Source organism: Hydractinia symbiolongicarpus, chromosome 5, assembly GCF_029227915.1.
Source record: "Hydractinia symbiolongicarpus strain clone_291-10 chromosome 5, HSymV2.1, whole genome shotgun sequence".
Taxonomy (NCBI): Eukaryota; Metazoa; Cnidaria; class Hydrozoa; order Anthoathecata; family Hydractiniidae; genus Hydractinia; species Hydractinia symbiolongicarpus.
Window position 1 is genome coordinate 20,297,282 of NC_079879.1, and position 121,795 is coordinate 20,419,076.

Here is a 121,795-nt window from a genome sequence, read left to right on the forward strand (position 1 = left end):
TATGATTTGCAGTAATTAAAGTTTATACCCTATTCGCGGTAAATAGTTCGCGCCATAGAAAAGAGGTGCTGTATATTTTTTGAGAACAACTGAAACTTTATGACAAGAAATACATCCAACTTGTCAAAATTTCATTCGTCCAGATAATTCGTTTATTTCTTTTTTCTAAATGTGTCTCCATTATCAATCGATTAAATTGCGAAAAAAATCAAAAATCGTCAGCACAGTGAACCCTTTTATTATGGAGCTTCACACAGAGAATACAAGTAATGTCTTTCGTATTATATGCTCAACTTAAACTCTAGATACAAAAATACAGATTTATATACAAACACGTGACTCACAGTATAAAACACAGACTCACGAACCACAGTACTAAACATAGAACATAACACCTTTCATAAGACATTTAGATGATTTTCCACATAATTGAATGCAGCTTGGCAACTGATAAATCAAGAATTGCTTAGCAAAAAAAATTATATTTGGAAGTAGCTTTTTATAAACAGCTGTAAGATGGCAAACGTAAATTATTTCAAGCTGTAAAGAGAAACATTTAGCTAAAATAAATATGTTTTTTTTCTCTTCTTCTAGATCGACTTCATTATTACATTGATAAAACTAAACGTTTCCTGACAAGAAATGATGTTAGTAATGACGAAAGAAAATACTTGGTGGAAAAGATTAACATGACTCTTAGTAAGGATAGAAATTATTCCATACCTTCAGAATAAGAATGAAAATTATTCCATACCTTCAGAATAAGAATGAAAATTATTCCATACCTTCAGAATAAGAATGAAAATTATCCCATACCTTCAAAAGCGCAGCCACAGACACAGAATAATACACGTTTTTTTTTTGCGCTTAAAAGAAAATGTAACTAACTAATCGTTAGCCCGTGGAAAATTCACGTGTTCGCCCGTCCTTTTTATACCGCATTGCGTCTTCTCGCTATTGCGCAGCTAAGCTACCATTTTGCATGACAGACAGACGACAGACAGACGTATGCGGGTATTATAATATAGATTTTTATTCGTTTATTTATTAGATGACCGCATTGCTGGTAATTTTGATGTATTTATCGGATCCGTCATTCATCAGACCATGGCTAACAAAGAAAAACGCTCATCTAATAAATAATATATAAATTTGTTGATTATAAGTTTTATAAATGATATTTTTATTTATTTGTAAATATTTTTTTTTTGCTTTTTAAAATATGTAAATATTTTTTTAATAATATATGTATTCTTTATTACTTGCATATATTCTTTAAACAATATCCAGGTTGAAAGGGTGTGCGGTTTGTAACTTCTGATTGTCGACACAGCCGAACTTATCGTATTTGCTAAAAAGTTGCTGCGCATAGATAAAGAAGGTTTGGGCATCCTAACAATGAGTGGCACTGTAAAAAAGTGTTTTGTTGTTTTTGCAAAAGCATAAAAAAGATTTTGTGATAAAATTTTAGAGTCTATTTTATAGACTGTTAAAATTGCATTTTGTGATGTTGTTAATTTTACCAAAAATAAAAGATTGGCGACTTCCATTCGCGTTGATGTTGCTTGTTTAATTGCAAATCTACGGTGGCATAGTTGTGCCTCCTCGACTTATATTAAAATTTAACTCGTTTTCGAGTTATAACTTCTAACTCGAGTTATAACTTAAAAATGAGTTAGAAGTTGTAACATATAATTTGCCACCGTACAAATCACACATTTCTGTTTTGATTTTAAACACATTTAACGACTCAATAAAGAGATGAACACAAGTTTTATTGATAGCTAGTTATAAAAGAGACATTAAGGTTGGGAACTTTGGGAATTTTTCTTTCTGTAATAAGTGGTGAAAGTTAGAAGAACCTTCTCAGTACATAAGAACATAGGAATGGTTCACAGACGAAGTGACTAGCTAGCTAGGAAAAAACAAAAAAAGAGTTTTAAGAACAACATCCTGGAAATCCTGTTATAATTAAATTATGACAGCATATCTTATATAATATTTAAAAGAAAATACGTATCTAACCGTTTCGACAGGGTGATGTGAAGCCACCAATTAATTCGTGTGTAAAATATTGTGCCCAGCCTTTAAAACATTGAAAGATTTACTATCGGATTTTGTGTGTCTGCTATATAACATTCCACCAATCACTGCATCCCACTATCCTCCTTATCTCTGCTGGGCAGTTAGATGACATTCGTTATAAAACTGATTATAGAGATACAGCATCAATTTGTGGAGAATTATACCAAATAATAGGGACATTTTTGTTGCCACAAGACGAGATAATAGATGTGTGCTCACGCCAACACTGTATTCATTACTATGGCCATTCCTCTGTTCCCTCTATTAACTATTAGATCGTCCCTAACTAAATCGGATATTTGAACATAAACATTTATCTAATACAGTTTGACCATGAACACGTTAAGAAAGACGGACAGCCGCCGAATTAGGTGGGAAGCGCTGTTTGAAGTTTATAGTTGCTTAGCAACGATAACAAATTCGTCCAGCTCCTCCGAAAGATAAATAAATAAAGATGTGAATTACAAATAAACTGTTCGGTTAATATTTGAAAAAAGGTTTTATAAAATAACATTTATATAAACAACATATACTTACGTGATGATATCTTTATGAAAATTGAATACAAGAGAAAAAAGAATTTATGATTGGCTTTAAGTTGATCATCTGCGTATCTGTATATAACAAATAGTTCCAGTTATTCAAAGTTAAGTCCAGGTGGGATAATAGTCAAGATGAGAGGATATAATAAAAAAAGACAGAATATTGTGGTCATATGCATTGTGATTTTCATTGCGTTCTTCTTAGTATACACGGCAAACTTGGCTTTTATATACATATCTAGTAAACTGTCATGTGGGAATTGCATTTCACCGTTGTTATCAGGCAAACTTGAAAGAGAAATTTTTCTTATAAGCAACGACATGAAACGAGTCGACAGATCGTTTACAATACAACAGAAGATGATAAAAGACATGAGAGAAATGTTGCTTAGGATTCATAAAAAACCTAAAAAAGTTAACAAGAAAAAGTTAACATGGACAGACTTTCTAAAGAAAAATGGACGAACCTCCTAACGGAAAATAAAATACAATGATTTGATGGTTTAAGTAAAGGATGGATTTGAATTATCAACAGTACCGTTGAAAAATTGTTAAAAAAAGATACTGAGTTATCGGATGTTTAATATGACGTTGTAGCTCATTCTCGTCCCCAGAGCTCTTCAAGAATAAAACCTCAAACTACTTTTAAGGTTTATCTCACAGAGCTCTGGGGACGAGAACGGTTGTAGCTATAACTATATGATTCGAAAGGTCAAATATTTATCCAGCAACAAAGAAAGCTGCTTTGGCGCAGACAAAGCTATTTGATTGATACTGTTACAGCTGTTGATACTGTTACAGCTGCGCAAAAATCCAATTCTTTGATTCTGAATGCAACTGGTTGTTTGAACACTAACTATCTAGAGATCCTGAAAAACAAACAGAGGAGGTGCAAACAGCATTAGTTAAAGACATTGAAATAAATAAGGTAGAATTGAAAGTTAAGATAGCAGCACGCCATCATCAGATGTGTGACAAAACTCCCGAGTTAGCTCTAGCTATAATGGTGTAACTTAATGGTTGGAAGAATTAATCTGGTGCATCATATATAAGATTACTTAATTATTGGTAAAAAAACGTTACTGTTTGGTGTTTTACACTGACAAAACAACTTGTATGTTATTGCATCATAAGGAAACCTTGTCCTCAGGGGATCTTGTATCTTTTCCGTCCTGGATGTCAGAAATGATACAGGAGTCCCTGGCGACGAGGTTGATCACAAGGCGGTTAAATATTTTATGGACTTCTCTTTTGGTCTTGGTATTCCTGAATAGGTCTTCATCGTACATAAGTTTTAATCATAGGCTATAAAATTAGCACTTTAATGTAAAAACAAAATATAAGATTTTTTCCCCTTCAAGTGTGTTTCTATTGCTTTCACATTACAGAGGCCTTTCAGAGTCCGTGGAAAAAAAAACTCAGCACTTGTTCCTTTTTTTCATATTGGATGGCGAGATGAACATATCTCGTCAAAAGCCATTCAAAAAGCACAGATCCGATGAGACACACTAAGCCTTGAGGACAAGGTTGGGAAAGCAGCTATCTTTTGGCAGCGACTTCAAATTATCTCTGTTTTCTTAACGTCTCAAATTATATATCCAACCTATAATTATATGTATAGGCGCCATTTCGTGTTTGACAATGATTTTTAAATTTGGATTCTCTTCCACAACGCCTATTGCTTCCATTCCGCTTTCCCTATTTTATCATTTTGAAGTTACATAGGCCTTTATTAACCTGTTAAGTTGAAAATCTATAATAAAATATTACATTTGTGAATTAAATAGAAAAACGAGGACTGAGGAACAGGTTGTTTAAAACTGTCAGATACATAGAATATTAGAAAAAGTATTTCTTGCTTTTAGAAAGTTGTTATGTAAAAAAGAGCCATTTAGCCTGGATTCCTAAGAAAAGAGTTTTATTTTTAATATAAAAACGTATTTCTTCCTTGTACCTCAATGTACGTCAAACGTTTGCTGTGATCTAAACAACTCTTGTTGTATTTAGTTGAAGATACCTCTTCGGCCTATATTTTGGTGACCCTAAGTTAGGAAATTTTGGTGACAATAAGGACTAATAAAAAATTCGAGCAAAAATTTTGGTCCGTAGAGTTTGGGTCAATGTACGCTGCATTTCACCAATCTGTTAACGCCAAATTTAACCCCTTTTTTAATACAAGAAAAGATATAGAACATTCCCCTCATGATGAAAAAACATTCTATGATTTGATGTTGTATTGGAAAACATCGTGATAAAAAACTAACTGAATATGTATCAGTTATTTATTTTTGTTATTTGGATAACGACTTTAAGCAAATTTTATATACTGCAAAATGCAAGCCACTTTCTATGTCTATGCTTTCCCTCAATTTCAGGGGGGTTGGGATTGTAGATAAAGTAAAAAAAACAGCGAAAACAATATTATTGAATCTATATCTATAATAATACCCTAAGTGTGTCCGTCTGTCACGCAAAATGGTACCGAAAGTAGAGCGAGACGCACGCTATGCGGGTTAAAAAGAACGGGCAAACCCGTGGATTTTCCACGGGCCACCGACTATTATAAAAAGACATAATAAGATGACATGTTTTAACCTAGGGTGTTGTTATAATTGATAATTATTATCTTCCTCCATGAACAAAGTTTTGATTTGGCCTTAACTTGCATATTCAAGAAATAAGTAAAAATTTTGCAGCAATTTGCGGAGTATAAATATCATGTTTCCCAAAATCAGAAATAATTTTTAATGTGGCCACTTCTCAACCTGCAACACAGGAAACTCGCGACTTGTGATTTCTTTATCTTGTCGCGTTCATATAATAGCTGGAGGATATCCGTAATTATTGGAAAGTGCGTAGAGGAAATAGCAATAAATATTAACGGACACTTCTTAAACTGATAAGACGCTTTCAGATGTTTATTATTTTTAACCAGAGTAAAAAAGAAACCTCGATCCTAGGACATTCTGCTTTTAACATAGTTACCCTCTGTACGGCGGCTTTGCAAGCATGGCAACAAGGTTAGAAAAAAACGATCAACTTTTGCCCCGGATATTTAAAAATAGACAAAATGCGAAGGTCATACTTCGGACGTCATTACGCCCTGGGTCCGATTAAATCCGGAAATGGTCCCGGTATTTTAAAGCTTCCAAACGGGCAAAATAATAAACAAGTTGAACAGTCTGGATGTGATTGACGTTTGTATTTTTATCACATTGCCAATTACAGGTATTTATAAGCCATTATTTATGTGTTATTGACAATGACAATGATTGCCTCTGGAGGATTAACGTTCGACGATATACCAGAACTTAACAACTCGTCAGAGGACGAGAGTTTGGATTACAAAAAAGTACAGACTGGTCAACATTCGTCTCGATCCAATACCTCTGACGACAGCAGTGTGGAGAACATGGCTGGTGCAATCCCAATTATTAATGATAGGGATTATATTAGTATGGTGAATAAGAAGAAGATGGTAATGAGAGAAATTAAAAAAAATGTTAATTTTCTTAACAGCAGTGACTCTGAGAAAGAAAACGAGGTGTTCAGAGAGGTTGACAATTGTTATTATTGGTGTCAATATGGTGTTACTCCTCCTAATAATAGAGAAATCAGAAGAAATAAACAAAAAGAAAGAACTATAAAGTTTAGTTCAAACGTTGCCATTAAAAAAGGAGATAAAAGAACATTTCTTAAGAATCGTTGCTTGTCTAATAATGGCAGCACTGCAAACAATAAACAGATTCAGTGGCAAAAAGAGAGAGATTTTAAAAGAAAAGAAAAATTTCGAGCCGTAAGTGATGAAGGGAATAGTGAGGGAGAATCATGTATTCCTCGATCTACAAAACTTGTTAGAGTGAATTCTGCAAAAAGTTTAAAAAGTATACGGAAACAAAAATCAATACGATGTTCAAACAAAGAAGAACTACCTTCCATTACACCTTCAGTTGTTACAAAAACTATTAACATACAACAAAAAACAAATGATCCTAATAAGTCTTCACGGGCACATTTCTATAAATCTTTTTTACTTCTCGTAAAACTTGGTGGTCGTGTTCCTCCTACTCATAAAAGTTTTGACCATTCTGTGCATGATTCAGATGACCAATTTCTACAGGTATGTTTAAACTAATTTAATGATTCTAAGAAGAATTTAAACTTCCTTATTACCTATGAAAAATCTGTGTTGTATGTGTGTTTAATTACAGCTGTTCAACAATGAAATTTATAAATGCAGCATTATTATAATACCTAAACAAATTTATTGGATATATTTATATATATCAAAAAACAGTCCATGAGATATAAAAGTCACTGATCAAAATGGATTACAGTGTTTAAAAAAAACTGTGTCAGGGCAGACCTGAGTAGGAGCTAAAGTGACACGTTGCAAACTACAGCCCATAAACATACATGCGTAGAAGGCATATGAAGATGATCACACCTTACTATAAAGAATTTTGTGTGTTTTACATTAAGCCAAAATTAAAATGCAAAAATAAATATGGCAGAATTGATATGTAAACAAATTTTAAAGAAAAATAATTTTTACCTGTTAATAAAATTAATTGTATATTTTGTCTAGGTTGGCACTCTTTTTCTTTTTAAACAATAATAAACGATCTTGACCAATTGTAAAATCTGCACAAAATATTCTCAAATCTTATTTTTTTAATTGGAACATAGATATAGGAATCAGGTTCACAAACGTTAAACAATTTTGTTGCAAACACTGATAGTTATTTCTCGGGGAACCGTTTTGTCCTAATAACAAGTTCTAAGTAATTAGTTATCTGCAGTACTGTAAAAAGGTATCTTAACATCGCGATCCTCTATTGTGCACGACACGAACCATACGGGATAGCATTTTTAGCATATTTTTGTCTCGATAGAAGTGAATCATATCGCGTCTATCAGGATGTCGCGATAGGCTCGATCTATCGCGTAGTGTTACTCAATGACTTATTGCTTTATAATAGTTATTTTAAATTAAATACTGAACTTCAAACAAAACAAAACAATGCTTATAAGAGTTTCTTTTTTTATGATAATTTGAGAATAATAGTTCTTTTGTGAATAAAGTTAAACAAAGTTGTCTGACATTCAATGAAAGTAATAAAAAGTAAATTAAATATTTTTTTTACTGGGTTTACCTGGAGGCGTAAAACATTGTTAGTTTACACACATTTTCATATAAGAATCGTTCTTTTTATTGTTAAATTGACATTTCGAGCCTTGGATTATTCCTAAAATTATTTTTAAAGTTCTTCGTTCTTAAGTTTTTAAAATGCGATCTAAAAACATTTCTATCACTGCTTTTCGTTCTTAAGTTCTTAAAATGCGATCTAAAAAAGCTTTTCTATCGCCGTTCTTCATTCTTAAACTTTGAAAATGCGATCTAAAAATCATTTATATCGCCGTTCCTTGTGAGAGGCTTTACTTAACGTTATTAATTTTTAAGAAAATTATGACGAAATTATACAATAATTTTTTTTGATTTGTGGATCTTAGGATAAAAAGCATTTTTCAAAATTAGAATGTTTTTTACAAAAAAGTGTTTAATTTCTTTACTTTTTTAAAAAATAGAAATTATGCTAGCTAAAATGTAATACTGCATGAGGTAGGTAGAATACGCTTGTCGTAACACCCCCCTCCGTTATTAATATCAAATGTAATTTTAATGCTGCGAAAGACTTTAAACATTGTCAACTAAACTGTAGTCTGTAAAAGGATTTTGCACTTATAGATTTTGATTTTCATATAAAACTGTGGAAAACATTAAAGATTATTTTTCCTGTTTTTTCTTTTATTTTAAGTGGGAGGAGAATGACTTGCTGTATAAATTTTGAAACAGACCAAGAATAATTCTTGCTGCATAACTTTCAAAACAGCACAAGAAATACTCTTGCTGCATCTATAAAAAACAAGTTTTTGAGCATGCAAGTATTTTTATCTTTTCACCTACTTATTTTAATAATTCAAAACAACAGAACAAATTTATCCAAAAAATATTTAGTGAGACAAATTATTATTATTTTTCCCTTCACAACAAAAAAATATTAATTGCCTACGTGATGCAATAATACATGAAAAAAATGCTTGTCGTACCACCCTTCTACGTTGTAGACACTGTATTGAAGAATTGAACTTATTTAATTCTAGAGCAAGCAATATTATTTGAACTTATTATTTAATTTTCATAAAGGAGTTTATTTTGAAAGTTTTTTCTTATAATAAGACGCGTAACAAGCGTGAAAAATACTCGTACAACGAACTTTGGTAATGAAACGAATTTTGTCATTTGTAGAAAATATTTAAATATAAAAACCTAATAATCCAATTATAATAAACGAACTTCGTATGAGCAAATTTTTATACGAACTTCTTTGAAACGATACAAACTACAAACAAACTTTATTTTAAATGATACAAACTTTATACAAACTTTGTAATTTTGATGGTACGAAAAAGTTATACAAAAGATTTAATAACCAGATACAAAATTTTTGATACAAATTATACGAATTAAGTATGGTCATTTTGAGACATTCCCTTATTTTTTTCCTTTACGCTATGATTTGAGAACAGTATAATAAAGTTATTTCTTTTGAGATTATCGTTTAATTTAAGAAAACAGATATTTAATTACTTTTAACACACCGCGATGTATCGAGACTGCCTATTGAGGAAGCGCGATAAGGCTTCACGTGATAGAAATTTAGGAGCAAAAAAAGCTATCACGTATTGATTGCGTTGCGCACGATACGCGATATTATATTTATTATATAGGTTGAATACCCTGAAGTCTTATGGCTGGAATTACAAGCATGGTACAATGGTCGAAGCATTGAAGATCATGATAGTTTTCTAGAAGATGCACGCGCCAATGCTGAAAAGGTGCTAAACGAAGTGATAAACTTTAAATTTACTAATGAATTAAAGAGTGGTGATGGGGAAAGAGGAATGTCAAACCAAACAGCATGTGATTACAATTACTATTCTGATGATGAAATTGAAGAATTTATTTTGTTTACATCGTCGAATGAGCTAACAGCAAGCACACCTGTTTATGAGAAAAAAGGGTTTGAAAGAACTGATAAAGAAATGGATGCAAAAAAAGAAGCTGTTTGTCCTGGAAGTAAAACGGATAGTGAAGCTGATGGTTTAAAAACACCAGAGTCTAAGGAAGTCGAAAATAAAGTTGTGTCAATCAAAATTCAACAAGTAAATGCAATGGCTGCCATTTCTGACCTGATAAAAAAACTTGAGACTGTAGAGAATTTATATCCTAATTTAAAGGCGCTAACTAATGCTTATCCAATGTACAAAGATGTGAAATTTGTACGTAACCATGAAGCTATGCTATTGTGGTTAAATATATGTAAAGAAATGTATCATAAGTTATACTTGCTGGCAGATTGGATTGATGTAGATCCTGATGATGTAATTAATTGGAAAGACTGGTTTGATATGGGACTAGGTTTGAACACATACATATATGTCTTTTGTAATTTATCCTTTTACCTGAAAAAGTGTAAAAAGCTAGATTTGTAAAATGCGTCTCTACTGCTTTTTTAAGAAATTTTTGTTTTCAATTTTATCAATGAAAAAGCAACCTGTATCTATGTATCAATTTTTTTATATTTTCATGTAGATTTTCCTTGTGTTAAGACGAACCAGTGCTATCACAACAACCATTATTTCAGCACAAGTGAATTGCTGGAAAATTCTGGCAATCTTAGCTCATTATCAAACAATTATGCGACCAGAAGAAGCAAGAGAGATAAACGCAAGAGAATATCAATGCAGCGGCAATCTTTTATAGAGAAGACTAGTACTTCAAGATACCGAACATTTGTTGAACGAGAAATCAGAGATGGGGGTTTGATAGGGCTGATAAAACGTCTCAAAATTATTTTATCAACCACAATGTGGAAAGCAAGATTCACTTTGGCTGAAATGTTTGGAAAAGAAAGACATTCAATGCTGCAGCATGAGGGGCATGCTACTCACTTTGAAGAAGATTTAAAAAGAGTAATTGAGCTACTGATGAAATTTTCCCGAACATCAGAACAGGATTACACGTTCTTTGATGCCCATATATTTATCTGTGAAAACAAATGGGCCAAAGCCATACAGGAAATGAATTTGCCATCATTTTTAGACAACTACTTGTTTCTGATAAGAATTCCATTTGATTTGACGCAAGAGAGTATTCGCTTTCGTTTGGATTACAAACCAAAAGTCGAACCTTCTGAACATAGCATCCGACAGGTATGTATGCATGACTTCTGTGGCATTGTATATTTTATGTTTTGTGGAGTAAAAACCCTATTCCACGTTCCTCTACATAATTGTACCATGTAATGGAATATTAACTGAAAAGTGATTCTTCTAGCTATACATCTTTTGTCATTGTGATTTTGATTTTTAGCTAATACAAGAATGTAAAGAAGTTGTTTCTGGTGGAATACTTGCCATCAAATATTTCCAAGATATGACTTTGTCAGTTTTAAAGCTGGAGGATAAAGAGAATCGAAAATTGATTGAACAGGCTGTAAATGAGCTAACTGAGGATTTGAAAAGCATGCTTAATGTGAGTAATTTTGCGTAGTTATATTACTTACTTTGGCCAAGTTTCGAACTATTCCAGCCAGTGTTTATGTTACCACCAAGAGGCTTATTCAGAACAATATTTCTGACATAAATATATAAATACTGAATTTCTTTTGATCTTTGTGATAGTCTTTTAAGTGGATAACCTTTATGATATTATTTGTCGTACAAGAATTGGCTATAAGAACCTTTTGTAATTACCAGTTTGCTCAAACTTTTCCAACGAACAATTTAAACTTTTAAGGTATACAAAACACTATTTTTTATCACATGTTTCAGTGAAATATTTTTATAGATAAATTACTTTAGTTATGATAACATGTTCATTATGATCTTTTATGACATTTTTAGGAGTAGAAATCTTTAATTAATGAGATCCTAAAATCAAACCAGAAACCTGAAAAATCAAACCAGAAACCTGAAAAGTCACGATATTACTCAGTAAATGACCCTGAATAGCCCAAAATTTGATCCAATAAATTCTCACCCTGTAGAAATACCAAAATCAGTATATATTCTGAAGATCAAGTTGGCTTAAGGTTTTTCTGCACACCACATTTCACAAAATCAAAATTATTTTATTCGTTTGGATGGATAATCATGGGCTTTTGCATAATCATATGTAAAAACTACATAATCAATGTACATGTAAAAGTTACACATGATATAAATTGTTTCATATAAATATTATGTTAAAAAGGAATTTCATGTTTAGGTATATTTTGACTACCTTCAAACATGGTTTAACATTCTCCAAAAAATGAAGCAAGCTAGCGAAACATTAAAAATTGTTATGGAAGAAGAATGGGGGTTTGCTAAAGACATGTGTCCACATGTACAAGGTGGGGAAACCAGAGCAGCCTATAAGTTTTGGTAAGTGTATTATTTTCATTTTAATTTTATTGCATATGCAAGCAGTAAGTCCTGTGATGGCTGGATGTGATGTTATGTGATTATTTTGATGCCAAAATGATAACGTCTTAGGAAATTACATAGATGTCTAAAGAATTGACCTAAAAAATACTCATGTCTGATCTTTGAGCAACAGTGGTATTATTTTAAAAACATTTATCAATAAGTCATTTAAACATAGAGGACATGCCAGATCAGAAAATTATGACAATGTTAATAATGAGAAGCTGTAAACTGATTTATTGCAAATTATTCTGTTATTTTTTTGTGTTATATATTTGTGTTAGTTATTTTTATTTCTTTTAGTATTTTGGTGTCTAACCTTTTCAAATCAACTGGACAGTATCTTGAAAGTGCAGTGGATGAATGTTTTTCTACCCATAATCCGAAAGAGGAAGATGGTGGTGCATCTCAACGCCACAAAATGTCAAGTGCATGCAGAGAATATAAGGAAGTGTTCAAAGAAGTGCGAGGTAGAGCTATAAAAGCTCTTGGGTTTGCAAAATTGTTACAAAAAGACTTGGGGATTGCTGCAAATTACTTTATAACAACATCAGTTGACAATGTGTTCCAAGTTTTAAAGGAATCACAACATGCATTGGTAAGAACTTAAAAATGCAGTAGTTAATGTAGTGCAAGGTGGAGCCCCCAACTGTTGAATTGTGTTAAGATTTCCTACTGAAGAATATATCTGTCTTTGTTTTGTTTGTTTGATTTTGTGATGTTTCAGAAAATTATTTACCCTCAGACAGCTGCTTGTAAAACTGCCAAGTATTCCATATTTTTCAAAAATTACTTCCCAAATAAATCTCCAATTTTTGACATGTAATATGCAAAAATACAGAAAAACATATCATTTTTTCTTGCAATTCCTTATTAAAAAGTGTGCTAAGTGTTCTTAATTTTTTACTTTATTTACACTCTTTCTCCCACATTGAGTTTCTTTGTTCATTAGGCTTGCGAAAATAAAACTTCATAGCTATATGTCAGTGTATTTGCACGAGTATCCATGTTATTTATTTTTATATGTAAATCTCTATTGTAGATGGAATGCAGTAATTCTGATTACTTAATCTTTCTACCCAACACTCTTGCAAAAGAAAAGAGGTATTTTTTAACATAATTTTTTGTGCTTTTATTTTTTGATGTATTGGATCAAAATTCTAAAATCTATAACAATGAAATAATGATGAAATAAATAAATAATGATCTGTGGAAAATGTTTCTTAGCAAGTTATTTTCACATTGAATTGGATACCCCTATAGTTTATTATTAGTTTATTATGTAAACAAAATTCTGGCGGCCGCCATATTTGTTTAAAAAATTGGCAGTACTTAAATCTGAGGATTCTTTTTCCATGGGTTTTGCCCATGGAAAAAGAATTCTCAGATTTGTGCCTGTTGTGCATATTTCCTGCATCATTATTTCATGCATTTTTGTTTGCCTCTTAGCATGAAGTAATGCCATTCTACGGGGAGCCTAAAATAAAGCTGTGGCACATGGTTATTATTTTAATACTAGTCGTTAGCCCATGGAAAAATCCACGGGTTTCTCTACTTACAGCTAAGCTACCATTTTGCGTGACAGTCAGACAGACGTATACGGGTATTATAATATAGATAGAGACTAATCGGTTACTAAACCGTTAAAAGCGTTGGTTTTTCATTGGAAAATTGGATTCGTTGAAACTTGAAAACTATTGTATTAGTTTGATAATAATAATTATGAATATGAGAAAGAGTGTTATATATTTTTAAACCTGTTCTTTTTTTTCTGTAGAGAATGTATGCAGCTCATTAGTTTAACCTATGGTTATGAAAGTCTGGAAAGAAATTCTTTTTGTCCTGGTCGTTATATTTTGCTTGTAAAGAAACCTGATGATCATTCTTTTTGGAAAGGACGAAGAATGACTTTTGATATGTCACCAGCAGTGCTTTTAGCATTGTCATACATTGAGAAGGTAATTATTAAGTTGTGATCCCGAATGTTAGCAAAGTTTGCAAAATTATGAATTTCGTGAACTAATCATAACACATTGTGTTTTAAGCAACACTTGTTATCAATTTCCTTTTATAGAAAAACTAGTCTATAAGCCTATGGAAAAGTCCACCAAGGCAGAAGAACAATAGAATCATGTACTTTTGAAAAAAGGTTGCAACAATATTGGGGTTTGAAGTTTGATGACATCATCAACCTATCTTTCGGAAATAGATTCTGGGTCCCAGGTTTGGGAAACTGACCCACAGATTTGGGAAACTGACCAATTTTAGCCCTAGGTTGTCCCTTCTTGCCTACGCGGCGGTGAAAAGTGACTAATGTCATCACCTTGTTTTCAAGTTATTTGGTCTCAAAGTTATAATAACATTGTAATAGCTTATTTAATTTAAATTAAAATATTGACATTAAATTTGTGTTATTGAGGTTGTGACGTTTAACTTGTCGAAAAACATTTTAGGCATGTATTTTTCGGTGACATTAAAGGAAAATGAGCATATCCAATTTGCCTGTTACAGACAGACAGACACACACACAAACTGTCTTCGTCTGTTTCAAAAAAAAGCTGTAAATTTTTCAATAAATATTCAGCACCAAGCTACATACAAAGCAACACTTCCCGTGTTAATGCAAGTAATGGCTCAGTACATCTTAAAACAGCCTGTATTTGTGCTAGGCTGTTAAATTGATACCTAAATTAATCACCATTTTGAATTCAAAGATAGTATTACCAGAATAATGAATTTGGTATGGACAAGAATAATACTTAATATTAAATGCTTAAATTTTATTTTATTTGATACAAATTTAAAGATGCAATTTTGATATGGCAAATCAAACTAGATGAATATTATTTTGGTTAGTTTAAATGTTATGTTGAAAGTTAGTAAAATAAACATAATTAACTATTATTGTTTATTTTGCCAGGTAGATGGTGTTACTTTAATCTGCAGAAATGCGTATCATTTAAATGCTCAAAGAAAAGATATTGAAAAATTGTTAGGAAATTGCATTAGTATACGGAATGAGCAAACGTCAAGTCGGGGATTGATTGAAAAGTCATTGTTTCAGATGAAGGTAATAAGATTATTGTATTAAAAAATGTATACTGAATCTCAGATTTTAACCCTGCCTTTAACCTTAAATTAAAAAGGTAATATTCCGATATTATAGTTAATCTATAAAACCACAACCATATAGAGTTGTACTACTGTACCACAATTTTTTCACCACTGTAAGTATCTGTGCACTCGTACCACTGTCTACGGTCCTTAGTTAGACCCCTGTACTAGTACCCAGGAATATTTTTACGTCTTGTTCACTAAATTCTTGTTAAAATATTTTTTTTTGTTCCCAAACTAGGTTTAAAAGTATATGCATAAAATACATGTTTGTAAAAAAAATATATATAAAAAAATATAAAAAGATATAGTTTAATTTATTTTTCATATACCTTTTTTCTACACCGGCTGCTTCATGCTTAACGTCCTTTCTCTATCCAAGCATGGGTTGGACAGGGTATATTATTGACCTTTTTTCAATCCGATCTAGTCTGTGTTAGTTCTAAACTCAAATTCAAAGTATATATAAGCATTTGAGTTTAAACTATATAACACAGATATGTAACTCTTTTGAAAACAATTATTTTTTTTTTATTGAAAACTTTTGTTCTATTTTCTAAAAAATCAATGATCCATTAACCCCTTTAGTGTTCATTTTTACAATGTATATATAGTTTTTTTTTCTGCAAATTTTGTTGTTTTTCAAAATGTTTTAAAATTTTACTTGCACTCCTAGGAAGCAGCACAAAAACTTGCTAACATCATCACTACAGCTGTGCAACATGTCAGTGAAAACTTAGATCTAAGTACTGCCTCTGAAATGGATGAAGCAGATCGAAACTCCATTCGCAAAACTTGCATTGATACAATGCATTCATGTTTTGGTGTTGGTTTCGAGGTAAAACCATACGCTCACTTCAATCAGTTCCTTAAACCTAAGACTTAGTATCTTACCTACAAGTTTAATGTTGCTACTATCTCAACTGTAACCCTTTTCTCCTGCATAACCCTTTCCTCCTGCAAAATGTTATGCAAATCAAATCTGTATAAACGAAACCCTATATGGCTTGTATTCATGCTGTAAATAATCAATAATTCTGACAATAGACAATTTTCTCTAGTATCTTCGAGAAATGATACGTCTGTATCAAGGGCATAGTCGAATCAATTTGTGGCACATTCTTCTTGACTTTTCAAAACTGTGGATGAATTTTGTAATGACTAAAACAGAACCAGGACATGGAACACGACCTAGGTTTGTAAATTAAGGTTTTTTTCTATGACAGAAAGCATTTCTTATAATTTTTTTACAACTCAAATAAGTAGGTACATTCCTTAAACATTCATTTGGCATTTATATACTTATATTTTTATGTGCATGTTTTTGTAGATGGGCTGCCCAGGGCATGGAATTTCTAGTGACTGTTATTGACCCAAGTAACACTGAATCATTGTCAGAGATAGAATTTAAGGTAAATTAATAATATATCTTATTTAAAAAAAAAAGTTTTTTGTTATTGCATTGTGCCTCAGACTATTTTCTGTGTTTCTTTTACCAAAGAACATTGTGTATTTTTTAAGAAATTAAAGAATGAAATGCAGGATTGTATAATTCACATAATTGGAACTGCTGCACCACAACGCAAACAGAGACTTAAAGGTTTGACTTTACTGTTTTCTTTTTTAGTTTAAGCATTGTGAACTAGATACTTTGTATTATTACCTGCCACATAACTGAAGTATATGTTAAATTGAAATTCCAAAATACATTGACAAAGCATTTTTTTTAATGATGATCATTCATTTTTTATTAGTTTTCATTTTGTTTACTTATGTTTTAGAGCAAAGAAGCAGTAGTCCATTTTCTTTTCACCGCAGTCGCAGTGTTCCACCATCTGTGTTCAGAAAGACAGATGCACTGGATGGTCCAAAGAGTCCCGATGTCTCACCAGGAAATGTTATTCTGCCTGTAGATATAACTAGATCTAGTAGTTCAATTGAAACAAGACTAACTGAAAAGCTAAGCATCCTTGACAGAAGTGAAAACAACAGCAGTTCAGCGAATTCGACAGTATCTGGTAAATTTTTAGTTTTCTAAGCATCATTTAAAGTTTATTGAATCTAATACTTGCGTACACCATTTTTAACTATAACAAACACAAAAAAATGTTGTATAGGTAGTAGTAGTAGTATCTGTCCATTATCCTAAGTCAAGTTGTTCAATGAAGTTAACTCCTTGCTTTGGTGATAATATTTAAAACACAAATTTAAGAGGCTGCAAAGATTTTTAAGTTCTGTTCTGCTCACTTTTGATGGATAGTGAAGTGTGAAAAAACGAAGTATAAGTAAACAATGTTGCTCTTTATAGATGCTGATACACTTGACTCTATCCCCACAATATCAGGTGAAGATGGTGAAGAAGATGAACATGATAATTTACCAATTATCAGAGTCCGTAGTGCTTTACAGGAAATTGATGAACGTCGGACAGCCAAATTGCAACATATGCGTGTCATTGGAATTGTTACGAACAAACAAGCTAATTTTGCTTCACAACTTGTGCATATGAATGTTCGTAGAGTTAATTTTAAATGGCAACTGGGGATTAAAATTGGTAAATTATATTTTTTTGTAATCTTAGTTTTTCCATTTATTGTTTAAATACTTATTCAGAGTTTTTGATAGCACTGTAATGTTAATGCCAATGTTCCACGAAATAATCTTTCTTTATTACACCTGACCTCTTTGTTTCAAGTGGATTCTTTCACTTACTGCTTTTTTACTTCAAATAACTCTCACATTATATTTACCCACATCACAACTTGTGATTTGGACTTGGAAGTTACGTCATCAATTTATTTAATACAGAGGAATTATTATGAAAGGTTTTGGAAAAGTGTTTGATTTTTACTTAAAAATGAGGAAAAATTACATCTTTAGGCAATTTCCACCATTTTTAAATCACTGTAATCATAATATGCTTAAAATCCCTACGACAAATAAGGCCTTAGAAGTTTAAATTCCTTAGAAATTCTGTATGACTGTATGGATATTAATTCATGCATTTTTTTATTTATTCATTCATACACATTCGTTTAGGTGAGGGGCAATTTGGAAAAGTTTATTCAGCTGTAAATTTAGATACTGGTGATTTAATGGCAGTTAAACAGGTATTTGTTTATGTAACTTGCCGAATATTGGCTTTAGATGTATTTCTTACCCCCTCCTCTCTAATCAGACCTATTTTAAATTTTTACATTATATCCGTGGTACCCAGAGTAACAGTTATCTGATTAAACCAACCACAAAACTCTCTGTGCTGTAAACTATTTCCTATAACACATTCAACGTAAACTCTTAGTTTGGTTTCTGTTTTACAGAGTTTGTATTTCCAATTTTTGCGACTGATTAACTTTTTCTGGGTGCGAACACAACAATAGTCACACCAGTAGTGTGAGGTGATAACCTTCTAAAACTAAAATCTTACAAAGTAAGTTTTTATCTGTGACACACTTAAAAAATATATCTACCAACTTAGATTCGTTTTAACCCACATGACTATGGAGCAATACAAGAGATTGCTGATGAGATCACTAACATCCAAGCTGTTCAACACGACAGTCTGGTCAAATACTTTGGTGTGGAAGTTCATAAGGTACGTGTAAACGGGTTACATAGCTTATGATGAAGAATGGATTTTTGAGAGTTAAGGTTGTTGTCCTATAAAAATCTTCAAAGGTTTTGTTTTCTTATTTCTGTTAGAACTACTTTTATAGTTTATTGCTGCTAAAAAGCCATACTTGCAAATCAAGCTAAAAAGTTTACAAAAAAATGGGAAAGACAATTTCCTTAGGATTTATTGTACATTTTTTTTAGTATAGGTATTTAACTTTAGTAATCCTTTCTGAGATAAACAAAAGCGTTCTTTTTTTTTTATTAGGATGAAATGTTAATATTCATGGAAAATTGTGGTGATGGAACCATAGCTGAAGTTGCCAAACTTGGGCTACCTGAATCAATTGTGCGTGTTTACACATATCAAATTGTGAAAGCTATCAACTTTTTACATCAAAATGGTATCATTCATAGAGACATTAAAGGTATCTATCTGTAAAACAAGACTGTTTGTATTACATACATAACACGATTTAATAATATTACCACACTTGTTGTTTGGCAATCCTCAAAATATTTTCTTATGAACAGACAGAGAGAATTAGACTATTATTATAGAAATACAAAAGAAAACGACATACATTTCAACAAGAGACTGACTCTATATACGCTCATAAACTTGCAAATATTTTATATTAGGAGCGAATATCTTTTTATCATCAAGTGGGTTAATAAAGATTGGTGATTTTGGATCTGCAGTGAAGTTAAAGGATGCTTTGTGTACCTCTGTAGGGGAAGTTTTTAATACTCGAGGCACGGCTGGTAAGACAAAATAAAGTATCATTTGTAATTGCATGCAAATGCCTGTTTTTGTAAACATGTATCATTTTTTCATAAGCAATTTGCGTTGTAGCTTAGAGCAGAAATGTGACATTGACAGCTAGATATCTTTACTAGTTTTCCTTAGACCATGTTTATTGTGTAACATGATTCCATCAACATTGATAAGCTATGCTACTTCCCACTTCGATATGTTAACATTGTTTATCTTTTTAGCATTCATGGCTCCAGAAGTTATAACACTTGATAAAGGAAGAGGATATGGAAGAGCTGCAGATATATGGAGTTTGGGTTGTGTGGTGATTGAAATGACCACTGGAAAGGTACTTATTCATGTGTACTTGTAACATTAGGCCTTTGTGAATCAATTTTTTATACATATAACATCAATGCATGCATGCTAAATGAGTTGATTTACATGTACTTGTCTTGTACTGTGCATCCTATTGTCGAAGGCTTGAGCATAAGCTAGTATGTGGCCGAAAGTGTAGGATAAATTAAAATGATTGCGTTGTCAAAAAAATAATCCTTGGCTATCGGGCATTTTTTGTTCTTAAAAACAAGAAAAAATGTATGTTTAGTTAATATTCTATAACTTTTAGCAAACATTTCCACAACAACAATAGCAAAGGTTTTCATGTTTTTTCTATTGTTGCATCTATTTCTATCGTTCCTCACATTTTTATTAGCAACCATGGTCAGAGTATGACAACATTTATGCAATAATGTACAAAGTTGGTGATGGGCAGCATCCACTAATACCTGAGCACTTGAGCGATGAAGGGAAGCACTTCTTGAAAGTCTGTTTCCTGCATGATGCTAATGAAAGATGGACAGCTCATATGCTGGAGGATCATCTATTTCTTAAGATACCAACTGCTTGATCGCTGTGAGTACAACATGTCTCAGTTATAAATAGAGCCCTTCTAGCTCAAATTCTGTGGTATTTTAGCTGTAGTGTAAAAAAATGAATTGTGTTTTGTAGTTTTATATTGTATATTGATTTATTTTCTAGTAACTTGAAAACCCTGAAGATTCCAGTAAATATCAATGGATCTTGCGGTAAAGAAGTAGTCAAAGATGTTAAATTTATGATTAAAAAAAAAAAAAACTCAGAGATTTGGAAGGCCTGTAAATATTGGTTATGCACTTTAATTTTCTGATGTATTTTCTATTTTATCCTTGTTTAATATATGTATATTGTGAATAATTTATTTTTTTAACAGCAGTAAATTCTTTTCATTAAGTTTCCAAAATTTTGAGCTATATATTTTTCTTTCACTCATCAAGTTAAGTTTAGGTTGTTCGCTCTCCGACGTATGTATGCTTTCATTATGTGTGTTGCACATTTATATGAAATACATTAAATTTTATTTATTGATTGAAACTTATTTTTAAAGTAAAATTTTTAATGAAATTTCAAGGTTTTTACAATTTTGTTAATTTGTTTTAATGTTCCACTGTAAAATACCAAAGCCCAGAATGCATGAGAATAAATTTTTTTTAGAGGTTGTTATTCCGAAGTTGTCAAGACTAAAATGTTTGATACTTTTGAATTTGATTTTACACATTTGCAGTTCAATTTAAATCATTGTTTAAGTGAATTGAAAGTTTAACGTAAGCCAGTTTTATGATATGATTTCGCAGAAGTGTAGTGTTCTTTTTTGTGTGTTTTTATGTTACCATTTTAATAATGGTACCATGCAAACCTCTGTTAATATGAGCCATAAACCAACCCTATAATTTTATTTATTTTGCAGCAGTCGGGTAATAGTCTAAATTTCAGACCTAATGTTGTTTTGGTTTTTTTTAAAAAGTTTAGATTTCAAATTTTGTAGTTAAATTTTGTATTACTTTTAACTCTTTACATTCTGTACTTGTTCGTAAACCTTTTTAGTGTTTTAAGGTTTTATGATGACAACTTTATTTGTTATATTTATGACATGTCTAGTTTTTAATTTATTTTTATGTTTATGCTACGTATTTTATATTAACTTTGTACCCTTTTTATGTTGGCCTTAGTTAATTTCCCCTAAAGAAAAAATTTTGCATAGACAGTCTGATTAAATGCAAGAAATAATGTCTTTATTTGGAATTTTTATCATCGATTCTTAACTTGAACCGCTATTACCTTACTATGCACTGTATCATATTCTGTATGATTTTTGTCATTTTTTGACACTGGAGTATTGTATTAGTGCACATGAACGGTTTGTTTATTGTAAAACAAAATTCATTAATGATTCTATTTGAATTTCCACGAGTTTTGTTTAATATTTGAATCAGCTTCATAAAATGTTGTCATGTTTTTTGTTTGTCTCTGCATAATCCGCTCTGTAAGTCGTAGTAAGTGACACAAGTTTGAATCTTAATTTACGCTAGTGTAATGGTTTTCAAAATCTGTCAATATTTCTCAAGTTTTGTTTTGGTTTATTCGTTTTATTAGTTCATTTTATTCTGGTCTGAGCTTTGATATATATATATATATAGGAGATTCACTAACATTTTTTATCAATCAATTTCCTCATTTGTGGATTTGTGGATTTAAATTCGCAACAGTGGCCATGTCAAGAAAATTTCAAGAAATTTCATGAGTTATTCCTTAACTAGAAAACTTTGCAGTTGTCAATTTTTAAATATGTATTCACTTTGGTATTTCTTTAACGTGGTCAGTCATGTCAATATGGCTGAATTGGGTTAGAAATTTACAAGGTTACGAGAGAGCTAACACCATAAATCTATTGATATAATAAATTCAATATCTTTTCCATAGATCATGCTTAATAAGAAAGTAGTAGTGAAGTACACCACTGATGGATTCACAGAATATTCATTAAAAGAACAGGTTTTACCTTAAATTCAATTAAATTGTACCAACCTTCAAAAGACTAGTAAAGCCAACATCTAACCCTTTTTTCCTATCATAATATCTTCTGGTTGTATAGGAATTCAGGGCGTTCACTCTGTCGAAATGACAGAAATTTTCAGAAAATCGTGAAAGTGTCGGAAAAATATTAGCAATGTCTTTGAGTTTTACGGAAAATATCAGGAGTCAGAGTCAGCATTATTTTTCAAAGCAATCAGCATGCTTTACTAAATTTACAATCTTAGGGCTAATTTGGTAAATGTGAAATGTTGCCAAACCAATAGGTAGAATAACCAGGGAAAGGTCTGGAATTTTGGTCAAAAAATGTCAGAAAAGTGTCAGGATATCAGAAAAGTATAGAGCTAATATTTAGTTTGCACCTAGCTTAACCAACATCCTTATTAATATTTTCTTTTACTACCCTTTATAAATTATTTTTAGGAAAACAAAACAAATCTTGATTTCTAGGTAGAAGATGTTACACTTGGCGAGCATGAGGTTTTGGTGAAAATTAATTCGTGCGGTCTCTCCATAGTGAGAGAAAAGGTGAATATTATTTTCACGACAAATCTTCTGCAACACAGGCAAAACGTGTAAATCCCCCAATATAGATGTTTTGACTCCAATCTTTTGCATGTTCAAATTAACGGACATGACTGAAACAGAAATAAATTTACATTGTTTGATTTAAAAGTAAATATAAGTCTTATATAAAAGATGATTTCCATCCATTACAAAAACATGTTTGCATATCCACATATATTTTCCAAGGTTGATGAAGATAATCTTCATGTTTGTGAAACATCTTTTTTCTCCTTTTATAAGTTGTACATATATTCTCTGTTTGTTAACCACTATAGACTATCAAACAATTCAGTAAAGCAACAACTGAAGGCCATTACCCAGTTGGTCATGAAATATCAGGAACTGTTGAGTCTAGTAGGTATCATCTTAAATAATCAAAAAAATTACTTCTTCATCTCATTTAAGTATTTAGCTACAAAATTTAAACTAGACATAAATATTTTGTCATAGCTACCATCAATATTTTATATTTTTAGTGCGACATAACCTTTAAATATTTTCATGGTCAACTTCTTTATAAAAGAGGAATAACTATAAAAAAACAAAAACAATATACCCTATTCTTTATTCATTAATTTCTACAACAGTTTCTAGAGCCATAAAAAAACATATGTTTAAGGTGGTCTTTAGTTTTAGTATTAAAGGTCTTTTATTTATTTTACTGAAATTATGTGTGTAACTGATGTTTTGTGACAATTTTCGAGTTTTTGTTTATTGGCACTTGACCAGTGCAGTAATACAAATCTATTTTATTTAAGTTATATATTTGAAAATCTTTTTCAAAGATCCTGAGTGACAGAACTAATGTCAAAATTTTTTGTAACAGGGCAATGCCTAGTTGAATATAAGTTTTTTAGAGATTTTTTTTATTTAAATTGCAAAAAGCAGCCATCTTTGAAGTTAAGTTTACCAATGATGCTGTTGAAAAGAAACATGAATAGTTAATTTCTTCATTATTATCACTACATGTTTTCTTAAATTCTGTTTAGTTGGATCCAAAGTGACATTGTGCAAAAGTGAAGATGATGTAGCTAGTATGTTCTGTTTTTTCAATAATGTTGTGTTCTGTCTAAACTATAATGAACGTGTTTAACGTGAGAGCTGTGATTTTTGAACAAAACAGATCACGCTGTTTTATGCATTTTATGTTTATCTGCATTAAGTAACTAAAACTTTTAGATATTTTTATTATTCTTTGGAAAACAAACTGTCCAGAAACTTTTTAATTTCGATGTTTTAAATGATTGAACTTTTTATTTGGCCTAATGTTTCCAATTCATAATGAAGTAAAAGTTCATAGATATATATCAGCAGTCTAATATCAAGATGGGCTTACTATTACGTTAGTTAGTAATGTAAAAAGTAATCATGAAATACTTCCATTTTTTGAGCTTTTCTTTGCTTAGCTATTTCACATTGCATTTTTAGGGATTTAAAAATGTAAGTTGTAATTGGTCTGAAATTTGCTCCTAAATTAAAATATTTTTTTTGTTTTTGGTTAAATAACTAATCAATTTTTTTCAAGGGTTATTTTTCAGCAAAACACAAACCCTTCTTTCTCATAATGCTTATTTCTCCAAAGCCTTGAATGATTAGTGGCACGCCCAGCCATTAGATAACCGTTCTCCCTATAGAATCTCCTACATATAGTTGATTATCTTTATGTAGGTTTTCTTCCAATATCATCAGAATATTCTGGTTGTGGAACATATTGTGTATTATCAGAGTTTGACATTGGTATGTTGGGTTGTTAAAAAGTAATTTGTATTCACGTAGTAAATAGATTTTTATTAATCTCAATCACACTTGTATATCACTAAAAATCTTTTTATTACCGTACAAAACTCCTCCTGTCACTATAGAAAACCTAAAGTGATTATTAAACAACTGTTTGACCAGTAAATTTATACTTTCCTCTTAATGCAGCACATTAAATATTATTTGTTTATTACAAACGTTTTCCGTTAACATTGTGAAATAGATAAAAGTCGACTTGATACATGCCAAAGCAGCAACAGTACTTTATTACGAATACTTATCTCTTTTTATTAAAACAGATTTTTGTCTCTCTTACTTCTTGTATTTTCCATTCTGTTTAGTTGTGAAACCTGACAAAGTGAGTCATGTTGATGCTGCTTGCTGTATTGGCGATGCTGTTAAAGCCTACACGGCTTTATTATACCAAGCTAAGATGTCAAGTGGTGAAACAGTCGTTGTTACCGGTGCTGCAAGTGTAAGGAAACACTGTTGACTGATATTCATAAGGATTGACTTTTGGACATAATTGCAAGGCTTGTACATGTATTTTAACAGGGCTGAGAAACTTTTTTGTAGGAATCTGTCTTTTTTAAAGGCGAAAATAAATATATTCTAAATATTTTAATGTCATTGTTGGTGTGTTCATAAATTTGGAGATAAAGCTCCACAATGTTTTTGACATATAGAAAATAAACATGTTTCCACGTTTCCCTAAAATTATTTATATCAGTTGCAAGATGGAATGTCCTGAATAGCTTGAAATTTAAAAAAGCTTTAAAAGAAAATCTGAAAATTCTTCTCTTTTTTATTCTTCTTTAATTTAAAGTCTTGAAAAACACACGTTGACTGTTCACATGCAGCATTGATAAAGCTGTCATGAAGAAAAAAATATAAGTTTGAGGCTCAAAGCTTTTGGGTGTGTATAATCGGAAATAAAAAATCGGAACAAGTAAAAATAGCTCGAGAAATAAAAATTTTGATGTAACTATACATGTGTTAAGTTTCAAATTTTCTTTTCTGAAAATCCTCTTGGCATTCTGTTACTGCAAATATCATTTAGGCCTCAGGTTTTTTTTGACAACTTGTAAGCCTTTATTCAAAAATATTTCAACCGATAACGAAAGTGTGGACGGTGTGTCAAGGAAAATTCTGTATAATTTGTAGAACTCAATTGAGACAACTCAATTATTCTAAAGGAATCTTAAAATATTTTTTACCCTAAATTTTAAATAAAAAAATATCAGATATGCGCACTATTCACAGTTCTCCAAGCATTGAAAAATATTTTTTAGCCAGGTAATAACTATTACGAATCCAGTTAAAACCGTTTTTTTTTACTTAAATGTTTAATAATTCCAACTATTGGTTTTTTAAGTTTTATCCCGCCATAAACGGCAGAGCGTCACAAGGTATGGTCAAAGTAAATCCAGTTTTTATTAACTCAATACTAATACTTGTAGGGGTATGGCATAATCGCAACGCAATTGGCTCAATATTGGGGAGCGAAGGTTAGTCTTCTTTATCTATTTCTGTATTTTTAAGTCTTTTGAATAACAGTTGTATGTCTGACGGTCAAAACCACGTCATGCTGAACCACGCATGAAATCTTGAAGCTACAACAAATACGAAGTAGTTTTATCGACTTTGCTGAGATGGGGGAATTCCTGTGGATTTTTCCACGTGCTATCGATTAGTTTTTAAAATCAACAGAAATGTTTGTTTTTTATATTATTATTAGTATTGAAAGTTTATACATTTAAAAAGTAGTATTGATAAAATGAAAGACAGTGATAAATATATAGTGGACTTCACAGTGATTACAATCTAAATAACTAGGGAGAGTTTGATATACTGGAAATATTTCTCCTAAAACTTTAGAATTTTACAGCTTTTTCAAAATCGCTAATTTTTTATTTGCGAAAATTTATACAAATAAGGTTCGTTCACCTTTCTGAAAAAATCCAACTACTATCTTCCTTTTCTTTCTTGCAGGTTATTGTAGCGGGTTCAACAGATGAAGAACTGACTTTCTTAAAAAGCCTGGAGCCTCCTGCCGGTGAGTAATCTCATATGCTCGATCACGTATTTCAATGCCGGCAGATTGCAGCGAATATACAATGTTCATACCTCCTCAAGATGACATAAAAATATATTTACTACCTAATCATATGAATTTTTATCTTTCTTATTTCACCCTAAATTTATGAGTTATTTCAATATATATTTCAATATATTTTGAAAAATCGTTGTTATTATGAGTTTTAATGCTATGGCATTACGCACGTTGGTTCAGTGAAAACAAAACTTCAGCTGTAGATAAGAGTTTTACAAGCAATGTGGTGAAGTATCATCGGCTTTAACAGAAAATTAAATTATTGACAAAGATAGCAGTATCTTAGAACCATTCAAAGATATTAAGTGAAATGAGAAATTTTTTTGAACTCTTTCTTTGTTATCAACTCATATTTTCCCTTTTCTTTTGAAAAACCACATCTTCATTACCATGCTTTTTTTATGTAACAAGTATCTTCTTCACCATGCTTTTTTTTTCGTAAAACAATTCACTTTAAAATTTCCAGTAATACAATTGTAATGGCTTTTGCTTTACTTTGGGAACACGACCTATGATAATATATGTCTGTCATTCTGTACACACCATAGCTAAAACTGGATCACAAATCTGGCTAGCTAAAACATTGAAAATTAAAAACAATCTTTCGCCATAGTCACAACATGGTAAAAAAATTATCGCTGTAACTTTTCCTTTTTATGGAACTAAGCTGGACAAAGAAATATTGTAACTACATCAAAAATATTTCCAGCTTTTTCAGGCTGCTTTTAAACAGCGGCCACGTGTTTAAATAAAAATCTATTTAATTTGCTTAAAAAAATTTAAGTTGTTGGTATATGACCCCTAGTGGTTTGTTTTCGTAATTAATCTGCAAAACTAGTCGGTGGCCCGTGCATAAATCCACGAGTTCGCCCGTCCTTTATTTACCGCATTTTGTGCGTATTACTTCTGCGGTTACCATTCTGCATGACTGACAGGCGTATACAGATATTAATATAGATATATGTAGCCACGACATAGAGTTGATGATGTGGCATTTCATTTTATTCGATTGTAGAGAGTCTTTAAATAATTTCACATTGGACTTTTTTTTAGATCAAGTTGTAGATTTACGCAACAAGAGGAAAGATATTTTGTCAGTGTGTTTAGAAGAAACAGGTGGTGTTGGAGTGGACTGCTTTCTTGATAATGGAGGTTCGTTTGATTGATTAGTTTGTTTGTTTTAGTATTGATTGGTAAATAGAAAGATTCATAACTGCACATTTTACTGTTTTTTAAAAATAAGTAAAAAAGTTGAGCATAGTTGTCATTCTTAATTTAACGGTCGTTAAATTTAACAAATATGGGCATGTCTCTTAATATCAAGGAAAACATTATTGGAAACAAATAGAACGCTTTACATAGCTCGCTTTATAAAAAATGTAATCTAACTCGGTGAAATTCAAAGACAGGGAAATCTTGAACCGCATTTAAATGTATTACTGCTTACAACAAATTATATCAGATATTCTCTTTGTGAATGTCTTATGTGATCATCCTCTTATTCGTGCACAGATAAATTAAAGTTCCCTTTTAATAAATACTGACTTTTAGTGTAAGTCGCTAAATTCAAAAATTGTCATATCGTTTCATAGCTCCTTCCGTGAAATAAAAGTGACTGGTATGTTTGAATGCAATGGTTTTAACACTTAAGTTTCGTTTTCATTTGACTGTATTTTCCCCTATAGTACAAAAAGGTTTTTTAGGCTAACAAGAAAAGTCTTGCGTTTTATGCGCAATAGCGGAAAAAGCTGCCAAATGGAAATGACACTTCATAGTACGCATCCTTTTTTAAAAAGCCTTTTTTTCAAGTTTGGAGTTAATTACCTTTTATGAAATTGAGCTGCGTTTAAATGCTGAAAAAGATGCCTAAGATGTTGGGCAGCGTTGGGTAGCCCAAATCATCCTCTTTCTAAAATATGAAAAGCACTTGTCAAATTTTTTTTTTTTTTTTATTTTTTATTAATTAATTTATTTATAGTTGACAAATTTACAAGAAAATGTAGCTCTGAGGCTAATTAAAGTCAACTTTAAAAACACTAAAAACAATAAATAACTGAATATAAAAAATCTATAAGGAATACCGTATATACCATTTTTTTTTAAGTATTTTAAATAATATAAATAATATGTCAAAAATATGTCAAGGCTATGTAGTGGTGGTTCCAGGAACTCAGTCAAACTTCCCAGGCAGGGGTCGAGAGAAAATAATATACAACCAGATAATAAGGCTAGAATATTCTCATATGATACCACCCCACCTAAACCGTCGCACCGCAAGACATGTTTAACTGAGTTCCCGCTCCACAACTGGCAAAGGAAGACAACGGGGAAACTAAAGAAAACCTAATTCAGGTATAAAAGTTTTGCATATTCTGCAAGGACAATGGTTTGGAATCCAGTTTCTTATTTTGTTTCTAAACTCAATTAAAGTACCAGCGTTCCGATACTCGTTAGGCAAAGAGTTCCAAAGCTTTAACCCAACATTAGACAGTGTTTCGATCCCATATCTCACTGAAAATATTTTGTTACTCTTAAGTTTGTCCTTCCTCAAATTATACACTGGTTCAGGAAAAATAAAAATTTCATTCAACATTTCTGGACCTGTTTTTGTTTTAGCTTTATACAGCTCAGTAACAAGGATGCGTAAGTTCGTTTGGTGAATTGTAACGCTCCCATTTTTTGATAAAAGCTCTTCAAATGAGGATTGATAGTCTTGATAGATAATTCTTAGTGCTCTTTCATGTATATGGTTTATCCTATTGTTTAATTTACGACTGTGAAACATCCATACTAATGGACAGTACGAAAAATGACTAGTGACAAAAGCATTAATAATCAGCTTTCGCTGGTCTAATGTCATGAAGGAAGATAACCTTGCAAGCGCACTAACTTTCTGGCCTGCCTTGTTACAGAGCTGATTAACATGTTCCTCGAAAGAAAGTTTGTGGTCTATGGTTATACCAAGCAGTTTCTCAGTTTGAGAATTGTTTAGAAGTTCATCACAAACTTTTAATCGTACATCAGTTTTGTTAGTAAAAAAATGTGATTTTTCTGGGTTGGCTTTCATACCGTTATTTTCAAACCAAGTAAATATTATAATTGCTGCATATTCAATCTTTTCAATAACTTCGTTGATATTCTTTCCTATTGAAAATGGGGTTGTATCATCAGCATAGTTGACAATGTCCATATATGGGACAAAAAGGAAAAGGTCGCATAAAAATATATTGAAAAGCAAAGGACCCAAAATTGATCCTTGCGGTACGCCGTATTTTATTTTTTTCCATGTACTATAATTGTTATTTATACGCACTCGCTGTTTCCTGTCAATTAGGTACGATTTTATAAACAGCAAAGAGTTCATATCAAAGCCATATGCATGAAGTTTTGCTAGTAATAGCTCGTGTGGTATGCAGTCAAATGCCTTAGACAAATCAGTTAAAAGCGCTCCAAATGTGCCACCTTTGTCAAGACTGTTTTTCCATTTTTCAATCATACTTATGAGGCATTGTTGTGAACTGTGCCCCTTGCGAAAACCAAATTGAAGTTTCGAAAATAATGGCTCGAAGAAGGTGTATATTTGGTCATACATGCATCTTTCATAGATTTTTGAGATGTTCGATAGGACGCTTACAGGTCTATAGTTCGCCTTTTCAGTGCGCAGTCTTTTTTTGTGTGTAGGAGTAATATCTGCGTTTTTCAAAGATGTTGGAAATTCAGAACTTTTTAACGATTGATTAAAATTTTCAGTAATGAATTGGCTAAAAATATCACTGTTTTCTTTGATGATGTTAGTAGGAATATCATCTTTTTGCTGCGCCTTTTTTGGATCAAGTTTTCGAATGTATTTTTCAACATCTTCAAATGCAGTTTGTTTAAAAGAAAATTTTGTGTTGCTTTTTGCGCTTTTTCTTATCTTTTCTACACTAGGATGAGATTTATATTTATGTATTATCGAATTTATTTGATCTTTGGGTCTGTTTTCATTACTTGAAGGTTGTATATTTGATGACTTTATGCCTAAATTTTCAACAACACTGCCAAAATAATTGTTGAATATTTCAGTAATATCTTTATCATGAGATATTGTAGTCCCATTTTCAACTAAGGTAATATTTTCACTTGTAACTGTCTTGTTAGAGAAACATGGTTTTACTGTTTTCCAGAATAACCTATTGTCAGTTATATTTTTAACATTAAGGTTGTTGAAGAATTTGTATTTACTTTTTCTTATTAGTGAAACACAAAAATTCCTTTGTTTATTGTATGCTAATTTACTCTCTGGAGTTTTATCCTTCCTATGCTTATTTAAAAGTTTTGATCTCTTCATAATTGCCTTGTTTATTTCTTTACTCATAAAAGCTGCCTGATTATGACGTACATACCTTTTCTTTCGAGGAGCATGATTATCTAAGATGCTTAAAACACTGTTTTTGAAATTTTCAAACATTTTAAAATCATCGAGATTTTTGTCATCATTTAGAGCACCCATTATATCATGGCGGAAATTTACATTATTGAAATTCCGATATGCTCTATAATTTATAATTTTTGGTTTTCGTTTAGCAAAGTTGGCTTTTAAAACAGTCATTGTCAATTTATGAAAATCAGACAAGCCTGTTTCAATAGCCCTGGAGTGACAAAAAGATCCTGGGTGGTTTGTTAAGATGAGATCTATGTTTGTAGGGTTATCTATGCTTTTGAAGCATGTAGGCTCTTTTATTAAAGAGTTAAGTTTATATGTTGTTAAAAATTCATTTACATGTAGATTGCTAATTTCAGCGTTAAAATCACCCAGTATTACATAGTTCTCATATTTGCAGGAAAACGAATCAATGTTTTTACTTATGTGGTTTAAGTTTTGAGCAATAAGATTAGTTTTTGGGTTATATAAACACACAACTAACCATTTTTTGCTTCTTAAATTTAGTTCAATATAAAAAATTTCAAGCTCACTACTTTCACATTTGGGTTTTAAAAGTTTTGAGGGAATATCATTTCGTACATAGAGAATCATTCCTCCCCCATTGCCATTTCTGTCGAAACGGTATGCATTATAGCCTTGAATCAAAAACTGATTAGTAGGAAATGATTCATTTAATTTTGTCTCTGAAATTAAAAAGAGATCAAGGTTTCTATTAACTTGATCAATAAGAGGCTCAAACTTATTTCGTAGTGAATTGATATTAACATGCCCAAAAATTAGTCTATTTATGTTTTGTGATCTCAAATTGTCAAGAATCTTTTTTGCATTCTCGTAATTGTTTTTACCCAAGATATTTTCCACACTGCAGTTTACTGGTAGTTCAACATTGTCTTTTGCAGAATATTCCTGACATCAATCTCGAGATTTCATTTTTCTAATAAAATTTACAGCTAATTTCCCTGCCCCCAACCCACTCAAATGTAACCCTTTTTTCCCAAGACATTCAGATGAAATATTGTCATTATCAATAACATTCAGAGACAGTTCTTTTAAATGCCTATTCAAATGGCTTACCGTTACTGCGGCTTTTGCATTATCAGTTCTTTTAATCACGGACGAAAAAATCACTTTACATCTAGGAAGTTTGGTGTTAATAAAAGTCTTCAAACTCAATAGTTTGTCCAAAATCAGTCGCGAGGTTTCATTAATAGTATTGTTGGTTCCAACATGTAGAATTATTTTGTCCGGTTTCTTTTGTAACAGAGGCTTTACATAATGAAACATATCTTCTACCCTCGCTCCAGGAAATGAACGAACTTTAACGGTACGACGTGCTGACATTCTTTGTTCATCAAGTCCGTACAACATAGAATCACCGACAACGAGTGTTGTACCGGGTTTCCATGGAATTACCGATTCATCTTCTTTACTTTCGTCTTCGTTATTTACAACATAACTATTCTCTTTATTTACAACAAAACTATCTTCTAAAACAACATTATTTTTCTCAGTTGTTGTGATACTTTTCACGTTTACGTTTGAATAATAATTACTATGACATTTCTTTCTGTAATTTGCTAATTGCTGTTCACATGTTTGTATAGTTAAATCGACTTGTTCCGTTCCTGTGGGAATACTTCTCTTTAAATTAATTGCCGAATCATTTACAACAACATTAGCAGATTTATCCGATTCCAATGTAGAATTTTTTCCTTGATAATTCAAAATGGTGGACTTTTTCCCGAGAAGTAACAACAAACTGTCAATAACTTTTTGTTTATTGTCAAGCTCTTTACGTAAAAATATTACCTCATCATGTAGGTAGTCCTCTGGCAGAAGTGCGTTTTTGCCAATGCCCTTACTAAATTTAAAACGTCCTGGAGATGGTGTACATGGGAAAAACGTATCCACTATAGATTTATTTTTCATTTTTGTGAGCGTCTCATCCAACATCATGTCAAATTTACCAAACTCATCGAGAGTAGTATTTTGTTCTTTCGTACCTGTAACAATTTCGTTTCCAGTGTTTGGCGATGTCACAGATAATTCCATATACGTACTAGTATCAGTATAAAAATACGAAGCATCTTCGTTAAGTCCCTTCTTATAAATCATTTTGCACTTCTCTAGGTTTTCCAAAGCATCTTTTATCCTACTTTCAGAAACAGAGCACGTACCTTTACTAATAAACTTAAGTATATTATGTAGTGTTACTTTTTTCTTCTTTGCCGTTCGTATAACATTTATAGATTCTAGAATGCGATTTTCTATCTCCCCTTGTGAAAGATCACGTCCTGCCGCCATCTTCAACGCACACGAGTTACCATTGGACTGAAGGAATTCCCTGACTCACTTTTAATGAATGTTTTATGGACCAATGTTTAGTCACAGAAGTTCAATGTGGAATTGCATCACAAAGCATTATTTAAAATCTTAAATAAAAGAAAACATGAAGTAACTTGATTTTGGAAAAAAACTAAAAATAAAATTGACTGAATTTAAAAGGACTGGCAGTAATGTAAAGGATGATGTCAAAAAAATTGATTAAAAGTTCTTGTCAGTTAAAAGGTACAGAGATAATTTCGCGAAAAATTAATCATGGACACTGTGTTTCATATATCTGCATTTTTTTTTAGTTGAGAGGTATCCTGATGAATTCAGTGACAATCTACAGACGAGTAAGAAGAAACTACTTACAAAACATCAAGTGATATCAAGTTTAGCTGTCGGTGGAAGATGGATCACTACTCAGCATGATTTACAGGTTTGTCAAGCGCTCAACAACTTCATTTATTTTTGCTACTGCATTATTTATCTGCAGCATTGTTTCCTCCCATTTAGTGCGGTCAAACTTTGCTATTTTCCTAAATGACGATACTTCAATATTTGCAAATGCTGTTCAACTCAACATCACGTATAAAGTAAAAGATCATTTCTAGCGTCCTCATTGGCAAAAATAAATCCCTGCTAAAATATTAAGGCATATAATACCAATTTTTACCCAGAATTCTATCAAAGAATTCTATTCTAAAATTCTATTAATATTCTATTAGCAGAGACGGTTTAGTGGTAGCGCATTCGGCTTGCAATCATCAGGTTTCAGGTTCGAGTCCTCACTACGGCGCACCTTATATGTAGAGTTGTCAGCCCATTTAGTGCCATCTACTGACCGCCAATCGGCTTGTGTGACAGGCAAGCAAGTTAGAGCAATGATATACGTATCTCTAGCAGTAATGTAACATAGTTAAAGTCGAAGGGGAGGAAGAGCCAGCCATTAGGATGGAATAACCAAGGACATTGTATCTTAACGTTACTTAAAGTTTAAAATTTCGCATGCGTTATGTGTTTAGGTTGATCCTCCAGACTCGGAACTTCTTTCACTGAAATGCGCATCAATTCATTACTTATTTGAATATTCGTGGACGCTGTCACGAGGTATTGTGTTCCCTTAAATTGATCAAATTCTCAGTTCAGTCACTGCTAAGGTCTAGCGAACGAAAACACATTAGGCTAAAACCTTGTAGCATGGAGTTTTTGGCAGAGTAGGGTCAGAAAATAAAATCCTTATAACTTCTACCTAGGAGTAAGTGTTGTTCATTGTTTTTTATCATGGTAGCCTGCTGACTGTAATTGGCTTGTTTGGCTTTTTAATGGATTTACCCTGTTATGAAACCATCTGGAGAAACTTTGTTATTATATTTCGTGGGTGTGACAATTTTTTATTTATTTTTTGACTGCTATATACAAAAATAGATAGGTCGGTAATTAACTTAAGGGAGTTAGTTTTCGCCAGAAACGTTTTGAAAATAAAATTTAATTTTCGCAAAATAGTTTGTTTTGTTTTTTATAAAAAAAAGGGGGAATTTTTTTTTTTTTTTTGCGAATAGCTAGTTTTCTAATAATTTTTAAGGGAATAAATTTTCGCGAAATTGACACTCGCAAAATTCGCAAAAATTAATTCTATTAGGCAACTAAATGTACTGCAGGGACACTCCCTAAACGGGACACTGTTCCCTTGTAAATATTTGACTCAAATTGACCTCCATTAAATCGGAGATTAGAAGAGATCTCTATTTAAACATTTTTTCTAACATTTTTTTTACGATAACACTTTGTTTTATCTTTTGGTCCTTCAGGCAATAACTACAGGGGGGGGAGTTCCCAATTGATATTCTATTGGTTTCTTTAGTTAACGGTGAAAATCTCGGATTAAAGGGGCTTCGAACCGGTTAAAATGCTCACATTGCGTATATCCCCCTCACATATTAAAAATCCGCCAAACGCGTTTTGCGCAATGAACAGACCAGCGCACTTTGCTCGCTGGTTCAATATTTTTTTCGAAAAGTATATTACAAAGAAATATCCCAGCAAGACTCATTCTGGATGAAAACATAACCAAGGCTGGAGGAGACAAAAATTCTAGATATATCTATATGTTGGAGTCTGTAAATTACATACACGCCGGAAAATAGCCATTTTTGTTTTTTGCAGCCATCAGCTCGACTTTCGTGTAAGTCACTAAAGTCGAAATCCAACAGCCGTTCCGCAGCTCCTTTAAAGCTCTCTAAAGCTAGAAAAAATATTCGGTTTTGGTAGTTACCACGGGATAGGGAACTTTTATCTAGGGTGGCTATGCTAGGTTTCTCTCAGCAAGATACTTATTTATTATTCGCTAAACCACAAGTTCAGAATATGTGCAAACTCAGTCTGCAATGAAGCCAATAGGGACAATGAAAAACGTTTTCATGTGCTGAAGGAAAGTTTAAAAAAATTGGAGGGAGTGTCAAAGGTTGAGCGAAAATCCCAAAAATTGTATGTGGACAAACAAATTTATAATACACAGAGAAACGTCAATTTTATGTTTTGAAAATTTATTGGTTGACCTCACATGTGAAAATTATGGAAGAGATTAATAACACATAGAAACTCCCTACGAAATGGAATTATGTCTAGACATGTCCTGATGAGAACTTTCTTTACATTTTAATGCTTTTATTTGGTTGAATTTATTTTGTAAATTAATTTTCGAAAAGGATTTGACAATATTTTTACATGACTACTGGTTTATTTTTATTAAAAATTGTTAAGCGGGATTTTCTTATTTATTGGAACAGAAGATTGCGGAAAAAATTTGCAACGATAGTAATATTATTGGTTGTAAATTGTAAATTTTATCATAGAGACAAAAATAATCAACCAATCACAGTTTGTCATGGCTAGGTACTAGACTTCTTGGTGTGGAATCCGTTGAATGATAGAGTAAACCCTGTCTCTAATTCAAGTTTTCTATCTGATACAAATTTTGTGGTCTTTTACGAGTTCTTGATAGAGAGAGTTCACTAACAACAGCATACGGTTTTTCTCAGAAAGATAAATTAAATATCCTTCCTGTTTTACTCTCTCTCTCCCTCTCTCTTGTCACTGCAAAACCTGTTGATGTATGTATGTATTTATTTTATAGGAGCGCAAGGTCGTTATCTCCGTATCCTTTTCCATACCGTGATCACACTTGTTTGTACATGCTTAAGTGCTAAGCTTAATAAATGCCTATACTAAAATTAATTTTCTCTCTCAACCAAGAAACCTTTATACACCTTTCAATCATTAAAAAAGGGAATATAACGATGTAAAAATATAAAGCTAAGTTTACACGATGGCAATTGTTTATTTTAAGTGTGTCCCAAACTATTTTGTTTCTTTAATAAATAATAAATTTGGTAGGAAGGACTCGTTTAAAATACACGCCCAGCTTTGAAAGTTTAAAATTACTCAATTTAAACTATTACGGTGGTGCCAAAAACGATCCGTGCTAATATAGCGTGTAAAATTATAACGTAATTGTTTTTGGCTTCAGCAAAAAACAAGAAAATATAAGAATGAAAACACAAGTATGAAGGAGCTAATAATATTTCATTTTTAATATTGCGCGTAGGTAAGGAAACTTGATTACGCTGGGAAATCAAAAAGTCTCCATTAGCTTAATTAAATTAACGTCATTACATTAATTAGACGAATTGCTTGTGCAAATGTTTTTGTTATGAAACTGTTTTTTTACTGAAAGAAACCTTAATTGTTCAGGAAGTCATTAGAATTTTGAATTTTATCAGTAACAAGTATGTGAAAATTTTATAACCCGAATCTGCGCAACTTCTCCTAACTTTGTGTAATAGTCGCATCTTTGATTTTCATGCAACTACGGTCAAGGGGACACCAACACACGTTTAACTACTTATTTAAACGCATAGAGTACTTATAAGGAGACTATTATATCTAAAAAAAATCTATTTATTTGCATGAAGATAAAATAAAATGTTCGTACGTCCTTATAATCTTATTATGCAGCAAATTTTTAAAAATTTAAATCCATTGCTTAGAGGTCTTCTGAAACAAATTTACTCTGCTGGAAGATCTTTTAAATTCTAGTAAACTCAGTGTCCTTGGTAAAATAAAAATATTTGAACTAACTAATTAATTAATGGTAATTTAACATAGTAATTTAGCTCTTCGAGAAAGGAACTTATTCACGACCTTGTTGACCTTTGGTGTATCGATGAACTAACACATTCTATAAGAAGGGTCTGGGGCCCAGTTTGATAAATTTTAAATTCTGAATCAGCAAAAATTTTAGAACAACTTTAGGGAAACAGGGGAACCTTTTTTAGTCAAATTTATTGTTTGAAAGAAAATTGTGATTTGGTCATTTTATCTTCACGAAGTTGTTTAAATAAATCCAAGTTGAAAACTATGAAGATTCCAATTTTAAACTTTGTGTTACAATAAGTCTTAAACAAAAAAAAGTCGGATACTTTTGTTTCTTGACAAATCGGCCCGGAACCAGAATTCGTCTTTGTGTTTATAGACTCCTTACACAGCAAGATATTTCCGCAGATTACGCCATTATGAACAGGGAGCTTGAACCTTGTTAAAAAGTTATCCAGTGATGCAATGAAACAAATCATATAGGCTTTAACACTTGTTTTCTACAAACTTTTAGTCTTGTGAGGCGAGTAACAATGTTTTGGTTGTCATATTTCTGTTATGGTAACCAGACGTTAGAAATCATAGCTCCGAGTTTAATAAGTTTATGAAAAATTATTTTATCCTTAATCTCTTCGTTTAGATATATTAAATGATGTTATGAAAAAATTAAGCAAGGGAGTAATCAGGTGTGTATTTTTGTCTCGATTGTTCTCGATATGCCATATGTTCGTTTACATGGTGTTTCGAGCTTTCTCGGCCGGTGTTTGTGGAAATGACCGCTTTTTAGCTATTTCTAAAAATGGCTAAGCAGCATCACTAGACCAGCTTTACTTTGGCATGGGTGTAGTTTAAAAAAAACTACATTTTTACAATATGTCCGTCATGGAGAATTCGTTTCCAGCTTGGAAGGGTCTGGGAAATCGGGGAATTGAGGCTTGCTGACGTCAGCATAAATTAACGCTGTGAACATTGATAAGTTCAAAGTAGGTGTTAATTACATAGAAACGACTTTCTTTTGGTGAAGATCTTCGAAATTCCACCCTCCTTGCCAGTAATATATGTCCAATGTTGTAGGTTCTATTAAAAAAGGTTTCGAAAGTACAAATCCCTCCTGTTATGATATTCGTCTTTTTAAGTTGAAAAGTTTTTAGTACCTGACTCATTGTAGTTGTTAACTTTTTCTCTGTTTGCTAAAATCTAACAGCAAAATATATATTTTTATAAAAAAGGCAATTTTAAGAAATAGAAGCTTGTGATCTGTAGGAGTGTTTTCAGATTTGATTTGAGATTTAATTTTGGTGATATAACAAAAAATTCCATGCATGTAGATTTTTAATCACCAGATCGTCACATTTTTTCAGAAAATTTAGAGAATTTGCGTGACATTCCTCACTTTAACGAAATACTAAAAATCAAGTTTTGTGTGAAATTTAATTTGATTTTTCCAACAAAGATTTAAAAAAGATAAAAAAAAAATTTCCAAAAAAGACATATTTTTTAGACCATTGTCTCATCACTTGTTGTGATGACATGTCAACCCAAATATTTTGTCACTAATTAAGTCGCAACTTATTGATGCTCTGTGCCGTCACTTAAAACCAAACAGAACAAAAGTTACAGCCCGCGGGCACTCTATCCCCCCCAATATTTACAGGGGTCACAAAAGCCCATACCTAATAGGGTTAAGCCCCAATTTTTGTTTTCTGCATGTCATGGCGATTTGCATTTACAAGCAAAACTGAAAGTGTAGTTCTGACATTTAAAAAATTTGACAGACTTGTTTTATTTTTTCTAGACCAACCGTGCACCATACAATCTTGTTGGATGATTGCATCGACAGTTTAAATAAGTTGGAAGATTCAACAATCGGAAAAATAGTCGTGAAAATATAGGCGTATTGTTTATCGCGATGTAATTCTTTCTGCCGCAATTTAACTCGAGGTGTTAATAAGAAGGGTGTGGTGTAAACTATGCACGGAATTAATTTAAGCTGTTAAGGCGATGTAATGATGATTTGAAGACTCCCTAGAGATTGATTTTCAGTTGATATATAAACAAAAGAAATATGTTATGTCGACTAATTTTGTTTTGTTGTTGTTGTTTATGATTTTTAGCTGGATACTGCGTGTTGGATACAATTTCTGTGAATGAATGAAGATTTTACGACGCCTTAGAGGAAACATAAATACAATTACTTAGACGTACCTGCAGTGTTTTTTCTTACTTTAGATTATTATAAACATTTTGTGTGAATCCTTTTATAGTGTACACGTCCACGGACTTAAATATTTCGTGTAGATTCTGACATAGTGTCATCTGTTAAGTGGGCGTGGCATTTCCAGTAGATGATTCAACGGGCAGTATTTTTCACGGCCAAATTTTTTATTTTCTCAGTTATCTTTGCGATGATAAAATACGATAAAAAATTCCATAAATTCAGAAGTCCGTTATGTTCTGATAAGACACTTGGCATGTGTGTGTGAAAATTTCGGATTGACGTCGTAATATTTTTGGTGCTTATAATTTAAATACAAATTTAAATACAAAGCCCATCATACACACAAATTTATATGTTTGCTTTTCGTCAATAAACACGAACAGAGTTGTTGCAACAAAGTTTCATAGCTAGTGGTGATGCCGAAAATAAATAAAGATAATGCCTATTCTGAAAAAAACAACCTGTTAACAAATAATCACGTGCTAAGGTTTCAAACTTCTACTAGTTAATTACCTAAAAAATTACATGGTTTTAAAGGACGCATTAACTTTACTATAAATTGTAGTTGTGTATTGTTTGTTAGATGCGTACAAATTTCTAATAAAAAAATGACATTTAGATTAATATTTAAAACCACATTATAAACTCATGAAATAATTAAGAAAACTCTCAGTGTTTATTATTATAGTTTTATCTATGGAGAAAGCCGTTTTTCGCCTTTTTGGTGTGGTATTCTGCTGATGATGGATTTTCTCTTTAGTTAATATGTTTTTAATGCCAAATTGCTCCAATTTTTAACCCAATTTTGAAATTTTAAAAGTTGTAGCTGCTTTTTTTTTGGTGCTAAGTTGCTTTTTGACCATGTGGCCACGCGAAGAGAGCAAAAGAATCCCTAATAACTTATCTTGTATAATAAATTCTCAACCTCGTTCCCGGGGCTTTTTTTTAATAATTGACTGCTCCGTAATAACGTCTCAGGGGCCACAAGACCCTGGAGGCGAGGTTGATAATTTCTAGGAATGCTATGCGTGCTATGCAAATTTGCTTAGATTGTTATACAAAATTCAAGAGGAATGCTGCGTGTGTTCAACGAGGAAAAAAATTATTTAAAACAATACAATTACCACAGAAATATGAACAAGAATGTGAAATATTTTGGCTTTTTACAGGTAAATTCTCAGATCTTGTTTACGAGTAAGTTTTTGAGATTCCATCCTTATGACAAATTTGTCCATGAGTGAGTGAGTGATTCAGGATACTCACAAAACATAACGCACCAGTACTCTGCTGATGTCTTGGCTTATGACGTGCATTTGGATATGTTTTTTCATGCTAAGGTTTTTTACCTGCGAAAAGAATTCAATTCTTAAGAAGAGAAATTAATTGCAGGTTATCAAAATTAAATTGATTAAAAAATTGTACATTATTTTCTGCATTATGTATGGTATGTGAAATCAAAAAAACATGTTTACTCGTTATCTTAAAGAGAGATTAAGTTTTATGATAAAAATTTCGTAACAAATGCTAAACTTTTGAACGCACACAATACGCACTCTTTCGACCATTCACAACAATCTTTTTTGAGTATTATTATACATGTGAAGTACATTCTCGTCCCCAGAGCCTTTTAAGATTGAAAACGTGTGGCGGATTTATTAACGGTTAGCAACCGTAAGCTTTTTTCCTGGATCATGTAAACAAAATAGATAATTTGGGATAAATTTTCATCAAAGCTCAAGAGATTCTAAGCACTATTATATAAAAAAAGACTTTACAATATGGGCGTTTTTTATAGGACCAATCAAGTCACTAACAATAGTGACTTGATTCAAGCGATATACACTATTATTTGTTTCCAGGAGGGATAACAGTTCTAGAGTTTTAAAAAAAAATTCCACTTGAGTTACAGAAACCTTTGAAATTTCTGCCCAACTAGACAATTTTGTGGGGTCCTACCCACTAACTTTAGGCTACGGGTCCAGCGCTCTACTGAGTAAAATAAACAAATGATTTTAAGGTAATCTCACTAAGATGATCTTTCACTTTACTTTGATAAAGTTATTGTTTTATATTTTAACTATAAAGTTATTATTTCTAAAAAATACAGTAAAAGAAACATGCGGTTAAAAAATGTTCAACTCGTTACCAATCCTCTTTAGGTTATTATTTTTAACGGAAAGACTTTTGAAATTTTATGGGGTGAGGTTTGGAGTTGTTGCAACTATTAGGTTTAAAATAAAAATCTATATGTTATAGAACGTATTTTATTTGAAAAAAAATACAACTTTCGTCACAGTCTTTTTATATAATGATATAAGTTGTTATATAAATATACTGGGAACTAAATTGTAATCATTCTCATGTTATCTTACAAAGAAAAGTTATTTTTATAAATTTTTTTATTAAAAATGTCGATGTCATAGTAGCATTGACGTATATATGAATTTTCTCATGTCCTTGCAAAAAACACGTTTTTGATGTTACTTCAATTTTCAGTATCATATTGCTAGGCATTTTTGTTTTCTTTTAACCAATAGACTAGATTGACTCGGCAAAGACTTTTTCTCGTTCGAGAAAAACTAAATTTAAATTTCATTTTTGATTACTAATCAGTACAGATACTTTATAATAATTGCGTTAAAAAAGGTTACGAAGTTCTCTCGAGTTTATTTGTCCCTTTCCGTTTCTTCACCGCCTCTTTTAATTTCGTGTAAGTCACTAAAGTTGAAAATAGTACCTTACTTCGTAACCCCTTTAAAATATACCTTATAAAAATTACAGAAACTATATATATTGAGTTGCTATTTAAAAAGAAAATTTTCATTTTACGCTACTTGTAACTCCAGTCTAATCACGCCTAAAAAAATCTACAAAATATTTACTCCTAATGTAAAACTAAAATGAGAACTAAGAATATATAAATAATTGTTACATGAACTTAAAATATACGGTAAATAAAAATATAATACAAAATAGTAAAAGTCGTCAACTAAACGGAAAATTTGTACCCTGAAGCTTGTTACAGTATTTATGACAACCCGGTAGCTTGCGCAATTAATCGATTCCATAAAGGTTTGTATTTCTTTTCGCTTTTGTCTTTTTTATCGAAAGATGTTCCGCTTTGAAAACTCGTATTGGTATTTCCAGTGTGTACCCTGTCTGGTTTCCATTTGTTTAAAATAAAAGCCTTCAGGCGCGAAAGTTCAATCCCTGATAATGGTACACCATGTTCGTCTTTTAAACTATAAATTATTTTATTTTCGATCAAGTCTTTTAAAAGGGAGCCATCAATTTGATGATCTTTACAGAAAAAAGCTAACTGTTGCAAGTTGATCATTTGTAACTCTGTAAACACATTGGTAACAGACCAAAACAAAGGGTTTGAAGGCACGGCAATAAGTTCATTATCGTTTATATCTCTCAGTATAGGTCTCCATCCATGTACGTATTTAAATAATTTCCGTGCTTGGAAATGTGTCATACCAAGGTCGATAACTAGAGTTCTTTCTTCGAGCTCTTGAAGAAGTTGTCCATTTATGAGTTCTTTATAAAATATTTGAATGTAGTTGCTTAAATTTAAACGCGCCAAGAGGTTTCCGACATCTTCTTGTGTCATGTGAGCGATGTCCATGGAGTTACTTCTTACATGTAAATAAGGCGGCGATTCTTCTAACTGTAATGTGGAGAATTGATTCGTCGGAGCAAGAGAAAGCTCAGTCAGCATGGGAGGTCTAGTTTCGGAAACTCGATTTCTAACCTCACCGGCAGGTGCACCAACCTCATGCAGAGAGTGACTTCTGAAATCAAAGGAAGAATCAAGCTGATCTCCTGGTAAATGTTCATATGGAGACTCAGTCCTGTCGTCATTATAATTATTTGACGCCGTATCGCCAATGTCGATATCGACCTGCACAATATTTTTGTATATTGGATCACGTGGAGGCACTGGTGGTGGCAAAGTAATCCTTCTTACATTCGAAGAACCATGATGCTTGTGGGTGGATGAGTACAACGGATTCTCCTCCACTGTTGGACTGTTTAAAGCTGAACTAGCAGCAGAGTTAAAAGCGTTCGTTAAAGCGACGCCTGAGTCGAAACTATCAATAGTAGCATTGCTTGACGTCCGACTATGACGTCGTAATGCAGTTGGCCCGTCATAAAATTGCGATTGATCACGTGGATGGGTATCGGCATCGTTGTGTGGGTTGTAAAACAGTCTGGCAGCATTTTCAGCGATGCCTTGTCGGTCACTTGAGGATGATCTTGTTGAACGAACTGAGCTGTTTATACTTCTTAACGAGCCGCTGGTAGATCCACTGAGTGATCCTGGCAATCCACTTTGAAAGGAAAACTGTTTTTGATACTCGGCGCCAATCGATCGACCAATAGTATCGTCCATACTAGTACCACAATCCATTGTAGTTTTAGGTGTACTTCTGGCGACAGGTGAAACTTCAAATGCTTTCTCGAGTGCAGGGAATCGTTCATGCTCTTGGATGGCAGGAAATGAAATAGTATTACGATATTTGATTTTCTTAGAGTAACGTGGTAGAGGTGCCGGAGGTTGTTCCCTATCTTTATTTGTTAAGTGAATAGACTCCGAACTTTGTTGGGTACTGTGTTGGAGCTCTTCGTGTGATTTAGCACTCGACAAATGTTCCGACATTATTGTCAGGTGATTGTCATCTTCTGCATTCTTTTCGAATGAAGCGCTACCGTAATATATATGCGCGAATATATCTTCATATAAATTTGAATCGATGTTTTCCATTCTCCGTTTATACGTCCCCTTTATCGGATGAACAAAATCTGTTGAGTTGACGAACATTCCATTTGGTATAACACGTAAAATAGGTTTTGGTATTAGGAGGTTGCATTTTTCCACGACTATATTTGAATCTATTGATAACGCTTCGTATGTATATAAGCCTTTTGAAACAGTTAAAATATAAACAACGTCACATAACATTGCTTCCCGAAGTTCAACTATGCCTGTCGGAAAGTTTGTCGAAGTTGGAGAGTTTAAGAAACGAACTGTAATTGGGAGTGGGCGTAAGGATAGAATTCGAGAAAGCGGCAGGATCATTTTACCTGGCAACAGTTTAAATGACCCGATTAAATCAATAGGAAACCGATATATTTTGCCGTCTTTTTTACGTCGCAAAGCGACATTTTTTGTCCGTCCACGGAACGATTTACTGATTTTCTCAATCGTGAATTTTTCTCCGACTCCAAATGTAACTTTTTCATGGCGTATTTCTTTTCGGAATTCAATCGCATTGATGTGCTTGTTGCTGGCCACACATTCCACGACAATACCCAAACTCCGTACCACTCTTTCGTCTTCAACGTCTTCGACATGACAGGATCGATCTTTTCGTATTTGAAAAAACCTTCGCTCTTGATCCACACCTGCGATTAGCTCGACTTTTTTTCGATCAACGACTGTTATATACTGACCGCGTTTTAAATATTCTCTTCCGTTTGAGTAGTAAGGACGTGAAACCCGTAAAACTTGAGGATAGTGCTTCAATGCTAGGATATCTAATAAGCTGTATTCACGAGGATCTTTCGACATATTTTTAAAATTCTCTCTATAAGTAGACAAAAAGAATTTATTAGTCTCATATACATCGCGAAATAATTCATGTTCCCTACAACAGAAAAGAAAGTGGGTATCCGTGAAATGTTCTTTGTTAGTTTACCCGCTTAAAATTTATTACCAGACTTCCTCAGTACTGCGTATAAAACTGAAAGAAAAACTACTGCTGCTAGAGGATTAGGATTAAAAACACACGAATATTAAGAAGTTCAAACAGGGCGGATTAAAACCATCAATCAATAAAATAAAAATAAAATAAAATTTTTAAATAGGGGAGGAATTCCAGTCTATTGCTATTTTTTTTTTCACTAGTCGAAATGTTATTTTTCGTTTTATAAAATCCCTATCCCATTCGTAAATAACAAATTATTGTTGCTCAAGGATACCAGCGTAAACAGCAAGAACAATAATAACAACAACAACAACAACAACATCGACATCAAAACAAAGTCTAAAAATTTCAAATAATAAAATCATAATCTGTAACATCAGTTAACATTAGAGAAGAAATCAAAACCGTTAATTAGCTTCGTTTCTAAATTGTTCATTTCCCCACTCGCTTGTCAATTATTACCGTAACTTCAATGTCTCCAGCAAGTAAGTTCTCGTTAAAAACCACAAGTAAAAATAAACAATGAACTTGTAATATATATCTTGTAAAAACGTTTAATGAAGTCAAAGCTACATACATATTGTCAACGATTCTCAAAAACATGTACATCCATCATCATTAAAGGACTCGACATAATGGCGTACAAAATTTTTGTTTTTTTTTCGTAGCAATTTCTTTTATAAGAAGTTAGAAAAGGATAAAAGAAAGCAATTAAGGATTTTAATTCTTTGCGCATTTAATCAGAAATATCTGAACACAAGAATAAGCAATCGAAATCGCTAACCAAGGGAGTTGAATAGAAGTGTTACGCTTTGCTTGCTCTATTATCTCAAACATACCAACATTGAATACATAACGCTTATAAGTAATTAGTCTTTGTGGTCAGTTCACACGATAAAATTTTTTGTTAATTATCTGGTTACCAATCAGACATTGTTGCATTAAATTTGTTGTTGTTATTGTTATTTTTTAAATGTAGTTCTTAAATGTAGATTTTTTAACGTCTTTGTGTTTCTGTGGATATTTTACTTCATTTCTAATGCCGGCATTTTTTTCACATAGTTGTGTGGTGTAGATGCAGGTTTAAACATTGTCGGTATAGTTTATTCGGAGAAGAAAAAAAGCAATTGTCCTCTGATAAAACGATAGATTTTCCTCTTTCCGAGCTAGATAATTTTGAAATATAATTTTATTATGTTTTTAATTGGACTTTGTTTCTATATGTTAACTTCGACGAAAAAGTTATAAGCTAAAACCACATTTTTCCCGTGCTACCCAGGGCTTCTTAGCGTTGTGGAAAGCGTTGGCGGGTTTTGGAAGCATGATGACGACGTACCAACGCAGCAAGTTTCGACAAACTAATAATGCTATATATACAGGTTTTTTATAAGGAAACTCAATTTTAAGAAATTGACAAAGCCTTAAATGTTCTTAGGATATTTAAAGTTTTCAACCTCTCACGTCATATGTTCTTATACACTCTGTTCTTAAAAATTTTACAACAAAATTTTGCCATTAACATGAATTCTTTTCATTTTTATTTTTGTTAAATTTACCGCGTTTTTCACATTATTAGTCTTCCTTAAAAAGCCCTGCGATGGAGGGGAGTGAGGAGTGCGCTAATAGATATATTCAAGTGAAAAGATTCGCATGTTCTTTGATTTATTTTGAATATACTCTAGCAAGCTTTAACTTATCTCACTAACCCTGTCAACTAGAGAAGAAGTCCGGGCCGGAGGTCAAAAAATCTTTGTACCCATAAAAATAGGAGGAAACTCGATTTGGCGGGTGTTTTTTACGTTACAAGCTAGACAATCATACATTGGCAGTTTAAACGAAGGTTTGGACAATTTCAAAGTTTAATTGGACTGGCGACTGCTACATACTATAGTAGCTAAAAAAAGTTTGTTATAATCGCTCATTGACATTATTTATTTTTTCTACAATCATATATTTCTACTTTTTGGAAGCTTCGACATTTTAATCTTTCTTTTTTTTACTTCTTACGTGAATTTTGAAACAATGTGGATTTAAAACAGCGGTAGAGCTTTGCATGACCTTTTCTCAGATATTCCTCTGTTTTTTTCTTTCTCTTTTGCAATTTAAAGACTTCTAGATTTAGGTTAAGTAACTATTATAGAAGGACTTAAGAAGAAGAAGAAATAGCTATTAAGTCGCATGCCTCGTGCTGTGAAAAAATAATAACAGATTTTTCAAAGATTTCAATAGAGGTACCACTTGTGATGAAACCTGGCAAAGTATACGTAGGATACCACACGTCCCATAACTTTTTCTTCCTCAATAATTGTTCTTATTAGATTAGGCACGTACGTTGAAGACACGCAACCTTGTCACCTGGACCGAGATTGTCAGAAAGAATATAAGAACCCTGGAGACGAGGTTGGGGATACACGCAGTTTAACAAAACCTAATTACATACCAGTCTTCAAAAATCAATAATAAAATAAACAGTAAAATATAAGGGAAATGACGTCACGCTGTGCATATGGGAAGATTTTCATGCACAATAATAGCAACCTTTGAAGACACCCCATCAAGGCTTTTTCCCAAAAGGTCTATATTACCTATTGTTAAACTTTGCATACTAATCAATTTTAGCCTACATTCTAGCGCCGTTTTGTTTTCGATATTTGCGTGTGCATTAAAAATCGATTGAAAAGAAACATCGAGTAGAGTTCTTTGAACACAGGATACGCGCTTTCTTAGAACATCCTTTAGCCTTCAACGCTTATTTTTTCCACAAAATTTAACCTTAAATGTTTCAAAAGTTGTTTTTAACTTCCTTCAGTTTTGTACCTAAATGCTGTTCAAAGTTCATTGAATAAAACGTATATATAAATATATAACTAATGTTTAGGCCATATGATTCATGTTAGGCAAAAGTGCACAGTGTGAGGTTAATCCGATTTCGTCATGTCAAAGGGTAAATGATTGATGTGTTTTTCCAAAATTACACTCTCATCCGGAGTCTCAACGTTTATCTTTTCGATATCGATATTTTAGAAATTGTTGATTATAAATGTAGAAATAAAAACTTGAGTCTACAGAACAAAAATGACAGTTTGGCCCGCTGAATTATCTCATCCTTAAAAAATATATTACATCCTCTCCATTTAGTACCAGGCCTTTTTGTTACCTGTCCTCTAGTAGGCATTATATCCCAGGGACATTCGGAAGAGGAAATACAGTAATAAATGTATATACTTATACAAAGTTTAATCAGTAGCACTGAGAAGTCTTCCTATCGCAAATAAGATCACCCATTGCTTTCCAGCACTACACTGCTGGATCAGAGCAAGCATGGTGAATACGCGAGATAAAAGATTCATGATAGAAAACGCTTGATAGAAGACACGTCATAGAGGACATTTAACAGAAGAAGACTAATGAAAGACGCGTGATACGGGAAGCCTGATAGAAGTCGCTTGGTAGAGGACACCTTGTAGAAGATACTTGATAAAAAACACTTAATAGCAGGCGCGTGAAAGGGGACGCTTGATAGAGGAATTGGATAGAAGATGCGTGATAGAAGACGTTTGGTAGTAGGCGCTTGTTCGCAGACGCGTGATAGAAGGCGCTTGGTAGAAGACACTTGATAGGAGACGCATGATAGAGGACACATGATAGAAGACATATTAGAGAGGAGATCGACGTTCTTGTTGTCATTTTAATTAAAAATATAAAAGAGGAAAACTACAACACAGACGCCAACGAAAAAATGACGTGACACGGTTCCTTACTTTTATCGTATGGATGTGAAGAAAAATAGTGAATGGTTGAGATCGTTATGGTGATGAAAGAAGGGACAGGATACAATATTGGTAAAAACAAATAACAAAGGAACATTCAGCAACAACTCCTACAACTAGTTGCTTCACAATACTGACAAACATTATTACTTGCGAATAATATACGATAATGCTGATTATAAAACATGAGCTAAAAATAGCACTAAAACTACCATATTCCATTTTTGATGAGAATGCTGAACTTAAAGAAGAATTAATTCTTATATTCTAGAGAACAGTAGATAGTAGTAGTTTTGTTTAAAGTTCTGAGCTGCGAACGAGGCACGTATGCGCAGAATGTAATGTATGAAAGGGGTTATCTTTTTTGCATTCTGAATCTCTCAACGAAGTGTTTGACGTTTTTTTAAAAAACTTGTATAAGCCTTTCGAAAGAAATACTTCATATTATTACTGTTACAAAAAAATATGCTAGAAAGTTTGGATTTCCAGACAAGGTGATTGTAAGATAATCCGTCACAAATACTTGGATATCACATTCCGTCTTAAAAAATAACGCCCGCCGCCCGCCAGGGTATATACTGTATCACAAGGAGAAAAAATCTGACTTGTAATCAGATGTTATATCTATTGTAAAAGTTAAAGCGACCCCTGAGTTTCCGGAGCAGATATAGTTGCCGTGTCTTTGGTAGGAGACCTTCAACAAGAGAGATAAATGATTAATATTACTTTTTATTCTTTTCTTTTTTAGCATGTGAAGGAAAAAAATGTCCATAAATGTGTACTTAAATAAACTCAGATATATATAAATATAATAATATATACAATAATGCCTATCTCATTAAAATAACGGAATCACATGTATAAAAAAGCTATAAGATCTTTCACATTCTTGACATATTTATATAAAAACATGAAAACATGCGATTAGTTGCATGCGTTATCACTATGGAACCGCAGTGTCAACGCTGAAACAAGTACAAAAAAGAAACGAAATTCCAACTATAAAACTCTCATTAACACGATTAGTAAATGTCATGAAAATATTAAAACTATCATAATACGAACACTTCAAATTTATCGAGGTATACAGATTGCTAATGTGATATCGCACCAACTAATATAATGCAAAAGGCTCAAACAATTCTAATCCTAATGAAAACGCGACTTCCTATTTGGAAGTCTGATGAGCGAAGAACAACGTTCTACTGAGAAAGAAACAAGCTTTGTTTGTTTGCATCACGTGTTGCTGATGCTTGGTCAAATTTACCAAACGTCAATGCGTACATATACACAAAAGGACTTTGTTAAGGATGAGTAATGATACGTGTTGCTGATGCTTGGTCAAACTTACCAAACGTGAATGCGTACATATACACGAAAGGACTTTGCTAAGGATGAGTAACGATACGTGCTGCTGATGCTTGGTCAAACTTACCAAACGTTAATGCGTACACACATACAAGGACTTTGTTAGGGCATGTAGTTTTAATTTTTAAGATGTTCACGCGACCACCAAAATCTGGATGGAGGAAGTAAAGTGATTTGTTTCCCTGTGGAAAGAAAAATACGTGCGTTAAATTAATTTATTTTGAAACTTCACGAGGAAAACGGAATGAAAAGAAGAAACAAAAAGCATCGTGCGCATCGTGAGGAAACGCCCTTTTTCTGCAATGTAGCAGAAGTGATGACGTTAAGTTACACGTGAATAGGAAAAAACCCGCCTAGTTTTGTTTATATAAACCTATTAACCATCGAGTCCGAAGTCCCAGTCTACGGAGTATTAATTTGCAGCATGCAGGAATCGGTTAATGCCGAAAACACCTATCTGTCCCACCCAACTCTTTCAAGAAATATATCTATTTAAATACCACAACAATAAAAAAAACAAATACAGAAACAGAACAAAAGGGGAGACTTACCGGTAGAACTGTGATAGCTTTTTCTTTATTTAGATATACTTCGTCGACCGGATATTTAATACTGTCAAAATCGATTGTAATATTTCCATCTTTTTTAAAGAGAGCAGGAAGAGCGAGCATAAGGACGTTGATTCCTGTAAAAAATAACATTAGTGTCATAATATTCAAACCTGCTGCAATAATAGTCGAATATAATAGACCGTCCAATAACAAAAATAAAAAAAAACATTTATCGATTGATTACAGGTTGTATATATTAGCTATATTACTGTCACAGTGCTGTCTTCCCGCTTATCTTAGACTCTGCAATCGTGTGAATAAACACCCCCTCCACCTCCTCCCAGGGTTGAATTTGTTTTTTTTGGTTGCTCGTTTCAGGTGTTGGCAAAGGACTGTTGTCTAAACAGTCAACATTGAAATTGGGAGGGGAGAGGGGGGAGGGAATGAGACTGTTTTCCAAAATATTTTTCTACCTGATTGTAGCAAAACAGTTTTTAAGTAATAAATCATAAAATAAATGGAAATGTAGAAACACTTCTTTGGGGGTGGTTAATAAATTACTAGCTGTTTCCCGTGGAAGAATCCACTGTATTCCATTTAATTTATGTAGCAGATATATGTCCATCAAAAAACAAACAATACAGCAGTGCGCATCTTACATCTGCATTATTATATAAATGACCAAAAAAATTAAAGGTTTTCAACAACTGCAGTATATATGTGACATTTAAAATCTAAATCTACTAAAATTACTTGCTCTGACCATCTGACAAATGCGAAAATTATTCGGAAAGAAGTTTTTAAAGCATTTCAACATACATCTCACCCATAAAATTTAAATCACTCAAAACGCCACATATATACAAAAAAGCTGATCAATGTCAAACACAAATCTCTCTCATTGTATATGTTAAAATCAGTTAGTTTATTGCAAACCCTGCCAAAGGTTGACACAAAATGTGAAAAATAAACAATAAATTTTGGCTAAGTAGAAATTTTTATCTAAGGTGTTAAAAAGGGATTTGCAACGATAAATTATAATGCAATGAAACGTTTTTGATATATTGCATACGGTCCTTCCTCACCAAACTTTAGACAAAATGCCAACAAAATAACGGTGTTTAAATCTAAAATTAATAAAAGTCCTTTTAGCAATTTGCATGCTGTTTTACCATCAATAAAGTAAACATGCCAACAAAATAACGGTGTTTAAATCTAAAATTAATAAAAGTCCTTTTAGCAATTTGCATGCTGTTTTACCATCAATAAAGTAAACAAAATTTCAAATCTCACATAGTATTCTGTCACAAATTTTCATAAAATATATATATAAGTCATAATGAGTCATGTTAAACAACAGCAATCAATCTGTATATAAGTTCATTTTATGTCAATTTTTGCACCAATTTTGCAACACAAAATACAAATTCTAAATAATACTAAAATCTCTTATTTTGGTCCTTCGCATACCGACGGTCTCCCACAAAAGTTTAATCAAAATGTAAAAAATGAGAGGTAACGACAAAATCAAAGTTTGCAAAATTTAATTATTTCGGTACATATATCTACTGCATATGCCCTCTAAAAGAATATTTTAATCCAAAATGCCAAAGAAAAACAGTTTGCAACAAAAATCAGTTATTTCGATAATATTGCATACACTCTTTCCTCACAAAAGCTTCACAAACTGTAAAAAAAAGAATGGTTGTAGGGAGTGCTTCTGATTCAACAAAAAAAGTTTTTTTGACATATTGCATCTAGCCCTTACCCATTAAATCTTACACAAAATTTCCAAAACTATATACGATTTAGAACACATCAAATTTAAATCGAGAAGGATCAGTCATTTCGATATATTGCACGGAGTCCTCCCCAGTAAGAATTTATACAAAATATAGAAAAACAAAGCTTGCAAGGTGTAACATTGAATTCTTCTTCTGTGTATATATATATGGTCCTTCCTCGCAAAATTAACATAAAATGTCAAAAAGGTTCAGATATAACATCTAACACAACAAAAATCAGTTCTATCAGTATATGTCATGCCATTGTCTTCCACCAAATGTTCCCCTTAAAGTTTCACAGACACAGCCTGTAAATTAAAAACAACTAAGATCAGGTATTTTGGTCTATTTCATACCATTCTGTTCCAAATAACTTATAAAATGTAAAAATCGAGTGGTATATAAAACAGAAATTTGCAAAATTTCATTTTTTTATATGCATGTATATTATATGCCTTCTACAACAATAAGTTAATTCAAAATGTCAAAAAGAAGAAAAAAATAGCTTACAAAGAGTATAAAATTGAAATCAACAAAGTAGCTCTTTTGGTGTATTAAATATAAGCCATACGCACAAAAGTTTACACTAAATGTAAGAAAATGGTTGTGTTTAGTAATTCTAAATTAAGAAAAGTCAGTTCTTTTAACATGCTGATTAAGGTTTTTGCCCACAAATTCTTACATGAAAATGTCAAAACCACAATTTGAAACAAATTAAATTTACATTTTAAGAATAAGTAATTTCTGAACTTTATTTTCAGAATATTTGGAGGAAAAGAACTTTGCAAACCAAAAAAAACCAGGAAAATGTTTAAAATCTTCAGGGTTAATAACGTTTGATGGGTTTTGTGGGAATATATAAACTGGGAATCTTTAGTTTAAAGCTAGCATTAGCTAGTTACAGCAGCTAATAGCTAGTCACTTAAATATAAACTGGAGACTTAGCTAGGTATAAAGAACATGGCTACATATATATATATATATATATATATATATTCCTAGCTAGCTAGCTAGTTGTTGGTGGTGGTTGGCTTTTTATGATGCTAGCTATAAAACATGTCTGGCAACAATAATATAATCAAAACTGAAAATAAAACATGATAAAACCTTACAGAACCTTGCTATGATTAATTTATAAAACCATGCTCTTCTTCAAATGTTTTTTTAAAGATCTATTTTGAATGAAAGAGTAGAGAATACTCAAAAAGAACAGCCATCTTTTTCGTAAACACAATTTCCGTTTTGTGCTAGGAACTTTATTTAACAGTCCGTATGCTTTGTGAATATCTAATACCGTTTCATATGTAGCGATACCTATATATATATGCTAACATAGAGTTTTTTGGCATAAGGGTATATATATTTATATCGTTATTAGCAGCGGGTTATATATTTACACCTTATGTGCAATTTCTATGAAGTACATTCCTAATCTTTTTAGTTAAATTTTAGCGTACAGCCACGTCATAAGAAAGTGACCCGTGATTTCCGTGTCGTGGACTCACAGTTTTACTCACGCAAGGGAATTAATATATAAGAAGATATGAAGTGTTAGGAGAATTTAAAGTTTTGGAGTTAAAATTTAGAAAACGCTAAAAATAAACGTTCCAATTAGGAGATCTTGCTAAAATCTAAGGAGGAAATAAAAAGTCACATACTACCACTCAAACCTATCACAACCTTAATATCAGAAAGGTTATTTATTTTTCCTTTTTTTTTCTGATGTAAATATAATCCAGTGTACTGACACGCTGTCTTTCTCTAACAAATATTATTAGCTGCTAAGACAAAGACATTACAGTATGGATTACAAACGGGAATACCTGTTAATCTTCATTAAAACATATTACTTAAAATCGACTACTTTAAAAGAAATACTTGTCGCTTTGAACAGTTGCAGGATTTTTTTGGGGGAATCAATGTCTTAGGTCCAAATTTTCGGTGACTTAAAACATTTTAGAACGTTCTTCATTTTCATGTTTATTTAGGAGATCATGTGTGGTGACCATGGTATATACACATTTTGTTTCAGAGTTGCTTTGGTTGCTAAGCAATTATTTTTTTACAGACGGTATTTGGGAGCCCTACCATGTGAATTGTGTTCGTGAGCAGTGAGCTCAACACACACAATATTCTCTATAACGCTGTTTAACAATGATGCATGTTGCTTCTGAGAGAAGGTTCAGAGGAACCAAGTAAAGCCTGAAGGTTATTTAGCAATTTGCTTAATTTTTTATCTAATTTGAGGCCTGGACCCCTTGTAACTGGTTTGCTAAGATGTGATTTGAAACCAAGATTAGGTCGAGATCCGAGTAAAAAATCTTGTTTCGAGATATTTTTTTCAAAATCCTGTTTTCCGCCCGCAAAGCTGTGTGTTGTAAAATTACTTACAATGCCTAACCTAATTCCTGTGCTTATTCGTATATTCTGAAATAAATAAATAAAACACACTGAAGGCGAAGCGAAGACGAACGGGAAAGCTAATTGTGCCACTTATCAGAAGATAACCCCGGACGACCCCCCCCCCCTTAGGTTAACTTTCCCTGGACAATTGCCCTTGGATAACTACCCAACTAGAACAATTTCCCCACTGGGTAATCTTCGCGGACAATTCCTCCTCCTCACCATCGCTATTATTTCTACAGAATAATCCATCTCTCTCATGTTAGGACAATCCTCTCTAAGAAGTGCCGCAAACGTAACAGATCGAGTGGAAGTTGAACCCGCGACCGGGCAATTGCTCTACTGACAACGCTGTTAGTTTGATGGTATATCCTAGCTAGTGCAATAGAAGACTGGCTTCACTAGTACTTAGTTTCTTGCAAATAAATAGGTAGAAATTATGCAAGTGGAGGGATTTATTTAATGAGAATTAACTAGGGCAATTGACCAGGGAGAAGCAATTATTGTCCAGTAGGGGATTGTCCTACGTGAGAGGTATCCATGAGGCAACCATCCAGACGGAGTTATCCTAGGCAGGAATTGTCACGGGGCAATTATCTAGGGGTAGGCAATTGCACTGTTACCTTATTGAAAGATAATTGATTTGTACAGAATTTTCTTCTTTTTTTAATGAAAATGACTCGAAATGGAAGACGGCATTCTGCTTATTTGAAAATCATTCAAATATTTTACTTATTTATATATACCACAACAAAATATAAACACGATCAATTGAAGAGCTGTAAAAATTCTACACAGCACCTTATAAGCTCACTTACGTGGTTCTGCGGCATTAACGTCACATTTGAAATAGAAATCATGCTCGTTCAGCTCGTCAGGCGAAAGAGTTCTACAACTCATCAAAGAAGGTCCCAATTGTAATTTAGGTGTATCAATCAGAGCTCGTAACATCGTCTCCGTAATCTCCCGTAACCTAAACGGAAAATTTTAATCAATAGAGTTTTTGAAAACACTAGCTAACACCAATGAGGCTGAAGATCTCAAGACAAATTAATTTGTTTCTCAGAACTTAAAATTTACAGTTCACAACCTGTTGTAACGTGACATTTTATGGATCAGTTTGTTGTAAAATGAAAGGCAAAGAGGGATATGTGCTGTAATACCACGTTTATAGCTATACCACTATATGTTGCGTTCTGTTTAGCTTGCGTAACACTTAAGGTGAATTTTTACTCAAAAACGAAATGGAACGCACCGGAACAGCCAATTGTTATTTCTAGGATTCTTATTGGTTGACAAACTTTTTTGTTTAAATTCAAACAGGAATTTGAAATTATTTCAACTTTTCTTCCGGATAGAAACAAATAAATATAAATGAAAAGAACAACTAGCAGATAGTTAATCAAATTTAAGTATCTTTCTTGTCCCGCTTACTTCTGTTTTGCTGTTGAGTGGAAATTCAGCTTCTATTTATTCTTTGCAATAAATATATCATACACCACACAAACCAAAATTTTAAATTAATTTTTTTTTTGTTCTTACAATCAACACACAACGTGAAGAGTAAGATTTCAATCTTCCACTTTAAGAACACCGTCTTAATATTATGGTATTATTATTACTATACCTTTCCGAATGAGCATTGAGTGCGTGTTGCAACATTGGTCGTAAATGCTGTGGATGTGAAGGTATAGCTACATTTTTCTCTAAATAGGTGAGTGCTGGTTTTACATCCGCTCCACTGTTCAACAACACGTGTACAATCTCCATGTAACCAGCCTTACAAGCCTGAAAACAAAACAAATATCAAAAATGATTATAAAAAGAACTTATCATCATAGGTATTGATGCAATTTTTAAATATATTTTTTTACTTTTGTTACATCTAGTTCAACTTGGTCATTAAAACAACAAGTTATTTAAGGACATTGCAACCTGATCATTACGTCTTTATCAAGAAATTTTTACAAATACACATATTCAATACACCAATACATGGTGGCCAAAGAAGATTTAAACATAAAACTCCCACACATTCCAGGACATTTCGGACTTTTTTATTTTCCACAATAAAATAACTGCAGCTCCCAGGACGATTTCAAAGTTAAGCATGTAAAATTTCCAAAGCTTTCAGTACTTGAGAAATAATTTAATCTTATGTTTTTAAAATTTTGGATTAAATTTTCACATATTTGTTAGTTTTAAACCAACAATACCTAACAATCACATCTTTAGTACTTGAAAGTTTTAGAAGACTCGCAGAAGGAAATTTTTTTGAATTTGCAGATGTTCGAATGCACAACATTAGAATTTTCTGGCAAAAATATGAGTAAAATGACATTGAATATAAAGGCGAGAACAAATTTAATTGTCTTTCTGTTCCCTTTAAGATTACAACACTGCAAACCCTGGTAGATGAGCCTTGCAGTGTTCAAAATAATTTTTTTAAAAAAATACTATGATATTTCTTCAAAATTGCACTTTTTTTGATGGTACAAATTTAAATACCTTCGAATAATTGACTTACTCACCATAATTAAAGCTGTTTCACCATTAACAGTTTGAAGATTTAATTTTGCACCATTCTGTATCAGCAAAGACACTAGCCCCTTTTGTTTCTAACGAAATAAAAATATCAAAATATAAAAAGACCTGAAAGCGAATCAATAGCTTTCTTTTTCAGTTTAAATGTTTACAAAGCATTCATACATAACGAACTGCAACCATTAACGGTGTCACACCATTGGTCTTGGCCTTGTTAGGATCGGCTTTCTTTTCCAGCAAAATCTGCACCATATCTGGAGCACATTCTCGAACTGCTTTCATTAGAAGAGTTTCTTCTTCACTTACATACTGGTCAATCATATTGGAAGCCATCCTACATTGTATGACAGTGGTATAATCTCCTTGAAGGATTGCTTGGAAGACAATCACTAGAGATAAAAAAAAATCAACTCATACATTACAACGCTCATATTTGTTGATATAAGTTTTTTGAATTTGCATATAACGAGAACTCCATTCAATTGAAGTAACAAGTTATGAGTCCTTCATTCTTTATCACTTCTTATAAAAATAACTCACGGTTGTCTAAAACTTTGCTGTTGGCTCCAGGTATATTCAGGTGTGATGGCCTGGTACTAGCTTGTTCAGTATACATTAACTAAAAAAACAGACAGAAGAGTTTTGTAAAAGGTAATATATATAGACCAGGAAACTTCTGGCAAGATAAAACGATATTACAAGAAATTAAAATATCTCAAAGATTATTTTAACGGCTGTTTTAAATAACACGAATATAAACCAAGGTAATGGATATAAAAATCTGTAGCAGGCTAAAAGATTTTAAGCTCACAATTTAAAAAAAAATTTTATCCTTTGTCATTATTGAAGCAAGAACACCATCAGTGGCGCAAAAGCCTGAACCTACAGCAGGTTGTACCAATATTTGTGAAAAACAAAATTCATTCTAAGATCAATTTTAAACAAAAACAAGACTATATGATAAAGCAACTTTTGTTACATCAAGTTCAACTTGCTTGTTAAAACAACAAGTTATTTAAGGACATTGCAACCTGATCATTACGTCTTTATCGAAAAATTTTTACAAATACACATATTCAATACACCAATACATGGTGGCCAAAGAAGATTTAAACATATCACTCCCACACATTCCAGGACATTCCGGACTTTTTTATTTTCCACAATAAAATAACTGCAGCTCCCAGGACGATTTCAAAGGTAAGCATATCAAATTTACAAAACTTTCAGTACTTGAGAAATAATTTAATCTTTTATTTTTTTTAAAAGTTTTGGAATAAATTTTCAATAACAGCTTTCTAAAAAAGGCTTAAATATCTCAAATTGGAAAAGTTCGACTCTACATAACTACTTTCAACAAAGAATCAAGAATATGTTTAAATTTGTCAAAATGGGAAATTTGATACAATAATCTATTAATTACTAATCGTCAGCTCATGGTACATATTTCCTGCATAGTTATTTTGTGTATCCATTCCTGCCTGTTAACATGAAGTAATGAAGTTCACTTAGATGAGGGTTATTACTATAATTATAGGTACCCCCGGTTTTTTAATTAGCTCACAGGCAATAAGTATTATAATAGAGATTCATATTTTTTAGTTAAAAAAGATCTTGATTTTGAAATCATTACCATTCCATCTTCGTCTCCTGAATATTCATCTAAATCATCATCAATATCGCCATCTTCGTCCGGGTCTTCTTCTAATATGATGTCTTCTTCACTTTCTGTGATTGACTGATTCTTTAATATCAAAATAAATAAATTAGGAAAAAAATTTTTCTATATCTCAATACGTTTACCTCAAAGATAATTGACCACATATATATATACAATAAAGGTAACAGCATGCTGATGTCAGCAGCGGGAATCCCGCAAAAAATCAATAGACATAGTCACGTGATTTGAGGCGGGAGTCAGAATTTTAAAAATGGTAGCATGTGGTACACAAACACAGGACAGGATATAATCAACCACAGAGCTTTATTTAATGAGCCATCACATAGAAAACAGGGATGCATGGCATTAACACTGTCATTTAACTTTGCATATGGGATATATTTATGATTAACATTGTAAATTTTTCGGGGAGTTTTGAAACATTTCTGGAAGTAGCAGCTACCAGCTATTTACATGTTTAACATTTTTTTAGTTACCTTAGGAAGTTACTTGTTGACACAGAGGGTTCTGCTGATTCAACTTAGATGTAGGTGTTGTGACTGCACATATCATATATCAACAGAGCTTTGATTTTCCTTATCAATAGAGCTAGTTTGCACTTGTTGTTGGTTAGCCTGTATTGCCATTTTGATTTTCCTTAAAGGGAATTGTTGTTGTCGTAGGTGACGCAGGTAAAAAACAAAGTTATGAACATTCCCCAGTAAAAAAAAATAAAAAAATTACATGTTAACTTTCCTTTACTTTGATTTTAAGTTTAAGAAGACATGGATAAATTTAGAATTGCTTTCATTTTACATATTCCCCAGAAAAAATAGCTGAGTCATATTTTGCTTTGCCCTTATATAATTGCAAATTATCTTTAACTGAGAAAAAAAACATCAAAACAAAAGAAATTAATTCAAATTCTGCATGTCCATCAACATCTGATCAACGATTCATTTTTTCTAACAAGCACATACTTGTGCTTGGATTCAATTATAAAGGTATTTTGCATCTAAATTTTGAAATAATGGCTATAGTTGACATTGGAGTTTAGATTTTGACATAAGTTAAGTATATCGACATGTCCACAAATTATCCAAAGGGTATAAACAACAATAAAACCTATAACACAACTTACATATGAAAACAATTTTCTTTTATCTTACCTCTTCTTGTGAGCCAGTTTCATTACTCTCGTCTCTATTTACATTTTGTTCAGCCTCATTTTCAACTGGCATTTCAATTAATTCGAGTATATTACCTAGTACATCAGCATTCGTAGAAGGACTAAATTGGGGAACACTTCGAGCTTTTTCTTGTGGCTTATCAGTACTATTTACCCTTTCAACTGTTTTTTTAGAAGGTATAATTGTTGCTCTATCCACTGAGTTCGTTCTTAGTTTGGGCACTGCAGTTTCAGTATTAATTTTCATAAAATCTAACACAATTCCACCTCCTTCATCCGGTGTATTCTTTTTCTTTTGTTTTGCTTGATATTCACGAACAGAAATTTTTCGTGACTTATCTTTCAAATTTTTTTCTTGTATTTTCTTCGAAACGTCCTTTGTACCGACTGCAGGACTACTTGAGCTTCTATGTAGTGTCTTTTTGTTTGACAAATTCGAAGATTGAGATGACACTGATTGCGTTGTAGTTGCAAGAGATGAATCATCATTTGTCAATTTTTTTTGTGTTGATTGCTGTGTATAAGTTGAAGTATTGTTTTTATTTTTATGAGTAGAGGTATGTTTTACAGTATGCAGTTCTTCCAACGTATGATTATTAGTTTGTTTGTCAGTATCATTTTTGTTTAGTTTTGTAATATCGATTTCACTTGTATTTTTTAATTTGCCATCACTTCCAGTTTCTTGCCTATTTTCTTGTTTTGAGATATTCTCTATCCCATGGCTATTATTCTTTTCTCTCTTACTTATTTCTGTCTTACTAGCAATATCACCAGAACTACCATTTTGCACTAAGAAGTGTACAGTGTTTACTTTTTCGCCTTGGTCCACTTGATCGTTTTGCACATTTTTTTCGGAAACTGTCTGTGGAAAAAAAGTTAATTGTTTGTTAAAACAACATTTTGAAAAATCAACATTAGGGGTTCACAATAGTCATCTGTTTATAGAAAATGCATTATCTCTGAAAATCTAGATAAAAGACTGCTTTTAGATATATAGTAAATCAAGACGCAAGTATTTCTCAGCCGTAAGGGTGGGGCATATATGCTCTTTTAGATAATTTCCAATCACACATGACTGACAAACCCTTTTAAACTGGGTTTACATTTATCGATTAAACTTAGTTGCAAAAAAAAATAATTAAACTTGTTAGTTTTGTTGCTGCACAAAATAATATTTAGTGTACAATCACATGTTCTACGATTCATTTATATGTTGAACATGTTCAAGGTTTCTCATAACAGACTTTAAGATCTTTTGGTAAAGAAATATGCCCACTTTTTCGGTTTACACTACGGGATAAATCCGGTAAAACATATCTTAATAAGATTAACCAATCAATGCAAACCTGGCTTTACGTGAGACGGCTTACTTTGCCAACCAAGTTAACTGGGAGGCCCTCTCAGGACATCCCGACCCCACTAAGTAAGCCCCTGATAACAAAAAAAAATAATAAAATTTATTATAGGGAATGCAAAAATACTCACGGTTGACTTTGTATTTTCTTCACTTGATTGCATAAAATTTTTTTCGGTCAAACCTAATTGTTTACTTAAATTTTCATTGGTAACAGTAGAAGAACTATTTTTCAATATATCTGCAAAGTTTGTTGTCACTGGTAAACCACTCAATGTGTTGGATTGTGTTGACAGCGGTATCTTTTCCAAAACAGAATTGATTTTAACTAGCGCTCGAAGGTTTTTTAGTTTTTCATTTACCTTGTTGGGTTTTGCTTGTAGTGCTGTATCTCCCTTCCCGATTTGAGTTGAATTTACATTTTCTGTCTGAATTAAATTAAGATTCTCTGATTGAATTGAATTTACACTCTCTGTTTGCTTTGAGTGCATATTTTTTGCCTTACTTGAATTGCTATTATTAAAAATTGATTGGTTTTTTTCCGGTGAGGGATACATTGGAAGTAAGGTAGTTTCTGTTTTACTTTTAAGTTGATCTAATAGTGGAACATATTCATCAGTCTGAACTGGACATAATTTCCCAACTTGAGGACTTGGGATAGTGCTTTTACTACTGTCTAACATTTTAGCTTGAGATGTTGTTTTAGTTAGATGTACTGTCTTAGTTGGAGTTACTTGTCCAGCTTGGGACGTTACTCCAGTTGTGGATGGTGTTCTGACCACAGATGATGTTGTATGTTTGTTAAATACTTCATTTAAAATTTCACTTGGTTTAGAAGTTGTGAGCACTGACAATTCTGTTTCTGATGAGTCATCAATCACAGGTTTTTTAACTCCCTTCTTTTTTCTCTTGACAATTGTATTATTCAAATTTTCAGAGTCTGAATCACTAGCAAGACGAGCCTTATTTTTCTTTGTTGTAGGCTTCTTAGTAGCCACTGCATCACTTTTTCGCTTTAACGACTCATTGTTTATGCTGTTATTTGCACATTCCGCTTCCAGCCGAGACTCTTCCATAAGTTTTTCGTAAGCCTGTCGTTGTTTTCTCGTCATTCCTAATAAAAATATAATTGTACTTGTAAGACAAAAATTGAAATTAAATGAAAATTATCTAATAATAATTTAAGCATAATGCATAACAATAAGAATTTAAAACTATTGTTACCAGCAAATACTTTATCAAACGGATAGAATAACGTTTAAGGCCTTGAAAAAGCCTGTTTTGATCAAATGTGAAAAATTAAAATCTACGCTGGTGCAGCACACAGTCTTATTACGATATATCATATGGTAACGATGTATCATATAGTAACTATACGTCATATATGGTAACCATCATTAGTAACTATATTTCATATTATAGTGAAAACAGTAGAATCCTGAAACCTAATCGTTTGTAACAGACCTATATCAGTGAAAAGTGTTTTAAAAGCTAAAACATTCAAGCTTGTATAAGCAAAAAGCAATACCAACCTGATAAATCAAAATCATTGTCAAAACTTGAAGCATTACTTGAAACCGGAGAAGTCAGATTTGCAAGTGTAGATGGATTACGTGTGTTTTTCTTAGATTTTGCGTCTTCAAAATCTGAATAATCCTCTGGTTCAGCTTTAACCATCACCACTGGAATGTCAACCTTTGACTGGGATTTTTTCTAAAATAATTAATTACAATACAAAGGGACTAAAATACGTAATCAAGCCCAATCGAAAAAAGATGTAAGAAAATATTTTGGAGAAAGTCCCTTAATGCTTCCAGCTCAATATACATATACATAGTTATTAGACAATAGAGCAATAAAATTTTTCATTTTAATTCTTACTCTTTCAGTTATAAATTAGATAATGTTCGAACCAGAATCAGAAAATATTGCAAAATATTTTGCTTTCGATATATCTGTTAACATAAAAAATAATTAGTATAAAAATTTGATAGATTTGCGCAGTTGATGAAGCTTAAACCAATTTGAGTAAAACCATTTTGTCTTGAAAGTTATATTATGACTATAGTGTTAATAAGCCAACTGCCAAAAGGTTGTGGTTTAGAAAATAAGACATTTTTAACAGGAAATAAAAAGCTATTTTTAGGAAAAAAACATTTCAAATGCTAATTGAGAATTATTCTAAAAAAAGACATCTTCTCAATATGAAATTAAAAAAATCATTTTTACAAAAGAAACATTTTAAATGTAAAGAAAAAAAAATTAATTGAATTAAATCTCCATGTAAAATAATTTCCTTCGCTAAAACAGTAAACACAGTTGGAAGTGATGACAGCAATGTTTTTGCTGTTGATGTCATGGAAATATTTACTGGCTGTATGACAGTTTTATGGTTGCACTACCTACTTTCTTTTTCTGTTTCTTTCTCTCCTTCTTTGCACTTCTTTCTTCTTCAAATCTCTGCAGTAATTCATCACAGGTTAGAAGATTAGATTTTGGTTCCCATGTATCATCATCACTCCCACATCCTTTCCAACGGACACGATATAAGCGGCTACGTCCAATCTAAATAAAAAAACAAATAATTCTTAATATAATATTACGGTTAATTTTTTAAACATAAATAGTTTAGTTAATATTTTTGTCAGTACAGAAAACTTAGGTCCCATTGACAGTATTAACAGGGCTTTTTGCTACCAGTACAAATATTATATTAGTGATCTTATTATTAGTAATATTAGTGTTTACCATATTGAGTTTATAAATTTCCTTGCAGTTGTTGCGGTGTTACGCAATATGCATTGTCTAGTAATGTTGACATTCAAGGGATATATAAATAGCTGAGTCATTTTTGTTTAACGCTTTTATAACTGCATACTACCTTGTAGAGAATTTTACAGTTAAAACTACCGTCACTAGTACTGTATTCTTAACATGGGGGAGAGTAAAACAAAAAATGTTTATATTTTAAGCAGCTGAATTGTGAAAAGTTGGCGTGAGTGGAACCAGATCTAATGGGAGGTCATGTTCATTGTGATTACGTAGTCCTGACTGCCTTTTACCTCTTATTACAGAAAAATGAAAACTACTTTAATAATAAAACATTTTATTTACTCATAAATAAACAATATTTATATGCATCTTTCTATACCAACAGGTAACTTGCCACATGCCACAGTTTTTTAAAGAATTTACATCTTATGATTTATTTCTTAAAAGTCTATTTATCATAAAGATATTTCATAAGTTTTATTAAGCCAGTAATACAGTGCATTCTAGTTTTTGTTTTGATCATTAGTGATTCCTCTGTATTGATGATCTTTACTCTTCTGGTATGTTCATTGTTTACACTATACCATATTTTAGAATTTTTAACTGTTGCTATCAAATCATGCTGAGGCATGAAAATAAAGATTCAATGTCACTGACTCACCAGTTGGCAAAAAAGACATCAAGACAAATACAAAATCCGTTTTTATATTTTTAAATAGGGTAAAGTTTTTGTATGTAGACCCGCACCACTATACAGCTAGAAATTACACACCAACGGGAATTTCAATTCAGAAGATAACAAGTTGCAAGTGGGGTCTTTAATAAGGAAAATCGAATAATAAAAAAGCATCACAAATTAAATATTTCACGTTTTGATGTAATTGTTTATTGAATACATTTAGTCCATGAAATACTTAATCTATTGTGTGAGGATAAGGTCAAAATTTGAGGAGACACTAGTTAGATTCACACATTTTTTAACTTTCTTTTTCCATTTTACACAAAGAAAATTTCACAAATGCGAGAGTTAGGCCAAAATCTATTAACTGACATAAGCACAAGAGCTTCAATGCTATATATCATCACATATTATATCTTAAATTATTTTCAAGGTTATGGAAAGAAAAACAATGGGAAAATTGATACTATGCTGTTTTCTAAAAAATATTTTCCGAAGATGTCTTTACTATAAGTCATTATCATACTCAGGCTACTTAATACTATACTTCTATTACTATTAGAGCATTACTTTATTTTGCTTACTAAGATGAAGTTTCTTGTGTATTTTTCCATAATGAACGAAATTTAATATTTAGGCTTATTTACAAAATTTTCTGTTTGTAAAAAATAAACAATGATGTACAGCACAATGGTCCCAGTAAATAAAATTCGACAGTTGTATGTTCTATAGTAAAAAATCAGTATGTACTGTTTTGAATCATATTTTTTTTTTTCAAGAATCGTCAAATTTGTCTTAAGTACAAGGAAAAATAGTTTCTCCATATTTTTACATGCCGCAAAGACATGTGTTTATTCAATTACCATAGTGAAGTAAACAAATTATTCAAAACCATTGTCTGTCCTATCACTATAATATGACAAGTTGCTGATCAAAATAAGAATTTGACAAACAGTTCGACTGACCAGGAAAAAACCAGACCAATGTTTATAGTAAAGCAACTAAAATATGTACCTCATCAAGTCGAACATCAATTATTTTCTCCACCTCAAATACATTCTCATTATCAGAACTGTCATCCATTATAATTGTTGTTACAATATTTATATATATATATATATCTAAGAAAATAATAGATTTAATAAAATCATAACAAACCAGAGTTCTGATTTTTAAAATACTTTAACGAAAAACTAATAGTAGATAAAAACTTGGGCTCAAACTGTTTATAAAATAACAAATTAGACGCTTTTTTTCAGCTACTGCAAAGTAAAGTAAGATGCAAAAATAATATATGACTAGCCAAATTTTCAGATTTTTTTTTTGTTGTTGTTGTATGGAGAGTAGGGATTAAATGGTCCGCAAAGGTCGGCCTGAGTATTGTAAAAACTTCTATTGCTTTTTGAGCAATAGAAAAAGATGCAATGTTTAAAGCAGCCACTAGCAAAATCTGAGACTAGTTGGCAAGTATTGCAACCATTTTAAGAATAAAATAAGCTTTAGTAATAATTCCAATGTATCTTACATTGGAATAAACACATCATGGAAAGGAGATGTAAATCACCCAATTAGGACGTTTTAGCTGATCCCTGGTAATGCTGGCTTCAAATGAGGATTATATAGTTTCAAACTAGTTTATCCGCATTGAAACCAGATATGAAAAAAATATGTTGTTTCAATGTGATTTATTTCTGATTTTATAATTTTTGAAAATATATAAACTGGCTTCAAAGTGGATTTTTCTGGCTTCAGGAAATTAAAAAATGTATGAACTGACTTCAAATTAGTTTCTAATGTGGTTTCAAATTGGATTCTTTGATATTTGAGAATTGTGAACTGCTGATAGTGGCTTCAAAATGGCTTCACTGTGGCTTCTACATATAATCCACCAATGGTGAAAATTTAGATTTCTCTAGATTTAAAGATATTTTTAAGCTACATTGATACGGAATTATTTTTTTTTGATGTAGTGACCTATATAGGACAGAAAATATATAGGAAAAAAAAACAACGTTTTGACACAAAAAAGATAAGTGTCTCCTACTAGATCCTTTTCTTTTATCCTCACAAATTCAATATTCAAATAAAGGTAAATAAAATAAAAAATAAAAGCCAGAACTTTTATTTGTATTTTCAATCTCCTTCAACAGTGTTTGGTATTTGTGCCAGACGTAGAAACTCTTCATTGCTACTAATTAGGAATAATTTTTCTTTGATATTTTTCGCATTCCCAACAACTACACTATGACTAAAATATAAAGAAAAGAATTGATATATAACTGATGTAGTTCCAGAATTCCATTGTAAGCAGAACACACAAAAAACAATTTGTGCATTCAGATAGAACAAACCATACCTTTCCTCTTGCACTCTTATTAACTGACTACACTTATATACATTGGAAAAACAGCCCAGTAATTGGTTCTTTTTAGTGGATGTCAAATGTAAAGTACCATGTTTTTTGTTTCGAAATGAATAAAATAATTCAGTATCACCAAAGAAACATCACCATTTTCATTGACAACTGCAGCAAAGTTTATTGTTGTTTTGCTTCTCTTATGTGTATGAAATGTTTTTCATATTTAGATGAGTATATTTTTAACACATCAGTATCTGTTACTTTGAATGGCTGAAGTAAATCAATAGTTGCCTTGGAAGACAAAATTGCTTGAGAACAACCACCAAAACAAAAGTGTTAAAGCCCAGGTTTGATATCTAGTAAATTAAATAAAATGTGAGTTTGTGAGTTATTTATACATATAGGTTCCTTCAATTTCATAAGAAAATAGTAATTTTAAAACATACTTTCTTAAGGAAGCAATAGACTCAAAAAGTCTAATCATCTGACCTAACCTCTTATAACAGTGTTTATCTTGAAAATATATAAAAAATTGAGTTTTAATTTCGCTAAAAACATAATGTAGGAAGACTATTGACATACAAAGAAATATTTTTTATTTGAAAATAAAATTACTTCAGTGCAATGTAGTAATCTGGGTAGCTTCCTAGTTACTTTTCACTTACAACATATTTTTTACAAAATGTTAGTAGTATCTCAGCTTCTTCGTTGACCTAAAAGTCATGCATCAAACTTAACATAAGTGATGGCGTTGTATCGTTGTGAACTAGCTAGTACAAAATAAAAGAATTAAATGTGCTAAGTAAGTTCAACCTAAAGAAGGGACTGCTTCCAATTAACAAAACACTGATATGGAAAAGTCGTTTCGTTACATCTCCTTTTTATTCTCTTTAATTTTTAAAGTTATTCATGTCACACATACACAACATAAACATATTAAGGAAAAATCAAAATCAAAATTGATGCAAATTTTTCTTTGGTCGACAGATAAAAAAAGTTTATTTTTCTTTATTTTTAAGATTGCTAACAAGATTTTTAAAAATGTGCTTGATTTTTTAAGGAAAAGTTACATGTGACTAGAAGGGTATAGAGCATCATGCGGAACTAAACAAGAAATTAGTATGGTTTTTAGGCATAAAAATGATTGACTGAAAAACGTTTTCCCTGGAATATCTAATTTTCTACTCTTGGTAACCTAATTATAAGCGGTGAGGAGAGGAGGGAGTCTAAATTGTCAGTTAGGGAAATTTCCTGAAACTTAGTGTTGCCCCACCCTAAAATTAGGCTATCAAGAGTAAAAACTATTCTTTAAAGATCAAGAATATATAGCCAACAGAATGAATAAAATAAATAATAAATAAATGAATGATTAACTATAAGAATGTAAGAAATTTCAAGTGGGATTGTAAATAACAATAAGCGGTATTTTGATGTAAATGAGTTTCTGGTGTTGTGTTTATGCATCTACAGTATTATATATTGAAAGAAATGGTTACAAACACTGAATACAGTTACAAAGTACAATTTTTGATATTGGGATTCAACCTTTTCTGGCTACACCATAAAAAAATAAAGTCAATAAAAAGTAACATCTTGTTAAAAGTTTTAAAACTTTTTTTTATGTTCTATACTTTAAAATACGAATTCACGTAAATTAAAAAAGGAAATATTTCACTAATTTTGCTATAGCTGGATCTCTTTTGGATCTCCACCTCCTTCCATTCTGCAAGTAAAGAAAAACATGTTATTTAATACATTTTCGTCGATATTTTGAATAGGGAGACTCGGGTTGTAAAAGTCAACATTAATTAATCGAGGAGTTTTCAGCCTCTAGTGGAAAAATATTTAAGAAGATTTGAACCACTATATGACTAACACTATATCAATGTTTGTTTTTTCTAGTGTATTTAGCAAGTCTCTCAAAAATTGTGCACTCTAAGTATTTTTGGACTTGTGAATGAGCTGTCCAGGGAAGCAACATAAAGATGGCACATAAAAACTTTTCTAAAATGTAATTTAAAAAGATTTGAGTAAAAAGTTTTAAATATAGTTCCCTTTTAAGAAAATTGGAGGAGTTTTGAGAACTTTTTTTTAGAAACGAGGAGAATTAAAGAGTTTTAAGTATGGCAAATGTAAGACTTGTGATAAAACCAAAACACAAAAGATTAACACACCTATATTTTGTGTAGCGTCCAAGTTGCGTCAATTGAGCTCCTTCATTTGTGGCGTGACAAGCAAACAGTAGCAAATTACGTGGTCTCACCATCCAAGCAAAACGCATGAATAACGCAGAATATACACATAGTGCTAAAAAGGTACAAAATTAGGATCACACTGGATTAATAGACACATAAAATCAAGCCCTTTTACCCCACTTAAATTTATGGCTTTTAAACTAGATTATTTTCTCGTTTTTTAGGAAAAGGTGTAACGCTTGTCAAAAATATAAGGGTGAAATTTAAAGAAGAAGAACAAATAAAATAAGCAAGTAGGCAAACTTGAATAAAGTCACCCACCCGTACTCCACCCCAACACAAAAACGTAAAACACTTGAATTATTGGATCACACTCACAAGGTTTACATTTTAAAATAGATTCTATGATTTTACGTGACTTTTTATCATTATGTACAAAATTGACCACAGTAAACGGTTTCAAAAATTACAACATCACTGCAATGTTCAAAAAAAAAAATTGTGGTTAAAACAACTGAAATAATTAAAGTAAGTATAAGTCATCTTGCAAACAACTTTAGTTAACAAGAACCTCAGATAATTACATTTGTGAACTTGACCCATTTTTCGTCCTCCTCCCCTAAAACTAATTTCTTCTAATAAGTCGAACCTTTTATTTGTGAAAATGAAATCAAAAACTAGATAACTGTCAGATTTTAATTTTTATTTAGTTTTTATAAAATCTTGATTAAATATGGATAGATAATGTTGTCTTTAGAGAAAAATTTCATATACAAGGAGCTCACATGACTTTTTTACTGCTAAGATTGCACCTATTCTGGTAACAGTTGCCCTACCTCTTAAAAAACAACGCTTTAATTCAAGCTATAATCTCATTTTAGACTAAATTTGACTTAACGGAAGCTTTGCTAAACTCAAACATTCATTAATGGAACTCTTTTCCTCAGTCTCTTTGAGGTTCAGATTACAAAAAGTTAACTGTAATTAGATCAATTCGCAAAAAGAAACTACTTTGACTGTACTGAAAAAAAATTTCGCACATATAAAATTTAAACGTAGAAAGAGTTTTGAACTACATTATTGATGCTTTTCTAATGTTTCATGAAAAAATTAATACACACTTTTTCGCGCAAATAATTTTGAGCGTAATAGTACTACAATATCCAAATGGCGCGATTTTTAATAATTTCTGCTTGGGATAAAATATACCTTAAGTGGATAAATTTTCGCGTGGATTAATTTTCGCGGTTTTCGCGAATTTTGGCCATTTTCGCGAAATTTAGTCCACATGAAAATTTTAAAGGCCCTTGATTCGCAAAAATTAATCCATGCAAAATTATTTGAAATTTTACAATCGCGAAAATAAAAGTTCGCGAAATCAAAGAAAAAAATCAAATTTTTGTACTTGATAATATTTTTACGTTTATCTTTCTCAGCAGAACATCGAAAATACTAACAAGTAGTCTACATCTTTCAAGTAGATTATAAATAAATCAAACTCAATCTATAATAATTGTATTATTCTTGTTCTTATTTTTGGCTGGACCTCCATTCCTGTTAAAGAAGGACCGAATATCCTTTGATTTCGGTACGTTTGTTTGGTCAGGCGCTTTTCTCTTCTTCTTCTTATTTCTCTTTGATTTGGATCGGCAATAACAACTGGTATTTGTTCAATAAATGATCCCATAATAATTTCTTCGTTCGGCTCACAATAAAGTTTGAGTAGGAGTTCCTCATATCTTTTCAAAAGAAGATGTCCCAGGACACTAGCTGGCATTGTTACTTTGATGATGCATGGAACTTCCAAACCCCCCTGAAATAACGGGGATTGTCGATAGTGTGTAGCTGTCAGTTCTGCTTCCATATTGGCACCTTTGTCCAACAGAAACTTTGTTGGCCGAGATATCTCCCTCTGCAATTGGCCATCGGTTGTTTGGACACCACCATCAGCTTGTAATGTTTTGATTTTGAACATGTCAAAGACATTATTTTCTTCGAATAAACTTTTCTTCCTCAGATGGGCCCCAAACATCACGAGACACGTGAAAACCACGAATAGCATTTTGTCTTTGTTTTTACAAGTGAAGTTTTTGCAAGTTATTATATTATTCTTGGATAAAAAGTAAACATTCGAAACTTGAAAGCGAACTATCTATGGCTAGATGTGAACAGTGCCTAATAGAAAGAAACACTTGTCTATTTTTATAAAAGGAGCTTAAAGATTCGAATTCGAAATAAGGTGTTCCATTTCCAGATATGGATAGGACTTTAGGGAGAAATACTTAAGTGTGTATGTACCCCTAAAATTCGAATTTGAAATAAAACGTTCTATTTGTAGATGTGAGGGGATGTGAGCAGCGCTTTAAAGAGAAAAAGACACAGGGTAGATAAAGCTTTACAAAGTAAAAACATTCAAATTTTCTACACAATAAACATTGATTGTGTTTCGCTGTGAAAAGTGGAAATAAGGTGTCTCGTTTTGGTTCCAGCTTGAATCATGTCTATCCTTCAAAGCCTTGGTAAGATTAAAGAAATGAGAAACAGTGCTGTGGCTAAAGAAAAGCAAGCTAACTCGGATTTTACTGTTGAAAAATCAAATGAATCTTCAAAGAGGTTGCCATTAACAACCCAACAACAGCCATGTCACTCAGAGACAGGTCTTGGTGTTTTGGATTTCGATGCAGTTTCAACGGCAGTAAGTGAAAACAACTTAAAGACTAAAACAGAACGATATTACAAGTACACAGACGAAGAGAGATTCAATATAGGAAAACATACAGCAGAATTCGGTGCAAAGAGCGCGTTAAGAAAGTTCAAGGGACGATTCCCAAATTTAAATGAGAGAACCACACGTTCGATGAGGGAGAAGTATGAGAAAGAGATAAGATTGGCAAATCTTCAAGGACGTGATCCAGAGATGAAGTTAAAATCCAAGCGGCGTGGACGACGACGAAAGTGAAGCTCAAATCCAGTCAAATTCTCTCTTGGAAGGCTCAAAATACATAAGTGAATCTGGAAGAGATGGAGAGGAGGAAAGCGATTGTGAGTATGTTGATAGAGATGGAGTTGATGATGACGAAGGAGACGATCCTTTCGATAACGAGTCGGAGTCGGATGATGATGATGAAAATGAGGAATGAAGATCATAAGATTTTTTTTCATTTACTGTATTTAGGTAGACTTTCTAACAAAACATGTTACAATCAAAAAATATTACGAGTTCAACTCTTCATTTCAATTATAAACTCTAGTAACCTCCTAAAAGTACATTCTTTGAAGTTTTTTGAAAGCTTTTGAGTGACTTTGTCTGCCTTTGTTCGATTAAAAAACACACATCTCTTTTCTAGTTACAATTTATATAATCGCGAAATTAAATAAAGAAGGCCTAATTCGCGAAATTTAATCCACACGAAAATTATAAAGACCCTTGATTCGCGAAATTTAATCCACGCGAAATCTTTAAATTCTCGTCTCGCGAAAATTAGTACACACGAAAATTTATCCACTTAAGGTAGGTAGGATTCTAATGTATAAAAGCAATCACTAAAACTGTGGTCATTATAACCCCAGTAAATCATGCTTTTTTGGAATTTTCAGCTTTTCCTCCAATAGAATATAAATATATCAACCAAACCTCCATCAAACCTTTTTTAAAAATTTGCACTGAAGAAGAGTTACCTGATGTCATTCTAGGGCTAATCATCTCAGGATCTTTTTTCATATCAGCAATTGCAGCTAATGGGATACCCCAATTCGCAACTAAACACAGGATGGTTGGGTTACAATAAAAACAAAACAAAATACATTAATGCGCTATTGTTGTTTTCTGACTAATTTTAATGAGAAACTTTGAGTTTCGTCTAATTTCTAAAAAATCCAAATAATCTTATAGGAATAAATTACTTACCAGGCCCCCAGAAATGCTGTGTTCATATTGGATATAGAAAAAAAAGACATACAGATAGTGGATCTTGGTCAAAAAACCAACTATTTACCGTTATTATGCGAGTCAGTAAGTTGAAAGGCAATCTGCTTTAACACACGGATAAAAGATATCTAATGAAATTTTTGTGCACATCTAATTTTTGTGCAGAGCTGGTGGTAACAATTGGTGGCAAAAAATAGTTTAATTCTTGGCTGCATAAAAATTAATGTGTACAGAATGTTTCCTTTCAGATGTGTGAAATTTAGATTGTGCAAAACATTTATTTCAATAAACAAAAATAGCTTTGTAACACATCAGCAATTAAAAATGATCTTTTTTATAAAATTAAAAGTTAAACTTTTAATTTGTACATATATATACAACGATCTAAAATCTCAGGAAAATTAACTGTTCATTGAATTTAGGTACACAAAAAATGTGCAAGTTTGAATTTAAAATCAAGTGATAATCTCGATAATTAAGGTCAAAAATAATAAAAATATCACATAATCAAATAATCACAATAATCAGGCATTAAAAGACACTAAAAATAGATATTGAAATAAAACAAATTTATTTGTTAATGCTCATTGATGTTTATGATACCTTTTTCAGCACATAAACTACAGGAATGGACAACTCACCGTGCTAAAAAAGAAAACAATTTAATTAATATATATATAAACTTTTATTCAAATTTATAAAAATCTAAGAAATTAAAAATCTTGCGAAAAATATATTGTGGTTAAAATTAAATTGTTCATGACAACTTTACGTGTTACTTTTCTGCCACGTAAATACCAGAGCCGAAAGAGCTTACTGCAAAAAATGTAAGCAAAGAAATTTATCTATAGTTATCTTTGTAATTATCTGTTAAATAAAAAAGAAACCTACTATGTTATTACAATTATTATGAATTAGATAGGCTAGAAATTATTTTTAAGAAAAAATATCAATGTCACATGTGCTTCTCTCCACAGCCTCATTTGTTAATTCGCTTCACCAAGATTTTTAATGCTTGCTTTTTGAGCAATAGAAAAAGATATACTGTGATGTTTGAGACAAGTAGGCAAGTGTTGCAACCACTTTAATCATAAAATAGGCTTTGGAAACAATTCCAGTGTATCTTACATTGAAATAAGCACATTACCAAATTGAGATGTAAATCCATGCAGCTGTATAGCAAGCAGAGTTGCCTGTTCGTCGCTACAGCTATTTGTTTATATAAGCATGTATGAAGAAGGTATACGCTAGCTACATGCGAGCAGCTGACGGTGAACTAAGGTATATAGCTAGCTACAACTTTTTTCAGCCTAACACTCAAACAAGGGTGCCGACTCACCAGAAACGCAGAAAAAACCATGGGGCTGTCGGAAGATTTCTTGCGTTTTAAAAAAAAACAAAAAATTTCACCCGGAAAAACCATAATCAACCAATGACCTTGCGTGTGTTGCATTTCGGGTGCAATTCCGGGCAGTTACAGACGAAAACCTTGAAAAAAAAAAACAATAAAATGCCCGCCACCGCCCTCACATTCTTGCGCAGGTTCGTGTGATAATACTTGTTGAACCAATCACGGGCCAGTATTCAGATTAAGCAGACATTATGAAATGATAGACAAATACCATAATCATAATGTTTTGGTGGTGAAACCTTCATAACTACAATACTAGATTTTTCAAGGAACTCTTCTTTTTCTTAAGTCAAATTTTTAATATGTTTTAGATATTGCTTAATCTTTGCCATTTTGCGACACTTTAAGGTTGTTTTGCTGGTAAATTCTGTTTAATTAAGATTTCTACTGTGAAGGTTTGAGCGTGAAAAGTCTACTTGTACCCTCATCGGAGAGCAAACAAAGGGGATCAATTCGGTCGCAAGAATACGGCGCTTTCAGCAAGTCGGCACTCTCGTACACTTACACTCTAAAATATTTGTGACGTCTACCACATAGCTAGCTAGCTACAAATTATTGCCAGTATTTACCTGCATATATAATCCCACCAAAACTCTTTACTCCCTAGTTTTCTTGCAAAAGTTCTGAACGCTGATGCCATTTTTACTTAATATCTAGAAAAGAGTTGCACATTCAAACCAAGAACACTCTAGCATCTAGCTAGCTAGCCAGCTAGCTGTATTAGCTATAGTTAGCTATACTGGTTAATTGCCTTAGAAATAGCTCAAGGAAATTTTTAACATAACGTTTCACATATAATTACTAATCAATACAAAAACAGCAGTGCAAAAAAAACACAACACAAGGACCCTTAGACAACAGGCAAACACAACCCAAAGAATCGAAGATAGTAGTTACCGATTATCACTTTCAGTTAGATTAAACCGTGGTTGATAAGTTCCGCAAAGCTGGTTTTCCGCTAAGAAAATTATACACGCGCGAGCACGAGGGCTATTTACAATGCCCGCCTCGTTTTTCGCGCTTCGCTTGTCGATTTTTAATTTTCATTTACAAAAAGGCGCCAAAATTAGAATGAAAAAGGAAAATATTTTATTTTAATAAAAAAAGATAAAAATTTGTCGCTATAAATAAAAAAGATAAAACTTGCTATAACACAAAACAGTTCTTCCCTTCTCTTCCTCCTATTTTCGAGGTTCATATTGCATCACGTGCGAGCTCGTTCCCACGGTTTTTTGTCTTTCAAGCGCATTTTATCTAAAAACGCGAAAATGCGCTTGAACGCACCACGCATTTTCCGAAAATGCGCCAGAAATTTTTGTGACGTCACGATATCATCCCTCAAATGAGTCATCCGCATTATCGAGGGAATTCCCCGGTTCCACAAATCATGTCACAATCACACGAAAATATGCTGACATCAACATAATCCCACGCATGCGTAATAGCGGCTAGCGGGAATAATGCTGACATCAACAAAAAATAGAGATTGCGCAATCGAGTAGGGGAAAGTCCCGATATCAAAGCCCGGCCGCGCTAGACCGCCGATTGAACTCAATATATAATAATAAAGCTGAGTTGGTTCAAGAATGCAATCAGTAAAATTTATAACACCGTATCAGCAAAGCTCTTGCTGATCGATTACAGAGCGCGAGGGATACCGCTGCATACTATTACAACAGGGCAAGGGAGCAAATTTCGCGAACGCTTTATGATGAAGTTCAGGAGGAGGCACGAGAAGGGCATGGCCCCGAGGAGTCTACCGAAAGCACTGAGCCTGTTGAACGCAAAGAGGCAATGAATGGAGCTTACAAGAGCTTTCAATTGGACGGGCGTGGTAAGACGGATATTGACAGTTACATCGAGCTTGTGAGAGCACAAGTAGAGAACCTTATTGAAGAGCAGATAGGTACGTTAAATGCCGCTAAAATTCAGATGCATCTATTGGTAATGTGGAAGAAGCAAGAAGAGGTGGTGCTAGAGTTAGACGGTGGGGATGATGCCAGAGCTACTCACGAAGTGAAAGTTGAAAAGGTATTCAACAGCAAGATGGTAGAAGTGTTCCAGGGCAGCGACATCGAAGAACTACTACAGGCTATTTTCGCACACCTCAAGACACAAGTGGAGCACCCCGCGTTACCAAAGTCTGGTTTTACCATCGATCACATTATGCACCTGGACATCGACCTTCACAAGCTCCAGTTGATGCGCGGGTCTTCGTACATTAAGTTGCCTTCATGGATTGGTTTGAAAAAAGCTTAGATTAATCCAAAGAACAAGGATGAAGAATGTTTCAAGTGGGCCCTGATCGCGGCGCTTCATCATGAAGAGATTGCAAAAGATCCGCAGCGCATTAGTAAGTTGCGACCCTTTGTAAATCAATATAACTGGGAGGGACTCGAGTTTCCAGTAGCCTTCAACAAGATCGGTAAGTTTGAAGAGCAGATCCCCGAGGTTGCGGTTAACGTGCTCTTCGTTAAGACTATCTATATCGGTAGCAGGTCTGAGTATAATACCAAGCGTGATAAGCAGGCTAACTTGCTGATGATCACCGATGGTGAGAGCAGACACTACACAGCGGTGATATCCATATCCAGACTGCTAGGGTCCTTGAATGCAAAGCATAATGGGAGCTACCACTTCTGCGTGAATTGCTTGAACGGTTTCGTGAATTGCTCGAACGAATACTGTTCAAGCCACGGCCAGGTCAACATCAAGATGCCTACCGAGAAGGAAAAATGGTTGCAATTCCAGGACGGTCAATGCCAGTTCAAGGTAGCCTTTATGATGTATGCGGATTTTGAGAGCATCTTGAAACCGTAGATCAACCAGAGCAACCGAAGGCTGAGAAGGGTGGGGGTCCATACACAGAGAAGCTCGCACATCATGTACCATGTGGCTGGTGCTTATATAGTACGTTTGAATATGGGGATGTACCCGATCCACTAAGGCCCTACCGTGGGAAGGACTGCGTGGAGAAGTTTGTGGACACGCTGGAGGTTGAGGTAAAGAGGCTGTATGAGCTCTATCCACAGCAGCCAATGACAGAGCTGACGGATGTGTTGAAGAGAGAGCACGAAGCAGCAGAAAGCTGTCACATATGCTTAAAACCATTTGGTGATCCCGAGAAACGCAAAGTCAGAGACCACTTCCACTATACGGGGTTGTATCGAGGTGCTGCACACGATCTCTGCAACTTGAGGTATAGGATCCCGAGCTTTGTGCCGATAGCCTTTCACAATTTAAGCGGATATGACGCGCACTTATTCATTAGAGAACTCGGGCGTAAATTCAACAAGGATAATATAAGGGTTATTGCTGAGAACAAGGAGAAGTACATCTCTTTCAGTGTTTCAATCCCGGTCACGCTGGCAGGTCTGACTGATAGGAATGGAAAACCTGTGGAGAAAATGGTGGAGCTCCGGTTTATCGACAGCTACCGCTTCATGGAATATAGCCCGGATGCCTTATCATGTAGTTTAATAGATAAGCAATGCAAACATCTAAGACGCCGCGTTGAAGACAATGATGAGCTATTCAAGCTCATGCGGCGGAAGGGTGTGTACCCGTATGAGTACGTTGATAGCTGGGAAAGATTCAAAGAGCGGATGTTACCCCCGAAAGAAGCATTCTACAGTAAGTTGAATATGAAGGGTATTAGCGATGAGGATTATGAGCATGCACAAAAGGTATGGAATGCAATTGGATGTGTGACTCTTGGTGATTACCACGACGTGTACTTGAACACTGATGTTCTGCTGCTGGCTGATGTGTTTGAAACTTTTCGCGATACCTGCCAAGAGCACTATGGCTTGGATCCTGCACATTTCTACACCTCTCCCGGTTTAGCCTGGAGGGCTGCCCTCAAGGAAACCAAAGTTAAGCCGGAGCTCCTCACAGACATCGACATGCTCTTGATGTTCAAAAAGGACCTACGGGGAGGGATCACACAAGCCGTGAAAAGGTATGCCAAAGCCAACAACTTATATATGCCGGACTACAAGGCCGACGAAGCCAGCACTTTCCTTCAGTATCTAGATGCCAACAATTTATACGGATGGGCGATGGTTCAGAACCTTCCAACGAAGGGCTTTAGATGGATCAAGGACCCCGAAAAGTTCACACCCGAGTTCATCGAGAAATTGGTGGAGAAAAACGACAAGGGGTACATCCTCGAAGTTGACGTTGAGTATCTGCAGGCTTTGCACAAGACCCATAACGACTTGCCCTTCCTGCCAGAGACTATGACGGTTGGGAAGGTGCGAAAGTTAGTACCTAACTTATATAACAAGCAAAGGTATGTGGTGCATCTCAGAACCTTGAACCAGGCGCTGAAGCATGGTTTGGTGTTGACGAAAGTACACCGCGCGATCACGTTTTAACAAGAGGCGTGGTTGAAGCCGTATATAGACAAGAATACCCAGCTCCGTACCAAAGCGAAGACTAAATCTGAGCAGGACTTTTTCAAGCTCATGAACAACAGTGTGTTCGGTAAAACCACGGAGAATTTACGGAATCACCGAGACATGAAGCTGATTACCGATGAGCAGCAGTACAAGAAGTATGTCCAAAAACCCAACTTCAAAGATAGTGTACGGTTCAGCGAGAACTTGATCGGCGTGGGGATGGGGAAACTCAAGATCACCATGAACAATCCCGTGTATCTTAGCAAGCCATAATGGACATGAGTAATCTCGTGATATACGAGTTCCACCACGACTATATGAAGCCGAAATACGGAAAGAGAGCCCAGCTGTGCTATACGGACACTGACTCCCTCGTGTATGAGCTCGAGACCGAAGACTTCTATAAGGATATCGCGGGAGATGTAGAGGCAAGGTTTGATACTAGCGGGTATGTTGAACAACGACCGCTACCTCTGGGTAAGAACAAGAAAGTCATAGACCTTATGAAGGATGAGCTTAACGGTAAGATCATGACAGAGTTTATCCCGCTTAGGTCGAAGATGTACGCGTACAAAAATGTGCATCAAATGTCTCGATAAAAAGAAGGCGTCACGGGAACGTAGCAAATGCCCGCATAGAAAACATAGACACGGATGCCCCATATGTTATTTCCCTGGGTATCAATATAACCGAATTTGAGCAACGTGAAAAACCTATCGACAAGCGTCAGGCTTTGAAAGATGCAATACGCCAAGGCAAACAGCACCACCTACACAAGAAATGCACAGAATGCTTTATTGACAAAGCATCACTCGAAGTGATCGACAAGATACACATTGAGTTCGTTCAGCGTGTGATTCAGGAAAAGGGGTCAAAGACAGCCAAGGCACTATCAACCCTCGCGATAAGCATGTACACCAAGGCTATAAGTAACGTAGTGCCCCTCGATAGCCCCGAAGGCTTGAGGCAAGATATCGAGGAGGAACCGATCAACAGGGACAGTATGGCTGACTTGGGGATTCTAGTGTACTCAGCTTTTGAAAGCTTTTGACACCTCTTTTAGTCGCTGCGCATACTGTAAACCACTGTCAACTCTCCATGTCCAAGATAGCTGAAGAGAAGGTTGATGAAGAGCAAGAAAAGAATGGGAAACAGTCTATCGAAGATATCGTGAAATAATAGATGTAGCAAACAACGAGGTCCCGTGTAAACGCAGAATACGAGCGCGGTATACGGACTGCTGTGGTGTTTACGAAGACTGTTACGCACGCGGTCTAATGATTTTAACACAAGCGGCTGATAGATTCCCCACCGCAGCATGTAATTTAGTGAGGGTTCCATGGATGAATGCGATAAAATACGCTGGCAGAGAAGGTTTGAAGGCTAGCTAGAGTGATTTGTTACAAGTTTTGCGGCTTATAACAAATGAGTGGAGAGATTACTACTCAAGTAATAACAAGAAGAATGATGGTCGTGTTGCTGCTGGCAAGAGACTTGCTGAATGGAACCGCAAGGACAAGCTTAGGAAATTAGAAAGTTCTTCATCAAGCTCTTCATCAAGTGGAAAGTTCTTCATCAAGTCCCACGCAAGTCAAATGACGTATATATCTATAGCGCTGGAGGTCTTGTTATACTTGCTTGCGTGGCGGCAGTTGGGGTCTATATCTTCCGTAAGCAGGGTGGAAAAGAGCAACCTGTTGGTGCAGAGCCATCGCCTGGCGGCTCCGAAGGGGTACGTGCGCCTCAGCAAGAGCCTGCAGCCCAGCCTGATATTGACGACATTTTTTACATGCGATAATCTATAATATAAACATGAGTTCTAATGTTACGCCCCTGCAAAAAGTGATAATTGACGTTCTGTATGAGACAGTCGTGGACCTTGGGTTCACATTTGCACATACCATGGTTGGCAAGAGGTTCCTTGGGATTAGTAGTCCCAGCACTAAGTTGGATACCAGCTATGTGATGAAGATGATCGCTTATTTTTTAGCAGGTAGAGGTTCATGAGAGATGGTTGTGAGCAAAGGCTGGATTCCCGCCTCCATAGTACCAAAGCCCAAATAAGGTATGCAAAGTTTGTGTCTGCCTAATGGGCAACACAAATAAATGACTTTGGATGTTGTTCTTCAACCTCACACCGCGATTTTTACAGGACCTACCTCGTGCGGCAAGACCCAACCAGTGCTCGACCTACTGGAAACGAGTACAGGGGCCATTTCTACAATATCATTATACTCTGTCCAACGATCTGGTGGAACAAGACTTACCTGGAGAGACCCCGCTGTGGGAAGATGATTACGTGTTCTTAATAGACCCCAAAGACCAGCTGTTCGACCGGATAAGAAAATTATCAAAGCTCCTAGCAGGGGATGACGATGAAAGTCTAGATAAAACTCGTGGGGCGTTACTGGAACTAGCTGTTTCAGGCAGACATGGAGGGCATAGCTTGTGGCTGCTAACACGAAGATATAAGAAGATCCCAATAACGGTAAGAGACCAAATGAAACAGCTTTTTGTGTGGTATCCGAAGAATCGAAAGGAGCTCGAGCTCATTCATGAAGAGAACGATGTAATTTCAAGTAGTGAAGAAATCTCTATTATTAAGGCTCAGCTCAAAAAGTCCAAACATGCCTGCCTTTGGATCAGACTTGAACACCCTCGGACCTAAAAAAATTTTGGAGTGACATCAGTTGTACCCGGCGGGTACAACTGAAATTGGAGCATTTTGCCTTGACTTTCAACTAAATAAATATGTCTTGTATCGAAAAATTACGAGAGGAGTTTGAGGGGGAGATCCGGAAATTGGAGGAAACAATCGAAAACTTGGAAGTGAGACATGAGGAAATCGATCAGTCGCTGTATAAGATGTGGCAGAGGGATAAACACGATGATTGGATCGCTTTAATTGCCTGCGTCTCATCCCTGGCTCTTACCATGATCCACTATATGATGAAATGTTAATACCAGGGTATTACGGCGCTAGAAGATTAAGTCGCAGTTTTGTGGTTTAATCAAAGCCACAAAAATTACGAGCACAGTCCATGCATACACGATCCTGATTGAGAACTTTTAAGATAAAAATGTCTTGTCTTGCAAAATTACAGAGGGTGATTAGAGCGCAGAAACAGCAAATTAAGGCTCTTGAATATGACCTGATAAAACGACAGGAATGTGTTGACTATATGAATGAGGATTTCGAGTTCCTGAACGAAGATCTTGAGGAAAAATCCCAGGAAATTGAGGCTCTTCGAAAGATGTGCCGCGCGCAGGATTCCGGACAGGGTAATATGATTGTAATTTACCGTAAAAATACCACACCTGATGATGACGAGTATCATCGTCTCCCGTATATGCTGCAGCGTGTTCAAAGACGCGATATCCGCAGCATAAGGAGTTGGTTCAAAGAGAAATTTCCAAAGTCAGAAGAGATTGTCGTCATTGACAAGCCCAACCTTGTACACGCCTTCAACAGGTTTGAGGAGGTAGGACTCGTCGAGCGATACAGAGACCACTTCAAACTGATCGATCTTACTCGAGATGACTTGTACAACCTAGGTGTTCCAGCACTAGGGGGATAAGCGTGCACATGTTTTTGTAGCTCTTGTTGGGCCACAAAAATTACATGCACCGTTCTCGCAACACGATCCCCGGATCCAAAGGCATAAGGTAAAATTTCTTGTCTTGTCTTGCCTTATTTAAGGCTGTACCTGCTGAAGCCATCGAGAGCTTATTCGATGAGTACTCAAAACAAGTGATTTTTAAACGTGCTGACTTTGGAAGATTCTTGGGTATTGGGAGAATTGGAGAGCCGTATCGGGGTATCCCGACCATTTCACGTCATGAAGTGGATGGTTATAGTAAGACCACCCGGTCTGGTCTGCTAGGAGGAGGCAAAAATCCTCATGATGCTTTCGTAACATTGTACTGTGCTCTCGAGATCGTGCGTCGTTCTAGAAAGCACAAAGCAGTCGGGCTTATGGGGTGGCTATCGAAAAAGGGTGTTGAAAAATTACAGGATGAACTGAAGGAGCAGCGTCAAGCCCTCGAAGAAAAAGATATGGCCCTAGCACTGCTTAATGATGATAGACAGCTTGTGGTGTTGAACGACGATCTTGAGGAAAAAAATCGACTGCTTGCGGCACCAAGCCAAGAAAATGCAAGGCTTCGTGAAAGGTATGTGCCTCATGCCAAAGATCCTCGAAAAGACAATGTGATCATGATTTATCGTAAAAATACGACTCCCGATGAGGATGAGTTTCACCACCTCCGTATTGCTGCGCACGCGTACAAAGACGTGCTTTACCCACCAAAAGAAGATGGTTCAAGGATCAATACCCCAAGTCCGTAGAGATTGTAGTGATCGATAACGCCAATAGTATTCACGCGTTTAATAGATTTGTAGAGGAGGGGCACGTAGAACGACACATATGCCACTTCAAGCTGTTCGAACAGCTGTTTGACATTGATATCAAGTAAGCGCGCACATGTTTTTTTGTTGGTTATCAAAGCCACAAAAAACTTCGTCTATAAGTATCAACTGACCGGTTCCCCCGTAGCGGGCGAACCAGTGAAATGGTCCTCTTAATCAAGAAATTTACCACTCTTTAACATGTTCCGGAGGTATTTCAACATCCTCTGGTATTAGCATCAACTCCTCTGCCACAAAGCTTCGATCAGGCCCATCAGCCAAAAAGTACAGGAGACGGGTACCAGTCACAATACGGTCGAGTCTATACGTCTTTTTGCTCCAGCAAGCGTCCGTTGCACGTCTTTTAGCATCACCATGCTCTTCCCCGGGTTGCAGGAGGTACAAGTAAAGACCATCCTCAGGTAATGGCTTTTCTTCATGCTTTTCCTGACCTTGCGGTACCTCCTCGAGCTTAATCGCTTTAGAGGGTTTCATACCAATTATAGCGGTTTTAGTAATATTAAAACTTTTGACGATATTGTACAAGTGCTTCATCCAGGTGGTACTAGTCTCGTTAGTGAGTAGCTCTTGGGCATCCTGAGGCTTGAAGAGCCTCTCGGCGAGCACCTTGTTATACGATTCGACGAACGCCGTGAAAGTGTGCTTTCTAGTAGCTTGCTCACGTCTGACTTGAAATCTAAACCATTATCGCATTGGAATATACTAGTATAACGCAGAGGTCCAGCTTTATATATGTCCTTGAGCATGTAAGCGACTTCGCTAGCCTTTTTTGTACGCAAAGGCCTCGCTACCTTATACCTCGAAGCCACGTCGATGCCCGTGAGGATGTATCTATACGTGTTGCTATACACTTTATCGTGGGTTGGTGCATCTCATTTGGCTTTGTGATGGTGAAATGAGGGTAGTCGATACGTTTAGGGCCTCGAATATGTCGGAACCATAAGAGTTGACGACTCAACCAGTGAGTAACTCTCTTTTTAGAGAGACCACTCTGCTCGGAGAGTAGTTTAATGGCTTTTCGACCAGTCCAGAGATGTTTGGGTTGATAATAGATTTGACCTAGCTTTTGAGCTTCTGCCTCAGTAACGATATGTGCTTTCGACATGTTTATTACATATCGAAAAAATTTTCCTTACATTTACTTGTATACCACGAAACCCAGCAGAGCCAAGGACCCTACGATGAACGTCAGCTCACCGTCTTGTTGCTGTTTGCTTGGTGTGTAGAAGTCGGATAACTTAGGGGCCTTAGTACTCTACACATAGTACTTTCGCATCCCCTCATCGAGCTTTTTAAGACTCTGTCCCGCAGCACGCAGTTCCTCTCGTTGCTTGTTGTACCCATCGATTTTCGCTTGACGATCCCGCACCCACTGTGCTTGGGCTGTCTGGAGCTGTTCGATTGCTTTGTCATGTCTTTTGCGTGCTCCTTCGCCATGCCCCAAGAGCTTGGAGAATAGGAAGTTACTTCCTGAGAATGCCAACGCGTTAATTAACGCTCCTCCTGCCATTACTGCTAAGGTTGCCATTGTTTATATTTAATATTCTACGCTATGGAACCGCCCATTTAGGATGTTCAGCTGCGCATCTTGGAGCAAATACAAATAGCAGCGGATATCCCCAGGGCCGTCAGCCTTCTTCGTCATGTGGAGAGTTATACCGTCCGACAACCTCTGTAGAGGTCTTCCAGAACCATGCAAGCTGTTATCTGGACTTGCTCTGAAGTCAATAAACAACGCATAGCGCTTAGTAAGGAACTGACTGATGGTCACTCCCGAGTCGCGGCTACCAAAGAGTTCAACGATTTGCTCGAGATGATCTTTGGGGAGCATAGCGTGCGAGTAGAGTTCATTAGGCTCACCTTCCACCGTGATCGCGATTTTCTCGATGTTGAGGTTGTAGAAGACCTCTTTAGCACCGGCATAAGCTTTCACTTCTCTGGGATTTACGAATAGTAGTAAGACGTATTTCAAGCTCTTCGCAGGGGTATCGATCTGGAGGTTGTAGGAAGTATCAGCCTTTTTCATTGTCACCACCTTGCTGCGGAGTACACGCTCATAGGGCAGGGCTAGCCTCGAGTATCGAGACATCATAGCACTCCCGAGACCTTCGTTTGTCACTTTCTCGAATTCGAAGCAGATGTTGTTTTTTTTGTGAGCAGCATCGGCCGGTTTAGCTGCCGTGCTTCGAGAAGCCGCCGTACCCTCATCTTCGATGATTTGGTCATAGGGTGCAAAATATATGACAAACTGGAGCCTGTCGTGTAAGCCTGCTTGATGGAATGGTACATCCCTCGTATACTCAAACATTTTGCCGATAGGGATAGAAAAGGTGTTTCCATAGGCTGCTGCGTTTTCACTAGCTTTTACTTTCAAAGCCCTGATCTTCCCATCATTGGGGTTGATACTCTCAAGAATTAGATTGTTCTCACGCTCAAACTTTGGCAGCCACAATTTCCTATAAACTCCGAGCACATTAAAATCGCTGATGTTTTGCACTTCATGACCGTTCAGACTTATGCGAAGGTTTTGAACCAGGGCATGGCCGATGTTGCTGACAATGGTGCGTTTGGTGTTGGTGCCTGTGAACTCCAAGTCGAATAGGAGCTTGAGGGAGCCTGGGAAAATAACATCATTCTGTCCCAAATTGGGGATGTTAACATACAAGTCTTCGTTTTGATTAATCGTGCTAGGGTTGTGGGAGACCTTGACACGCTGTTTCTTGCCTTACATGGCCTGCATAGACTTTAATTCCTTTTTAGGATCTAACTTCGTTCCGTACATTTATTAGTAGGCAATTGCGGGTTGAATAACTGTCTATTAATCCAGAAGAAGGAGCTTTTGAAGGTATTCAGATGGATGATCTCGGGCCCGAGAATGTCCCTAGTGAACTCCTTGTGCCGCAGAAGTTCCGTGGGCTCGAAGACGTGCAGGGATCCAGCTTAGCGGGAGATACCACGACGGAGCAGCAGGGAGATACACTTGATAGAATAACGAAATCTGTACTAGAGGAAGAGGTAAGTGCTTTCTACAAACATCTAAATAATCAAGACCTGGGACCTCTGGATAAAACCCGGATAGATATAAATGTAACCAGGGGTAGCTTTAGCCGTGAAGGGGAACAGGTTTTTTTAAAGGTATCAGGGTTACGAAGGAGAATGGGACCGGGTTCCTAGCATTAAGTACACTAAGACAAAAGGGCCTTACGGCTCAAGATATTCGCGATATGGGCTTCACCAAGTATGTCTCTACGCCCAACAATGGTGGTAAAGCAGGGGTTCAGAACCTTGCGCTAGAGGTTGATGTTATTGTTAAGAAGGGTGAGAAGGGGGCTTCGGGTAAAGAGGAGGAGGGTGAGACGATTGAAATGCAAACAATTGATAGTGTTCAAAATTTTGCTCGTGACGTAGAGGGCTATGTAGATACTTCGTTCGCGGGCATGGACGATGAGATCGAGGTCCCTGATATGAGAGAGTTAAAGCTCGAAATTAAAAACCTGCAGAAGACTATTAAGGAGGTGAAGAATAAACTTGTACAATATGATAGCGAGATAAATACGAGAGAGGGTAGGTTAAAAGAACTTAAAAAGCAGAAGCCTGGGGTGCGAAGGCCTCAGGATATTGATGATCTTGAGAGGGAATTGAAGGAAGATAAGAAGGATGAACTGGGTAGGCACGGTCTTTCCTCCGAGGTTTTTAAGCAATTGAGGTCCATTAAGTCTGAGCTGATGAAGATTGCTGGGTTGCTGGTCTCTACCATCATCCTGGCAGTTACGAGAGGTAGAGGCACTGCCGGAGGAGCTGCTGGAGGAATTACAGGTGGGAAAGGTTTTGTACGGAAACAGCGTGAAAGACTCGGGAGATTCCTCAAGTACCTAGCAGAAAAAGCAGGTCCTGCGTTACCTGGTATCATCGGCAGCGTGGTCTCGTTCTTCTTCAGAGCTGCAGCGAGAGTTGTCGAGTTCGCGGCAAAGCACTTGTACATGACCTTGGCTGCTGTTGTGGGTATTGTTGTTGCGTATGTGGGTAACCGGAGGAGCAAGAGGAGTGGTAAAGATCGATGAGAGTCTAGTATGTTGTTCAACACATTAGACCTATTTCTTCATCCAGATGAAAGCGAGGATTAGCCCTACTCCAAACGTGATAATGGTAGCCTTGGTGTCATCATGTCTCTCGGGGCATGTGTCAGACGCATGGTATCCTTTCCAAGGGGAAGGGTGACACCCTCCACTTTTTCTTGCCCTGATGCTTGATGTTTGGAACTCTGTGGTCTGGCAGCGTTAATCTGCGGGTTAGCACCACTCGAGAAGTACTCCTTGCTGATGAGGATTTTGTTCGTGAAATTCATGACACTCCCGATATGAAGGCCCATGTTGCTCGGAATCATGTAGACTCCATGAGCAATCGAGAAATCGACCTTGCTGCGCGCCTACTTTAGCACATTTTGGAATCGCTTTATTTTCTCACCCGTGTCACTAGACCGGAGGATCAGCTCTTCAAAAGTCGTCAAGTACAAGCGTTGAGCATCGATAGCGCTGCCTTGATTACCGATGATGTTAAACCTCGCGTTAGCTTGGCTCTGAAGTATGAGATAAGCGTAAAATCTAACGCTTTGGGAAAGCTTCTCTATGCCTATACGAGTGAGACCTTGTGAAAATTAGAGAATCCATCGACTCCATGAATCTTCATTGAAATAACTAGAGCCGCTGCCGGGATAGTCTTTGCGAATAGCTTGCCAGCTACTGAAGAGAGTCTCGTTCCTCCACTCTTGCTCGCTGTCGCTTACCCCAAATTCACGTGCTAATTGCTGGAACGTTTGCATGTTGAAGGGGTTGTTGAGGCGTCGAAACCTATCGAAACCCGGTAGAGACACTTCGAGATCTTGAAGGATTTTACGAATATGAAAGTAAACGTGGAAGCGGTAAACGGAGCGAACCAGAGGTACGAATGTGGTTAGATGCTGCATAGAAACACCACAAGCGGATGTTGCGCAATATGTGGCAAAATGGAGCTGAGTTGACCAGAGGCTAAAAGGGTGGCTTTGCCAGGTATTCAACACCGCACCGGAGTGGAACTCATAGTCGACAAAGATGTTGGGGAATTTCACCTTGAATGAGGATCCCTTCGCGTCAATGACGATATCTTGCATTGAAAGGTCATCACCCTTGAGTCTCTCGAGATAGCGCCTATGTGTAGGGACATACTTTGCCTTTGGGTTATACGAGTAAATGCTCATCTTTTCTTTTAAGAAACATGAAGCAACTATATATCACTGATATCGAAAAGCCTACGATATTTGAGGATTACCTGGAGCAGGACACGAGGATAGCCCTGAAATCCATCAGCATTCGACCTACGTCGCTGAACCTCTTCAGTAACAACGAGTTTGCCATCCGCAAGGCAGGACCCGATCAGACGGTTACTCGAATTGAGATTATGAACGGTTTGTATAAGATCAAGGATTTAGCAAGTATCGTCAACAAGCGGGCGGAAGGCAAGATCGAGCTCTTCGTACTAAGGAATGGACTCTGCAGGCTCCGTGTCTCATCGACAACTGCAGGAGCTCTTAGGTCTACCCTATGATCCCAGTAAAAAATACTATAAGAAGGGTGACTACGATTCATTCTATAGGACTGATGTATACCAGCGACTGAGGCTTGTTTGCCCCCAGTTAGATGAAGATGACTGCCAGCTGGATGGTAAAAAATCCAATATAATGGCTATAGTCCCCACCAAATGGGGAGACATGCTTACGTGGAGTTTTGACACTCCTGTATACCTCCTTCTTAAAGGTTCAACAGACAGGCTGTAGTTTATGCTCACGGATAAGCATCACCACGATAAGAATGTTTCGTTCGTGGGAATTACTATGCACTTGCTTATAGAATAAATGACTGACATTGCTAAGCTTTATCCGAGCGTACCGAGTGCACCTCCGGAGGGTATGGAGGAGAACAGTTCACAAGTCTATAGATTGAAGAAGATCGAGGAGGTAGAGCAGTACCTTAGGGATGAGGTTAAAAAGCGTGACAAGCTCGCCAAAAAGTTTAAAATGCATGGTACGTGGGTTCGATACACGTATCACGGGTTACTAACGTGAAGTGTGATAACTTCCGGCGTTGGTATTGGTGGCATGCTATCTGGGATCGGTGTACCATTAGCCGTGGCTATGGGTGGAATTACAATTGCCGTAGGGTTGGGACAAGCTGGTCTGCGGGAACGCTGGGAATAGGCTAGATGTCAAGAGTAAGAAGCATGAGAGCATCAGACTACTGGCGGAGACCAAGCTGAACCCTATCGTTGACTTGATCTCGAGAGCTATTGAGAATGGTGTGATTAGCAATCATAAGTTCAGCCTAATCATGCAGGAGAAGCAAAAGTACACGGTGAAGGAGCAAGCCCGACAACGAACGCGCAAAATCGTGGACTCGATCAATGAACGGGAGCGACAGCAGCTTATCGTGACAGGGCGTGAGGAACTTGCAGTCTGTACAATATGTTAGCGGTACTTAGAGAAGCCGCCTGCTTATTCGTAATCTAGTGTGTTGTTCAACATACTAGACGATTTAGAGTACTTCTCCAGTGTCTCGATCGATGATGTGATCCCCATCATATGCAACACGTCGCTGCTTTTCGGAAAGCTGTCTCGAGTAATCTTCGAGATTTTTCTGCCAAGCAATAGTACAACAAGGTTCGCAATAAGGACCGTCTGTCTGTGTCGAAGCGTCCTTATACTTAACCTTGCGGATGGCTTTGAGTAGGTCGGCCTTATTCATAGTTGAGTAGTTACGAACCTTTAGTGCTTTTGCTTCTTTTTTCAGTGCTTTAACGTCGTTCATGTTTGTTTCTATAGCTGAATACCAACCATACAAACCTTTGCATCAACTACAACTTGTTGTTGTTGTTAATTTATTTATTGTCGGTTAAAATATGTACAAACAATACAATAGCTCTAATTAAAGTGCTAATCCACCCTGCTAATCCACCCTGGCCCGGAAATAAATTCAGTGACGCTCTGAGCGCTGATCAGGTAAACCCGAAGGTTCACCTGATTATTACCACCTGATTGACTGTCGTTTCATGTCGTGGGCCCTAGTGATGATCGCTTGTCGAATCTCGACGCTCCTTTCTGGAATGGTGTTAGACGAAAGGTACACTTCTCTGTATGTTATGACTGCCACCATGGAAAGCCTCTTCCCTTCATAATTTGCCGGACTCACTTGCTGCCGGTGCCTGTTGAAGAATGGTGTGGTTATCTTCCTGACTGGCTTACCGTCTTCGTACTTTGTGCTCTACTGGCAAAAGGTGGGAATTGATCTCTCCTTGATCGGGGAGTTATCCGAGATGTGCTTGATCATGGGGTGCTTGTAGTTCTTGGCGAGCTCACAGATCCGGGCGTCGATCTTTTGCATGCACTTGATATAAGCGGCCTGCTTCGTATTTTCTGGGTCGATGATAAAGCCAACTTTCCACTTGGCGGTCTCGTTATATTTTTGGATACCATAGCTGTTCTGCTTGGGAGCCTGGATGCCGAGGGATGTGATCTTTTTTTCCCACACCTTGTATCCCACATAGATGCGCTTGAACTTGATCGTGTTATCATTGACTGAAAAATCGACCATCGACGAGATCACGACCTTGTTCACATCGACTTCGGAAGGTTTCATGATTTTTGAGTCCACATTGAACAAGATGTTTGTGGTTGGTACTTCGATTTCGGAAAAGTTTAGTGTTTTGTTCATTTTGTCAGACATGTCTATTTTATTGTAGAAAACAAAACCTCAACTAGCATCACATGGACAGCTACCACCATTATACGTGATGTAGTCCTGCCAGCAGTGCCAGCAGAGCAGCTTACCTCTTATGAAGAACTTCCGCCCACAGGAGCATCTGTCATAGGTGTCAAGTACCCGTTCACACTCATCGCATTATTCCATTTATCTTACAACCCCGGGTTGTAAGATAGTCAGTGATCTCCATATCTTATACATCCTATGAGAACACGTCCTGGGATCTAAAATGTTCCGGGACATGCTTAAGCAGATGCGGGTACAGCCCAACTGCTCTGGTACACATTTCCTGGGTCTTGAAATGTTCCGGAACAAACTCGAGTTTAAAGACACTGCTTGAACTGCCCGAGTACACATTTCTTGGGTCATGAAACAATCGCGAGTTACATTATCATGATGTAGGCTCATGTTTATATTATATCTCAGCCCCAACTAGCAGTCATAGCTTTGAGTATGTGAGTTTTCCCTACTCGATTGCGCAATCTCTATTTTTTGTTGATGTCAGCATTATTCCCGCTAGTCGCTATTGCGCTTGCGTGGGATTTTGTTGATGTCAGCATATTTTCGTGTGATGGTTTACATGATTTGTGGAACCAGGGAACTCCCTCGATAATGCGGATGACTCATTTAAGGGATGATATCGTGACGTCACAAAAATTTCTGGCGCATTTTCGGAAAATGCGTGGTGCGTTCAAGCGCATTTTCGCGTTTTTAGGTGAAAATACAATCTATATATAAATTAGCCGTATGCGTCTGTTTGTCTGTCACGCAAAATGGTACCGCAAGTAGCGAGATGCACGCAATGCAGTATAAAAAACAGGCAAACCCGTGAATTTATTTCCGGGCCACTTTATGTAATAATACCCGTGTATGTCTGTCCGTCTGTCACGCAAAATGGTACTGAAAGTAGCGAGACGCACGCTATACGGTTCAAAAAGAACGAACAAACCCGTGGATTTTTCACGAGCTATCGACTAGTATTTTCCAATGGTTATAATAGGAGAATGATACTCTTTAAATATATTCTTTGACTTTCTTGAATTGTCAAGAGACAAGATCTGCAGCAGCCTTGCACCTTGTTATCATTAAGTAAAATATTTATACTACAAATTACAATTGCTAAATAATTAAAGTCAATAGCGAAATAATTATGAAACCATTTGCCTTAATAACTATATCATATATATATTTTATGCAATGTTGACCTAAATAACAAATATGTATACAAACCAGGGGTGCAATGTCTATAAACATTACGATATACAGTCTCTATCATAATGGATTTGTTATTGTTTATCTCCTTCCAGTTAATTTGTGAGGGACAGTCCTAAATTAATGATGAAAACATCGTCTATTGTCTATAGGTACAAGTACACAATTCATCATAAAATAACAGCGCTGCGGTGGTCGTTTGGTTCTGGTAGTTCGTCAGGGCTGCTCCGATAAGAAGTGAGGGACATCTTACAATGCAGGTGGTGACGAAGGTGGTAGTGTAGGATCAGGCGCCATATCATGATCTACTTCAGGTACATCTTCACTTCCTGGTAGCCGTTTCACAACAGCCGGAGGGTTGTGGGTAGGTAACAATGGTTTAACATGTGGAGATTATTGTGCTTGAGATGGAGTTGTTGGGACATGTCTAGCTGTGATTGAAGGAGTAGGAGGTATGGTGGTAACCAAAGGTTTGGGAAGACTATAACGTAGTAGATACTTTCTGTTGCGTTGTGTGACTCTACTTGACCAGTCAAATCATTGGGATATTGGTCGATTTGGCGTACTTTGATGATGAGGGCGGTTTCCCACTTGATTTTTGATGCGAACGTCATCACCGATAACTAACATTCGTAGACGTTTGGTATGAGCAGATAAGCGTTCAGCGACTTTTATGTGTCGAAGATCTTCTTCTCTGTATTTGAGGATACTTTCCCAGGTGGCGTGTAGTTTGTCCTTTCCCGGTTAAATAGGAATGAAATATTTTATTGGACGACCAAAAACGCATATGGATGGTGATAATTTGTTGTCTTGACCAAAATATAGAAGACTCGGCACGAGCCGTTATTGAGGTGACACCTTGATGAGCACTGTAAAGAGATTTCAAAATGGACTGATGTAGTATGAAAATTCGGTCCCTGTATAAAATGCAACATCAATTGCAGAGTAGCATGCGATATTGATGGTATTCCTGTAGATATTCTAAGAGGTCTAGACGGCCGTCAGAAAAGCCGTCCTGGATAACATTCATCAACCGCGTCATGTCAGGATGGCTGCTGGTGGCTAATCGGACGTTTTCCTATGTAACTTTTGTCAACAAGGCAACCTCATCTAGTGTATGCGTCTTGTTGGGTTGCTTACAACCAACTGGGTGGCGAGAAAGACTGTCTATAGTGCATTACGAATTTCTTGTAATTATCTGTATTTTTGATTCCTCAAACAGTACCTGCAGGTATTTGTCCCAGTAGAAGCCATACATGACTGATTCTCCAACTAGCTTCGGTTCGATGACACCGAGTTCATCATCACGATCTAGATTAGCCTTAACATCTGCTTGTCAATGGACCGGTACTGGGATAGAGCTGTGACGTGCTACTGGTTCAGCAGAGGTATTAATAATCAGTTTGAGTGGTTGCCCCTTCATAAGCAGTAGAGGCTGGTGTTCACATATACTAAAATAGCTGCTCTTGTAGAGTAATAAAGTAAGAATGATTGTAGCTTCGTCCGGTTTTCGTACTTTTAGCAGGCAAAAGTATTTGTACTTTGTTCGTGGTGGAGGCGGCAACTGCAAACACTGGTGAAATGTTATAAATGTGATGGTCGATGGTAACCTTGTTACGTAGTGGTGTTGAAACTGCACAAAGCGTGTTAAAAACTGCATCCAGAGCCTTAACGTTGTAATGGCTAGATGCATGTTGTCACGTCGAGATCTTAATTTTTAAAACGATATATCTGTTCAAAGGCGGCTGCAGTGTCCACAGCGATGGTTTTAGACAGGGCATGCTGTCATGTGGTGTTTAGCAGCTGATTTTTTATCCTGACTGGTCTTCCCACAATATGAACATGGGCCATCATGCTGCTGTCCCTGACGGATAGCGTGATAAAGCCGAGTAAAAAAAGAAAATATTTACAAATTATGGCCTGAAACGGTATTTAGGTTTTTCCTAAAAAAATGTTTTTGATCGCCCTAGTTAATTTTTCACTTACATTCCAAATAAGACCCGAATATCAAGCGTTTTAAGGTACGTAGGTACGAGTAGGTACGAGTTTCTTGCAATTTGCTAGGAGTGGGCGGATGCTCTAAGCTTGTCAAAAATTGCTAATAAAATAAAGCTAGCGTCATAAGAATTCATTCCATTTAACAAATTTTAATATTTCAACATCAATAATGTAAATCAGTAAAGGAGAATTAAAAAAGATAAAAATCAAACAAAATAAAATTTTTGTAAATTTATTTGGTGTTGTAATATAATAAGATCAAAAAATTGTACAGGTTTTCACGAAATATACAATTCACGACTGTCTTTCACAGGAAAATGACGACAAACCAGGCAGCAAGTTTCGTCAGGTCTAATCACAAATACACCTGCTTAATCCTCGTCCCAATCAGGGTTTGTTTTTGGTTTAGGGCCACCAGCTTGTTTTGCCATTATAATCTACATAAAAACAAATTTAAGTCTTATTTAAAGCAGACAGCTTTACTTACTAAACCCTGGTTTGATTATTTTGTATGCTATCCAAAACAGGCAACATTAAGCGTGACTTCGATTTAATACACTACAACAAGATGTACTATAAATACACGATGTCTCACCTGATCCACTCGCAGTACGGTACTAGCAGCATTACTGGAAAACTTAATCGCCCAGTACTTCACGAGAAAAGCATCAAGAACGCCAGCCTCCAGAGAATCTTGTGTTGCTGATCCTTCTCCCTAGACAAAACCAACAGCGGTTAGTTATGCTGACACAAATTTATTTTGAAATTATGACATTGTGAAATTGCAAAAATAAAACATGGTTGGGACTACACTTAACAATAACAATACTACTTGTTGAATGGTTACTCTCCGAACTTAGTTTTGTCCATATTATCCGATCTAGTAAAACAATTTCAACTTACGCCACTAGCTCAGACGGATAAAAACAGATTAACCAATAGTTTTTTAAAAAAAGTTTTGCTATGAGGTGGAATCAATAGTAGTCATCGAATACTGGCACAAGACCAGACGCACGTCCACAAAATACCAGCTTTCACACATTTTAGTAAAAAAAAATCCGGTTGAGAATTTAATTATCTACTTAAAATATTTCTAGCTTACACAAAATACGAAGGAAATTTATTTAAAACACAAACCTCGATGTTAAAACCAATGTTCTTTTCGCCATTGTTATGTGCTGCATATAAATTTGATATCAACTCTGTAGCTTTTACTCCTGCATTTTCAGCCATCGTGCGTGGAACAATTTCAAACGCCTCGGCATATTTTTTGATAGCATACTGTTCCAAGCCAGGTACGGTCTAAAGCAGTATGTAATTGAAAAATTTGAAAGAAAATATTACAACAAAAGGTAAAAACATCAAAGAAAGCTCCCTTGTCAACAAATTTTGCGGAAAGAAATTTTGATTAAAGATGTTATATTTTCATATAAAAAAGATAGGTGGATTTTTTAGTTTTAAAACATTTATGATCGCAAAAAAAAGACGAAAGTGCTACATTTTCTGACAATAAAGTAATTCTTCTTAAGAACAGCGCATAAAAACATTTTTAAATTAGCTTGTACGGCATGAAGTGTATACCTGCCCATAACTGGCAATTCTTTGAGCTAGTTCCATTTCCACTGCACCTGCTCCAGACAACATCCTTCCATCACGTGTTAAAGCTTTAAAGCAATTTACGCCATCGTCCACCGCCCGTTCAATATCGTCCATAATATTCGTCGTGGATCCTCGAATCACAATTGTTGCAACGGCGTTATCCTCACGATCTGCATAGAAGACAAAAGAAGAGTTCAAAGGCAAATTCATATTATTGGTAGATATTGGCAAGACTGGCTTCTTATATAATCACGTTTTATTTTTAGTGTAGGTTTATTGTGTAGCTGAAATCTCTGCTAGCAATTCCAGCAGGAGAAATAGGACCAGTTGGCTTCATATAAACACCCCTTACTGATAACACGGATACTATTGACCAGATTGACAAACAACTGAATAATAAAAATAACAACAACAACGCCCCCTAAACAGGAACATTCCATCTTAATGTGTTTAGTGTCATTTTCCCTAACAAAAATAAAGTTTCCGAAACAAAATTTAGCTAACTCTCTCACTCACTGCTATATTTTATCCTGGCCTTCCCTTGACAAAACACATTTTTGACATTCTTAAGGTTTTTAGGTCGCCAGCCATTCTGTTAAATTAAACTTACTAACCTTGTTTGAAAATTACAACAGGGGTATCGCCGATTTCCGCAAGCGCCACACTGTCGCATTTACCAGCCTCCTCTGGGGTGGGTGGTGTAATGCGTGGTAACGCTGTTGCTTGCGTCGCTCTGCACAAGCGCCTGAGGTCAAACTTTGACATGAGTCGAACAACCATGATTTTGTATTTGTTGCAGAAATGAAGAGCCATATCCGCAGCCTTGCCTCCTGTCACTATCACGTTACAACCTGTTTCAGCAATAGCTTTGATTTGGGAGTCCAAAAGATCCTCTTCCCCTTTACTGAAATTCATTAGTTCTTCTGAGTTCTTGATTAAAACAGTTCCCTACAATGAATAAAACTTGAAACATAAACTTAATGCAATGAGCTTCAACCAGTAAATAATATTAATAATAAAAAACCTCGCTTACCTTAGTAAAAAACCTCGCTTACCTTAGTTTCTGTTGTCATCGAGTCAAGAGGACACGACAATACACATATCTTTGCATCAGTTACTTTCGTTACATCTCCTTCAACAAATCTTTTAAAAACCATTCCATTAACAATGTCTGATGAGTATATACCAGAGCCCTGAAAAAATAATACCACGTTTTTATTATATTAATGCTGTACCCAGTCTTTGTCTTCGTTACATGTACTTATTTGAATCGCATGGTGATTCCCACAGAGCATAAAAAGCATACTTTTGTGGGTAATAATTTTCCTGGCCATATAACATAAACTATTTTCTATATTTTATTACAAAAATTTGAAAAAAAAATAATTTATGGAAAAGAGGACATCTGCAACATCTTACCATGATCTTCTGAACACGAACATTATCTACGTTAAATTGACCATTGGCCGGATAAACACTTACTAAAACAAAAATTAGTAGTTATGTAGTAATTAAAATTATTATTGCGAGCCAAAATAAAGTTCATAACTAATCAGTCCCGCAGCAGTAAACTTGAATGAAATTTTTTAAATACTTACGACAAGCTTTAGTTATAAGTTCTGATAAAAATTCTTCATTTCCATACTAAAAATAATATGACAGAAAAATATACTAAGGCGAAAAAAATTTAAAAAAAATTCAAATCTGTTAATTAACTATTCAAATATTTTAATTTTCAGAGTAAATACGATAGCAAAAATGATTTTACAACATTTAACTACAAAGACAAGTTTACATACCTGTTTACTCGCTACCACTGGCCTCATTGCTTTGGCTACTTCCTTAGCATCCCGTAAATCTTTAACAGTATAACTAACCAACTCTATAAATCACAAGAATTAAGAAAAATTAGGCAACATTTAGATGAAAACGTAAAATTCAGACGAGATAAAATTTACACAGCACTGAGAAAAGACAATGTTCACATGATATTTTCGATTAAAGTTAATTAAGCTTGGTTCCAACTTTTGTTTATCTGTGGTTTAATTTAGAGCTCAGATAATTTGAAATGTTTTAAAATCTTCAGTAAATTTTGGAGGACTGCAGTGGAACCGCTTGTATTTGTGACTTTAAAGCATATGCACTTTATCAAAAAACAGAATTTACTCTGATATAAAAAGTGCATAATAAATCTCTTGCTTTTTTTACTTTTTTTAATTCTTTGGTAAATTAGACAAACGAGAAATGCCACCTGATGTGAGTTTCACTGTGATCAAAGTGATTGAAACTCATATTAACAGATATAAGAAGCATAAGAAGGAATTTTGGGTCTTATAGGCATCAAGTAAAATTTAAGTCTTCATTTAAGGTCTAATGTAAACAGCATCTTAAATACTAAAACAATTATGTCGTATACAATCCAAAGATCATTGCTGAAAGTCAATTAAAGAACTACCTGGTAAAATTTCTAAAGCTTTATTACATGCCATATCATATCCTTCAATAACTTCTGCAGGTGATAATCCCTAAAAAATATTTTTTACAATAAATATATACAAAATGTCATAAAGGTGAGTTTCTACATATTGTTGGGAGTTCTCTGAATAAAACTTTGCGGGTAAGAATGTTTAGAATTTGCAGTAAAAACAGTAAAGTTGTTACCATACCATTTTCAACAACTCTTCAGCACTATTTAAAAGAGCTCCTGCAAACATCAGCACCCAATTTGTACCATCTCCCATCTCTTGTTCCTGCATTTGTGAAGCAAACAACAACATTTTGGCGGCAGGGTGTTGAACTTCAAGTTCACGCAACATTGTCGCTGCATCATTTGTCACAAATAATTTATCCAAGTGATTAATTACCATTTTGTTCATACCTTGAAGAATGAATTAAATAATCATATCTCTTAAATAAATACACCAAAAATTTCATAAGAGACTTTAACACCCAAAAGTGACAACAGGCACCATTGGCCTGCAGTTAACCAACTTAACTGTTCGCAACTACAGGATTTTTCAAGTTTCCCAGGGCCAATAATATACACCACCTCTTTCCAAGGTCTTCAAGGCCAAACATGTAGCATGCAATAGGCTAGAAACCATGTTACAGCCATGATGCTTGGTACACATATGATAACAAATAAAACATTCTTACCATTTGGACCATATGAAGATTGTAAAATTTTTGTTAATTGTCGACATGCTTCTATATTTCTGTATACAGCTTCTTCAAGACCACGGAAAGACTAAATAATAAACAATCTTTTGATAAGGTCAGTCAGAAAAAAATGTTTAATGAAGCAAAATTTAGTCAATTTGAATTTTCTTTTAATGATGAGTTAATCTATTACTAACCAATGAAAGTGCAAGAAAAAACGTCAGAAATTAATACTGCTTACATGGAAATATTTCAATAGTTGACAAAGTTGAATAACTAGAAAAGTAGCTAGCTAGCACACTTTTAAGATAAGATAAAAAATCAACTTTTTGCTGAAAATGATAGACTAAAAACTTGTCATGAAGTATATACTTTTTTTTTTGCTGGGAATAGTTAAAGGATATACTAAATATATAGTAGTAGATTTAAAAGCTAACCACTGTGATAAATGACCTCAAGACTTTAAATACTAATTACCAGGCAGTGAACATAAAGAGAATCACAAAATAAGTCCAAAATGGGGTAGTAGTGTTCTTTTCAGTTCAAATTCTAATAATTTCAGTAAAAATTAAAATATTGATTTGAGACTTGGTATGATTCCCGAATCTAGGCCTTTTCAGGGATGCTAATAAGCCGTTTTTGACAGCATATGAATTGTATGAATGATACAGGCTCAGGAAATATTAAAAAGCAATTCTAACCCTAGAAATAGGTAAGATAAGATTCAACCTGAAATTAAGCCAGTAAACGAAAAATTTATTTGCAAGAAATTTTTTTTTGCTAATATCTTCTTGTGATTAGATGCTTTTATGACGAGAATACTGAATTAATCTTTACGGTTGGTTTAACAATAAACATAGAAGTATATGTCAAATATATAAAAGTGTTTTTAGAACAGCAGCAGGATTTTGATGAGCTTTAAAGAGTTCGATTTTATGTAACTTAATTTTGGTTTATAATCCCGGAAATAATTCCTCAAAAAATAAGCCCTATATGTTGACTTACAAATTTGATTGCAAACCGACATGCAGATCCCAAGTTATGGGACCGTCATTATTACGAGGCCTGGGATGAGCAAATGAGTGTCATTTTAGCAAAAATGTTTATGTTAATCAATTCACCTTTATATATAATCTATGCATTGACAAAGTTTAAATGCACATCCCTTAGCAGGTCTAAAATTACAGAAAATGTCCTAATTTGCTATTATTTAAATATGACATTGTAATTCATGCAGCATAATAAAATCTGAAATTCTTTAAATGTGAATATCTTGAGAACAAAAAGAGCTTTTTAAAAAATAAAAAAATAAAAATTTAAGCTGTATAATATAAGTTCAACATCATTTTACACCTCCGGGTTCCCTTTAGTATATAAATACTTTTTTAAGGCCATCTTCTCATCCACATTTTAACAATAAGAACATTGTTAGGATGTTCTTATTAAGAATTAGGAAAAGAAAGAAAACTGGCTTTTTTTGAATAGAGAATAAGCAAATAAATTAAACTGTCGTTTGACATTGATGACATTTTGTGAAAAAATAAAGAAGGGATACAGCAAAATCTTAGTCATCATATAAATGCTGCAATGCGGACACAGATATGAACTTACAGAAAATGAGAAGTTCAGAATTTCTAAAATTCAACAAAAATGAATACAAAATATAAAATGTTAATATGAAATTAAATTTCTGCCTGGCCATTTAAAGATTATGCAGGCCATTCCTTGATACGAGTGCGATCGCACACGCACTTGCCCGCACACTCGTAAAAAGATTTACGAGTGCTTTTTATCGCACTCGTGAATTTTTTCTTTGTCTAAAATATTATAGAGCGATGAAAAAGGCTATTACGCTGATTAGATAACATTAATTTTTCGTGATTGATTTGTTTAAAAAGTATAGAGAACATTAAAATCGGCCCCTTTCCTTCATGCTGACACTCTTATGCTCGGCTGGTGCATTACACTGAGACTCAAACGAAAGACGGAAGACCATTTAGAACCATCCCACAAGTCAGTCTGACCTTCATTGTCACAGAGAATACTGCAGGAAGAGTGCGCACCCATGCAAGTTAAATATAACCAGAACCTGGGGGAGGTTAGGTGTCCTGTACCTTAATACAGCTTTCGGACGAATGTTTTCTTGATGTAATACCAAAGAAAAAACATGTTGAATAAAGTTTAAAAAATCTTTTTAAAAGGGGAAAGAGAAATCAAAAATGTCTGGAAATATATATAATGCCAAAAACATATAGCGAATCTGCCAACACATCATCGCGTTCAACGTTGTTTCAACCTTGCACTTGTGGTTAATATGTTTTGAATTTCAAGTAAACAGCAGACTAAATAACATTATTGTATATTTATACATTTTGAAAACAATGAGGAGTGATATGCAAGCGGTTTGTCTGCTGCATGACAGGAATGAAACAAACTTGCTGCACATATCTGTGACGTAAAAAGTTGACCTCGCTTAGTTCTGCAAGGTTATAAAACTTTGGTTCGACAAATCACATTAAATTTACACCAAAAACCTGTGCATTTGAGGGCATGTGGAAAGGCCTTCTCCTGGGCCATGTCCCAACTAGAAAAAAAAAGACAACATGCATTAGGGACAAGTTGGAGCTAATACTGTAGTCAGAACAATGAAGATGTGGAGTGGCCGGATCATGGTTAGTCATTTGCTTAGATTACATAAGGATGGTATAGACAATTACATCTAACCATTTCCCTTTACAGCTATTCAATATGAGTAAATGTATGAGCAAGGGGGTCGACTCACTGTAAAATGGCAAAAAAGCTTGGGGTGGAGCTTGCGTTTTAAAATTTTTTTTGGGCAATTTAGGAATAATTTGAGTAAGTTCAGAAGTAATTCGAGCAAGTTGGACGTCATCTGCAAAAAAACAAGAATTTCATTTTAAAACTTGCCACCTTCATATACATGGGCGTTTTCAGGGAGTCAGACTCTCGTGTGAATATCACCATGCCTCATGCTAACCCCACAGATGTGAGGAAAATGGAGGAGATGGCACACTGTGTGGGCCATTGGAAGTTGGTGGTAGTTGTATGATAGAGCGTAGACCCTAATTGGGTCTAGCTACATAGCATGAGCCACAAACACCCACATATATAAGGGCGAGTTTGGGCAACTTTTTGAATTAAAATGGTGGTGGACCAACAGTTCACCACATGTTAATTGCGGTTCCTGAAGTAAGTACTTAAACCTTGTTGAGAGGCTTGGCTTTGATTGCATTCAGTATTCAAGTGTCAACAAAGATGGCTACTAGCATCATTGAAGGATATACTTTAGAAACTCAATGTTATTCCAAATCTAGAATGGTAGACTAGTGAAAAGAGTGGTCACAAGGCATGAACACTAGGGGCCCTCAAGGTAACTAACCAATACTGTTGTAGATCCAGGCCCCTAAGATTGCCTTGCCTACCTATAAAATGGGAGCAGCTAAAGTCAACTAGTTTTCATCATCACATTTTGCTAATAGTTTGGTTTGGAAATAATTTTTTTTTCTCACCAGAAGTAGCAATAACTTGCTTAACTAAAATAGTGTTAAGCTAGCTCCACGTTTTCAAGAAGCATCTATCACTGCAACCTACTAATATCATCAGCTCCATCTTTTGGCTTCAATTACTATAATGGCAGCGCATCCAATGACTCTAGCAAATTTTGGATCATGTACCTTTGGTATCAGGAGAAACCTTCGGATATTTCTTCAGGACAGATATTGCATGTAGCCAGGTCGGTTTGTTTCATATTATATATTATATCATGTTAGGAGCCCAGAGACTGTCACTTTTTAACCACCCTAGAGCCATTATGGCTTTTATACCAGTAACGCCATTTGTCCAATTTATCGTTTTTAATTGTGTATGGATGTGTATTCTACCTCAATGCTTGTCTGTTCCATAGTACAACGTGTTCCCTCAGATTGGCTGATATTAGGAATTTCAATAAGTCTTTTTGCGAGAGTGTATTTTGCAAATGTCGTTTCTGTTTTTGTATGGATATATATTCAACCTTGAAACTTGTCTACTTGAATAAAACAACGTTCTCCTCAGATTAGGACTTTCGCCTGTTAAGGCGATAAAGAGTATTATTACAGTTATGGGAAATACTGTGGCATGTTACATTGGTTATGGCCTATCTTAAGGGAAAATGTGCACTTGTTTGTTTGTGTAGCTATGATATTAATTATTAGAAAGCAATTAAGTTCATATGGAAATAAAACTTACTTTGATATATATATATACAGGTATCGATTTACTGTTAGGAGTAAGATATGTTTCTTGTTTATTTGATTAAACTGTGTACGTAACTACAAGCTAGATAAAACTGTGAAAACATCCTACCTTCTTAGTTTTTATAAAGAAAGCTGGAGCATGCACTACCGTCTATTGCTTTACCTGCTGGAAAGAGGGACATTTTGCCAGCAACTGCCCCTCTGGTTCTCGGCAAACTGGGGACACAAGGTTTCGGAATGCCTCCCGCTCGTGGGGTAATGGACAGCGGGCAGGTTGGTGTTACAGATACAATAACGGCCTACCTTGCAGAGAAGATACTTGCCACTTCGTTGACAGATGCACTTTGTGTGACAGGATGCACCCATCCTCCCGCTGTTCACTCCAGCCCTCTGCACCAAGTCCCAAGTAATTTTTTTCCAGTTGTAAGGCCTGTTTCCACGCCAATCAATGTGAATATTTTGGAGTCCTTGTTGCAGGACACCCAAATAGATTAATTGTAAATTTTATTGTTTCCGGCTTTAAATTTGGTTTTAAACTTGGTTTTTTTGACTGCTCACTAGCCTCTAGTGATTCTAACAATAAGTCTTCGGTGATCCATGCTCATAAGGTATCAGGAGCACTTTTAAAAGAGTTGAATCGTGGGCATACAGTTGGACCTTTTGATTTACCACCACTTCCAGGTTTCCACTGTTCGCCTCTGGGTGCAGCACCCAAAAAGATGGTACTGTAAGGGTGGTCTTAGACCTCTCATCACCCAGAGGCTCCTCCTCTAACAAATAAATGTATTTACTTACTTACTTACTTACTAGTAAATGATGGCATATCGAGAGAGGATTACTCGGTCTCATATTCATCCTTTGATGATGCGGTAGAGATGGTCAAAATAATGGGCAAGAATTGTTACATGGCAAAACTTGATATCAAACACGCCTAGACTCTGTCCAGTCCATCCTGATGACTGGCATCTACTAGGATATAAGTGGCAAGGGAGGTATTTTTTTGATGTAGTTTTACCATTTGGTGGACGCTCTTCGACTTACATATTTAATACTTTTGCAGATTTATTAAACTTTATCTTACATTTTGTAGCAATGATCAATGAGTTACTGCATTATCTTGATGACTTCATTACTGTGGCGTTACAAAAAAAATGAATGCCAGTATTTGGTTGACCTCGTCAAGAATGTCTTTAAGGTTATTGGCATTCCACTTGCACTCGATAAAGTAGTGGGTCCATCTCAGGTTATAACCTATCTGGGCATACAAATTGACACTGTTAATTTTGTGATACGTCTGCCTGAAGATGGGTTTGATGCCTTGATGGTCACTTTAAAAGGGTGGCTCACCAAGAAAAAATAAAGAGGGAGCTTTTGTCTCTTATAGGCTCACTTTCATTTGCCTGTAAAGTGGTAAAATGTGGCCGTATCTTCCTACGCCGCTTGATTGATCTAGCATCTACGGTTAAACACTTAATTACCACATCACTATCACCTCTGAATCTAGGAAGGACATCGAGTGGTGGTGGGCATTTCTTCCAACGTGGAACGGGATAGCTATTATTCACACAGAAACTCTCTACTCATCGTCCCTTCAGTTGTTTACTGATGCATCAGGCATTGGGCTCGGTGGATTTTATGGTGGGAAATGGGTTTCAATAGAATTAGGCCATGCCCTGCAGTATAGCATTTCCTATTATGAGTTACTGGCAATTGTTGTGGCTGTTTTTTGTTGGGGTGTTGAATGGAGGAATAAACAAGTCATAATTTTCACAGATAACCAGGCTGTTGTTCAGATATGGTGTAGCGGCTCATGTAAATGCCCACACATCATGAACTTGGTCAGGAAATTGTTTTTCTTTCTTGCACAACATAACATAAACTTGTTGTTACGTCATACTGAGGGTCAGCAGGTGCGGATCCAGGGTTAGTCAGATAAGTCGCGTGACTAAGTGTAAATTTGACGAAAAATGTTAGCCAAGCGAAGATGTCGACGATCCAGGCGTTGCAAACGGAGGGCGTTAAAAATTGTAATTTTTTTACGGCGAAAAGCCATGGTTCACAGCCCTCTCCAATTCGCCTATAGCGATGTTGACGTCAAAGTTGTGACGTCGCTACCATATAGACTGAGAGGGTTGCAAATTATAGCTTACAGATTTTGACTGATTCATTTTGACTAATCAGTCACTCAGTCAGTCAAAAATCAAATAGCTATGGCCCGCAACCCTCCCCATCTCACCTAAGGGGCCTGTGACGTTAAAATCGTGACGTAATTTTCACACTCTATGCGTAGTCCAACAATATGTGGCCCGCAGCCGGCGAAGGAAATTTAGGTTCCGTACTGCGTGGTTACTGATAACCTGTTAGGCTATAGTTTTAACTCCCATCCGTCAGGATTAGTCGAAGACTCACGCCTTTTGGCTTGGATTCTTTCCGTACTATTATTGATTATGGCTGCAGCAGATATGTTGGCGCGGGTGCTTACTGATTTAAAGTGTGATAATTTTGAATCTGTTCGTAAAATGCAAAAAGAACTTTTAGAAAGTGTTTATTCTCAAGCATTTTTGTTGTCTGGGGATATTTATCCCTTGGTTGGTAAAAGTCTTCATCGGAATTTAGGTCCAGATATATACCTTCCATCTGAGGCGAGGTGTGAAGATAAAGGAATTATTGCTTTAAGGTGAGAAGTATGTTTTTTACTCTCCAACACACCTTGCATTTATTTAAAGGTTTTCAGTATACGAAAAGCTAGTTGGGGAGAGCTTTATACAACAGACTATTAAAACCAAATACAAAAAGATTTAATTAGCTAATAGCTAGGGCTAATACACCTTTACGATAATTCGGAAAAAATAACATTCCATCGTGGCTTATTTTGCAATCAGAGGAGGTAAACATTACACTTTTATAAGAGTTTATTAAGGAGAAAACACGTTTTTTCGTGATAACTTTTCTTGCCCTGTTTTGTTTTTAATGAAAAGTACACATAAGTTGTATCTTATTATTATTAACGTTTCCTGAAAATTTGAAAGAAATTGATACGACAGAAGTTAAAAAACTGGAGAAAACACGCTTTCGTCTCTAACAAACTCTCATAAAAACACGAGTTTTACCTCCTTTTTTCCGATATTGTAAAACGATGGAGAGCCGTAGGAACGCATGTACAATTGAATTATCATAAAGGTGTATTGTTTTTGTAATATGAGCTTTGAACAGAATTTTCAGCATTGCAGAGGAATTCTTTCTCAATTAATATTTGTGTTGTTATTAGAAGCAAGAACTTGACATCTGGATAAGTAAGGTTGGTGATGAAAAAAAACAACTCTTCGAATGACTATTAAGAAACAAAGTTTGTTGAGTAAAAGGTCATGGTAAAATATATTATTTTTAGATCCAATCCATCAGGAGACTGTCTATACAGCTCAGCATCGTTGGTATAGGTATAGGTGATAATTCTCTTGTTGATGTTTTGAGAATCCTGACATCCATAGAACTTTTCTTGCATCCTTCCTTTTATTCCAATCATCCTTGTTTTCAATTTGCTTTTAAAAACCAAAAGGCAAATATTTTTATATCTGAGAAAAGTTTATTCAGATTTTCCCTTTCCCATATTGTTTGTGATATGACTCTTTCTCCTGAGGAGGCAGTTAAAGCAGAAGCAATCAACAACTGTACCCCCAAGACATGGTTTCCTTTTCTATCAATACTTGCCTTGTCAACAGTAATAAAGAGAAAAATTAACACATTTTACCCACAATTCGGTTTGTTACAGTTTGTTACAACTTTCTTTACACAGTGTATATCGCCACACCCATCTATTTTACCTGATGAAGATCAGTTAAAAATTTTATTTTGTTATGAAAATATTGTTAAGTCTGGTGTAGACTTCAAGCCAAATCATTACGTTCCCCTTTTTCCAGGTTGCAACTTTCTTAACTGAAAGTTGCATTTTCCTATTTCAGCATGCAAAAAGCAGTAAAAAGCCCTTCTTAATTCTTCTTTTAAAGTTCAAACGAAACTTGAGTTTAGCCGTATGAATAAACAAATATATCTGAACAAATACATGGGTTGAGGTGTGTTTGTATCATATCACATGTATGTATATATTTCATTTTCATTATCCTGATCTTTCCATATTCTTATTGTTTTTGTTATTATTGTGTTTTATTTTGCTGTCCATGGCTGGTGTGATCATTTGATTCACCTAGTCATGCTGATGAAGCCTGATATTGGCAGAAACAGCAGGAGTTTATAAATAATGAAATATATTCACAATTGTCTCACTTTATTGTAGTTAATCCCTGTTAATTTTAGTGGTTTTATCTATCTAAAATAAGACGTGTAAGACGGAGATTTGATTCTTATAAAAGATGTTCTTAGGAGATTTTGTTATAGCTTAGCGTTTCTTTTCGTCAATTTTATTAATAACTAGATAAATCGGAACACAATTTTTCGGCGATTTTTGTACCCGCAAAGCTTAAAATTTAGCCCCCAGCTGCTAAATTCAAGACTCAGTCTTGACTAAGTCTTGAAAAAGTCTGGATCCGCCCCTGGGTCAGTTTAACGTTTATGCAGATCTTCTTTCTCGCTTACAGGTGCAACTATTCAAGACCAAGTGCCCAGACGCACTAGCAGAACCCTCTCCACTACCTCAATCAGTGTTGGAAGTCTTGAAGACGAACTGAGGTGTTACTTTACTGCTGCTCTTGCTCCAAACACTAGACGAACTTATTTATCTGGCCACCGTAGTTATGTTCGTTTCTGCAAAAGCCTGCATGTCGCACCATGTCCTGCGGTTGGACGCACCTTGCAACTCTATGTTACCTTCCTAGCTCGCCACGTTACATATAACACTATTAAAGTGTATTTATTCGCAATTCAATACCAAAGTGTAGTCCTTGGCTTCTCCTCACAAATTTACACAATGCGTCGCCTCTACTATGTCGTCGTGGTATTCGCAGATCACACCCACATCAACGTTTAAGACGTCTACCAATCACCCCCGTTCATTTGCGGCGTGCCCTCATCCTACTTGCGTTCTTCGGTCTTCTTCGCGTTTCTGAATATGTGTCACCATCAGTTAAAACATTTGATGCATATGTAAATCTCATGGCCACAGATATTATTATTGACTCGGACTCTAGCAACTGTTAATTTAAAGTGTTCCAAAACTGATCCATTTCAAATGGGTTTCAAAATTCGCTTGGCTCGTATTGGTGGTGAGCTCTGTCCAGTAGCTGCTTTAGAAAATTACCTTCTCCTTCACGATACAACGCCAGGTCCATTGTTTGTTTTACATTGCGGCGACTTTGTTACCAGAAAATATGTGTCTTCCTTCCTAAAAATTAGTTTACCACTTCACGTTGATCTTAATACACATAGTTTTCGCATTGGAGGTGCTTCTGCAGCAGCGTCATGTGGCATTCCAGACTCAGCTATTAAAATCATTGGAAGATGGTCTAGTGACTGCTATAGACGATATATCCACCTATCTGATAGGGCTATGATAGAATGTTCCTCTCGGATTGCAGGACTCAACGGCATCACGAAAATTTGGGACATTACCTCCACATATTGAATATATAATATTGTTTGGCGGTCTTATCCACACATCTATATGTTTGCTAACTATACCCCTCCTAACACTTTTCAGAGTTCTATTGTCGATTATTTAAAACTTCGCCACCCACTGTTATCAGCTTCTGCCACTAACAATTGATAGTGCTATTACTGCTATAACTCTAAATTAAAGTACAATCCTTATTCATTGATTTTGTATTATTGACAGCAATTGTAGTTATTATTTGTCAATTTAAAGTTGTGTATTATCAGATTTTGAAAGTTAGCTAATAACATGATGGATTGCAAAATTGTCTCCTTTAAAAAATCCAGTTTGGGGTAAATTGGGGATGTCGGGCTTCCTTCGTCAGCCAAATGGGATTAAGATGCGTTTGTTGAATTTCCGCGCCCGAAGGCGTAGGAAATTCTTTAAAACCGTCGTTTTTTCTTTTGGAGCATTTTTTGAGAAAAAATCGACCCTGGGATTTCACGTTCCTCTGATTTTTTGTTACCTAAATGTCATTTTACGCCAAAATTGGTTCAAAAATTAAAACTACTTTATTTTCCACAATATTTGGCACAGTTAACAAAAAAAGTATACTGAACATGATGGTGACATCAAAATTTCGATTTTTGGCCACCTTAAATGTCATTTTAGGCCAAAATTGGTCCAAAAATTAAAACTACTTTATTTTCCACAATATTTGGCACAGTTAACAAAAAAAGTATGGTGAACATAATGGTGACATCAAAATTTCTATTTTTGGACACCTTAAATTTCATTTTAGGCCAAAATTGGTCCAAAAATTAAAACTACTTTATTTTCGACAAAATTTGGCACAGTCAATAAAAAAAGTATGCTGAACATGATGATGCTATCAAAATTTTGTTTTTTTGTCAACTAAATGCCGTTTAAGACCATAAACGTTTCAATCGGAAGACTTTCAACCATGAATGATAGGCTATAATTTTTGTTCGCAATTTCTTTTAAAGTGTGAGTTTATTATGACACGTTTCGTTTTGTTTGCGTTTGTTGTAAGATGTAATGTCACTTGTGTGTTTTATCTTCAGAGCTTCAAGCACCAAACCTCTTCGAATGTTTGGCACGATAACAACGAATTAGCAGGTTGTCATCAAATATTTTGGTAGCGAGCGGAAATTCTTAGAGCCCCCAGGGCTTCTTGTTTCCCTAACAAATGAGGTGCGTTTCCACGAGATACGCCATAGCAGGTAGTAGGCAATTTCCAAGCGAGTTGCTGAGGTGTAGCCGATTTCTAGGTGAGTCGCGGAGATGTAGGCAATTTCCAAGCGAGTTGCTGAGGTGTAGGCGATTTCCAAGTGAGTCGCGGAGAGGTAGGCAATTTCCAAGCGAGTTGCTGAGGTGTAGGCGATTTCCAAGTGAGTCGCTCAGATGTAGGCAATTTCCAAGCAAGTTGCTGAGTTAGCGTTTCCACGAGATACGCAGACGTTTCCACGAGATACGTCTTACTAAGGGTAAGGATGGAAACACGCGCATCTGGTTTGGCCCCCCCTGATACCAAACCTGACATGCCCCCCCTTTCCCCAAACTCAAGTGTAGTTATGACATGAAACAAGAGAAATATACTTCTAACATTATCTGTCATTGTTGTTGTTTGCTTTCGTGTTGTTGCTTCAGAACCATAGCAATTGAATGGTGGTGGACCAACAGTTCACCACATGTTAATTGCGGTTCCTGAAGTAAGTACTTATACCTTGTTGAGAGGCTTGGCTTTGATTGCATTCAGTATTCAAGTGTCAACAAAGATGGCTACTAGCATCATTGAAGGATATACTTTAGAAACTCAATGTTATTCCAAATCTAGAATGGTAGACTAGTGAAAAGGGTGGTCACAAGGCATAAACACTAGGGGCCCTCAAGGTAACTAACCAATACTGTTGTAGATCCAGGCCCCTAAGATTGCCTTGCCTACCTATAAAATGGGAGCAGCTAAAGTCAACTAGTTTCCATCATCACATTTTGCTAATAGTTTGGTTTGCCCACCCACCCACCCTGTTATTATATATTTTTTCTATTTCTTTTATGTACATGAATCACTTCATGTACTGGCATCAATGTCCACAACTGTCACCATATTAACTAATTCTACAATCAACCACGACCCTTATGTTAACTCGATAACCGGACCATCATCCGACACATGACGAGTGCATACGATACCAATTGATGTAGCCCCAGAGGGTCTTCTACAACGAACTATAACACGCAACGATACTACGAACTACAACACGCAACGATCTACAACGCAAGATGGAGGGATCAATTGGCATCAAAGACGCGCGCTCGCTTACACCAGTGCTCTTGCCTCAAGGTTTTCTTGGTGATCCAAATTTGGCTACTTGCGATTGCCAAGTTTTTTGTCCAGAGGTAGAAGCACTGTTGACCCGCGCTGGTGGGGATGTCGGGCTTTCTTCGTCAGCCAAATGGGATGAAGATGCGTTTGTTTCCCTAACAAATGAGGTGCGTTTCCACGAGATACGCCATAGCAGGTAGTAGGCAATTTCCAAGCGAGTTGCTGAGGTGTAGGCGATTTCCAAGTGAGTCGCGGAGAGGTAGGCAATTTCCAAGCGAGTTGCTAAGGTGTAGGCCATTTCCAACTGAGTCGCTCAGATATAGGCAATTTCCAAGCCAGTTGCTGAGGTGTAGGCGATTTCCAAGTGAGTCACTCAGATGTAGGCAATTTCCAAGCGAGTTGCTGAGGTGTAGGCGATTTCCAAGTGAGTTGCTCAGATATAGGCAATTTCCAAGCGAGTTGCTGAGTTAGCGTTTCCACGAGATACGCAGACGTTTCCACGAGATACGTCTTACTAAGGGTAAGGATGGAAACACGCGCATCTGGTTTGGGGCCCCCTGATACCAAACCTGACACCCCCCCCCCTTTCCCCAAACTCAAGTGTAGTTATGACATGAAACAAGAGAAATATACTTCTAACATTAAATGTCATTGTTGTTGTTTGCTTTCGTGTTGTTGCTTCAGAACCATAGCAATTAATTGGCAGTTGCCATAGTCCTGAACTCCCCTGGAGCATTCTTGAAATGCAATGAAAGGAGTTAAAAAGTTCATATATAGTCTATATATAGAGTCTCCAAAAATTCTTTCGAGGGCTGCTATCGCATGCTACAAAATGGATTTTAAAGGTTGATTTTGAAAACTCAATATTTATTTTTCAGGTATGTGATTAATCACACGCCTGAAACGATTTAGGCGTGTGCCAAGGCGTGCCCGTGCGATCACCACACGCCTCTCCTGAAAAAGACTTTTTCAGAAGCAACCATGGTCGTAAAATAAAGAAGCTGTAACACAGCTATGCGCTATTAATCAAAACATACTAAAAGTTATATCTTCTGACAGCGCAAATAATAAAGAAAAATATATTTGGACCATCAAAAGGAGGTTCTATAGAATGTTTTTAGCTAATAAAATCATTGTGACCATGCAACAGAACAGCGAGGCAGCAAAAACCACATTGATAGCCTTATTAGGGGCGATAAATTGCCTAAATAGGCTATCATAGACTAATTTGGGTTATCCCCTGACTGTTCTACATTATCGTTAGCTTAAATAAATGAGCATTAAGCTCTCCAGAATTCCCCATCTAAGTCATGGCCCCTGCTGGAAATAATAAAGATGATATATCCCTCGATATTTGTGGAGCTAGTCATTTAAAATATGCACATCTATCTAGCTAAAACAAAAAAATAACTTTGCCCTTGTTTTTTATGGACTGAAATTGCACTATTTCCCATTTAGTTATCTAGCTAGCTTTTAATAAAGGAAAAGGTGGTAATAACACTTCACCTTTGCACCATCTTTCATCATAGATTGAATCATTGATTTGGGAACTGATAAAGCCATCGTAAAGGAATGCGAGATCACAACACCTAATGAAAATTTACCTAAACTAAACCTTCCCCGCCTGGAGCAATTCTTCCAGAATTTTCTCCCTCACGGTTAACACATGCAAAAACAACAAATTTGCAGAAGAAAATAATTCTCCAAATATACTAATAACAGTATTGATTGAGGTACCGTAACATCATAACTTCGTCTTATGTCCGTTAATAAACTACTGTGTACGTAATTATGACCATTTAGTAAGCATTCCGTTAATTAAGTGATCAGCATTCGGTTAATTAACCTTGATCTAAAAGAGATTTCCATTAAAACAAAGTCGATAATATTTTGTAAACACACGATTGAGAAAAACAAGAAAGATTTGTTAGAAAATAAGCAACATTTTTCTCTCTGCTGTCTGTTGTGTCTTTAAATCTTTCAAGTGCCCACTTTGTTGTTGCCAACAAGCTCCTAGTCAAAAAAGATAAAACTATACATTGATACAATATATTGCTGTCTTTATTGTCGACTTGGTGCAAGGCTAATTTCTGCCTTTTTCTCTTTCCCTTTTTTAATAGTTGTTTGTTTTTTGTTCTTTTTTTGTTTTTTGTTGTTGTTTTCTTCCTCTTATTCCCTCTTCTTTCTTTTTTCTACTCTTTTTGCTCCATTGTTTTTCTGTTTCTTCTTTCCATATACTTTTCAATCCATTTCATTTGTTTTGCCAATGTTGTTTGTCTCCTTTGACCATTCCTTTGCTATATCTCTTTTCCCCACACAAGTTTACTCTTTTACAATCTATTATATTTTATTTATTTTTTATCTGGACAAGCAATCCCACCCTTTTTGGGCTGGAGAGGTGTGTTGGGCCTAGCACATTCTCAGCTTGAACAATTTTTACACATCTTGTGTGTAGAAACCACATTTTTCTCTTTCCCAGAACACCCAGCCTGCACAAGACGTCTTTATGACGTCTTAAGATGTCTTTTTTAAATCTTCTGTTAGAAAATGCTATTAAGATGTCTTTAATGCATCTTCTTAAGAACGTTTTTCAAAACACATCTTTTATACATCTTTTGAAAGTAAATAAATTCGAATCTTGTAGTATACGCATTTTAGATGTCTTTTAGAAGATCTTCAAAAGACGTCTTTTAAAAGACATCTAAAAGTTATCTAAAATATATCTTTTAAAAGACTTCTTTCTCTTCTTGCTATAATGCATCTAAAACGTGTTTTTTAAAAGACGTCTTGTCCTATTTCCAAAAGTGGTCTAAAATGCGTCTTCCAAAAGAGGTTCGTTTTTTATATGAAAAATTCGATTTAAAAAACCTAGTTAGCATGTTTATTTTTTTCGGAAATCAATTTTTCCCAAAATTGATGAAAGTGGTAATCGTCACTTTTAATTATTTTTAAATACTAATGTATTTTAACGACCCTTAATAATACGTTTTTATTTCATTACATCGTAATTTTGCTTCCTGCACCCCCTGGTGGATATTCTTCGATGAAAATGGGCTGTATTTTAATGAAAGCATCAGAGAGATGCTGTACGTCTCGCAATGAATAATAATAATAATAATAATAAATATTTAAAGTGGCTAGCCCAGAAAATCACAAAAACCTATAGTTAGTGGATTGTTTCCACTGGGGGGCACTGGAACAAAAAAGAAACAAAAAATGATAAACCTTAGACTGCCTCAGCTCAATCAAACATAGTAACATTTATAATCTGTGAAAATTGAAAAGAAAAAGAATAAAAAACAAAAATTAAAAAGTTAAAAAGTGATCTCCATTAGAATTTGCCAAATACATTAGAGATGGAAGTCTTAAACGAAAGCAGACTTCCATCACAGGTCACTTGGTCTGGAAGATTATTCCACACTTTTGCAGCTCTAAATGGGAAGGCTTTTTTGCCAAATTCCGTGTTGACCAAGGGAAGTGTGAACCTGTTTTTTGAAGCTCCTCTTGTTTGATGATTATGACAGTTTTTTGTCAAAAGGAATTTTGAGCGCATGTAATCAGGAGCAATGTGATTCATGGCTTTGAAAACTAATATGGCATCGTTTTTGATGAGTAAATTATTCATTGAATATTCCCTCTCTTTCCCAAGAAAGGTACGGACACATTTTAATCGTTTTTCTAGTTTTCCCAATCTACCTTGGGTGGCACAAGCCCATGCCGAGGAGCAGTAGTTGAAATATGGCATGACAAGTGCATTAATTAAAAGGTTTTTTGTGTGAGGTGTTAAACAGGATGCAATGGTTCTAATTTTAGAATATTTAATTAGTATTTTTCTATTTATGTCATTAATGTGCTTTTCCCATTGCATTTTTTGATCAAATGTTACCCCAAGATATTTAACTTTTTCGCTCCTCTTCAAAGGAATACCCATATAGTTGATAGTTTTGTTCTCAACTTTTTTTAACTGGCTGTGGTTGCCGAAAAAGATTGTTTCAGTTTTGTCCGTATTAATAGTCATTTTGTTACAGTACAGTCCAGATGTAAGCGTACGCGTACGCTCAACTTGCAAAAATAATTGCTTTCATTAAAAAAACAATAGGATAGCGAGTTCCTTTCAAATTGCGCGAATATAATTGCTTCGTGTTAAAAACAAAAGCATAGCAAGAAACATTGTTTAAAAACAATACTCTGCGCGAGAAAAAATTAAACGCGAAGGCCATTGAATTTTAATTTTTTTTTAACAACGAAACTAATTATAGTAACGCGATTTTAATCTGATATATTTAAAAAACACAAGCTCTTTTAAAAAACAAGAAATGCAATGATCTAAATATTTAAAAAAAAAATAAAGCTACTTTTAAAACTTTTAGTAATATTTCTTTATCGTCGAAATATATTTCTTAACATGCGAAACTTTAAAGTTCTTTTTATAAAAAGCAACGTTTAGCAACGCAAACGGGAAAACCCTACGTTCGGGACTTTTCCCTTCGCGATAAGATTTCAAAAACAAATTAAATTTTAATACCGAAGAAAGAAAAAATCTCAAAATATAACTTTTAACGGTTTATAGTATCACCTACATTTTATTGTTAAAAACATTGTCTTTGTTTTTTTTCAGCGCAACAGCTCTATCTCTTAAAAGATTTAAACAATGCATCTCGCTGTCTATTTAGTTTTCGCGCAAATCTTTTATTTTATAAAACTATCAAACAATGGATCGCCATGTCACATTGATAGAGTTGATAACATTTTAAATACTTAAAACACTATCTAACGAAGCTTTCCTATCGCCGTTCTTCGTTCTGTAACTTTCTAAAAAATCATTTCTATCGCCGCTCTTCGTTATTAAACTTTTAAAATGTCATATAACGAATCTTTTCTATAGCCGTTTTTTGTTTTTAACTTTAAAAATGCGATCTAAAAAAACATTTCTATCGCCGTTTTTCGTTTTTAAACTTTTAAAATGCGATCTAAAAAAAACATTTCTATCGCCGTTTTTCGTTTTTATACTTTTAAAATGCGATCTAAAAAAAACATTTCTATCGCCGTTTTTAGTTTTTAAACTTTAAAAATGCGATCTAAAAAAACATTTCTATCGCCGTTTTTCGTTTTTAAACTTTTAAAATGCGATCTAAAAAAAACATTTCTATCGCCGTTTTTCGTTTTTAAACTTTTAAAATGCGATCTAAAAAAACATTTCTATCGCCGTTTTTCGTTTTTTAAACTTTTAAAATGCGATCTAAAAAAAATTTCTATCGCCGTTTTTCGTTTTTAAAGTTTTAAAATGCAATCTAAAAAAACATTTCTATTAAAATTAAAGCTTCAATCTTTGTTAAAATATAATAATTTCTATCTCTTAAAAGCTTTATTTAACCCGCGCAACCAACAATGCCTTCTCGCTAGTTTATTTAGTTTCCACGCAAAACAATTGTTTAATAAAAATATTAAACAATGCCTCTTCGTGTCACATTGATAGAGTTGATAACATTTGCAATTATGCTATTGGGATTAGTTATGTTAACACTATTTAACAATAGTTACGCGCAGTTATAATAAGCTATTTTTTCTTCGATAATCTTTTGTTTATTACGCGCAAGTTAATGACTTACAAGACTCGCAAGATAATTAATAAGAACAAAAGACAAACAACTACCGCCTCCGAGAAAAAGGTGTGAAACTTGAGCGTACGCGTACGCTTACATCTGGACTGTACTGTATTATTCAGCCAGAGGTTGACTTGCGAAAGTTCTAACTCAACCTGGGAGACAAGGGTATCCAAGTTTTTATGAGACGAAATAATTATTGTATCATCTGCATATAGATGGTGGTAGTTTGAATTGATGACAGATTTTAAGTCATCAATATACAAAAGAAAGAGCAGGGGCCCCAACACAGATCCCTGCGGCACCCCAAAAGCGTCTTCATGAAGCAGATCTGATCCTGTGTCGTTTACAAGAGTCAGCTGCATTCGGCCCGTTAAGTAGGACTCGAACCAGTCAAAGGCAGCATCTCTGATGCCAAAACACCATAGTTTTTTTAACAAAATTTTATGATCAACAGTGTCAAAAGCTTTTTTAAGGTCAATGAGCACAGCACAAACAAAGTTATGTTGGTCGAGCTCAGTAAGAATAAAATCAGAGACATCGACTACTGCAGTTTCTGTGGAAAAGAGTTTTCGAAATCCGGACTGTCTGTCATTCAGGAAGTTGTGCTCAGAAATAAAATGAGACATTTGCTCATGCACTAACTTTTCAAAAATTTTCATAGAAATTGGCAAAATGGAGATAGGCCGATAATTAGTAGGATCTGTTTTATTGCCACTTTTAAAAATAGGCGAGACCCTTTTAGTCTTCCAACATTTAGGTACATAACCAGTAAATAAAGATTTGTTGAAAAGACTTGATAAATAAATACTTAAAACTGACGAACCTGCTTTTAGCAGTCGTGAACCAATTCCGTCCAAGCCTGTAGCTTTATTAAGTTTTAGTGAACTAATTATTTTTTCGACACTTTTGGTCTCAATACGAGCCCACCGAAAATCGTGTCCGCTAACAGGTGGATTAACATTAGTAGTGTCAGAAGAAAATTTAGAGGCTAGTTTGGCACCAACACTGACAAAAAATGAATTGAATGTGTTGGATATTTCTTTTGGGTGAGAAGTTTCTGTACCATCGTTTTGGACTACTCGTTTTATCGAGGTAGTATTGCCTGACTTATCAGGAACCAGTTTTTTTAGGGTTTTCCAAAGTTGTTTTAGCCGTTTTTGAAAGTCCTGCAAAACGTCAATATAGTACTCGTTTTTAAGTCGATTTTTGAGACCTATTACCTGGTTCCTTTTTTGTTTGAAAGCTTCCCAGTCTATGATGGATTTTGTTTTTGATGCTTCCTGTTTCAAGAAGTCTCTTTCTTTGATGGCTATTATTAATTTATCAGTGACCCATGCCTCAACACGGCCAGAAAATCTATGTGTTTTGAAAGGGGCATGTTTGTCAGCCACTGTTTTAACATTTTTATTCAGTTTCTCACATGCTTCATCAAGGTCATCATAATTATTAAAATATGACCAGTCTAAATTCCTGAGGTCCTTCAGAAAAGCCTCTTCACTGAAGTTCTTGTAGCTACGAACCTTGCATGTTTTAGGTTCAAATTTTGGCCTTTTGAATTTTCTGATCACATAAACTAAATTGTGATCACTGATGCCTAAATCCATGACACCAGTTTTAGAAATACAAGAACTGTTAGAAAGTATCAAGTCTATAAGAGTGCTACTATTTTCAGTAACACGAGTTGGCTCCGTTATGTTGTTTTAGGAAAAGAGTGGAGCATAATTCCTTTATTTTGGAGGAAAGAGCATATTTTGAAAGCATGTTACAGTTAAAATCTCCCAAGATAAAAACTTCTTTTTCTTTTGGGAGCTTGTTAAAACACTGTTTAAAATGAGTACACAGGTTTTCGGTACTCTGCAAATCACTACCTCCAAGTGGCCTGTAAACCCCAAAAACGTAAATAGGTTTAGTTTTTTTCAGGCACACTTTCACCCATAGTGATTCAACATTTTCGAAGTAAAGGTGTTTCAAAAGGTGGCTATCCAAGTTTTCATTAACAAAAATTAGAACACCCCCACCTCGTCTATTCCAATCATTCCTATAACAAACATAGCCATCAATTTTAACGTCATTGTCAGTGATGGTGTCATCAATTTTGGTTTCACAGATGGAGAATACATTAAGTTTTGTTTGATGTAGCAGAAGTTTAACATAGTCTAGTTTGGATGACAGACCATTAATGTTGAGATGGGCCATTTTTAAGCCCTTCCCATTTCTGATTGCCTCAAAATTAAAGTTTTCATCAATAGTAATATTGATGTTGTCCAGAATTTTGTCACCAAATGACTCCTCATTAGCAAAGGGCAAATTACGAGAAAGACAGGGACTGCAAACGAAAAACAGTTTATCTTCAGGAGTCTTCATAAATTGTTGATATTTTTTATCAGAAATACGCTCACATTTTTTATAAGCCCATAATCTACACTTGTCACAAGAAAGTGCTTTGTGTGTTTTTGCCACAGGTTTTAAGCATGAAGAACAGGGATACTTAACAGGACCTGGGTTGAGGCAGATGTCCCCTGACAAGAGGATTAAAAAATAGAAATACTTGTGCCTGCTTGGCTTAAGTTTTGATAAAGCCATTAATTTTAATTGGAGAGTGAGCTGGCTTTCAGAAACTCTATTGCAGGCATCAAGTGAAGAGATAGAAAAGAAACTCCTATCTAGTCGACTCATTTCGTTGTTGTTGGGTGAGCTACTTTTGAACGAAGGTTTTGTATTGCTCAAAAATACAACGAACACAAAAATCAGTTTTAGCGTAAATGTGGGGTTTCCTACCTGAGTAAAGTTATTTTTAAGTCGTAGAGAGATCATTCTACGGTTATGTGCTCTTCCAAAACTGTGTTTGAAGGATCTGAGGCAAGCCCATTTCCTTACGATGTTACACAAAAGGAGCAGCAGGAACCCACAACACAGCAAAGCTACCATATTAGATGATAGATGGATAAAAAACTGACTGGGATAAAAACAATTTATTAACAAAAACAATAATTTAAAAACTTACAAAACAACAAATTAAAGAAATGAAAAGATATAAATGAAGTAAAGAAGGCAGTACAATATATAATAAATCAAAAAGGACTTAGCTGTCAAAGCAGGAGCTCTTCAAGCTTTAGTCTTCTTTTTTCTTTCTTCGACTTAGCGCGCCAAGACCGGAGCGTTTTAGATACGTCCGACCCCAACGAGAGCTAAGCACGAATCATGAATAGGTAAAGATATAATTTTTGTCTTGATTGTGATGAAATACACTCTCCTGAATATTTCATTTCTACTCACCTTTAATTTTAATTTCTGTCAAGATCTTCACTACTACATTCATGGTGCAAGCCAATTTAAAAAGCAACAAAGACAAGGTTCTGCTGGAAGGCAAATTAATTTATAAAATTATAGTTGGTAAGTGTATTAGCTGGTGTATTACGTTGTTACCCTTCTATGTATGGTGTGTTTTCTGACTACGTTTCTATGAAAGTTCATTATTTATCTGGAAATAAGCTAATTTTTCTCTCTAGATTCTATCAACGAGTGTTTCAAAGATGCTAATGAGCAAGAAATGCGACGCATAATTGGGACCAAGCTGCGAAACGCAAGTCAGAGGATCAGGGACATAAGGGGTACCTAAAATGTATAAATTTCCAAAAAACAAAGAAAAGCCCTTTCGAC

At 34.8% G+C, this 121,795-nt stretch overlaps 6 protein-coding genes and 1 long non-coding RNA gene across 8 annotated transcripts; 3 read left to right on the plus strand and 4 right to left on the minus strand.

The window, feature by feature from the left end:
• The first annotated feature begins 5,780 nt into the window (after positions 1 to 5,780).
• LOC130645233 (mitogen-activated protein kinase kinase kinase 4-like) lies at positions 5,781 to 20,880 on the plus strand. Its single transcript, XM_057451153.1, has 22 exons — positions 5,781 to 6,747; positions 9,420 to 10,110; positions 10,285 to 10,904; positions 11,065 to 11,226; positions 11,962 to 12,119; positions 12,465 to 12,759; positions 13,204 to 13,265; positions 13,939 to 14,119; positions 15,082 to 15,231; positions 15,952 to 16,113; positions 16,337 to 16,470; positions 16,606 to 16,687; positions 16,797 to 16,875; positions 17,057 to 17,293; positions 17,584 to 17,829; positions 18,315 to 18,385; positions 18,754 to 18,870; positions 19,156 to 19,315; positions 19,530 to 19,652; positions 19,887 to 19,993; positions 20,360 to 20,559; positions 20,686 to 20,880. The coding sequence occupies exons 1-21, from the start codon at positions 5,890 to 5,892 to the stop codon at positions 20,552 to 20,554; spliced, it is 4,890 nt and encodes a 1,629-aa protein (XP_057307136.1). The 5' UTR covers positions 5,781 to 5,889; the 3' UTR covers positions 20,555 to 20,559; positions 20,686 to 20,880.
• A 1,544-nt stretch (positions 20,881 to 22,424) lies between these two features.
• LOC130645234 (quinone oxidoreductase-like protein 1) lies at positions 22,425 to 40,102 on the plus strand. Its single transcript, XM_057451154.1, has 14 exons — positions 22,425 to 22,515; positions 23,005 to 23,082; positions 23,397 to 23,475; positions 24,111 to 24,155; positions 24,790 to 24,858; positions 25,221 to 25,354; positions 26,340 to 26,387; positions 26,872 to 26,935; positions 28,046 to 28,144; positions 34,055 to 34,182; positions 34,769 to 34,853; positions 36,880 to 36,900; positions 38,539 to 38,584; positions 39,694 to 40,102. Exons 1-14 carry the CDS (start codon positions 22,447 to 22,449, stop codon positions 39,788 to 39,790), a joined length of 1,062 nt encoding a protein of 353 aa, XP_057307137.1. The 5' UTR covers positions 22,425 to 22,446; the 3' UTR covers positions 39,791 to 40,102.
• A 2,265-nt stretch (positions 40,103 to 42,367) lies between these two features.
• On the minus strand, positions 42,368 to 46,488 carry LOC130645235 (uncharacterized). Its single transcript, XM_057451156.1, has 2 exons — positions 46,408 to 46,488; positions 42,368 to 45,710 (listed from the first exon to the last, which is right to left on the minus strand). Exons 1-2 carry the CDS (start codon positions 46,437 to 46,439, stop codon positions 43,145 to 43,147), a joined length of 2,598 nt encoding a protein of 865 aa, XP_057307139.1. The 5' UTR covers positions 46,440 to 46,488; the 3' UTR covers positions 42,368 to 43,144.
• Positions 46,489 to 50,316: 3,828 nt separating this feature from the next.
• LOC130645236 (M-phase phosphoprotein 8-like) lies at positions 50,317 to 67,046 on the minus strand. Its single transcript, XM_057451157.1, has 13 exons — positions 66,919 to 67,046; positions 64,860 to 65,018; positions 63,986 to 64,166; positions 62,585 to 63,567; positions 61,080 to 61,961; positions 59,884 to 59,994; positions 58,791 to 58,869; positions 58,416 to 58,639; positions 58,238 to 58,324; positions 57,334 to 57,494; positions 56,525 to 56,679; positions 51,520 to 51,653; positions 50,317 to 51,150 (listed from the first exon to the last, which is right to left on the minus strand). Exons 1-13 carry the CDS (start codon positions 66,985 to 66,987, stop codon positions 50,989 to 50,991), a joined length of 3,387 nt encoding a protein of 1,128 aa, XP_057307140.1. The 5' UTR covers positions 66,988 to 67,046; the 3' UTR covers positions 50,317 to 50,988.
• LOC130645238 (uncharacterized) lies at positions 52,371 to 53,308 on the plus strand. The gene is made up of 2 exons (XR_008982691.1): positions 52,371 to 52,661; positions 52,751 to 53,308. It is a non-coding gene; the product is annotated as an uncharacterized LOC130645238 (long non-coding RNA).
• Positions 67,047 to 67,942: 896 nt separating the features above from the next.
• Positions 67,943 to 76,452, minus strand: LOC130645237 (mitochondrial pyruvate carrier 1-like). Of its 2 annotated transcripts, XM_057451158.1 has the most exons (7): positions 76,367 to 76,452; positions 74,990 to 75,031; positions 74,366 to 74,381; positions 74,137 to 74,217; positions 70,438 to 70,570; positions 68,261 to 69,986; positions 67,943 to 68,152 (listed from the first exon to the last, which is right to left on the minus strand). In XM_057451158.1, exons 1-6 carry the CDS (start codon positions 76,370 to 76,372, stop codon positions 69,947 to 69,949), a joined length of 318 nt encoding a protein of 105 aa, XP_057307141.1. In that variant the 5' UTR covers positions 76,373 to 76,452; the 3' UTR covers positions 67,943 to 68,152; positions 68,261 to 69,946. The 2 variants fall into 2 exon arrangements, with proteins under 2 accessions (XP_057307141.1, XP_057307142.1); XM_057451159.1 differs by lacking the exon at positions 74,990 to 75,031 and having other exon boundaries at positions 76,367 to 76,387.
• Positions 76,453 to 95,842: 19,390 nt separating this feature from the next.
• LOC130645242 (T-complex protein 1 subunit theta-like) lies at positions 95,843 to 114,196 on the minus strand. Its single transcript, XM_057451166.1, has 13 exons — positions 114,036 to 114,196; positions 100,382 to 100,472; positions 99,892 to 100,103; positions 99,681 to 99,750; positions 99,025 to 99,107; positions 98,824 to 98,869; positions 98,645 to 98,706; positions 98,281 to 98,418; positions 97,840 to 98,173; positions 97,208 to 97,395; positions 96,764 to 96,928; positions 96,222 to 96,341; positions 95,843 to 96,063 (listed from the first exon to the last, which is right to left on the minus strand). Exons 1-13 carry the CDS (start codon positions 114,090 to 114,092, stop codon positions 95,998 to 96,000), a joined length of 1,632 nt encoding a protein of 543 aa, XP_057307149.1. The 5' UTR covers positions 114,093 to 114,196; the 3' UTR covers positions 95,843 to 95,997.
• Between the last annotated feature and the right edge of the window lie 7,599 nt (positions 114,197 to 121,795).

Coding starts and splice junctions, on each gene's coding strand:
- LOC130645233 (XM_057451153.1), top strand. CDS start 5,890: ATGACAATGATTGCCTCTGGAGGATTAACGTTCGACGATATACCAGAA. Junction 13,266..13,938: donor ACTCTTGCAAAAGAAAAGAG/GTATTTTTTAAC, acceptor TTTTTTCTGTAG/AGAATGTATGCAGCTCATTA. Junction 19,653..19,886: donor TAATACTCGAGGCACGGCTG/GTAAGACAAAAT, acceptor TTATCTTTTTAG/CATTCATGGCTCCAGAAGTT.
- LOC130645234 (XM_057451154.1), top strand. CDS start 22,447: ATGCTTAATAAGAAAGTAGTAGTGAAGTACACCACTGATGGATTCACA. Junction 23,476..24,110: donor ATCAGGAACTGTTGAGTCTA/GTAGGTATCATC, acceptor AATTCTGTTTAG/TTGGATCCAAAGTGACATTG. Junction 25,355..26,339: donor TTGTTACCGGTGCTGCAAGT/GTAAGGAAACAC, acceptor TAATACTTGTAG/GGGTATGGCATAATCGCAAC.
- LOC130645235 (XM_057451156.1), bottom strand. CDS start 46,439: ATGTACATGTTTTTGAGAATCGTTGACAATAT. Junction 45,711..46,407: donor TTGAGAATCGTTGACAATAT/GTATGTAGCTTT, acceptor GTCTACTTATAG/AGAGAATTTTAAAAATATGT.
- LOC130645236 (XM_057451157.1), bottom strand. CDS start 66,987: ATGGATGACAGTTCTGATAATGAGAATGTATTTGAGGTGGAGAAAATA. Junction 58,325..58,415: donor TAATGGTTGCAGTTCGTTAT/GTATGAATGCTT, acceptor TTATTTCGTTAG/AAACAAAAGGGGCTAGTGTC. Junction 56,680..57,333: donor CTCAATGCTCATTCGGAAAG/GTATAGTAATAA, acceptor TTTTCCGTTTAG/GTTACGGGAGATTACGGAGA.
- LOC130645237 (XM_057451158.1), bottom strand. Junction 70,571..74,136: donor TAGCCCTAGAATGACATCAG/GTAACTCTTCTT, acceptor GTACCTTTTTAG/CACTATGTGTATATTCTGCG. Junction 69,987..70,437: donor GGACGCTACACAAAATATAG/GTGTGTTAATCT, acceptor CTTTACTTGCAG/AATGGAAGGAGGTGGAGATC.
- LOC130645242 (XM_057451166.1), bottom strand. CDS start 114,092: ATGGCTTTATCAGTTCCCAAATCAATGATTCAATCTATGATGAAAGAT. Junction 98,174..98,280: donor CGATGACAACAGAAACTAAG/GTAAGCGAGGTT, acceptor TATTCATTGTAG/GGAACTGTTTTAATCAAGAA. Junction 96,929..97,207: donor GAATTGCCAGTTATGGGCAG/GTATACACTTCA, acceptor ATACTGCTTTAG/ACCGTACCTGGCTTGGAACA.